Here is a 117,070-nt window from a genome sequence, read left to right as displayed (position 1 = left end):
GTTCAGTTCCCCTCCTTTCTTCCAAGACCTTTCTCTCCAGTTAATACCATGTTCTCTTAGTGACTCAGCCACCTCAGCATTCTTCCAGCCTTGTTATTTTTCCTCTCTGGCCTACCCCTCTACCCCATCTCTCTCCAGCTTCTTTCCTGCTCTCTGCCTGGTTCCACCCTGAGTTCCCAGCCTGCAGTGCTGCAGAATAGCACAGGCCCTGGGGACATGCTGTTCAGCTGTTCCGGTGATAGTTCAGTGATGAGGATGTGCATACACCGGCTTGTGGTAGGAACAGCATTTTCTATCTGAAGGCATTTCCCCTCCCCTACACTGGCTGCCGAGATGGTACATTTCGATGTGGGAAAAGTCACCAACATAGAATTACCTGGCTCCCTAATAGGCTGGGATCTAGTCCATGATCCTGTAGATCTCGTGGGATGGGAGGGAAGGGATTTAATTCTGATTTAAATATCACCCATCTCTGCTGACTAAATCCCAGATCAGGTTGGACAGCGCACACTGGAACAGGAAGTGGTGGGCACAGCCACAGCTTGGTGAAATGACACAGTCACTCTCAAAGGTCCTGAAATAGGTGAGCTTGCCCCCTACCAAATTTACGGCCATGAAAAATGCATCCCAGCCTGAAATCTCATCTTCCTCCATGAAACCTGGTCTTTTGTGTGCTTTTACCTGACATCAATGGTGACCAGTTGGTTGACGCTGGGGACTTTCCCAGTCGATCGCGATCTCCAATGGTGTAGCCGGGCTGTTGCTAAGGCAGGTTCTTGAGTCCCTGTCTGCCCCAGCCTCACGTTGCTCTCACAAGCAGCCAGAACATCCCTGTGGGGAGGGGCTGCCAGAGGTCTCGGTGTGCCGCTCCTGCCTGCAAGCACTGCCCCCACAGCTCCTATCAGCTGGGAATGGGGAACTGTGGCCATTGGGAATGGAGGGGATGGTGCTGACCCCCCGCCTGCAGCCACAGGGGCACGTTGGCCCCTTCCCGGAGCAGCATGCAGCCAGGGCAGGCAGGAAGCCTTACTTAGTTACACTGTGTGGCCAATGGGGAACTGTCCATGGTAAGTGCTGCCTGGCAGGAGGCTGCACTCCAGACCCCAATCTCCTCCTGTAACCAGCACCCCATAGTCCCTCCTGCACTCCAACTCCCTGCCCCAGCCCTGACCTCCCTCCCAGAGTTAGCATCCCATAACCCCCCTCGTATTCCCAACCTCCTGCCCTCTCTCAGAGCCAGCACCCCATATCCCCTGTTCCACCCCAATCCTCAGGCCTGATTCCCCCTCCCAGAGCTAGCACCCCAATATCTTCCTGCATCCCAACCCTCTCCCCCAGCCCTGAATCCCATCTCAGAGACAGCACCCCAAAGTCCCTCCTGCACCCTGAACCCCATCATGCACAGCAAGCCCTAGCCCTAACCCCCTTCTCAGAACCAGCACCCCCATTCCTTCCTGCACCCAATACAATACCCCAGCCCGGAGTCCTTTCCTACACCCAAACTCTCTCCCAGGGCTGGTACCCCTCATACCCTCCTGCACCCCAACCTCCTACCCCAAGCCCAGAACCTGCACCACCTCCCAAACCCCTTCTCTGTGAAAGTGAGTGAGGGTGGAGGAGAGCAAGTGATGGAGCAGGGGATGAGGTACGGGGATCGGGGCTTTGGGGAAAGGGTGGAGTAGATCTTGGGTTGCCCTTGAATTCAAAAAAGTGATCTTGGGTGTAAAAAGTTTGGTGACCACTGCCCTCTACCGTACATATTTGCCAGGGGGAGAACAGCGTTTCTCCACATGGGGGGACTGCCCAAAAGGGAGTTACAGGTTATTTTAGAGAGTCGCAATATTGCCACTCTCATATCTACGCTGCCGTCAGAGCTGGGTGGCCAGACAGTGCTGGTTGTAGGCCAGGTGTCCAGCTCCGAAGGCAGTGTCCTGTCAGTGACAGTTCAGAACTAAGCATGGCAATACCCAGCTATGCCACCCTTACTTCTGCACTGTTGCTATCAGAGCTGGGTGGCCAGAGAGTGGTGGCTGCTGACTGAGGGCCCAGCTCTGCTGGTGGCGGCCCAGAACTAGGGGTAGTAACACCAACCCAGGCCATCCTTATTTCTGTGCTGCTGCTAGCAATGACCTTGCCTTCAGAGCTGGGCTCCCAGCCAGCAGCCACTGCTCAATCCAGAAGTGCCGACTTCTCCCTTAGCCACGGGGTGCACAACCCCCCTCCCAGCTCCCACTCCACTCCTATCCCCAAGCCCCATCCAGCCTCTTTCTGCCCTGCTTTCTCCTGCCCTTCCTCCAAGCCTCTGCCCCCTCCCCCAAGAACACCACGTCCCTGCTCCTCTTTCTCCCTCCCTCCCTCCTGGCACATCCCAAAGGCCACCAAACGGTTTTTTCACAGCAGGTAGGAGGCACTGGAAGGGAGAGGAAGAAGTTGGTCAGTGAGGCTACTGGCAGGCGAGGGATGCTGAGCAAAGAAAGGAGTGCAGGGGGAGGAGCTTGGCTGCCAGTTGGTGCTGAGCACCTGCTAATTTTTCCCCATGGGTGCTCCAGCCCCAGATCACCCACAGAGTCAGTAGTTCCGCTGCATCCCTCCCAACACACAGAGATGTGCTCTCTCTCTCTCTCTGGGTACATTTATACTACATCCTTTTTTTGGAAAAGGGACGTAAATTAGACATTTCAAAATTGCTAATGAAGAGGGGATTTAAATATCCCGCACTTCATTAGCATAAAAAAGGCTACCGCTTTTTTTTGGCACGGAGCTTTGTCCGAGAAAAGCAGCAGTCTAGAGGCTGATCTTTCGAGAAATAAAGCCTTTTTCGAAGATCCTGTAAATCTCATTTCACGAGGGATAAGGGATTTTTCGAAAAAGGTTTTATTTCTCGAATGATCCGCCTCTAGACTGCCGCTTTTCTCGGACAAAGCTCCGTGGCGAAAAAAAGCGGCAGCCATTTTTATGCTAATGAAGTGCGGGATATTTAAATCCCCGCTTCATTAGCAATTTTGATATGTTTAATTTACATCCTTTTTCCAAAAAAGGGACGTAGTCTAGACGTACCCTCTGTGTCTCTCTGTCTCTGTCTCTCTATCTCTGTGTGTCTCTCTCTGTCTCTCTCTCTTTTGGGTCAGGACCCCTCCAATTACAACACTGAAATTTCAGATTTAAATAGTTGGAATCATGAAATCTCCGACGTTTAAAATGCTCTCGCTGTGAAATTGACCCAAAGAGACCAGGAGTTTGGTAGGGCCCTATTTATAGTTGCCAACTGGGATATATAGAACGAAGCGTGAGGCAGCTGGTGTGATGCTTAAAGCTTGGCTAGACAAATGTGAGAAGAAAAGGAAACAGTGAGAAGAAAAAACACGCGCTCTGAGACTGGCAGGCCAGTGTCTCATTACTGACACACTCACCTTCATCTCTCTTTAGCTAGTAGCTTAGTGCCTTTGTGGCCTTGTCCTTGACGGCCAAAGAAAGAGAGATATGTGCATGGGCAGTGGGTATAAGAGGCGGGGGAAGGCTCTTCCCAAATGGCCTGGCATGGTCCGTCCCACGCTCCGCCCCCAGAATGCCTACTGCTTCAGCATGGCTCCCAAGCAGTAGGCATTTTGGGGGGGAGGGGAGCCACTCTGAGGCTACAGACACTGGGTCAGTGTGCCTTCCCCATGCGCTGGGGCCATGTGCCACCCACCTGCCCCATGTTCTGGGGTGGGGAGGTTGGGGCTGCGCACTGCCCACCCTCCTCATGGTGCTCTGGGACCAGAGAGGCTGGGACTGCGAGCTGCCCACCTTCCCCATGCTCTGGGGCAGGGGGTTGGGGCCGTCTACCATCCATCCTCCCTGTGGTGCTCTAGGGCCAAGGAGGCACCTGTGGGCAGCTGAAGGCTTGTCCCTGTGGTGAGGGGGCACTTGGCTCCTGTTGGGCAGAAGGGGCGGAGCTGGGGGCTTGCTTCCCACTGCCCAAGGATGCCTCCACGTCACTACAGAGAGAAGGGCAGCAGACTGGCAAATGGGGAAAGCTGCAGCCATTGTATATGTTCAGCAAGAGGATGCCAGTAGCACACATTTCTGCTGGCCTGGTGTGACGTAGTGGGGACTGCGTTGGCTCCTGTAGTCACTGTATTCACTGTGATTTATATTCACTTGGATTGTTGTGCTTTATGTGATTCTACAGTCCTGTGCTGTTCTGGAGTAAGTGTGTGTGTGTGTGTGTGTGTGTGTGCGTGCGCGTGCTTGTGCATGCACTCCTCAGTTTCCCTGGGCCCTGCAGCACTATCTGCATGAGGAAGGGGAGGCTGGCCATGACTCACTCACCTTGGGCCTAGAAGCAGAACAAAGCAGGAGGCAGAGCTGCTTGGGGGGCTGTGAGTGTGAGTTAGTTTTCAGCTGGCTGTGGGAGAAGGGAGCCTAGCTGGCCTGAGGGCCAACCCCAGGCTGGGTTGTACTGAATGCTCCTGGTTCCTGAAACAAGAAATCTGGGCTACACTATGTCCCCGTGAACCAATAAACCTTCTGTTCTACCTGCTGGCTGAGAGTCACATGTGACTGCGGATGGGTGACTCCCCCACACTTGGTTAGCAAGAACACAGCTGCAAGGCGAGGGAGCCGTGTGCACATTTGCCAGGACGTTAATAAACTGCATATTACTCTAATCAAGGTCATGGAAAGGCCAGTCTGGCTGCTTTCATAATGATGTAGATGTTCCTATGGAGAGACCTGCTTCTGGCTCTGTCACCACCGAGTCTGTGACACTCTGGCAAGTCATTTTAAGTGCACAAGCTTTTCATTTGTATAGTGGGGCTAGTAATAACGTCTTTTCTTCCGCTCCTCTTCTGCCAGCTATTTACCTATTTATACTGCCAGCTCTGTGGGGCTGGGCTTGCAACAAGGAGTCTGTCTGGGACCTAGCCCACTGGGACTTCGGTTTGGGTGGCTGTTCGGGAGTACTGCCTTCAAATCTACTATCTATCTCAGGGTATGTCTACACTACAGCGCTAGTTCGAACTAACTTAGTTCGAATTAGTTAATTCGAACTAAGCTAATTCGAACTAACACGTCTAGAACTAAAAACTAGTTCGAATTAGCGATTTGCTAATTCGAACTAGCGCGTCCACACTGATTGGATGCAGGGGGGCATTTAAGGGCAGCTGAAACTGGTTCTGGCAGGGCATCAGGTCAGTAGTTGCTTTGTGTGGCTGCTGTCTGAGGCTATCTGAGGCTCGAGCTTAAAAGGGACCCCTCCTGGACAGCCGGTTCTCAGCTTTTCCTGCTTGCTTGCCAACCTCGCCGAGGGACAGCAAAGCGTTGGTCTCTGTGCCCGTCTGTGTCGGTGCTTCCCTTCGGGGGGGCCGCCGCAGGTGGCAACATGGAGCCACGGCTCGCCCTGCACCTTCTGGTGCACGTTCTGGACTTGCTGCTGCAAGCCTGCCAGCAATGGCTTGAGGCTGCCTGGCACCACCTGGTGAACGTCAGCCCCCTGCCTCTCCGCCTGGCCGCCCTGGGGGCCGTGGAGGAGCCGCGGCGGCGCCCCGGCACCGGCGTGCCCCGCCGCATCTGGACACCAGCACCGACTGGTGGGACCGCATCATCCTGGAGCACTGGGAGAACCGACAGTGGACCCAGAACTTCAGGATGAGGAGGGACACCTTCCTGGAGCTCTGCGAGTGGCTCGCCCCTGCCCTGCGCAGAAGGGACACTCGCATGAGACCCGCCATCCCCCTCCAGAAGCGGGTGGCCATCGCCCTCTGGAAGCTCTCCACGCCGGACAGCTACTGATCCGTCGGGAACCAGTTCGGCGTGGGGAGATCCACCGTCGGAGCGGTGCTCATGCAGGTATGGCACTCGTCGGCCACCGAGCCGGGGGAGAGGGGGGCTGCGAGGAGGGGATGGGCCGCCCCAGGGACAAAGGGGGGGCAGGAGGAGGCGAAAGCGCCCCGCACCGGAGGGGTCGGGCTGTCCTGGCCATACTACACGCTGCCAGGGGGGTTGCTTCCGGGAGTGGGGCGCGGGGCACTGCCAGGGCACGCACGCTCCCAGCCACCCGGGCGCCCCACTGATTGGCACTTTGCTGTGTCTCTCTCCGCAGGTGGTCAAGGCCATCAACCGGGTGCTGCTCCGCAGGGTGGTCCGCCTCGCCGACCTGGACGCCGTCATCCGGGGATTCGGTGCCCTCGGCTTCCCCAACTGCGGGGGGGCCATCGACGGGACGCACATCCCCATCCGTGCCCCGGAACACCAGGCGTCCCGGTACGTCAACAGAAAGGGTTACTTCTCCGTGATCCTGCAGGCCGTGTGTGATCACCGGGGACAGTTCACGGACATTAATGTGGGCTGGTCCGGCAAAGCACACGACGCCCGGGTGTACCGCAACTCCTCCGTGTGCCAGCGGCTGCAGGACGGGACCTTCTTCCCCGACCGCCACATCAGGGTCGGGGACGTGGACATGCCCGTGTGCCTGGTGGGGGATGCCGCCTACCCACTGCAGCCGTGGCTCATGAAGCCCTACACGGGGCACCTCAATCCCTCCCGCCAGGCCTTCAATGCCAGGCTGACCAGGGCCCGCATCGTGGTGGAGGGGGCCTTCGGGCGACTGAAAGCCCGCTTTCGATGCCTCCTCACCCGTCTGGACCTGGCCGAGCACAACATCCCTCCCGTGGTGGCGGCATGTTGTGTGCTCCACAATTTGTGTGAGCGAAAGGGGGAGGCTTTCCTGCCAGCCTGGATGGCTGAGGCTGACCGCATGGCTGGACACTACGGTCAGCCCCGCACCACCGCCATCCGGGAAGCCCAGCGGGGGGCCGTCCGGATCCGGGAAGCCCTGCGGGAGAGCTTCCTGGTGGAGGAGGAAGAGGACTGACCTCTCCCTGCATGCCCCACTGGGGCCTTCTTCCACCCTACCCCCCTTCCCTTTTCCCCTCCCTATCTACTGTACAATAAAGACACCTGTTTTTTAAACAAAAACGTCTGTTTATTGAACATAACTGGGTGCGGGAAGGGAGGAATGAGGGTGGGAGAGGGGAGGGGGAAACCTGGGACGAGGGAGCTGGAAGGGAAGGGGAGGGAAGGGAGGAAGGGAAAGGAAAGCTCAGGGGTGGGAGTCCGGCTGCCTCTCCCGTCTCGCCACACTGCGGGTCCGGGGGCGTCGGTGGGAAATGGTTGTGGAGGGGGGGGGGGCAGGAGGGACAGGGGGTGTGGAGGAAGCAGGAGCGGAAGCAGGAGCGGGAGCAGGGGGAGCAGGGGGAGCAAGGGGGGAGCAAGAGGGGGATCAGGGGGAGGAGGAAATGGGAAGCGGTCCAGCAGGCTCTGGAGGTGGCCTCGCAGAGCACGGCCCTGCTCCTCCAGGGCCTCCAGACTCCTCCGGCACAGCCTTAGGTCCTCCTGGATCCAGTGGTCCTGGAGACGGAGCTGTTGATCCAGGAACCGGAGATGCCGCCTCTGGTAGTCCTCCTGGTTCCTGGCTGTCCTGCTTGCCCGGGCGCGGGCGGCTGCTGCAGGCGGGGTGGTGCGCCCTGCAGGCCCAGGTGCTGCGGCTGTGGTGCAAGAAGACCAGCGGTCAATTACCCCAGGAGCCCAGGTGTGTGAAACCCAGCTCCCCTCTGCAAGGCCAGGGCCCCTGCAGGATCCCCAGCTGCTGCTCCGTGGTGGGCAAGGCCCAGGCGCACGGTCCCGGGGCTCCCTCTCGCCCCAGCCCCCCGTACACATAAGGGGAACACGAGGGTACTCACAGGTGGATGCCTCCCCGGCCTCAGACGACGCAGGCGAGCGGGTCTGTGGCGTGCCTCGGGGGTCCCGGGTCCTGGGCAGGCTGGCGGCAGGCTCCTGGCTCTCAGAGCCCTCTTCCTCCTCCTCCGTGTCCAGGAGCGGTCTCTCTGACCCGGGGTCAATCACATCCCGGGGGGCAGGGACAGCATGAGCCCCCAGGATGCGGTCCAGGGCATGGAAGTGGGGGCAGGCCTCCGGGTCGGCCCCTGGCAGGCAGGCCCGGGAGTAGGACTGCCGCAAGTCCTTTATTTTGCAGCGCACCTGCTCCCGGCTGCGCTGGTGGCCCCTGGCGGCCAGGCTGGCAGCCATGCGGCCGTAGACGGCCGCGTTCCGGTGGCTAGTGCGGAGATCGTGGACATTGGAGGCTTCCCCCCAAACCTCGATGAGGTCCACGATCTCCGCACTTAACCAGGCGGGCGCCCGCCTTTTGCGCCCCCGGGCAGGCTCCTGGGAGCCGCCAGGCTGGTCCTGGGGAGCAGTGGAGGGCTGGGAGCCCTCGGATGGCTGGCTCATCCTGTGGCAGGTGCAGGCTGTGCAGGCACGGGTGCTTGCAGCCTTGCAACTGGCACAAAGTGTGTAGCCAGCCCGTGGCCCTTTAAGGGCTCCGGGGCCTGGAGGGGGGCAATAGAGTTTCCCTGGTGTTGGCCAGAGTGGCCACCAGGGAAACCTGGGAAGCCTTAGCCTCCCACTAGTTCGAATTAAGGGTCTACACAGCCCTTAATTCGAACTAGCTAGTTCGAACTAGGCTTAATCCTCGTAAAATGAGGTTTACCTAGTTCGAACTAAGCGCTCCGTTAGTTCGAATTAAGTTTGAACTAACGGAGCGCTAGTGTAGCGCCTAGGAAAGTTAGTTCGAACTAACGGATGTTAGTTCGAACTAACTTTGCAGTGTAGACATACCCTCAGAGAGTTTGTTTGGCTGTGAGCGAGTCTGTCTGTCCGTCCAATAACTCCTCCCAAACGGTAAAAGCTAGGACTACCAAATTTGATACGCAGCTTCCGCTCATCATAACTTACAGCAAGGTAAGGGTTTGGTTGGGCAGAGGAGGGGGAGCTGAAGCTCCCCCCCATCACTTTGATGAATACAGGGACCCACAAAATCATACAGAAAAGAGACAGAATCACCAGGAAGGTGAAAGGGGCTGGCTGGGGGCACTCCCCTCACCCCCCAACTCTGTCTGGGACTGCCCTGAGCCTCCCACCCCCCAGGCACACTTTAGGAAGGGTGGAGGGGAGCTGCAGCTCCCCCCATTTGTACAGGAACATTGCTGGCTGTTCCCCTTTGGTAGGAAGCAAGGGAAAAGTGCTCAGCATGCTCCCTTCCTCACTCTGGCTGGGGGCACAAGGGTCAGTCGAACCTGGACCTGCTGCAGCCGGGAGACATGCACCCCTCCCCCTGTTATGCCTGCTGGAGCTGCAGTGGCCATGGAGAAACTCTTCTCAGCTGGCCCCAAGCTGCCGCAATGCGAGAGAGTTGGGGTTGTCCTCCCTCCCCGGGACAGATTGCATCCTGACCCCCTCATCACTAGCCCTACTTTAGAGCAATGGTTCAAATGAAGAAAAAGCCAAAATGAATCAAGTACCTGAGCAACACGGGGTAAATCTTCTTGTAGTGAATAAATATCTGCAGCTATATAAATGTTCATTAAACAACACTACTACAGGATTAAGGTATTTGAGCTAGAGATTTGCAACAGGATGTTTGTGTTGATCCACAGCCCAGTATCATCTCAGGTACTGATGCGACCGCATGAGACACCTGCAGAATCAGCTGCATCTGTGGTGCTGGAGAGCGTTGTGTGGCTTGAGTGGCACTGGTTTGAGCAGCCATTTGAGGGCCTTTGAGGGCAGCACTCTTGCACCAAATACAGAATGCTGTGCTGATGGCTTTATGTCCATTTCTCCTAGGGAGGTGAGGGGGAGAAGAGCAGTTTGATGGACTATAGAGCACTGAAGCTGTTTGTCATTTGTGTTGTGATGTTTATGCTGGGTGGATTCATTGTGGCATATCATTACTACCTACTGGGAGGAGTTGCCTCACAACTGCATTTGAGTTCCCCAACTTAATTAATATTTGGATTCTTTTTTGAGCAAGTGGTGGGAGGACAAGGAAGAAAGACCAACAAACCCAAAACAATGATTGTTTATTTACAAACAGCAAGCCATATTAGGGGAGGGGAAGGGAAAGCAGCAAATCCTCTCACCCTGGCATATAAAGATCGTCTCATCTCCTAGGTTGTTCCAGAGATCTAAGACTCAAGGTAAAAACATAAGCAACATAATTACTGGAAAGGGAAGAAGCCAGCAGAAAAAATCCAGCCCCTGATTACCATATTTAACTAGTCAGAGACTGCTTTTGTCCAGGAATCAATAGATCAGCCAGTTTCACTAAAGCAGCCTTAGTTAAGGTTCTTAGTGACTTGGATGTGTTAAATCTCAGTGTTTATCTGCTCTCCCTCATCTGTGCCCAGTTTATCTACAGCTTTTACCAGACAAGAGCCATCCTTAGGATTTATGGGGTCTTACGCAGTGCTATTAAACCGGTGCCCCTCTGCTCTGCCGCTGAGGGGTGGCTATATGTTAGAGCTGTGATTTTATAATCTTCAGCCACACACTAATGAAATATTTGTAAAGCGAATGTTAAACTCATGTCCTGTCGACTAACACAGTAAATCCAGAAACTGGCAGCATATACCTGGGGTTGGCAAATGCATGGTAAATGGCTTTGTTACCACTTGAACAGCTCTTTCACAGGTTCACTGTTCTGTTAATAGGTCTGGAAGGCTTGTCACTTTTAACTAGATCCTCTCTGCAGGAAGCAGAGCCAAAACCAGGGACAGGACTAGGTGGGTGAGTGGACAGTAATACCCAGTGGTGCCCCAAATTTTCAGGTGCCCTACACAGCTGCTTATTCTGCATATGGCCCTATAACAGACCACACAGTTCTTCCTCTTTTCTTGGCTTTAGGCTTCTCTATCTGTTGCAGCATTGGCCTTTTTATCAATCCAGACTGATGGAGAAGAAAACATTAGAATGTATTAGAAACATTTGATTTATAAGACTCCATCATGAGTCCTTATTTTCCTTGCATACATAATCCTTAAAAATGATCTCCTCAAAGCATCTGGATTCGGACTTTACCTTTCTGATCTGTCTCTTTTTTGCATGTCACTGATATGGCTTTGTCTCACGTCGTGTGGACTTTCTGAAAAATTATTTTGACCTGGGAAAATGACTTTTCTAAGGTTGGACAGGATTCCATATAGCCTTCACAGCAGCATGCTGCTGGCAGATGTATTTCTCCACAAAACACAGCTTAGGTGGGGCCCTGGCCTGAGAAGCAAGCCTCCAAAAATGGACAGATAGCGTACAAACAATTCTAAAGATGAGGCATGGGGGGGGGGGGGGGGGAGCAAACAGCTGGCTTGACTAATGGAAGGCAAGCTGCAAAAAAAGAAATGGTGCTAAAGGAGAAAAGTGTCACTGGAGCCTGCATGGTATATAGGCAGAAAGCAGCTATTCCAGGCTTAGGGGACATGAAGTTGGCAATGCGAAAGGGGACAAGGGGAGCAGTAAGGAGATAAGAGCAGGTAGGATTTAGAGCCCAAGGACGGACTTTGGAAGAAACAAAGGCTGAGAAGCTGGGCAAAGCCTTAATATGAGGACAAGGAGCTTGAATTTGATCTGGAAAGGGAGATGAGCCTGAACAGACAAGTATGGGAAGGGAACATGGCTGGAGAAGCATGAGAGGAAGATTATGTAGCTGCTATGTATTGGGAAATAATAATACAGGTTGACACCTCCCTGACCTGAGTGATCCTGAATTACGGAGTTTGCCAGACTAGGGGAGGTCGCAAAGGCAGGTGTGCAGTTTAATTGTGATGGCGGTTGGTCACCACAAAGAGTGGATGGAAGGAATATAATGCTAGTGATGTTTTCCTTTGAGCCACCAAAGAAAACTGTCTAGTACTAGCGGACTAAGTTAATATCAAAGGAGGTGCCTCCATCTCCTTTTCCATCTGAGGCTTTGGTCAACCAGAAAGCCCGTGATATTCAGAAATCCTCTCACGTAAATGGGAGTAAATGATGCAATTGTGCCTACGCAGTCTTTGAGCTTCCTGAGTGAGCAATGTTTAGCTCCTAGGGACAGCTGGTACTTTTGAGCTAGAGCCAGTAATTCTGGCGGAGGTTTGCCAGAAGCTAAACCCAGGAAAGGAAAGTAGTCTTTGGGAAACAATCTAAAACTCTCTGCATTGTTTACATAGCGCCCCAAATTCCAAGCCAAGTCTGTTAAAGCAGATGCCACCTATAGAATATGTATAAAATTAATGAATCAAAGTTAGCTTAAGTGTGCTTAAAGATATGTGTACATGTTGTAAAGAAGGCCCCAATCAGCAAGTAAAAGAAGGCCAAGAGAATAATTAGTAATATTATTTGTGATGGAAGAAGAATGCAATTTTGAAAGTACATAAAATGCAGAGCTGCTGTAACTAAGCAAAAGAAAAGAAACAAGCCCAAACTTTCCCATTGTTCTGCTCATAAGAATGAGGGAAAGAGAGGGGCCAGGAAGAAGACAAAAAAAGAAAGGCTTGAGGGAAAACGAGTCTACCTCTTATCTGAATTAAGTCTGGAAATTAGGGTGAAATGTTTCTAAGTGGTTTTTGAGTTGCAGTCAGTAATTGGCCGTGATATCACGTTTGTTAAGAGATTCATTGTTAATACCTGCCTGATCACATTGGAGCTGACCAATATGGTCTAAACCAGTAGTTCTCAAGCAGGGGGGTATGAGTACCCCCTGAGGCTATGCAGAGGTCTTCTTGGGGTACAACTCATCTACAGATATTTGCCTTGTTTTACAATGGACTATATAAAAAGCACTAGCGAAGTCAGTGCAAACTAAAATTTCATACAGTGACTTCTTTATACTGATCTATCTACTGAAATATAAGTACAATTTGTAAATTTCCATGGTAAAAATGAGACCGGAAGCAAATTTCAGTAATAGCGTGCTGACACACATTTGTATTTTTAAGCAAGTGGTTTTCAAGTAAGGTGAAACTTGGGGGTACGCAAGACCAACCTGCCTCCTGAAAGGGGTACAGTAGCCATTGATCTAAGCTTCCCCAAGAGATTACCCATTGATAAGTATCTACATCGGGGTGGCAACTCATTCTGGGCAAACAGCTAAGATATCAGTAGATCCAGTGTGATGACAGGGCCGGCCCGAGCAATTTTGGTGACCTGGGCCCGGGCGCAGGGCGCCGCCCCTGGGCACACGGCACATGCACAGGCCCACCGCTGGGGTGTGGGCCCGCCCCCCCTTAGGGCCCACCCCGGGGTGCACGGTGCATGTGCGGGCCCGCCCCTGGGGTGCACGGTGCATGTGCGGACCCGCCCCTGGGATGCACGGTGCATGTGCGGACCCGCCCCTGGGGTGTACGGTGCATGCGCTGCCCAGCTTGGCCCGGCCACCGCTGCTGGCACGCAGACCAGGGCAGGTCGCACCTGGCCCTGCAGGGCCCCGCAACAGTGGGGAGAAGGGCGCTGCTGGCCAGTGCCGCGGGGATGAGGGGGCCGGCGCTGCGGGAGCTGGGCATGTGGTGCCTGATGGCAGCTATAAGGGACGCCGCACGCCCCTTACAGCTGCCATCAGGCGCCCCCCATCAGTTGGCGCCCTGGGCAGCTGCCCGGCTCGCCCACCCCTTACTCCGGCCCTGTGCGAAGAGCCAGCACAAAGTTGTTGAAGGGGGGAAAATAGCTCTGCCCCTTTAAAAAAACACATTTAGAGGCTTTTTGGCCACATCAGGCTCTCGCTGGCTGACGCCGTCTTTAATTCTCCTTCTTTAATGTCCATGCCGGATGGCTCCCCTGCCCGGGCCAGCACAGGGAGACGGGAGGAGAGGGCTGTTTTTGGTGACACGGGGGCGGCTTTCCGAGCCATGGGGGGGAGCTGCATGTGGCTCGTGAGCCGGGGGTTGGCCACAGCTGATCTACATCAAATGTTTATAAATGTTTTGTTACTCGTAGTCCATCAATGGCTATTTGCCAGGCTGGGCAGGAATAGTATCCCTAGTCTCTCTTTGCCAGAAGCTGGGAATGGGGAATGGGATGGGATCACTTGATGATTAGTTATTCTGTTCATTCTTTCTCCAGCGCTTGACATTGGCCACTTGGAAGGGAGAATCTTGGGCTAGATGGTCTGACCCCATATGGCCATTCTTTGGATGTACGAATGGCTTATTAGGCTTTTTATGCATGTTTACAGCAATTGTATAAATATTTTAATAAAGGAATTTATGGTTAACTTGGTGTTTTGGTGATTTTCCATATCAATAATTCCATCACAACAAAACTGCCTTGAGCTAGAAGTTAGAGCAGGATGCAGAGCTCTCATATCTTCATTGTGAATATCTTTTTATTTTGGGAAGCTGTTTGTTGGCTGGTGGGTCCCCCAATTTTCATCAGAACGCTGCCGTGTCCACTGCATTGTTCGAGACTAAGGGAAAGAGAGCTAAGGGAACAGAGCATCGTTCAGGTCTATTTTTACCCTCCTATCAGTGGTTAGACCAGGGGAAATAATTTGATTGTACATACTCTCTGCCTGGAACCAGGGACCTTAAAAGAAGAATCTCAGTGCGTGAGGCTCAGGAATTTCTGGTGGTGAATGGTGGCAGCAGGTGGATTTTAATGCAGTGAACTGAGGCTATGTCTACACTTGCAGCTTCTTGCGCAAGTACAGCTGTTCTTGTGCAAGAACCCGCAGAGCATCCACACTACCCGCCTGCTCTTGCGCAAGGAAATTTACAGTATGGCGTGATAAGAGAGGGCTTCTTGCGCAAGCGCTACGTTCTTTCCTAACAGGTGTAAGCTCTCTTGCACAGGAGCTCTTGCGCAAGTGGGCAGTGTAGACACTCGGCAGGGATTTCTTGCGCAAGAAAGCCCTATGGCTAAAATGGCCATCAGAGCTTTCTTGCGCAAGAGAGTGTCCACACTGCCATGGATGCTCTTGCACAAAAGCACAGTTTGCACATGGCAGTGTGGACGTGTTCTTGCACAAGACTTCTTGCACAAGAACTCTTGCGCAAGATTTTCTTGCGCAAGAAGCCGCCAGTGTAGACACAGCCTAAGTGCTATCCAGGGTTCATTTGGGGCAGACTTCTTCAAGGCAGCAGAGTGCCCTTTTGATGACTAAGGAGAGAGAATTCCTGGCAAACATGTAAGTTTGTGCAAGGGAAGGAGATGTGGATTGGTCTGTTGGTGTCTGCAGGAGGTATGAATGGCATTCTCTATTGTTAGAAATACTGAGAGCAAAGGGTCTTCATGTCATCTTTGGTTTACAACAACTTTTTGAACTTCTATTCAGAGTAGTTTTTTTACTTTGCGGCCTCAGCTACTGGACTTAAGAAATATGCATTCAACATAATGTACAGTGCAGAAACAAATGCTACAGTTGCTGTGGGAGCAACCATTGCAGTTTCACTAAATTATTTGCTCAAGAGTATTCAGGGGGGTTATTTTCCTGCAATCTGAAGGGTTTCCCTGTATTCCAAGATATGGAATGTTTACCTTTCACTTACACTTACTATGAAACATGGGATCCAAATATTCTTTTAAGTCTATAAAGTAGATAGAATAAGTATAGTAAATTGGTTACCCACACTACATATAGCAAGTATCTAGACATTTCCAGCCACTGTGAATGAAATAACTGGAAAACACTATAACACTTTGGTGGATATAGTATCTTAAGAACATAAGAACGGCCATACTGGGTCAGACCAAAGGTCCATCCAGCCCAATATCCTGTCTGCTGACAGTGGCCAATGCCAGGTGCCCCGGAGGGAGTGAACCAAACAGGTAATGAACGATCAAGTGATCTCTCTGCTGCCATCCATCTCCACCCTCTGACAAACAGAGACTAAGGACACCATTCCTCACCCATTCTGGCTAATAGCCATTAATGGACTTAACCTCCATTAATTTATCTAGTTCTCTTTTAAACCCTGTTATAGTCCTGGCCTTCACAACCTCCTCAGGCAAGGAGTTCCACAGTTTACTGTGCGTTGTGTGAAGAACTTCCTTTTATTTGTTTAAAATCTGCTGCCCATTAATTTCATTTGGTGGCCCCTAGTTCTTACATTATGGGAATAAGTAAATAACTTTTCCCACACTACTCACAATTTTATAGACCTCTATCATATCCCCCCTTAGCCTCCTCTTTTCCAAGATGAAAAGTCCTAGTCTCTTTAATCTCTCCTCATATGGGACCCATTCCAAACCCCTAATCATTTTAGTTGTCCTTCTCTGAACCTTTTCTAATGCCAGTGTATCTTTTTGAGCTGAGGAGACCACATCTGTATGCAGTATTCAAGATGTGGGCGTACCATGGATTTATATAAGGGCAATAAGATATTCTCCATCTTTTAATCTACCCCTTTTTTAATGATTCCTAACATCCTGTTTGCTTTTTTGACTGCCACTGCACACTGCGTGGACGTCTTCAGAGAACTATCTGTGATGACTCCAAGATCTCTTTCCTGATTAGTTGTAGCTAAATTAGCCCCATCATATTGTATGCATAGTTGGGGTTATTTTTTCCTATGTGCAGGGCTCGACAAATAGTGTAATCTACTCACCCGTGGTGAGTAGATTACACCCCGGAAGAGCTGGCATGGAGCAATCTGCTTATGTGCAGAGCGCAGAACCGTGTGGCTGGAGAGCAGGGCTCGCTGCCACTCGGCGAGCCCTGCCAATGCGCATTACTTTACATTTATCCACATTAAATTTCATTTGCCATTTTGTTGCCCAATCACTTAGTTTTGTGAGATCTTTTTGAAGTTCTTCACAGTCTGCTTTGGACTTAACTGTCTTGAGCAATTTAGAATCATCTGCAAACTTTGCCACCTCACTGTTTATAAAGGCGTAATACCAACAGAAGTAATTTTTAATACATCTACAAAAATGTACTGGGTAGTTATGGAAAAACAGTATTACTTCACAGATCTAATGTACATAAAGGACTCTATCTCAGACCTACCTTTTTGGAAAAGTCCTATTGGGCACATCGACACTACACAGAAGGTTGACGCTGCCGCAGTCAATCTTCCTGCTAAATTGAACTCAGAGGGTGGACCCATCGGCGCAGGTACTCCTGCTCCTCATGAAGAGTAAGGGAAGCCATCAGGAGCATTTGCTCCAGTTGGCCTCCCACTGTGTGGATGGTGTGGAAACGAGATGTAAGATACATTGACGCCAGCTATGCAATTTATGGCACTGGAGTTGTGTATCTTACTTCGACCTTCTGCTGCAGTGTAGTACAATAAGCAATAGACTAATATCTAAAAGAGAGACTACCAGATGTACTCCACTTAGGAAGGAACAATCGGTCACACGCATACAAAATGGAAAATGACTGCCTAGGAAGGGGTACTGAAGAAAGGGATCTGGGAGTCATACTGGATCACACCCTAAATATGATTCAACAGAGCAACAGCTGGAAAAACCCCCCGAAGATCATTCTGGGATATATTAACAGGAGTCAAAGTAATTTCAGATACATGCAGCAGGCTTGGGAACATACCTTTCAGCTTTCAAAGGTGCTCATCATGACATAAGTAATGAAAGTGGGTGACAAATGACCAAAATGACTGAAATGCATACTGTCGCCCCCAGTGACAGATTAGTGACAGAGTGCGAGTGGCACTGGGTGTGAAGAGGGCAGCAGGACCACAGCAGAGTAGAAGCCAGAAGGGGAGAGACTGACAAGGGAAAAAAGGAGGCAGCCCACCCCAGCAAAAGGGAGAGGGAAAGGGAGGGAGACTGAGACTAAAAATGTGGCAGAAAGGGAAGGACTGATCTGTTCAGCTCTAGAGGGGAATGGGGAAGAAAGAGAAGAAGAAAACTGCAGGAGTTGTGTGACAGGAGTTGTGTGAGTTAATACTCTTCTGTTGATTATGAAGGCTAATGCCCAGAACATTGTGTGGGGGCGATTCAGACCCTCCTACCACCTTCTGGCCAACAGAAGAAAGCAAATCCTGCAATGTTGCCTCTCCAAACTCACTTCCGGCCTCTGCTGCTCCTGATTTCCAGCCTGTCCCCTTCCCTAGCCTCTGTGGGACAGTCCAACTGAGCTTCATGGTACGTGCCCCTCAATGCATTTGTCCACTGAAGCCTAATCCTCAAATCCATCCCTGGCTTCAGGAAGTTCTGAAACAGCACACACAAGCTTGAAGGAGAATGGGGCAGCGGGGTGTGTGTGTGTGTGTGTGTCTCGGGAGGAGGGGGCAGCGGGGTGTGTGTGTGTGTGTGTGTGTTTGTGGCGGGGGCAGGGGGCGAAAGAGACAGGCACAGGCAGTTATAGTAGAGGATGATCATCCAGAGCCAACAGCAATGCAGCTTAATTGGATCCCTCCCCAGGCTGGGGTTAAACCCAGTGGCAGAGGTGCCGGAAAATTGTGTACGGTGGGGGCGAGGAGAGCGATTGAACCCTGGACAAGCTGGAAACCGCTCCAAGCCAGGGGGTACCGAGGCAGCCTGGGGGGGAGAGGGACATGAAGGGGAGCCCTGCCTCCTCCGAGCGTGAGCTCCCCCTTCCCTTCTGCATCGCACGGGGGAGCACCTGCCGCAAGCGCTCCCCGTTCCCGTCTCGGGGGCTGCTGTCGCCCCGGCGGAACGCGCGCGGCTCCAGCTCCCCAGCCGGGGCGGGCTGCGCGCAGCGGGCAGGTGCGCGGGGCGGAGCCGTGGGGGCCAGCCGAGCGCCGCGGCCTGATTGGCGCCGCGGCCGCGCCGGGATGACTTCACGGCAGCCCCCGCCCCGCGCGCTCGGCAGCTGAATGAAGCGCTGGGGCGTGGGGAGCAGCCGCCGGGAGCGCAGCCCGCCAGGGGACACGTCCGGGCCGCCGCGCAAGGAGGCACCGTAGGCAGGCGGCGGAGCCGACGCCGAGCAGCCGCCCGCAGGAGGGGGGGGGGGGAGTCTCCCGCCAGCCTCCCGGCGCCTTTCCCGGGGACCGCCTCGCGCCCCGGTGCCTGCCCCAGCGCCCGGACCGCCAGCGGTGCCCTCGCCCCGGCTCCCCGTCCGGCGCCTGCCGCGGGTGGGGCTGAGCCCCGCCGACCCCCCCCCCCTCTCCCTTCCAGCCGCCGTCTCGCCTCCCCGAGGCCCCCGCCGTAGCCAAGACGCCGCGGGCCGTGCTGCGAGTGAAGAATGGGGCGTCGAAGCTGGCCAAGCCGCAGGCGGCGGCCGAGGCCCCCGGCGGCGCCCCCGGGCTCTTCATGGAGCGCTCGCAGAGCCGCCTCAGCCTGTCCGCCTCCTTCGAGGCGCTGGCCATCTACTTCCCCTGCATGAACAGCTTCGACGAGGAGGACGCGGGTAAGGGGGCAGCCCGGGAGGGGGGTAATGCACGGGGCGGCGGAGCAGGGGGCACATGGGGAGAGCCTGGGGCGGGGCACCCGAGGTTGTGCACGGGGGTCGAGGGACTGTCATGGGGCCAATGAGGGGGGGGGGCAGTGCCTCCAGAGAGGCTGTGAATGAGGGTGGGTGGGGACGCGGGGTAGTCAGTGAATGAATCGATGGGGGAGGGCGAGACAGACCTGGGTGTGAGGCAGCTTCGAGGACGTTGTGTGTCGGGGGGTGAATGAGGTTTCTAGCATGTGTCTGTAGAGCTGTAGGGAGATATAAATGTCTCCCACCACCCTGTGCTGTGGAAGCACTGAGGCTAGAGAGGCGTAAAAGCAGCTGGTGGATGTGACTTTCTTGGCCATGAGGGTGGGAGGGTTAGAGGTTTTGAGGAGCATCGCTCCTTTGGGGCGGGGGAATGTGGGATTGTGATGTGTTAGCTCATCTAAGGGGTAGCAGTGTGACACACTCATCCACTGATTGACTTGCTTATGCCATCCGCCACTGGCTGCCCGCCACGTTTTGTGTATAGTGAGATGTGGGGTTAGGAACCTGCATTAATGTGAAGGGATTGGGAAAAATGGAGATTTTTTTTTTTTTTTTTTTGCATAAGGAAATGCACTCTCCTGGTTTACCTTGAAGTCAGTGTCTTTACAAATTACTGGTGCAAGTCTTAATCCCTTTGCTAATGCTTAGTTGTCTTCCAGAGAGGATGGTGGATGACAGTACTTTAAACAGAAAAGGCATCTTCCGCCTATTCATGCTGCAAGTGCTTTTCAATGTGAACAAGTAACACTTAAAGTATTATCAGTTCAGTGTATTTAGTCTTAATAGCCCTTTTAGAATTTAGGCAGCATTTATCTGGATTTGCAAAGACAGTCCCTGTAAACCAGACTGGACAGAATGCTTCAGGAGAAGGGGTAATTAACAGGGAGACACATGAAGGCAAGACAAATTCAAGACGTAGGGCTGAAAGAGAGAGATCCTTGAGTGCATTCCAAGCATAGGGAGAGAGCATGATAGAAGGCACAAAACTGAGTGGGGGGGAAAAGGTGAATTAAAATGAGATTCTATATAGGGAGTAGGGTAAAAATACACTCTTTGTTTCCTTGAATTTATTATAAAAATGTGTAATGATTTTCACTGTACGCACAAGGTCACTTTCTGGTAATATATCTTTAATCTTTGTTTTTTTTGGGGGGGGAGGTGGGGTAACAAATGTGGAGATGGTTGGTTTTAGATGCACGTGTGCATTTTCATATCTACCCTCTAAGCTGCATCTCTCAAATACCTGTCTTAGCTGGATACATGTACATATGAGATGTCACATACAAAATGATAATTTTTTAGAGGAATAAAAGTAAAATATATAAAAATTGGAAGTGATTAACTTCTGACTGTGAGCAGGCAGGCAAGTCAGGAGGAATGGAAGTAGGGTTTAACATCCTCCATCTGAATGTATTTTAATATGTTCAAAATCCTGCATAGAAGAGGTGTGCAATCTCCACAAATGATTTGTGTCCTATTCAAGTAAACAGCTGGAGGACCATACAAGGTAATAACAGGAGCTTTAAGAAGTCTGTGCAGTTTCAGAAATTATTTCCAGAAGACGTGTTGGAGCCACATTTCCCGACACCTTGACTTGAACAGTGTTTCCGCACTGAAGGGCTGACCCTGTTTGTTCTGAGAAGACTGATCGTTTCAATGAATGTTTCTTCCTATTCTAACATCTAAAGATATATGGTTATCATTAGAATTTTATTTACGTGATCTTACTTCTCAACAATCATTCACAAATGTTAATATCCCAGCCTATAAAAATATGCCTTTGAATTTATAAAATCTACAGTTAGGGCTTCATCCTTCAAACCTTTATTACTGGAGCGCTGCTTGCTACCCTGAATTAGTCACATTAATCTTAGTGGAACTACTCAGGGTAAGAGGCATCATTATTCTTGATAAAAAGTATTTGCGGTATTGGCCCTTTCTCTGGAAATATGAATTTGTATTCAAATTTTTATGAACACCAGCTATTTCTATTGATAGTTTCAGAAAGTAAGGGGTTTTTTTTATCTTGATTTTTTTTTTCTGCTTTCACCAAAAATACACATAAACATAAGTAACTTTTTAGAGGACAATACATATTTTGTAGAAAATAGAATTAATAAATAATCACATTATGACATACACAATGACATACATTGCAAGCTTCTGCAATTCACAAGGTTCTGATCAGATCTAATTGCACTATGAATTGTAGTTTTAAAAAAAAAAGTCACACTGCACAGGGTAGTGGATACTGAATTTGGCAATATGCCATCTATAGAAGACGACAGCAGAAGAGATTGACCCAAGGATATGAAGAAGGGAGGCATGCTGACAGTGCAAACACTCCAGTTTTGACACATTTTTAGCAACCATTTTGTCTGAAGATGAGAATTTTTGCTAAACAAGAAGGATGACTTTGTAATGAGGAAGAAAAAAGTTATTAAATAACAAAGTTGAAAGGAAACTTGATGTGCTTTATTGTAAAGGGAAGAAGGCCCTGGATCCCAAATTGCTATCTGGTTTTCTCACTTGGGTCAGATGAAAATAATTTTAATCTGACCCAAGAAGGAAAGGAAAGGAAAAGAAAATTTTGCTAGAGCTGGCATGGCCTTCAACATTGAGCAAAGTGGAAACACAAATGACAGTGTTGAATTTAAGGACACCTGGATTTCCAGCCTCTGCTGATTGAAAAGGTTGGGAACCTCTGCTCTAGCCAATCTATTAAAATGTCACAGACCCCCTCCCTGGGGGAGAAAAAAGAAGAAAAGGAAAATAAGGGAAGAAAAAGAAAATATCTTTATTTTTAAACTTTCCACGGACCCCTGTAGTACTGTCATGGACCACCAGGTGGTCTGCAGACCACAGGTTGGGAACCACTGGGCTAGAATTAACATTCCCCTGGAAAAGAGGCCTGATTTTGAATTTGGTATGTAATAGCCTTTGAAAATGGTTTTAATTGTGGATCTCCCTTCCTGATTTGGGCTTCATTTTTCTTTACTGTCCATGGTCTTAGCACCAGCCGAATCAGTTTTCACATCTCTTGGGTCTGTCAATATGCCATTCACACCTAGGCTGCACTCCTGATGTTTCAAAGCCTCTGATAATTTCTCAGTGGTGAAATGGGTATAGAAAGAACAGTCCATACTAGTCTATGAAAGGGCAGAGGGGTCAGGGTCTACTAGGTGCAGATAGATGTGCAGAACTTCTAGTACGGCTCTCTCAACTGAATGATTCCTGAACTATATTTCATGCGGGGAGATAGATTGACCCCGCAGATATGTCCCTCTGCATGCAGGGCCTGTTATGGGCAACATATTAACATATAGCAGTGCTGTAATATGGAGTATAAGAACTATGGGTTGCCAACTCTCTTTAAATAAATATAATTTTCCTATGCTTTCTACTGGTCAAGTTTAGCAGTCTTCATTCAAATTTCCATCCATATCAGCAGGGACACGAACTTCAGAACAGGGGTCTTTATTATGAAGGTCTAGAGAAGATCAACAAAAGTGATTAAAGGTCTAGAAAACATGACTGATGAGGGATGAGTGAAAGAATTGGGCTTGTTGAGTTTAGAAAAGAGAAGACTGAGGGGGACATGATAGCTGTTTTCAGGTATCTAAAAGGGCATTACAAGGAGTAGGGAGAAAAATTGTTCTCATTGGCCTCTGGACAAGAAGCAATGGGCTTAAATTGCAGTAAGGTAGGTTTAGGTTGGACATTAGAAAAAACTTCATAACTGTCAGGGGGGTTAAATGCTGGAATAAATTGCCTTGGGAGGTTGTGGAATCTCGATGACTGGAGATAATGAAGGCATCTATCAGGGTAGATCTAGAAGGTGCTTGGTCCTGCCGTGAGGGCAGGGGACTGGACTTGATAAGCTCTTGAGGTCCGTTGCAGTTCTAGTCTTCTATGATTCTATAATCATTGTATAGGTGTTTGTCCTAGCTTTGATCATTGTACAAATGTAAAGCAATAGACCAAAAAGAGCTAAATAGAAGCAATTCCCATGAAGCATGAATTTTCAAATTTGTGTATGGATTAAATATGGGTGCATTCGCTCACTTTTACAACAATCCTGCAACTGCTTGGAATGTCTAAGACTGGTTTTTGACTCAGTACTGGATTGTGGAATGAAGGGCACTGGGTCTCCTTGCTCAGCCTCTCGAATACCTCAGCGGCTCTGATCAGCACTGCCGACCAGGCCATTAAAATGTCCCATCAGTGGGGCTGTCTGGCTAAGGCTGGGTCGTGAGCCACTTTTTGAAAACCACTGGGCTAGTCCCAGTATGTTCTGACACCATGCTGCACTCTGGAAGTGAACAGCAGCAGGTCCAGTTCCTAGGCAGAGGGGCCACGGGGCTCTGCATACTGCCTCCACCCCAGTCACCAGCTCCACACTTGCATTAGACAGGAACTGGCCAATGGGAGCTGGGTTGGCAGTGCCAGTGGCGAGAGCCACATGGAACTGCTTGTATGACTCCAACATGGAGAGACACCTGCTGCAGTGTGGTCTGTGATGTCAGAAGAGGCAGGAAGCCTGCATTAGCCCTCTGTTGTGCTGTTGACGAGGAGCTGCTGAAGGTGAGCCCATGTTCTAATCTGCCTCCTGCACCTTAAGTCCCTCATTCCTGATCTCAGTCCAAATCCCTTACCCCTCCCACACCTCAACCCCATGTCCTAGTCCAGAGCCCCCTTCCACATCCTGAGCCCTTCATTTCCAGCCCCATTCCACAGCCCCTTCCCCTGCAATGCTAACCCTCTGCCCCCTTGCAGCTTCCACACCTCAAACCCCACATCTCCAGCTCCATTGGGTCATGGGCATCAACATTTTTCTTCAACTGAGTCATCAGGAAAAAAGTGTGAAAACCACTGGTCTAAGACACACGCAAATAGTAAATTGCAGGATTGGGGCCTTAGTTCGTCTGTACTTTGACTGCAAACACAATCACAGTCTTGGTACATGCAAATGAAGTACATGAGCATGGGTGCATTTTTATGTACTCATCTTTGAAAATCTGAGCCTTAATCTAGTGCATGCTTTTATTAGTATCGAGGTAGAAATCTTAATTGTACTACAATATTGCAATGACTCTTTTTTTCCTGGGATTGGCTGAAATCCAATATACTGTATATCTTTGTACATATGCAGCATTCTGTTGCAAGAGCCTAGCTTGGCAAATGGTGAGCTAACACAGGTGAATGTGAACTAAAAATAACACTTGCAGAGGGCAGTACCCAAATGGACTTAGACCAAGAGAGAAAATGGTTGCCACTGTCAATCTTAAACTATCTACCAAAATGTGGGTAAACTTTCTCCTTGTGCAGATGCCCAACTCAGGAACTTATTTGTTTTGTACAGACACCACCGTCCAAGCAACTATGGTGCTGCTCCTTGTACACCTTGCCACAGAATGGCAGCCATTCTGTCACCAGCACTTGCTTTGAAGAGACACTAAATGTTAACTTAATGATGCCGTAAAAACAGAGTTAAGACATGTTGGACTGGAGTAACGTGATTGTTGTGGGCTTGTGGGGAAGTTTGTAACATCTTTCTTTGGGTTGGATCAGCTGAATTTCTTTGTATTGTTAAACATTAAAGTGTGTACAGTTATAAAATTAAACAGGGTCTCTGGGTTAAAGATCCACTGATATCTTCAATTCCAGTGCTGTGCTGCAATTGGATGCAAACAATATTATAGACTATGCTAATTGTTAATGTAAATGAATTTCATAATGTGAAGTTCCTTTTTGAGTTCGTGGGGGCTGTCGTGTCTTGTCTTAGATTGTGTTGGAAAGCTTCAGGAGACCCTATGAGCTTCCTTTTACAGCGTCATTGGTCAGTGCTCTATTATGCCCGTGCCCTTTGTTTATGGTAATAGAGGTTGAACCTCTCTAGTCTGGCACCCTAGCGCATTTGCCAAACCACGGGAGGTGAGTATTGTGTAACAGCATTACCAATTACTTTCTGGGCTCTTAGAAGACATTTAGGGGTAAATCAGAGCTAAATAAAAGCACAGTACACTGAGACCCAGGACTGGGGGCTGTAAACAAACTTTATGGGCCTGTGGGAAACTTGGCCCCACCACAAATGTTGCTGGACCAGGGTGTGCCAGAATAGAGAGGTTCAATCTGTTGGATATAGGTGATACAGAGAACATCTGTTAGCTGTATTACCAGTATGATGACTTTTAAATCCCAAATTTTTTCTTAATACATGTAAAACTGAAGTAATTATTGTCTCTTGATTGTAGTACAATGGCATGGAAATGCTATTGTTAACTGAAAGCTCAGCCATATATCTATGGGGCATTGGCCTGCATGGGAAATAATCCAGAGGTGTACTGCTCCAGAGGATACACTTAAGGAATTTTGAATCAAGTAAACTTAATTCCCCCTGAAGCTCCCCAGAATGTGTGCAGCATACTCCCCTCCTATAGGCCTCTAGATAGCTCTGAATAAAACATTTAGAACAAAACCTTTTTGTAATATATACCTCCATTGCTAAATGCAGATTCAGAAATCTGTTGATTTTGCCAAATAGTGGGTTTTTTGTTTGTTTTTAACCATAAATTTTGAAAAACTAAACATATCAATATATTCAAAATGTTTGGGTTTTTTCCCAGCTTGAAATGAATTGATTTCAAATTTTTCTTTAATTTTATTTTTAGACGTTTCAATGGTATCTAAAAATGCTCAAAAGCTAAACCTAGAACTTCATGTGACACCCCCCCCCCCCCCCCGAACAAGTTTTCTTTAATTTCTCAGTTTGCCAGAATTTTCAAATTTTGTAATTTCTTTTTTGTTTTTTGGGTCACGTCAAAAGTTGAGGGGAAAACTGTTTTAACAAGTGCCAGCAACTCAAAAACCCTGTATTTGAGGATAGTAGGAAATCCTTGATGCCCTGGATTTTTGCCAACTTTTTTTGAGCTTCTACAATGTTAAAGATATTGTGGATTTCCTTTATAGCAGCATAGCTGTTAGAGTCCATCTGCACCAATTACACATGTTGTAGATATTTGAAAAGTGCTAGTGAGCTTCATAGACACTAATACAGAAGATGACAAATGCTTATTATACATGATCTTTTGAACTCCCATGCGAGGAAAGAAAAAGCGTTCCCTCCATGACATCTCTGTGTGAGGATCGTCTTGCTGTCAGGTTACTCTAAACAGGAGATCCTATCTGTGAAAACCTTTCTAACGAAGAACAACTGTTTCCCTGCCACTTCTAATTCATGTAAAATTAATTCTAGTGAAACATTTATTAAGTCAAAAGCACAATTCTCCATGCTAAAAAATCCTTTGCTCTGTCAGGTTTCTACATGAGGACAAGTTGTGAAATGTTGTAACTACTTCACTTCAACGTCTCTATTTGACAGTGTGCATCTACTTTGTGTAGAGAGGGAATTAAACTTAATTGGGTCACTTGTTTTTGAGGAATAATTTATTTATACAATTACTTTTTCCAGACTGAATTATCCTGTCCATATTTGAGTGTGGTGTGTGTGGTGTTTTGTGTTCATGGTTTTAATTTAGAAAGCTAAGGTTTTTAGTGCATTTCAGCAATGCAGTCAGACCCAACATTTAATGGGTTTACCCAGGGCTCTGATCACTGCAGTATTCTCTTCCTCATAAGTCTTGCAGCCCCATGCAAGGCACTTTGAAGGGCCATTAGCACACTTAAATAAGACTATCTTCTTCTCAGAACTATTTATACAGCTTCTGATTTTTAGATTTATCCATTAAAGATTGATAATACTCTTGGTATACCCTCCGGCTACGTCTACACTGGCCCCTTTTCCGAAAGGGGCATGCTAATTTTACAGGTCGTAATAGGGAAATCCGCGGGGGATTTAAATATCCCCCGCGGCATTTCGTCTACACTGGCCCCGATCCTCCGGAAAAAAGCCCTTTTCCGGAGGATCTCTTATTCCTACTTCGAAGTATGTTTATCCACTGGAAAAACACTAAAAATTGTTACTTTTACTTAAGGGGTTATCTACGTGGAGCAGTGGACTACTGGCATGGGATTCCTAAAGCACATTGATGTGTTGCCCTTTAATGGGTCTCTCTATGCATTGTTTGTAATGGTCATTACTCATTACAGTGAAGACAGAACCTTGCGATCCCCAATTTTTGGATATCTACGTAACTCAAAGAGCTAAAAATAAACTCTCAAAACGTAAGACCTAACTATTTAGAAGACTTTGAATGTACATCTACCAAAGTGATCTTCATAAAAGATTCTGTTTTGTCCTCTAAATGAAGGAGTGGAGATCAGAAGTGTGCAATCTGTGAACAGATAGATCTAAGAGGCTAGAATAGCAATTGATGGCTAATTTAGGTACATAATTTGTGCAGAAATTAAGCACAGAACTGTATACAAATTTTGAGCATCTAGCTGGCCCAGTAGTTGGGCACTACATTTTATTTATATTTATAAAAGGGTTAAAAGTACCCATATAAAGATCCTTGGAGCCCTGTTATTGCATAACACATACAAATACACTTAGCTTTCATTCTCCAGGTTTCCCTAATCTAGGAATACCTGTGGTAGGGAGGAGGAAGCAACTTTGTGCTTCTGCTCCCCCGTCCCCCAACTAGGGGAATGGCAGTGCTCAAAGCTGCTTACCCTGAAGCTTTCCCTGCCACTCCCATAGCAGAGGGGAGCAGTGCCTGGGGACAGCAGGGAATGTGGAGCCACATGTGACTCTCACCCAGATCCTACAGCTTCCTCCATGGCCTGGCAACATCTTTAATCTGGCATACCCTGTTTCCAGGGTTGCCAGATTAGAGGTTCAAGTGTAATAAGAAACTCAATAAGCCCCACCCTCTAAACAAAATCCAACCATGGTCAAATCAGTGGCAGCCAATACCCTGTTATGTCACTTTACCCAAAAGCCAAAAAACTCAGCTGGCTTTGCACAATGCCAGTGGTTTGCAAAAAAGCTCTGAGTGGCCAGCACCTTAAAGATTATAATAAGTTGAGAGAGATTTCTCATTTTTTTCCCCTGTAATTGAAAATGTAATTGACCTGCAGGAATGCATGTTCATATCTGTGCTGCCTGTGAGTGTAGTATACAGGCAGTCCCCGGGTTACGTACAAGATAGGGACTGTAGGTTTGTTCTTAAGTTGAATCTGTATGTAAGTCGGAACTGGCGTCCAGATTCAGCCACTGCTGAAACTGACTGCCAGTTCTGACTTACATACAGAATCAACTTAAGAACCCCAGGCGTCCCCAAGTCAGCTGCTGCTGAAACTGATCAGCAGCTGATTCCAGGAAGCCCGGGGCAGAGCAACTCTGCCTCGGGCTTCCTGTAGTCAGCGCTGGTCAGTTTCAGCAGCAGCTGACTTGGGGAAGCCTGGGGCAGAGCAGCTGGGGTGCTGCTGGGTTGCTCCAGTAGCGCCGCTCTGGGCACTACTGGACCAACCCGGCAGCACCCCATCTGCTCTGCCCCAGGCGTCCTGATTCAGCCGCTGCTGAAACTGACCAGCAGCAGCTGAATCCGGACCTGGGGCAGAGCAGCTGGGGTGCTGCCAGGTTGGTCCAGTAGTGCCCAGAGCGGCGCTGCAGGACCAATCGGCAGCGCCCCAGCTGCTCTGCCCCAGGGTCCAAAACAAAAGCCTGGTCTGGCGGGGGGGGCACACTAGCTGCGCCCCCTCCCCCCCAGCAGACCAGGGACATGGGGAGCAGAGCCAGAGCAAAGCCTCAGAGGCGCGGGGAACCGCCGCTGCTGCCGCTTTAGTCCCGGTGCCTGTGGTCTGCTGGGGACGGTCCCCAGCAGACCACAGGCACCTGGACTGAAGCGGCAGCAGCGGTGGTTCCCCGCGCTTCTGAGGCTTTGCCAGAGCAAAGCCTCAGAAGCGCGGGAACCCGCCCGGTGCCCCTGGTCTGCTGGAGACGGTCTCCAGCAGACCAGGGGCACCGGAGCAGCTTACAAACGGGACTTTCTTTCCCCGGAGCTCGCAGGTAGTAATCCGCCACCTCGACCTCCGGGGCGAGAGAGCCCCGTTCGTAAGTGCGGATCTGACATGAGTCGGATCCGCGTAAGTCGGGGACTGCCTGTAGTTATTGTTCACTGTCAAACTGGAAGGACATGTCAAATCTGGTCCCACAGTGGGGGTCTCTTGTTCTGATACTGTTGAATGTTTTCATTAATGATTTGGGTGATGAGGTAGATAGTATATTATAAAATCTGTAGCTGCTACCAAGATGGATGGGCTTGTAAGCACTTTAGAGGCCAGGATTAACATTTTAAAATATTGATAAATTACAGAATTGGTTTGGAATCAACAAGAGGGGATTCAGTTAAGACAAATGCAAAGCATTATATTAGGAAGGAAAAATCAAATGGACAAATACAAAATGGGGAAGAACTGTATATGCAGCATTACTGCAGAAAGGGACTTGGGAATTATAGTGGCTCACACTGCAAATGAGTCAGCAGTGTGATACCATGGCGAAAAAGGCAAGTGTCATTCTGGGTTGCTTTAACAGCAATGTCAGGTGTAAGAAATGGGAGAATTGTTGTGCTGTACTCAGCATTGTTGAGGCCTCACCTGGAGAGACTCTAAAGAAAAGCCCCTCTCCCCCCAAAAAAGTTAGAAAAAATGACCTATGAGGAAAGGTTGAAAAATGTGATGTTTAGTTGAGAGACGTCTGAGGGGAAGGCTATAACAGTCTTCAAATTTGTAAGACTATTATGAAGACAGTGATCAGTTGTTTCATGTTGCTGAAGGTAGCTCATATAGTAATTGGTGGTGTTAGCAGCAAGGGAGCTATAGGTTTCAAATTAGGAACAAATTTTTAATCTTTGCGAAATCTTGGAGGATGGGTGAGGTTCCAGAGGACTGGAGAGGGTAAACAATATCCATCTTTGAAAAGGGGGGGGGTGGAGGAAAAGGAGAACCCAGGGGATTATTGATCAGTCAACCTAACTTTGATACCTGGAAGATATGGTTAAGCAACCAGTTTGTAAGAGCCTGGAGGATAATTAAATTATAAGGAATAGCCAGCATGGATTTGTCAAAATGAATCCTGCCAAACCAACCTAACTTCCTTCTATGATGGGTACAGTCGTGGATGGGGGAGGGGGACAGGGAGAAGCAGTAGACGTGATATATCTTGATGGATTGATTTGTTAAGTAAGGCTTTAAGGGAGGTTCCAAAGAGGCTGGAGAAACTACTGTGAACAGCCTGATGGATGGCAGAACAAAGAACAATGGTCTCAAGCTGTGGTGGGAGAGGTCCAGGTTGGATATTAGGAAAAACTATTTCACTAGGAGGGTGGTGAAGCACTGGAATGGGTTACCTAGGGAGGTGGTGGAATCTCCATCCCTAGAGATGTTTTAAGTCTCGGCTTTACAAAGCTCTGGCTGGGTTGATTTAATTGGGATTGGTCCTGCCTTGGGCAGGGGGCTGGACTTGATGACCTTCTGAGGTCTCTTCCAGCTCTATGATTCTGATATAGTCCCATATGACATTCTTGGAAACAAATGTGGACTAGATTAAATTACTAGAAGGAAGGTGCACAGCTGGCTGAACCATTTGTGCACCCGCCTTGTAGTTTAATCTAGTTCACATAATACTCCAAGATTAATTGTCACATTATCTTTTGGGGTCCCACAGGTGTCAGTCCTGGGTCCAGTACTAATCAATGTTTTTATTAATGACTTGGATAAGGGTGATGAAAGTATGCCTATACAATTAGCAGATGACACCAAGGTGGAGAGGGATTGCCAGCAGGGTGTAGGACAGACTTGGAATTCAGAATTGGTTGGTGTGAAATCAACAAGATGAAATTCAGTAATGCCAAGTACCAAATATTATGCATAGGAATAATCGAATGCATATCTACATAATGGAGAATAACTGTTCAGGTATAGTACAGATGAAAAGCATCTGGGGCTTATAGTGAATCTCCTGTTGAAGGAGTCAACATGTTTAATTGCAAAAAAAGGCTAATAGAATTCTGGGATGTATTAACAGGTGTGTTGTATGTAAAACAGGAGGTAGTTGTCATGCTGTATTCAGCACTGGTAAGGCCTCTGCTGAAGTACTGTTTTCTAGGGAGGCAAGCTGTCTGTCTCCTTCCCCCATGTGCTACTGCCTCTATCAGAGGCAACAGTTTGGGGGACAGGGAAAGCATGAATGTGAACTAATGTAACTGAGTCCAGGCTCATTGGTTAACTGTGTATATGGGTACATGTTCAGATCCCTACTGTGTCCAATTTTGGGCATCATGTTTCGGGAAAAATGTGGGCAAATGAAAGAGTCTAGGGTAGAGCAAGAAAAACAATAGGTTTAAAAAAACCTGACATGAGGAAAGGTTAAAACTGAGGATGTTTAGTCTTGAACATGACAGAGCAGTGATCTGGTAATAGTTAAGGGCTGTTAAAAAGAGAATGGTGATCAGTTATTTTCCATGTCTGCTGATGGTAAGACAAGAAGTACCCATCTTAATCTGCAGCAAGGGAGATTTTAGGTTAGATACTGAGAACAACTTCCTAACTATAAAAGGTGGCTAAACTCTGGAATTGGCTTCCAGAGGGTTGCAGAATCCCCATCGTTGGAGGTTTTTAAGAACTGATTGGATCTGTGAGTGGTTTAGGTTTTAATCCTCTCAACCCAGGGATGTAGACTAGATTACTTCTTAAGGTCCCTTCCACCCCTACTTTCTGTGATTCTATGACCGGTAGCCCTTTCTCATGAGACTCTTATTCAAGTCAGTGGGACTATTCATTTGAAGTAGCATGCTTTGAGTTAAAACGAGTCCATGCAGACTAACACTGCTGCCTCTCTGAAACCTGTCATACTTGAGGTACAGTAATTCAAATCTATTTCAAGTGCTTCAAGTGCTACTCTGCAAACCAGGAAAAATAATGCAGAAAGTAGATAAACAATCTGATGTTCAGTCTGGCAGATAATGGATACTGTATCGTTGTGAGATTTATGGGACTGTTTCTGTTAAAATAGCTTCCTCCTGCACTTTAGAACACATTGCTGCCAAATTGGTCAAATTCCAACATCCAGACAGTTAGAATTGGCTGTTGGCTGCAGCAATAACTGTGGTGAACTCTAACAGCCACTTTACTTGAGCACTACAGATGGCCATGTGATTGCTGCTTGTAATAAAACAGACAGTGTCAAAACGCTGCACAGTACGAGGACGTTTCCATGGTAACAGTAAAATCCCATGGTACTTGTTCTTAAGCTGTGATGGCTGCTGTGGCTGTACTTTCTTCCCTCATGTGGGGCCTTAAGAGTGAGTGTGTGTGTGTGTGTGTGTGTGTGTGTGTGTGTGTGTGTGTGTGTGTGTGTGTGTGTGTTTTAAGTAAGGGTATACAGATGATAGTTGAAACGAGAAGCTCCCTCTGGATTTGCAGGCAACTTTACTAAGGCAGACTTTCTTGTTATAGACATGGTGATTATCACTTTGTATTTAAAAACAGCTGTTGTTTCTCCTTTATCCCGTACTTTAAAATAACCCTATGTCTATGGTCAGGCCATTAGGTTGGACATCTGCTGTACCTGGGTGGCTTGGCCATTTGGATTCCTATCTCACCCTTATTTCATGTGCAGCTCCAAGATCTCTCCGTGTGTGGAAACATTCAAGTCATGTTTGAGCTAATCGGTTTAGTCCTGGATGGTGCTTTGTAGAGGGCTGGCTACTGATTTCCATATGCAGTTTTACAGGGCTTGATTTCTACTGCTATTATGATGGAAGCTCTATCAGAAGCATTTGACACTGTTGATCATCAGCCTTTTTTATTTGTACAGGAGCCCAAGCTCTTGGGGTAGAGTTTTGCACAAATCTCTCCTAGTTTCTTTCATTTCTTAAAAACTGTTTTATCTTGACTCTAAATAATTCAATCCAGTTGCTACTTTTGCATATTAAAGTCCTGCTGGAACTCTTGGTATCCACTTCTGTATTGATGCATTTTTCTCCAGGTCTTATTTTCCATTATTGGTGTGTCAGTTTCTTCATTATGCTAAAGAAACAATTACTGGATTTTTTTTTTTTAAATTCCTCACTCTTGGAAGATGGTTCTCTGTACTGCTGATTGCATTGGTAAGCTACACTCCTGGATGGTGCACAGTCATTTAAGTGTCCACAGATAAGCAGGATGTTTCTTTTGTGCACCCCCCGCATTACAATCTGCAGCCATTCACATAATGACACCTGTCACTTTCTGTTTGGAATCTTGATGCAATGATGACTCCAATCGAAGTACAACAGGTAGATCACACCGCAAAGGGGCAGACTATGTCTACACCATATGAGCAGGAATGAAAAAAGGGAACCTGTACATGTACAAATACGCACCTAATTCACATGTGCAATTTGCCACTTATTCATCTTGCTGGCCATACATGTTTGCATACCTAATCTGTCGTGGTATAAGTGGACGTAAGAACATTACATGCAAAGAGGTGTTCCTATGTTCAATTGCACATACAAGCTCTGTCATTTACACTGGGACCTCACCCCACAGCTGTAGGGTAAGAATCATGCTCACATTTTAACATTTGGTCTCAAGCATTTTACTTGAAAGAGGGGAATTTTGCAAAGAATTTAAGAGGATTGAGAAAAGTACAGCTTGGGGAAAAAAAGGAAAACGGTTCACGAGTTTCTCATCAGTTCTGTTCTTTGGGGTTCACTTCTGTGCTGTTGCAGACCATCCACACACTGCTTCTCAGTCCAGCACAGAGCCCCACTTTGAGCAACTCAGGGACACCAGTTGGCTTTCTACTGAATCTTGTCTGCTGTCCTGTACCAACAAAGGCCACCTTTGAGCCAAGTTCCGTCCATCTGCAACACTTCTGATCCAGGAGCTTTTTTTCCTCCCACTGCCTAAACCAACCAAAAGGTAGCAAAGCATTGTGGTAGCTTTTAATATAGTGTCGTGTTCCATGAGTTCTCAAGCAGCTGCTTAAAGTTTGCCTGACTTGCACCTCATGGAGCACTGAATTCAGTAGGGTCAGTCAAGATAGACAGACATGGGAATAAATCGGTAGGAAATAACACTGGACAACCTATTCATAGGACATTTTAGCTAGGGAATTTGGCTTACTTTATGTTCACTACAGCTATCTTCTGCAAAGAGAGAGCAGATTTGTAGGACAGATTGACAGGGAAAAACAAGCCTGCTACTTCCAGTTACTTCCCTAAACCAGTGGTCTCCAACTTTTCACCACAAGGTCACTTTTTCAATGTAAGTGCAATGTAAGATTTACTTCAAGCCCAAATACCCTTGCCCCACTTCCTTCCTTCCCCTTGTTTGAGGCCCTGCCCCTGTTCCACCTCTTCTCTGAGACCTCCCCTTGCTCACTCTGTCCCCCTTCCTCCCCATCCTCACTCACACCAGATTGGGGTGCAGGCTCTGGTCGTGGGCCAAGGGGTTTGGAGTGTGGGAGGGACTCTGGGCTTAGCCCAGGGTTGGGTATTGGGAGCCAGGAAGGGTTTCAGTGTGCAAGCTCTGGGAAGGCGTTTGAGTGCAGAGGGACTTCTGTCTGGGGCTGGAGGTTGGGTTCAGGAGGAGGTTCAGGGCTGGGACAGGGGTTCAGGAAGCAGGCTCTGGCTGGGCACTAACTGAGATGGCTTCCAGGTGGTGGAGCAGTGGGGTTTAGGCAGGCTTACTCCTGCCTGGGCCCTGCACCACTCCTGAAAGCAGCTGGCATGTATTGCAATGGCTCCATGGCGCCATGTACTGCCCCTCATCTACTGGCACTGAGCCCACAGCTTCCACTGGCCAAAGTTCCCCATTATTGATCAATGGGATCTGCAGGAGTGGTGTCAGTGTGTGGAGACCCCCTGCTCTACTTCTCTTAGGGGCTGCAGGGACATGCCAGCCACTTCCAGGAGCAGCACTTACCATAGGGATAATGAGTCCCGCCACGACAAGTTAGGCCAGGGGTTCTCAAACTTTTATGATACCACGACCCCCTAAAATGCTAAATGAATTTCTGTGACCACCCCCTGCCCTGGGTCACTTCCTCCCCCTTGTCACCAGACTCCTTGCCCTCTTGGGGTTCCTTCAAGGCATTTGTGGTTCTCAATGCCCTTCCCCCCCGTCTTTCTTCTCTGTGCCTCTTTTCCGCTCTGTCCCCCTTTGGTTTCTCCTCTGTCCTCCACTCCTCTCCCGTGTCTCCTCTGCCACCTCCTCTGATCCCCACGTGCCCTTATTTACCTCCAGGTCCTCTGCCCCGACCCAGTCCGCTGCCTGAGGGACCCAGCCCTCTCCCAGCTGGAGAAACATTCGGTTGCCTGGCAACTGTGCCCCGGCCGGCCCCTCGCACGTTTGCTCCAGCGCCGGCATCACTCTCCCGCTGCCTTACCTCCTGCTGCAGCTCCTGGAGTCCCACGGCCCTGGCCAAGCTGCGCGGTTTGCTGGTGGTTGCCTTCTGCCACTCTTCACGGCCCAGGGGAGAGGAGTCACAAGTGAGAAACCAAATCCAGCTACTGCCCCCCTCTTAAGTTGCTCATGACCCACAGTTTGAGAAACACTGGGTTAGGCATTTTAGAACTCCTTACTCAAAGAATTAAATCTAAGTGTAAGAGAGAAATGAAAATTATGAAATGCAGACCAGTCAAAAACCAAAACTAACACACTTTGCAAGCAGTAAAAGAAGTAACAACAGCCCACGTACGTGCTGGGTCAAGTGAAGGACAGGGGTGTTTGTGAAGGATAGTGTCTGTGTGACAGATTTGCATTGCCAAGCTCCCTTCATCCTTCTCTCTGTGTGCAGATAGGGTACAGAAGTGGGGTGGGGGGAGGAGGGACACCCTTACATCTACCCCCTTCCTCCCTGCACAGCAAATAGGAGGCTCCCCAGGGCATCTCCAAGGTATAGGGCAGAAGCAATATGACAGTGGAAGAAGGGGCAACTGAAGTGTCAGTGCTTGATCGCTTCCTGGCCAAACCAGTCAGGATCACCTGTCAGAGGCTCCAAGATGTACTGGTGGATCCCGATCTACTGGTTGATGACCACTGCCCTAAACAGTTACCCACTTTAGGCTGGGAATGACCCTTCATACCAAAATGCAAGAGGATTTAGTGCATGTGATTGTGTGGGAAAATTATTACAAAGGGGGTGAAAGTGTGAAGAACTGAAATTAATCTTTGCCAAAATATTCATTAATAATTCCCCCTTCTATTTGCTTAGCTCTGATCGGGTGCACACACTGATTTGCTGTTCATTTAACTCAAATGTCGTCCAGGCAGCTGTAACCACGAACAATCCAAACTGGATTTGGTCTTTGATATTCTATAAACGATGCATGGAAATTGAGCTTGTCAGCTATAGTGCTAACCAGTTATGTAGAGCGAGGTTATTAGTCTTTCACGTGAGATTGTAGGGATGTACCTTTTGCTTTGAAATAGGTGCCAAGAAAAACAGATTTTAATCTCTACACAAATACATCTTACGTGACTCAGTTTCATAATGATTTTATTGACTCATTTTCTTAAACTTTCCTAACCCTCAAATATGAAGAAAATCATGGCCAAGAGCAAACATTTTATATCTTATTGATCTAAATGGTCATAAATAGCTTTTGTCTTGATCTCTGAGAGCTTATTACATCAGTTCTGCAGGTGTTCAGCCATTAATGTTGCCAAAAAAAAAACTAGGACAGAGTTGGATTATATTTAACACAGTTCTATTTCAGCTTGACAACTAGCTATGGAACACCTACAAGCTTATAACTGTGATTCACTTGGAAACTTACTTGACTGATGTCACAGCATATTAATAGCTCCATAATTGTAACCGCATTTAGCAACAAGTTTCATTAACAGCTACAAACAAACACCAATCATCTGAAAGCCCAAAAGTATTAGGTGTGCATAAATGCAGCAGAATATGCCATGAAAGGAACTTCTTGTGCAGTCAGACTTTATTTTTATAGCACATTCTTTGTCACATACACTAAGTAATAAATACAAGTTACTCTTTTACTGACATTGAAAGGAGTTAGGCAGACAGCTTAATGAGGGGAAGCTTTTGCAATTGTGCGAAAGTAAGTAGCTCAGGGGCTCAGTGTAGGTATGTCCAGGAGCAATCAGAAACCATTTGAGATATTAGCGAATTGAGCCTGAATGTCATCAGTTTTTTTTTTTTTTATTGGACAATTTGGAATCAGCGTGTGTTGAACTTGGAGAGTGGGGTGGGGAGGAGGGAATGGTGATACTGTGCCTGCTACAGAGGATGCTCTCAAAATATGGCTATATGCAGAGCTGATTATAGATTTTGCCAGGCTGTGGGCAACATGTGGGGAGGGAGCTCGGCTCCTGGCCCTCTGGGCACAGCAAGAGATCGCCAGACCTCAGCACTGCCTAGACATTGCTGCCTCCTCCAGCCAGACCTCAGCACTGCCTGCCCTAGATCATGCCATGTGGGGTTGGGAAGTGATTTAAAGGGCCTGGAGATCCAGCCACTTCTGGAGTAGCAGCGGTGGTAGTTCAGAGCATAGAGTCTTGGGCTTGGAAGAGACCTGAGGAAGTCATTGTCCAATCCCCTGCTAAAAGCAGGAGCAATCCCAACTAAATCGTCCCAGCCAGGGCTTTGTCAAGCTGGGATTTAAAAACCTCTAGGGATGGAGATTCCACCACCTCCTTAGGTAACCCATTCCAGTGCTTCAGTACTCTCCTTGTGAAATAGTTTTTCCTAATATCCAATCTAGACCTCCCTCACTGCAACTTGAGACCATTGCTCCTTGTTCTGTCACCTGTCACTTCTGAGAACAGCCTCTCTCCATCCTCTTTGGAACCCCCCTTCAGGTAGTTGAAGGCTGCTATCAAATCCCCCCTCACTCTTCTCTTCTGAAGGGTAAATAAGCCTCCTCCTAATGCACCCCTATATGCCTTTAGTGTGCCCTTGTAGCCAAGAAGGTGGCTATCATGTATCCAGCATCTTATCCACTGTAATCCCCAGGCCTTTTTCGGCAGAATTCCTGCTTAGCCAGTTGGTCCCCAGCAGATAGAAGTGCTTGGGATTCTTCCGTCCCAAGTGTAGGACTCTGCACTTGTTGTTGAACCTCGTGAAATTCCTTTTGGCCCAATCCTCCAATTTGTCCAGGTCACTTTGGACCCTATCCCTGCCCTCCATCCTATCTACCTCTTCCCCTAGCTTAGTGTCACCTAAGAACTTGAGTGCAATCCACCCCCTCATCTGGGTCACTAATAAAGATGTTGAACAAAACCAGCCCCAGAACTAACCCTTGAGGCATTCCATTTGATACCAACTACCAACCAGACATCAGGCCGTTGAGCACTATCCATTGACCCCTTCCCCCCCCCCCCCCCCCCCCAAGATCTAGCCAGCTTTCTAGCTGCCTTACAGTCCATTTATCCAATCTGTACTCCTTTAATTTTCTAGCAAGAATACTGTGGGAGATAGTATCAAAAGCTTTGCTAAAGTCAAGTTATATCACGTCCACTGCCTTCCCCATATCCAAAGAGCCAATTACCTCATCCTAGAAGGCAATCAGGTTGGTCAGGTATGACTTGCTCTAGGTGAATCCATGTTGACTACTCCTGATCACTTGCTTCTGTAGGCGCTTCAAAATGGATTCCTTGAGGAACTCTTCCATTAATTTTCTGGAGACTGAGGTAAGGCTGACTGGTCTGTAGTTCCTAGATTGTCCTCCTTCCTTTTTTTTATTTTTTTTAAAAGATGGGCACTACGTTTACCTCTTCCCAATTGTCCCTGCCCTGATGGCCACAAATTTTCAAAGATAATGGCCCTGGGCCCTTTTAAATCACTAGGCCCCAGGGCGATTCTTCTCCTGCCTCACCATTGGCAGCCCTTGCTGTGTAGTTTCCAAGCTCCACTGCGCTTTTTGTTCTTCCTTCTTTGAGGTGTGATGTGTGGTTGCTGGAAAGAATTTGTGTCACGTTTAGAGGGTTGTCCGTAGGTGAGGACTGGCCAGTCTCGCAAGACCTGTAAGAATGAGGCATCGTTTTCAGAGAGAAGTTGCAGAATGTTTTCTAGCAACCACACATTACGCCTCAGACATACTCACCCAGGAACCTCCCTCTGCAATATACTCTGGTGCCAACTCTGTCCACACATCTATACAAGTGACATCACAGGACCTAACTACGTAAGCCTGCACATCCTCTAATGTGATATGTCAAGTGCCAGCAATGGCCCTCTGCCATGTATATTGCCCAAATTAGACAGTCTTCACTCAAAGGATTAATGGACACAATTCAGATATTTGAAATGGTAACACACAGTAGCCTGTTGGAACATTTTAATTTGCCTAGACACTCACTAATGGATCTAAAAGTGGCCATTCTCGACTAGTCTCTTCCCTCTGCTTGCTGCCTCTATCCGAGGTAGTGTGGGAGAGCAGAAGCTGGTTTCCCCCCAGCACTGTCTCCAGGTGGGGTAGGGAAGGCAGGGTGGTGGTGGGGACCAGGAGCTCCACCTCTGATTTTTAAATGTATTAAGAGCATGCCCTAAATCGGGCACTAACCCCACTGTGGCTCCCCTGCTTATTGACTAATCGATGGAAAGTCCGTCGACTAGTTGATTAAACTAAATTTAACTTCTTTAGGTTGTGCTGATCATAGCTCATGATACTAGAATGAAAATAAATGTATATTAAAAAAAAAAGTGTTACAGGACCACTTGTTTTTAAGGGTTTTTTTTTCCCTTTAAGTTACAGACTAACACAGCTACCCCTCTGAGACTCTTCAAACGTACAAGGAATGCAATAATTGGCAATGTTGATGTTTAAATTTATACACGCTGGTGTTGTCTCACCTTGCTCAGATGAATGGTGCAGGTCTCGCCCCTCAGAGTTGCTGTTCCAGGCTCTCTACAACCCTACTTTTGCATCCGTTACACTCTGAGTTGAGGTTCTTGGCAACCACAGTAACCGGAGACTCACATAGAAAAAGAAAAGCTAGATTACAAAATAAGCTTCAAAGTAATTCAGTAGCTGTACTACTGTGTAGTCAGTACCCTGCAGAGGGCTGTAGTTTCACCTCTAGAACAATCAGAAACAATCTGTGATTTCTGATTGCAGCATTTACTGTATTGGTTACTTCCAAGGGCTAGTCCATCATCTATTTTCCTCAGTTCAACCTTTTCCTTATTCTCTCTCTCTCTATATATATCCTTGTATCTGTTCCCCCCTTTCTTATTTTAACCATCAATAATTCATTGGGGAGTGTTTAAATTTTTACATGTTGTCTGTTTCTATCTCATCCCGCTACATTGCTCATAACCTTTGTATGACTTCGCTGCTGGTGCCCAGGACCTCCCTTGGTGGGCTCAGACACATATGTTAGTGGCTATGATCCTTCTGTTGCTCATGCGAGGTGCTGACCCAGCATTCACTGATATTGCAGGTCAGGACAAATGACCATCCCTTTAAAACTGTTGAGTCAAAACAGGTGGAAAATACTATGCTAGTTGCAGAGGAATAAACCCCAAGCAAACCTTGTCTCCCCCCGCCCAGTCCTTGGTATCTTTTGAAACCTGTTCTCTTTGCGGGACACAATCTCTTCTCCCATGTGTTGCTAATAGGCTGTCTAGCTAATTAGGTATGATTTTTCTGTAATGTCGTGGAACCCTTCTGACGGGTAGAGGCAGCAGTACCCAGGGCCAGGTTCCATATCTAGGGGCTCCTTTCCATCCAACATGGAGTTGGCTTGATCCTTGTGACTGCATAGTCGGGGTTCCCCTCTATCCTGCACCTCATAGCAGCAAGAACAGACTCCGCTAGCCAGTAGATTAGAGAGGGTTTATTGCTTCTCCAGGATATCGCACAGCATAGATGTGATGTGCTTACAGGAGTGAAGGCCAGGCTGCCTCAGACCCCTGAGGTTAGGGGGTCCATTGTCCCGTCCCCCCCCTTTAGACCTCCAGTGCTCTGCTTAGGTTGTTCCTTTCATGTTTTCCAGCCAGCAAATGACCCTTCCCCCAACGCTCACGTCCTTTGTTCCATCTCTTCACTTAACTGGTAGAACCAGTTCGGTCACTGTCATGGGGGCCCTCAAGGTGACCCCCGCTGGGCAGTGCTTACAGACCCAGGCCAGTAGGGATCATTCACAGCCCAAGCACAGCAACCAGCAAGGTACTGACACTACGTCACAATCCCCCACCCCGTAAAGTTAGAAATTCACACACCTCGAACCCCACTCGCAAGCATGGATTCTGAGAGTAGAAAAGAAACTTTAATGCCAAGTTACTGCTCTTCTTTTTTATTAATTTGGGACAACAGCACGGAGTTCATAACCAAAACCCGAGTAACAATTAGGGTTGGGCCATGACCTTTTCTCCTCAGATTTTTCAGTCTAGCAATGTAAATGTCCCTTTCACTTGCCCAACCTTTCTCTGCACCCCGCTCATGATTGCGACCCTTGGTCAGGGCAGACCCAGAGTTCAGAGGTGCCTCTGCAGAGTTCACCTCCACTGGTCTCTCGCTATTTGCCAGCTCAGTGCTCTCTGCTGCTTCCCTGCTGGTCATTCATCTCAGCACTTTGCTGCTGGCCACTCATTATGCCTCTGCTTGTCGCCAACCTGTTAGGTCTGTCACCATCCACTTCTTAGCTGCGACTTCTGCCCATCTATCTCAAATTATTTCAGCTCATAGCTCTTAGCAAGCAGGGTAGAGGAAAATGCAACTCCAACACAACTAGCACAAGAGGAGAGGCTTCTAATGATGCTTATTTAGTTCTGTTCTTTGCAGGGGGCAGGTCAAACTAGTCCGAGCAGGGGAGGTCATATAACCTCCAGATCAGAATCTACTTCCCTCACTCCTTACCTTTGTAGAGCTCTGAAAGTTGAGCCCTGCATTTGCAAGATCCTTTTTGCTAACTGTGAGCCCTTGCATTTGGAACAATTTTGCAGTCCTACTTTTTTTTATAAAACTTAAACAACAAATAGTCTGGTAGCACTTTAAAGACTAACAAAACATTTAAAGTGCTACCAGACTATCAGTTGTGTGTTAACACAAAAAACTTAGACTAACTTGGCTACCCCTCTGAAACTACTTTTCTGTTTTCACACAGAATTAAACTTTGACAGCCATCTTTGCTATCCCTGCATTTAATACAAGCATAGCTGGAGGTGGGTCATGAATTAAGTTGATTACAATAAGCAAAATACCTTTTCATCTCCTGAATATCTAACAAAGCAGGAGCAAACTGTATTTATGTAGCTTCACGGGGTTGCTGATTTAGTCTGTTTCCGAAAAAAACAACAAATGGTCTGGTAGCACTTTATAGACGAACAAAACATGTCGATGGTATCACGAGCTTTCATGGGCACAGCCCACTTCTTCAGATGACCAGAGCTATGAGTTTATGATGTGCAGGCCCAAAGTATATAGGAGGGGGGGAGGGGAAAAAAAAAGGGGGTGGGAGACAGGGAGCTAGAGGGAATCAGTGTATATATCTGAAGATTGGGTAGTTAAGAGGAAGCAGATAAGAATCAGTCAATTGATAGCATCCTTCCTGACATCCTAGGGTTTCTCTCCTATTAGCTGGAGTGGCCCTAGATTAGCTGCCAGCAACTGGCGCCCTAGGTGAACCATGCAATCGGTGCCCCCATCTTCAAACCCCTTAACGATATTGTACTACCATGTGGTGCCCCATTTAACTTGGCACCCTAGGCGACCGCCTAGTTCGGCTATATGGACGGGCCGCCCCTGCCTTATTGTCATATGTGTTTGATTGTTTTAATAGCATGTGATTCATTGAGCAAGTAACAAAGCAAAGGATCAAGTTACCTTCTGGCTCAATGTGTGTTGTGCTACATTGTGACAGTGAAGTGTAATTAGCAAGGAACAAAATTGGTTTGGAAAAAGATGTGAAAATAAGTAGATGGACTTGAAAGAGCTTAGGAAAATAAGTGACAAACCTGTGGCTAAATGGTGGATAATTAATATCTGTGGAAGTGAAAAGATTGACTAAATATTTTGACTCTCTCTACCCAAGGCAAGAGGAAATATTCTGTGTAAAATGCTTCAAAAATGGGTCTGGAGATATGCATGTGCTGATATCTGTAAAAATGTTTCCCTTTGTGGTTCTGACTACAAACCAGCATAGCAGCAATTCAGTCTCAGACCTGGTTGAATTACTGACCTGCGATGCATTTTCTATCTTTAACGATTGTGGTCACCATTAGAAGCTCAACTCCTAATAACAGGAACAACTCTGACATGCTTGTGATCTCAGTTATATCCTCTCCTCAGTAAAGGCAAATAATATTCTATATCACTCACAGAAATCACTGTTGTCAAATGATGCTCTTTCTTGGTGACTGCTTTTCCTTGGTTATGCTGTATAGGTAGGCTTGGGAGGATTAGATTCTTGGTGAATGTCAGGAAACTTCATTTTTATTTTATACTCGCACAAAATTTCTGAAGTCAACATTTACAAATAAGAAAAATGCTGTTTGGGAATATAGAATTTGATTGAGGATAGCTAGTTTGTATATTTTGATATGTGATGTTGATAACTAAATAATTGCCTGATTCTTTCCTATAATTTCCCACAGCTGTGAAAAATTAAATAGCTAAAAACTGAAAAATTTTGCGTACTAGAAATGTTAAACCAATAAAATGGAAATGCTCTAAAAATTAAGTATATCCATTGACACGATAGCAAAAAATCATCAAATTCTGCTTAGAACATAGTAGTTAACCTATACAGGCAATCCTCGGGTTACATGGATCCGACTTACATCGGATCCCTACTTACAAACGGGGTGAGGTAACCCCGCACTAGCTGCTTCCCCCCAGCAGACCAGGGAGACGCGAAGCTAGCGCCCCCCCCAGCAGACCAGGGAGACGCGGAGCAGCTTTTCTCAGCAGACACCTCAGCTTGAGAATAAAGGACTGAGGGAAGTGAGGTGTGGGAGAATAAAACTGAGCTCTGGAGAAATGTTTGGTAGAGTTTCCCCTACAATATGTACCAGTTCCGACTTGCATACAAATTCAACTTAAGAACAAACCTACAGTCCCTATCTTGTATGTAACCTAGGGACTGCCTGTAGTGAAGTTCATTTTCTGTAGAACTATTTCTATGAGTGTCTAAGAATTCTCTGGTTTATGTTGATACTGATTGGACATGCATGATTAAGGTGCACCCGCTCTGTGCATCTTGCAGTTGAATTTCAGTGGGACTAAACCATATCAGTATTATGACTCTGGTGATATTGTATCTTTTAGATAATGTCTGGCCTGGGTCATGGTTTCAGCTCTCATCACTTGGCTGTTTCTAAAAAACTAGTCTTCCCTCCTGCCCCCCAAAAAACCCTGAATCCTCAAAACCACCTGAAGTCCTGCCCATGTTTAATGAACACCTTGTAGAAGGTCCTTGACTGCTCTTCCTTATTCAATGTGCTGGAGAAGTTCTCCACGTTTGTCCCCTTTTTAGGATCTTCAGTTACCCATCTGTCACCTCTTCATGAAACTTTCCCTTCCAGTTAGTGGGGACCTGAGACGAAAGGAATGTTTCTAAAGGCCTGCCCCCCTTAAGCTATGTCTACACTGCAATAAAAGACCCACAGCATGGCTGCAGCTGGCCTGAGTCAGCTGACTTAAGCTCATTGGGCTAAAAATTGCCCCAAAATAGCCGTTTGGGCTCTGAGCCTCACTCCTTTTGTGGGATAAGAGAGGGGTTCTGATCCCAGACTCCAGTCCTGAAACTCCAGGAAGGGAGTGGTCTCTGAGCTCAGGCTCCAGCTAAAGTTCGGATCTCAACACTGAAATATTTAATCCTGCAGATCCGGGGTCTGATACTCAGTTCTGTGGACGTTTTATTGTGATGTGGCATCGCAGGGTATATCTACAAGTTCATCGTAACAGTGTTAAAAGGTTTTAAACGGGTAAAACTCAAGAGAATCAGAGTGACAATGCCATCTTAAGTGTGGGTCTGGCTTGGCCAAAGGCTTATGGGTGTTGTGGTCCCTCGGTGAAGAACCTTGGAGCAAAGCTGTGTAAGATAGGGATGCTTTTGGTGCAGTAGTGGGTTGAGAACTTGGTTTCAGCGTTTAATTCCCAGGATTTGCTGATAATATTGCATGAGGAGTTCCCACTAAAATTCTCCCCTTGGAGGAGTTAAACCCTTTGTAGTGTACAGAAGGTGGAGGAGGTTCTGAGCCATGGTCCTGCTAATCTTTCCATCCATGTGTGGATTTTTTCCATTCCTGTGCAGAATACATTTTTATGTGCGCTGGGGCATATATGAATGTGCACTGCCAGTAGAAACACAAACTTAGCTGTGGGCACTCAGCTAATCAGCTGGGCTGCATCTGAGTCTCTCCTGAGCAGCTACACAAGTGCACAGCTTATAGAGAACATTGGTCCTGGGGCATGTGTTCTTGTTTTCTCACTTAATAGGATACTGTTAACTTCCTGGGGGGAATCACATTTTCTTTTTTTTACAAGTTTCCTGTTACTTCATTATTTTCTCTAATCTCTGTAACATTTTGTTGAGCTTCTCTGTTTGGACAGCACTTTGTGTGATCAGATTTACTGTATTCTGGGTATATCAGCCATTTCTCCTTATTTGTTAGGTATTTATTTCTCCATGCCAGAGAGAAAATATTTATAAATCGGTAAATATGATTAAAACCATAGAAATTGGTGCTGGGTGTGTGGGTGTTGAGTAGGGTATAGAACTTAAAACCGCTTCAGTCTCATTCCGTGAAATTGTCTAGATTACAATTTGTCCGCATCCTGTTATGCTAAAAGCCTTGATTCAACCATGGGGGGGAGAGCACCAGTGGGCAATACACTGAGATGAAGGGCCAAATTTCTAAAGGTATTTAAGCACCTTAAAATGCAGATAGGCACCTAGGCACTTTTAAAAATCCCACTGGGTGCCTAACTCCCATTACAATTAACAGGAATTAGATGCTTAGATTCACCTTTAGGCACTTAGGACCAGATTTTTTTAAAGGTATTTAAGTGCACTTCCTAATAGCATCTACAATGGAGGTGGTGGAATCTCCCTCTCTGGAGATATTTAAGAACAGGTTAGATAGACATCTGTCAGGGATGGTGTAGGTGGAGCTTGGTCCTGCCTTGAGGGCAGGGGGCTGGACTCGATGACCTCTTGAGGTCCCTTCCAGTCCTATTATTCTATGATTCTAGATTTTGTCTCTGAAAATATGCTAAATATGACCCATATATGGAAGTATTCAGCTTGTGTAACTAGAAATTGTGAGTGTGGGACAAAAACCATTTTAAGAGTTTCTGGGTATGTCTTCCGTTATGTCTTCCGTTGGGATGTTTTCTTTTAACACACTTTACACCTGGTTTAACCACATACAATGGAGTAAAAAAGCTTATTCATCAGAAGTATTTTTATGCTTGCCAGGGAAGTTCCTCCATTGCATGGTTGGTTTAGGACAGGAGTGCATAATAAAGCAGAAATGGTTTGCCAGAGTTAGCCTTTGGCAGGCCTCCATTGTTTTATTTACCTGCGCTTCTGCAGATACTGGTGCTTGCAGCTCCCATTGGCTGTGAGTTGTTGTCCCTGGCCAATGGCACCTGAGGGAGGCAGTGTGGACCAGGACACTGCTTCCTGCAGCTCCCATTGGCTGGGAACAGCGATCCATGGCCAACGAGGACTGCAATCGCTTGCACATGTGGAGGAGCGGGTAAACATAGCGGTGGCAGGCCACCATGTTACCCTGGCGAACCAAATCCTATCCCTGGGCCAGTATTTGCTCAGCCCCAGTCTAGAAAGATTCACAGTAGTTCTGGGTGGCCAGAAGACTTGGTTATATTTTTTGATTTGTACTTTTTAATTTTAGGATTAGGATTTAACTATTCCTTTGAATTATTGTAGAGTTCCTAGCAGTATAGCTAGGTGCATCATGAACTGAAATAAATATCCAGAGAACAGATGAATGCCATTTGAGTCAGGGAAGCCACCAAAAACCTTCCTGAAAAGATAGTGGTAGAGTTTTAACAAGTGGTTGCTAAGAGCCCACTCTAGCACCTCCGTCTCTGTTCCTTCCAAATCTGGCTTTTGTGGGTTTGAGACAGTCTAAGATATGGGGAGTGGTGGTGAGCTGTTAGTTGGAACAGTGCTGTAAATAATTAGCTCTCTTCAAAATGTCTGCAGCCGCTTTCATCTTGTCAGCAAAGTCATTAGTACAGGCTGCATATTAGGGATCTATTAAACTTCAAAGATAAAACCTTCCGTACAAAATGTATCCGTCACGAAACACTTTCTGATACTGCAGAATGAATGACACTGTGCAAGAAATGTTCAGTGCTTTATAATATAGAGGAATGATTGATAAATACAGAGAGGTGTGTTAGACATAAGTGTCCAAAGATTTTATTTAATGCAAACTGCTACATATTTAATGCCAATGGCTAATACCTTCAATAGGAACATATTAGGGATGTCAGTGTGTAGATGACTACACGATTAACTGATGAACCTGGCCTTATCAGTTAATCCTTTTGACTACATGCATTTCCTCCCCTTGCTTCCTCTTAAAGCCAGCTCCCCATGAGCATCAGATCCACCTCCCCGCCCCCCCCTCCGTCCTCCCATATACTGCTGCCTCTGACAGGCAGCAGTGCAGAGGGTGAGTGGGACAGGACAGAGACAATATTGCAAGGCTTTTAAGCTGGCTTTCCACACATGCTGGCTCTGCGGACCTGCCTGATTTCTCTCCTCCTCCCCCCCTTCTTTGCTGCCTCGTACAGCTTTGGAGTGCCACCTCTATTAGAGGCAGCAGGGCGGGGGGAGGCTGAGAGAGGTTGCCATGAAGCAGCCCCCCGTGGACAGAGGCTGCTTCCACCCTGCACTGCAACTTCCATCAGAGGCAGTGGCACAAGGTGGCTATTTTTTTTATTTTTTAAACCAGCTCCCTTTGTGGACTGTTCCTGCCTGCCACCTCTGCTAGAGAGGCAGCTGTGCGGCTGGCAGGGGACTCTGTGGGAGTGGGGCTGAAAGTGCACTGCCTGCTGGCCCCACTTCCAGGGACTATCGAATAGGCGTGTAACCACTAAAATTTGATGCAGTTACATGACTATTCAATGACATGCTAGCGAGCGGCCCTAAAACATACTTTAATTAAAATAAAAGTTTTAGCTCTTGGCAAATGGAATGAAGCGTTCTGTTCTCTCCTCAGTGTATGTGCAGAGTTCCCAGTGGAGTAATTGGAACTACTGACCTTGACGGGAAAAGAGGCAATCTAAGGAGAACACAAAATATAGGAAATTTAGAGCTGATGCATGTATAGGGTTAGTCACATAAACCAGGTTCAAACAGTAGTCACAGATTAGTAAATAGGTCAGTGTCACTTATCCAGGAGACTATGCTGTATCAATAGTTGGGACCTGAAAAGATTCTGCTGGGATATCTATTTAGACTTTTTGAATTAATTCAAACATACTGTCCTAACTTGCCAAACAGCCTTTCCCTCTTCTTTGTGTGCAACTTGCGTCCACATTCCACTGCAAGAACTTAAAACTGCTGATGTGGGCACCTGGGCTCTCTGGCAAAGCCAAGACAAGCTGGGTGGGTTTATTTTGTATAGATGGTTAGTAGTGTGGGGTGCTATGAGAAGATGAGACTAGAATATACAGAAGAATCGCTAACACTTAGGCAGCACAACACCTGAAAGTGAAGAGTGATCAAGGTGTATTACATGGATAGTTACAGGAGTTGAAGTACCATGGATGTGAACTCACGATATATAGTGAAACACACCAAGACATGCAATTATTACTGAAACATTAAATGTTGCAGGCTAGATCCTCAACTGATGTAAACTGTCACTGACTTCAATCAATGTCATTGTAAGAGGGGTGGAGAAGGGACCTAGCTTTAAGTACCCAATATCATTAAAGGGACACACTGTCTGAGAGAGAGAACTAATACCATTACTTCTCTTGCTTTAATGAAGAGATGAAAAGTGTATTCCTTCCCCCTTCTAATGTCACTCTAGCAAACAATTTACTGTAAATCAGTAAAACCATCCTCCAGGCAACTCCATGTTCAGTAGCTGCTGGGTTATGCAGTTTAGTTTTGTCTGACTGGTAAATTGCTTTTAGTTCAATAATTTATCTCCTGCCAACGGTTTTATTGTCATTTTGATTTATTAATGAGTTGGCTAGGAAGGCTGTGTTCATGCTATAATGTAGTTAGGTAAAACCAAGACTTACTTTGAGCCCAGATTTCAAATGTAAACAGGTATGGTTTTAACTGCACAACATCTCCTAGTAGCCAGAACCGGACAATAAGGCTGGACTTCCTGGGTTCTAAATTAATCTCTGCTGTTATGTCTAACCTTTCCTCTCAACGTGCAGTGAGGTTATATAACACTGAGTCTTCATCAGGAGATTGTGTTGGTTAATTAGATAATGTTTGTAAAGCACCATATGAAATTGCCAGGTATATTATCCTCCTACTCATTTCTAAAGGTGGATAAATACTGCCAAAAGGAATTGTCTACGTCATAAAAACAATACCTTTTGATCTTTTTGCACAGTATTTGTGATCCCTTTTTACCTGCTTTTTGTAAGCAGTTGAATGGATTTCTTTGCAAAAATATACAAGTACTGCTGCAAATTTGTAATCACCTGAGCGTTTGCATCAGAAGAGTTCACACAGCATCATGGAAGTTCTTTCTGGGATTCACTCAATTGGACTCAGTGTTGCAAAGCAGATATATTATGTGATCAAGGAGTAGGAATAACAGGTTACAGAAAGCAAGTCCTATAAATTAGGGGTGTCAGACTCCCAGCCCACGGACCATCCCTGGTTGGAGCTATACAAAAACAAGTAAGAGACCTATAAAAACAGATAAGTTCTCCTGGTTTGAAACTTTCACCTTGTGTATGTCACCAGCTCAAAGAGTAGAAGCCCCAGAGCAAATTAACACATCGTTTCAGGGTTTGTAGACAGATGCATGTTTCAAAGAACTTGCAAATAAGACTTCATCCTACAGAACAACTAGTATCAAACCAATACTTGCTACTTCTGACTCATAAGAGCCAGAACTCTACCCCATAGCAAAGATCTGGCCCTAATGCAATACAATATACTGTGTATTTATTAGTAATGCAGGATTTAAACAATCATTTAAGATCAGAGTTTGATACCTGGAACACTCCAAAAAAAATCTGTTAAATATTTTTCTCTCTTACCTTAAGCCATTAACACCTATGCAAATACTTTGAAATGTAATCATGCAAATGTCCAGGCGCGTGTGTACCTTACAGCCTGCTTTTCTCCCCCCCCCCCCCAACCCAGCCAGACAGGATTGCAGCAAATGAGTCAGGACACCCCCAAACAAATACCCCCTGCCTCTACCTCACTACACAGATGCCAGCACCCACCCACCCTTTTATTCCCCCCCCCTTCCACACCTGTGCAATCTGTTCCCTGCAGTTCAGCTGGGGGCTAGGATAAAATCCTGCTTCTCAAACTTGCAGGCAGAAACAGCCTACAGGATACAAAACACAAACAGACTCACCACTCCTCTCCCACCTGACCCCAGGGGACACAGCACAAATTCCTCCTGCCTCCACCTCACTCCAGTGCCAGGAAGTGTTCCCTCTAAGCTGTGCAGCAGCACTGGTGATTCATCAGCTCCATCCAGTCAGTCAGCTCTGTGTAGGGAGCCCTGAGCTTCTGACTGGGCGGGGCTGACTAATCACCTGCGAAGCTGTGTTGCCAAGCAGTTTATAGGGAACATTGATGCCAGGACCCACCAACCCTGTTCTTCCCCCACCTACCTCATGGAGGCTTGATGAGAGTGCTGAGTGTCTGCCCCTCTCTCACTTTCCTCCCTCCCCTCCTCCCGTGCAGATGGGACTCTCCAAACTTCTCCTCTTCTCCCCCTTCCCCCAGCCAATTACTCCCTCCTTCCCCCGAATCAGTTATTCTCTCCTCATCTCCCCTCCTTACTTGCTCTGGGAGCTAGCTTCTCTGTTTCAAGCTGCTCAGGGAGACACCCCTCTCCCCGCTGGTCAGCTGACCTCTGAACCTTTGAGTGGGGCTCTGAAAACAGCTGTGTAGCTGCACAGTTTGAGACCCCTGGTTTAAATCCTTTTCTCTGCTCTGCCAGATATGAGGGAGTTCAATCTGTCTCCTACACTTCATGTTGAGTGTTCTACCCCCTGGGCTAGAAGTTATAAGGTGGGCCTTGCTATTTGCTGCTGCTGCCGCCTCTTCCACTGGCAGTTTTGTGTGGCTTGAGGCAGGCCCCAAACTCGCTCCTGCACAAAAGCCGTTAGCTTGACTCCAGGAGATGGGTACTCAATTGCTGATCACTACACCAAGTTAGGTACCTGTCTGAGACAGAGGTGGGGTTTAGTGCACCCCCTTGCCATTGGCATTGACCTTTGGCTAGCATGAGCATTTATTTGTAAAGTGCCTCGTTCTGCCTGTGCATGATAGAGGGAACCGAGGCATCTAATCAGTGTTTCCTCTAATGTTTTCCATCCATGTGTGGAATAATTTTTATATGCACTGCCAGTAGGAAGAACAACAAAAACCCTAGCTGTGAGTGCTCTGCTAATTAGCTAGATGGCATATGACTCTCCTGAGCCAGCCACACAAGTACACAGCTTACAGGGAGTACTGCACCTAATTCAGGCTTTATGCATCATAGAGGTTAGGCACCTTAATGTTAGAGGCTGCAGTGCTCAGTCTTGCAATGCCTAAATCTCTTTGTAGAACCCAGGCTAAGTAGTTGCTTTGATCTGAAACAAATATTTGCACTAGACCAGTGTTTCTGAAACTGTTCCGTGGCACACCTGAGTCGGAGGTGTGCCGTGGAGAACAGAATTCAAAATGGCTGCCCTTAAAGGGGCAGGTGACTTTTTTTGTGCTCAACAAAAGAATCTTTGGTGCTCCTCATTTTAAAAAAATTGTTTGGTGTTCCTTGGTCTTAAAAAGTTAAACACTGCACTAAGCTATGTCTGGGACCTAAGAACAGCCTTTTGTTGAGCTGAGTCAGTCCTTTTCTTTGTGAGATGTTGGAAATGAATCAAAGGTTTGATGAAGCAGATCTGGTGCATGTAGGAATCTGAGGCCCGTTTGCTGGTAGGGAGGAAGAGCGGATGTATGAAGCTTTCTTCAGGAGCATTTTCCTTGTGCAGCTAGCTGCTGACAGCAGCTGTCTCCCCTAAGGAGGAGAGTGTAGAAAGCAGGGGCTAGTCACCTGAACCTTCCTCCACTCCCCATGCACACGTCCACCAATAGAGCAGGTCAAGGTGAATGATGCGGTGTGCATGGCAGAGCGTCTGCTCCAGTGTTCCCCATGGAATGTCCTGAGCCAACACCATCTGTCCCCTCTTAGATCTCCTTCCCACATCTTTCTCCCACTGGACATTGCTGTTAAAGACACAGTCCTAGCCCACAAGCCTTGTTTCTGCTAGACTCTTCTGCCCCTTATTCCCATTGTTTATTGCACTGATTCATCTGTACCAGAGGTAGGAGGCCAAGGGGCCAAAAATAGCGTTTTTAAAATTTTATGGAATTTGTTGTACTGAACTGCCTAAGGCAAAATTAGATGTTATGTTGTTTGACACCTGCAGCCATTTGCGAACATTAGTGTAGTGTTCCTCAACTGGTCCCGGAGACCTACGAGACAGTTTAGGAAGGAAGCAAGCCGATCTCTAGTATCAAAAAGTAGAGAAACACCCATGCTAGTGTTCCCACTGGCAGAGGAACTGAACCAGGGTCAGCAATGAAAGGAAATGTAGGCCAAAAAAGCCTGTTGCAGGCTTGAGCCGCAAATGTTCAGGCTGAAGGGTAGGCATTTATGTCTTTGCTCAGAATGTATGCTACTACTCTGCTTCCCAAGGTGGAAAAAGTGGAGCATCTCTTGGGTTAGTGCAAAAAATATGGAATTACATTTTGTTAGCAGAGGAGACTTCTTAGTACTCCCTTAACAGCTGTAGCAATATGTTCACCACATATGGAATGACATCCAGAAAGGAGCTGTCAGCTGCACATGCCAAATGACTGCTTTAAATTAACCTGCTATATTTGCCAAGCGCTGAGTTTATCTCTGTATATTGATGTTGATTAATTAGCTCTTCACAAATCTTATTTGCAATGTGTAGCACATACTACGTATACCTGATTTATTGGGGCAAGCTGGTGGAAAGGACTTACTGTATTGCACTTTGTCTCATCTCACTATTATGATTTGCATCTCATTGATGTCTTGCTACGGTGAAGGAAATGTCACAATTCATGCTTAAGTGTCTGCATGCTTAAGATGTGTATGTGTGGGTTGAGAGGCTCTGCTTCTTTGTTGCAATGTCAAATTTAGAAGAAAGTCGAACAGTCTCCAGCACAAACATTGACAAGGTAATATCTGCATTTAGCACTGGATTCAGTTAACACTTGGAAGTTTGATGCTCTTCCAAAGAGGATGGGCACAATCACTATTTGGAGATACTGGAAGGATGAGCAGAGACGGCAAAACCAGTTTACGGATACAGAAGAGCAAGATATATCAGTGACTTGAAACTCAGTTGTAATCTTACAATTTACCTTTGTTGACATGGGCAGCCAGAGCAGAAACAAAATGTTACTGCTTCCCCCAAGTAGAGCCATGGTAAAGACCAAGTTTCCAAATATCAGTCTAAATTATGCCTTACAAACTTCCTGTGCAGGGGGACTGTAGTCGGAACTAGGCAAACACTATACAATGCCTTCTGGGAATGTGCATTCCAACTTGCAACTAAATTTGCTTTAGCTGCCTTTGGGCCCCCTTTGTGACCACATTCTGCTATTATTTCAGAGAAGGCGCTTCCTGGCATGAATATTTTGGGGGAAAGGGGAGATTTCAGCAAGTGTTAGAGGATATTCATGGATTCCAAGGCCAGAAGGGGCCATTAGATAATCTAGTCAGATTGTCTGTACACAAGCTACAGAACTTGCCCACAATAATTCTGTAACAGGGTTCGCTCACAACAGGAGCACTGCCTCCCATGCGGGCATGGTGTCATGGTGTTCTTCCTGTATGGTACTCCCTGTCAAGGGTCACTCTGTCTCTGCAGTATCTCTTTGAGACTCAGTCCACCAGCTGGGTCACTTTCAGGTCTCTCCCTTTCTGAGATATCAAAGTCTTGCCAGATGAGCTGTCTGGGTAGCACCTACAGCAGTCCTCTTAGTGGCTAATAGGGGAATCTGCCGCACTGGAGCCCAGCCCAGGGGCATAACTAGCAGCTGAGGTTTGTGCTGCCCCCCTGCTTCCCAGGATGGCTTCTTATCCTGCAGCTCCTTGGGAATTGACCCTTATACCAGGCCTCATTTTGTTCCCTAGGTTTCACTCCTCCTACCCATCTCCCTGCTCCCACTCAGTTACCGCAGACTCTCTCCCTGCAGCCCCTTGTGCTACAAATGTCCTCTCTTTATATTCCTTTCACAGCTTCACCCAGCTGGCTTTCATCTGGACTTCATAATTTCCTGCACCTCCATCACCTGCAAGTGTGAAGGTTAATTGGCCTCTCTTGGGCCACCTTTGCCCCTTCAGAGCTGGTGTGGAGTGAAGGCCATCATACATATCTAGAGCAGATCTTTAGAAAATTATGTAGACTCGATATCAAAATGTTTGGTGATGGAGAATCTACCCGAGTCTTGGCAAATGGTTCTAATGGTTCATTATTCTCCCTGTTAAATTCAGACCAGAAATAAGGGGTATGTTTTTGTCTAGTTTCAGCTTCCTGCTGAAATTCTCCTATTGACTAGGGGTGTCTACACTAGGGATGTGAAGGACTAGTCGACTGTCTGATAAGCAAATGCAAGTTGCCCTCCCCCTTTGCTGCCTTCAAAGCATGTAACATCAAAGGGGGGTACTTGCTGCCTTCAAAAGGGGGTACTTCAAAGCGGCAGCACTATGTGGAGCCTGGGGCAAGACACTGAGCTCCACACAGTGCTGCCACTTTGAAATGCCTGGTGTCAGGCTCCTTGCAGCATTTCAAAGTGACTGTGCTGTACAGAGCCCGGGATCAGCTGGGGACTCCCCTGCTAACTCTGCTGCTCTGCCCCTTTGCAATGCTGCAGGGAGCCAAGCGACAGCACCACAGAGAGCCCTGGATCAGCTGAGACTTCCAGATGATTCCAGTCTCTATGTGGCGCTGCTGCTTTGAAACAGCTGACCCTGGGCTCTGTGGTGCTTTCACCTTTAAAGTGTACCAACAGCCCTAGGGCTGTTCTTACACTTCAAAGGTGGAGACATCCTATTTAATAGTCAAATAGTTGATGCAAAATGCATCGATTATTCGATTAGTCAATTACCCGCAATTTAACACCCTTAGTCTACACCTGTCTAACTGCATCACTCGGGTGCGGATTTTTCTCAGCCCAAATGACATAGGTATACTCTGCTAATTCCTCATGTGGGCCAGGCAAAGTCTTAATGTGTAAAGACAAAGTTGAATGTAGAATTCCCCCAAGTCTGTGTGATGCTGATAGACAAGGTCATCCCAAGGTTCCCGTGGCTCAGCCAGATACTAACATGATACAGTGGGAGCAGCGTGGTGTAGCCAGACACAAACCCCATCTTGTTTTTCCACAAACCCCATCTTGTTTCTCCCCCCCCCCTCCCCCCCCAGAGAGCAAGAGAAAGGCAGTCAGCCTTTGATGCCCTGGAAACACATATGTGCTGCCTGTCCCTGACTCTACCATAAACAGAAACCAGACCATAAATGGGCTAGCTGACAACCCGGGGCCTCCCGTCGCCCTGATGGCTAGTACCAGTAATTGACACGCCTGCACTGTCCCAGAGAGGAATCTTCGCCCATCACATACCAGAGGTGCCCATTGTCTGCATTTTCCCAGGTGTAAATTATGCTTTGCACCCTTCGTGGGAAACTTTGGTGTTCAAAGCCATTTTTCCTAATTGGCCACTTGAGACCAGGAAGAAGCCTACATGACCCAAGGGGTATAAAAAGAGGTTCAGCAGCCCACTCCATTTGAGCTCCAATCATCTATACCTGCTGGCAGGTATTGATTGTCTCCCGAGGTCTGTGGGACGCCCAACCTCGCCCTACTTCTTCCCGAGGGATTGAGAGAAAGACGCTGGCCACGCCAAGTCTGGGACGCAGGGGTGAGAATATATACCTGCTATGTGTCTATTTTGCATGCATTTAATAAGAGCTCAGAGAACCAAAAGGGTTGCATGGTACCTATAAGTGACTTATTAGAGTAATTTCTGTCCTGTCCTTTGTAGTGGCTGTGTTATCTGTAACACAGTAGTAGCATTTAACAACTAAGTTTACCCTGTAACAATAAAATAGTAACTGTTTAAGCTTTAACCTGACTCCTTCAGTTGCTGTAACAGAACCAAGCACAATTTAAAAGAACTTCAGCCGGTCTTAAGGGACTCACTGCCCTGACCATCGGCTGACACGTGGTTAGTTGCCACATTTTGTTCACAACAAGCAAATTGGAGAGACTGTAGTCACAGCCCTAACAATCTAAGGATCGTTTTTGCTCCCACAAAAATGCAGTAACTTATGCCTTTGCAAAGCTACCCATCTGGGCTCAAATGTTCCGTGTCAAGTAGGCACCTTCACTTGCATGTATACAAACGAAACATTATTCAAAAAATTCTCTGATCAAACAAATGTATCTCTCTTTGTATTTGTATTTGTAATTATATAATTTTCTTTTCCTGTGGGATGACAAAGGGACATGGGGAGTAGGCATGGTTAGGTAAAGCCCTGCCCCTTCCACCTCAGGTCCCACCCACTGCCAGTCCAGCCCTCTGGTGGCCACATGGAGAGCTGGGCTTGGGGCACCATGGCCCAGCCTTCCCTGGCTGCTTTGGGCAGGATTGGGCCTGGCATGGCCTCACCCAGGAGAGGGGGGCGGGGCAGTTAGGCTTGGGCTGTGGCCGGAAGGGTGGGGGTGGAGAAGGTTCCCCGGGTTGGCACAGCATGGGGGAGGGAGAAGGGGTCCAGGCTGGCGCAGCCATAGTCGAGCCCTCCCTGGTGGCTGTGGGGAAAAGCCGGGGTTGCTTACTCCCCCCCATGAGAGGAGGGTGGGGAGGTTGGAGAGCATAGCGAGCAGGGAGCACAGTCCCCTAGTTGAAAAAAAAATCGTGCCTTTTCCTGTTCCTGAACTGTACAGGAAACTTCATCAATTTTCTGGTGCAAGTGCTGAAGGAACAAATCAGGATCTGTGTTCTTCTTGACTTGCTGTTCACAAACCGAGAAGAATTGGTAGGGAAAGTAGAAGTACATGGCAGCCTGAGCAACAGTGACTATAAGATGGTTGAGTTCAGGATCCTGGCCAAAGGAAGAAAGGAAAGCAGCAGAATACAGAGTCTGGACTTGAGAAAAACCAACTTTAACTCCCTCGGGGAACTAATGGGCAAGATCCCTGGGATAATGTGGGGGGAGGGAGGGAAGGAGCCCGGGAGAGTTGACTGCAATTTAAAGAAACTTTGAGGGCTCAGGAATATCTGCTGTTCTTTCCAAACACTGATATGGCAAGCCAAGCTGGTTGCTTAACGGAGAAATCTTCAGTAATCTTAAAACACAGAAAGGAAGCTTACAAGAAATAGAAACTTGGACCGATGATTCGGGAGGAATATAAAAATATTGCTCAAGCATGCAGGGGTGTATCTTGACTTTAGCAAAGCTTTTGATAGTCTTCCACAGTATTCTTGCCAGCAAATTAGAGAGGCTAGGATGAATGTGAATAGAAAGCTGGCTAGATCATCAGGCTCAATGGGTAGTGATTAATGGCTCGAAGTCCAGTTTGCAGTCTGTATCATGCAGAGTACCCCAGGGGTCAGTCCTGTAGCCAGTTTTGTTCATCTTCATTAATGATCTGGATAATGAGATGGATTGCACCCTCAGCAAGGTCACGGATGACACTAATCTTGGGGGAGGTATAGATATGCCGGACCGTAGGAATAGGGTCCAGAGTGACCTAGACAAATCAGATTATTGGACCAAAAAATCAGATTATTTTCTTTATTTTTGGTTTGTTGAACTCCTCTGTGCAGGGCCCATATACCTCCCACCCTTCATACACTGTAAATTTTAACTGAATCCCAGGGAAGCAGTTTTTTGGATTTTTAAACTGCCTTTTTTCAGTTGCTCATCAGTAACAAAATGTTTTTTCAGTATGTCATCTTTGTTTTGTTAAAAAGGTGATTTCAGTAAGAGTATGATCTGATTTCTATGTCCTAGAAATCAGGAGGTTCTATGTGCAAGTGCCTAAAACTGTAAGGTCATCTATTAAGGAATTTACATGTGTTTTGTTAAACTCTCTTAAGACAGAGGATTAAAGAGCTTGAGGCTACCCACAGGAAGAAATTCCCAAGTGCATCATCTTGGGTTCTGAAAAGAATTTTTTGCATTTGTGTGGTGGCAGCATACCATCCAGAGTTGGGGAATCTATGACCTTGTGGAGTTTTTAAGCTGAAGTCTTTAGTGTCAGGGCATTTTAAGTCTTTTGCGGACCCCTGCCTTCTGCACTCAAACAGCCTTGATACCATCCCTATAGGTTTTTAAGTCCTAGCTTGACAAAGCCAAATCTGGGATGATTTAGTTGGGGTTGGTCCTGTATTGAGTAAGGGGTTGGAATAGATGACCTCCTGAGGTCTCTTCCAACCCTAATCTATGATTCTGAGTTTATTTACCATTTTATTCTCCCAGTACTAATTACACAAATCAGTTGTTGAAGTAACTAATGCAGGAATAGTGCTCTCAGCTGCCTACTTAATCAAATGCTGACAGAGACGGTAAACATTTCTTTAAAAAGAAGTAAGAGCAAGTGATTGAACTCATCTGCAACAAGGTGGATGTCTAATGAAAGACTCAGACTTTATATTATTGTAAATGGAGCAACACAGTTTCCTTTCATTATCAGTGTCTCTTCAATCCACCAGTGCCTTTGGGTAACCAACCATGAGATGGTTTGGATTGTTACATTGTGAACAATGCTTTGGGGTATTTAATAATAGTAACAGAGCCGGGTGAAGACTCTCGGAGGTGCCTTGAAAAGCATTGGTCTTTGCCCCAAAGAGCTTAGTCTAAACTCAGACCTGTCACAACAGATGAAAGCCAGTAAAATACAAACTTGAGAGAAGGAGGGAGGGAGAACGGTTACAATAAGATTCCCCAATTACTCTGTGTCTGATCTTGCACCTAACATAGTTAATGGGAGCATTACCATTGATTTCAGAAAGCACAGGATCAAGCTCTGAGGCACCTACGTATCTGGAGATGGTCATAACAATTAGAGCTCCTGCAGGTAATGGAGGCTTTAGACGAGTATTTCTCAAAGTGGTCCCGTGGACCCACTCTGAGAGAGCTGCTACTGGGCCACCCCAGTTGGTTTACTTATTGACTCTGCAGCCACAAAACCTTGCAGCTCCCATTGGCTGCGGTTCACTATTTGCAGCCAAAGGGAACAGTGGGAAGCAGCAGCCTGAGCCACACCACTTTCCTGCATATCCCCTTAGCTGCAAAAGATGAACTGCAGCCAATGGGAGCTGCGAGGCTCCGTGGCTGCAGAGCCTGTAAATAAACAAACTGGAGTGGCCTGGTAGCTGCTTTCTCAGAGTGAATCCACGGACCACTTTGGGAAACATTGCTCTAGAGTCTAGACTAATACAAGCTCCAGTGACTTTAACCGAATTCACTATGGAAGTGGCTGACGAAGTACACCGTATTTCCCTTGACACTCCAGTCTCTACAAATGAGTGAAGTCAGAAATGCAACAGTTAACATACTTGTGCACATTTGGGATTCTTCATTGAGAGCGGGAATGGTGCTCTTGGAAGAAGAGTTGATTTTTATTATACAAATTTACAGTGTACCGCATGGCCCGCACAAATGGTATCCTAAAGTCTTTTGCACTTAAATAGTTATAGAAAATAGTTCTATTTGAGGCTGATGTGGGCATGCTTTCTTGTATTATAACAGCGAGCAGCAATAGCAGGATTGGCGGTATCTTAAGAGCCATTACTTGGGGAGACAGCAGAAGAGTCTTGATTGCCAAGTGCAATTACAGAGATTTTTGCTATAAGTCTTCCTGAGACTGGTAACATGAACTGGACATCAGCCTGATACTCTAATCATTCCATTTTCCCCTGCCTCCAGATTGCCATACTATAGGCCTCTTGGTGTTACAATTTAAAAATGCTTCCCAATTATTAGGACTCCATATTGGTCATGGAGATTACAGAAGTCTCAGATGACTGTCTGCTGGAAACATCTAAGACTAAACTGGAGGAATGAATGGGCCAAGGCTGGAAAACTTTCAGTCTGTAGGAAGCTTATTAGAACAACTTGAACAGTGAGGGGTTACATGTAACTAGGTTCTTAGTGTATTAAGCTTAATTTGCTTAGTGATCTGTATTATTCTGTCTGCTATCCCTTATGATCACATCAGTCCTACCTTTTGTACTTAAAATCACTTCTGTTCATTAATATACCCAGTGTAAATAATTGCTACGGGGGCTGGGGAAAGGAAAGCCGTCTGTGCATATTTCTCTTTGAGAAGGAGGCTGAATTTCATGAGCTTATACTGTACAAATGTATATACAGCATAACATAGATTTACCTAGGGGTTAGCTCCTAGGGGGGCCATGTTCTTGAGTGCTTGGAAAAGGTGTCTCAGTGCATTTGCTTATTGTATGTGTGTGTTTGTAGCTTTAGGGCTGTGGCCCTATCCCTGTGCCTTTGTTACAGGAGGCTAGCGTGTCTGGTTCAGTAAGACAGGGTTACAGGGTGCCCAAACTGTCAGGGAAAGCTGGCTCAGTGAGGTCTCGACACATCCGATGACAATCCCAAGGCAGTCCTGACCCATCACAGTTTATCTTAATAAATAAATATTACAGTTTATAGGCAAGAACCAATTGTCCTGGTGTATAGTTGGCAATGGCAAAATTCCTCCCCAAAGTGGCGTTATTAAATTTGCAGTCTTTATTTCTAATGCTTTCCAAAGTGAGTATTGACAGAGTTTATAGGTTGGAGTTTCTTCTCAACTCTTCAGTCCCATCATTTATATTTAAAGGGGAACTTCAGAGATTTTTTTCGCTTTGGAAATAAATTAAGATTTCCAACCCACTAACTGTTTATGTCCAGGCTCCACGTCTCCAAAGAGATTTACAATATTGGACTGAAATAATGGAATGTCATTTCCTCCTTTGCTCACTTGCCAGGTCGTGAGTTCAGGTGTCTGTGTTTTTCTGGCAACAAAGAAGGGCGCTGCAAAAAATAAAGCACTTCCTTGGACTGCTTGCTACCACGAGACCTTTGTGATATCGTCTTCTGTTGCCAGGGAAACTCAAAACCCTGAACTCAAGATTTGCCAGGCAAATGAGGGAGGAAAGACTTTGTTGTTTCAATTTTAAATGTTTTGTGATTTTTGTGTGTGCGTGCGCACAGAGACTTGTTACTGATTTTTTTGGGGGGGAGGGGAGGGATCTAAGGCATTTATCTGTAGTTAATCTTTTAAAGTTTTTGTGTGTAAGTAATTCTTTTGTATCTTACATCTGTTTCTATATTGATGCAAATATAAATCTGGAGTCTCAGTGGCATAATTTTATTTTAGCACTATTGCCTTCTGCAGTGTAACTAGATGCTTATAAAATATTAACACATATACGTATATGTTGCAGAATAAAATATGTTGAGAATTTGTTGCACTGTATATGAAAATAATTTTCTTTGCTATTGTCAGCACCTTGTCTCAGAAGAAATTCTGCGTTTTAATTTCTGCCAGTTCCTTGGCTAATTACGATAGCTGGATTGTTTTCTACCTGTAGTTATGTAGACACATGTTGCTCATAAGATGCATCTAAATAATTTACAAGGTCTGTAATATTCTAGCCTCTACTCCCCCTCTTCTTTCTATAGACTGACCTTGTTTAAAAACACCATCTCTTGTACCTTTCTTCATACATTTTATAAATCAGTTCACATCAAATATTTTCTTGTTAGCTATGGTATAATGATTTTTCTTCCTTAGCACTAAATGCAGATACATGCTCCTCTCTAAATGTTATGATCTGGGCTGCAAAACTGTTTTTACACTGTTTTTTTTTTTTTTGCAGTGTTGCTGATAAAACATGCAAGAACTAATTGAGCCTCTGAACAATTTGGGTATAGCTCATGCTGCCTAGTGTTTCATATGTACTGATGGATTTTCACAGGCTCTTCACTAAGAGCAAACCAGTAGATTTGATAATGTCTATTTCCCACTCATAATGCGAGTGTCATGACAAAGCTCATCTCAGTGGTTGCATTGGATCACATTGTTTCCTGCAACCTACAACTCAAGGATTGGTTCTGTGTCTACTTCTAGTACAGCCTGGAATTGGAGATCGGCCTTCTCCCCGCCTCACCCTTTTCTCCCACTGTCTGGGATTCTGTTCTTGCTTGCAACTATGGATTTGAATGGTAAACCGGCAGGGGCTGCTCCGGCCCAGCAGGGCCCACCATGGGTTTAGGATGGCACCCTACTTGCAACCTTGCAAATTAGAATGTTGGCCCCAGACTATCTCTGGCATTATACTTGCATCACAGGATGCTTCCTCTTAACTCCCTCTAGGCAGATTGAAACCCTGGTAGGTTAACGCTTGACTCTGTAAAGGCTTTTACATGAATGGGCCCTTGAACACGTCGATCCGTTTGCAGGAGCAGGGCTGTCATCTGCAAATAGGAAGAGCCAATTAGTAAGCCTGAGACCCACTGTGTCAAACTCAAACTGCCTGTAAAAAAATGGAAAAACTAAAAAACAACAAATAGTCTAGCAGCACCTTAAAGACTAACAAAACATGTAGAGTAAGCTACATCTCAAAATCCACTTAAAAACAAAAAACCCAATCTGTCATTAATCTGTTTTGGACTCTATTACTTCCTGTCTGTCTTCTGGAGAAAGGTATAGTTGGTGTGAAAGACACTGGACAAAGGGAAATGCTATTCTCTCACAAGCAATAAGATAAGCAACCTTGAGACAGTTTGATGCAATAGTAATAGTTAAAACTTGTTTAGAATGACTTTTTATAATCACTTGACTCTGGAATTTTCACACCTTTTCTTTCTTCTCTTCTGACTCGGGAGGTTTATTGCAGCTCCTGTTCATTCATATTTCAGATTCTGGATTGAGACAACATCCTCTGTTATAAACAGTGTAAAACAGATGGGGGATTAGGAAAGTGCTCTGGTTCTTCAACTCTTTTGTAATTAGGTAGAGATCCTGAGCAAACATTTATAATGTCATGTTTGTCAGGACCGTGGATAATCCTGGGTGCATAAAGTCCTTATCCTGAAAGCAGGGCTCGTGGAGTGATAGAATGTAAAGTAGCTGTCTGCCTGCATTTCAGTTTATTTCATGGCGCTAGGGAGTTGTAGTATGCGAACTTTCAGATTGTTCAGTTGAGCAATATGGCTTGAAGTATGAATGCATACATCTTCATGTACAGGCAGTCCCCGGGTTACATGGATCCGACTTACATCGGATCACTACTTACAAATGGGGTGAGGCTTCCCCCCCAGCAGACCAGGGAGACGCAGAGCGGCTTTTCTCAGCAGACACCTCAGCTTGAGAATAAAGGACTGAGGGAAGTGAGGTGTGGGAGAATAAAACTGAGCTCTGGAGAAATGTTTGGCTAGAGTTTCCCCTACAATATGTACCAGTTCCGATTTACATACAAATTCAATTTAAGAACAAACCTACAGTCCCTATCTTGTACGTAACCCGGGGACTGTCTGTATTATGATCAGACTAGGCATCTTCATCAACGATTTAGATATTGGCATATAGAGTACCCTTATTAAGTTTGCAGATGATACCAAGTTGGGAGGGGTTGCAGCTGCTTTGGAGGATAGGGTCATAATTCAAAATCATCTGGACAAAGTGGAGAAATGGTCTGAAGTAAATACGATGAAGTTTAATAAGGACAAATGCAAAGTACTCCACTTGGAAGGAACAGTTGGTTTCACGCATACAGAATGGTAAGCGAAGGTCTAGGAAGGAGTACTCCAGAAACGGATCTAGAGGTCATAGTGGACCACAAGCTAAAGGAATCAACAGTGTGATGCTGTTGCCAAAAAAAAAAAAAAAAGCAAACATGGTTTTTGGGATGCACTAACAGGTATGTTGTGAGCAAGACACGAGAAGTCATTCTTCCACACTACTCTGTGCTGATTAGGCCTCAATTGGAGTATTGTGTCCAGTTCTGGGCACCACGTTTCAAGAAAGATATGGAGAAACTGGAGAAGGTCCAGAGAAGAGCAACAAGAATGATTAAGAGAACATGACCTATGAAGGAAGACTGAAAGAATTGGGCTTTTTTTAGTTTGGAAAGGAGAAGACTGAGAGGGGACATGATAGTGGTTTTGAGTATCTAAAAGGGTGTCACAAGGAGGAGGGAGAAAAATTGTGCTCCTTGGCCTCTGAGGATAGGACAAGAAGCAATGGCTTAAACTGCATCAAGGGAAATTTAGGTTGGACGTTAGGAAAAACTTCCTAACTGTCAGGGTGGTTAAACACTGGAATAAATTGCCTAGGGAGGCTGTGGAATCTGGGTCTCTGGAGATATTTAAGAGCAGGTTAGATACAGACATCTATCAGGGATGGTCTAGACCAGGGGTTCCCAACCTTTTTCGGTCCCCATGCCCCCTTGGCGTTTAGTAAACCTTCTCGTACCCCCTATTCAATATGAAAGGAAATAAATTCTAGACTCTAGAATCCACAACTTTTTTCACTAACGCTACTAGTTTTGGAATATTTCAATTAGGATAATCTAGTTATTCACCAAATATTCCCCGTACCCTCTTCACAAGCTTCTTGTACCCCTTGGGGATACACGTACCCCAGGTTGGGAACCCCTGGTCTAGATTGTGCTGGGTCCTGCCATGAGGGTAGGGGACTGGATTTGATGACCTCTTAAGCTGCCTTCCAGTTCTTGTTCTATGATTTCCCCCTCGCTATGGGAAATAAGCATTTACAACACGACTTCAAAATGTGGGGGTAATTATTTCTTCTTTGTATAGATTCCAAAGGATATCAGAGCCCCGTTGTGCTAAAGGCAGTGGCACTGTACAGAAACACTGTAAGCTGTTTAGGATAGGTACTCTGTCTCTCTCTATTCTAAGAGACAAGACAGACTGAAGGGTGGGAGAGGAAACGTAACAGGAGTAAGTCAAGTGGTCTGTTCCCTGCAATCCAGTCCCTGCTTCTGGCAGGTGGAGATTTAGGGGCTTCTGACCATCTTGCTTAATAGCCCGCTAATGAACCTAGTCTCCATGAACATCTCTAATTCTTTTACATAAGAGTGGCCATACTGGGTCAGACCAAAGATCAAACTAGCCCAGTATCCTGTCTTCCAGCAGTGGCCAATGCCAGATGCTCCAGAGGCAGTGAACAGAACAGGTAATCATCATGTGATCCCTCTCCTGTCATCCATTTCCAGCCTCCAACAAACAGACACTAGGGACACCATCCTACCCATCTTGGCTAATCGCCATTGATGGACCTAACCTCCATGAACTTATCTAGCTCTTTTTTTTTTTTTTAAACCCTGTTAAAGTCTTAGTTTTCACTACATCATCTGGCAAGGAGTTCCACAAGTTGGCTGTGCGCTGAGTGAAGGAAAACTTCATTTTGTTTTAAACCTGCTACCTATTAATTTTATTTGGCGACCCCTAAGTAAATAATTTTTCCTTATTCACTTTTTCTACATCACTCATGATTTTATAGACCTCTATCATATTACCTCTTAATCTCCTCTTTTCTAAGATGAAAAGTCCCAATTTGTTTAATCTCTCTTTATGAGAGACCCGCTCCAAATTCCTAATAATTTTTGTTGCCCTTTTCAGAACCTTTTCCAATAGCAATATATCCTTTTTGAGATAAGGCGACTGCATCTGTATGCAGTATTCAAGATGTGGGTGTACCATTGTTTTATATAGAGGCAATAAGATGTTCTCTGCTTTATTCTTAAAGGGATAGAGAATTCCTAAAGTTGTTTTCTTTTTTGACTGCCTCTGCACACTGAGTGGATGTTTTCAGAGAACTATCGAAGATCTGAGTAGTTATAGCTAAATTAGTCGTCGTCATATTGTATGTGCAGTTGGGATCATTTTTTTTCCAATGTGCATTATTTTACATTTATCAACGTTAAATTTCATTTGCCATTTTTGTTGCCCAGTCACTAGTTCGGTGAGATCTTTTGGAAGCTCTTCACAGTCTGCTTTGGCCTTAACTACTTTTAACTGTTTAGTATCATCTGCAAGTTTTGCCACCTCACTGTTTATCCCTTTCTCCAGATCATTTATAAATAGGTTAAATAGGATTGGTCCCAGTATGGACTCTTGGGGGACACCACTAGTTACTTCTCTCTAGTCTGAAAACTGACCATTTATTCCTACCATTTGTTTCCTGTCTTAACCAGTTTTTGATCCATGAGAGGACCTGCCCTCTTATTCCATGACAACTTACTTTACTAAAGAGCCTTTGGTGAGGGACCCTGTCAAAGGCGTTCTGGAAATCTAAGTACACTAGATCTACTGGATCCCCTGTGTCCATGTTTGTTGACCCCCTCAAAGAACTCTAATAGATTGGTAAGGCATGATTTCCCTTTACACAAATAATGTTGACTTGCCCCAACAAATTACGTCCATCTACATGTCTGACAACTTTATTCTTTACTATCGTTTCAAAACTTTACTATACCTTTCAAACGGTTTGTAAATTTGGCTTTCAAACATCCCATGGTAATGAGTTCCACAGGTTGACTGTTGTGTGAAGTACTTTTTTTGTTGTTGGCTTAAGCAGCTGCTTATTAATTTTGTCAGGTGACTCCTGGTTAACGTGGTCTTGAAAGAGATAAATACAGGCAGTCCCCGGGTTCGTACAAGATAGGGACTGTAGGTTTGTTCTTAAGTTGAATCTGTATGTAAGTCGGAACTGGCATCCAGATTCAGCCGCTGCTGAAACTGACCAGCGGCTGACTACAGGCTTCCTGGAATCAGCCACTGATCAGTTTCAACAGGCTGAATCTGGACACCAGTTCTTACATACAGATTCAGCTTAAGAACCCCAGGCGTCCCCAAGTCAGCTGCTGCTGAAACTGATCAGCAGCTGATTCCAGGAAGCCCGGGGCAGAGCAACTCTGCCTCGGGCTTCCTGTAGTCAGCGCTGGTCAGTTTCAGCAGCGGCTGACTTGGGGACGCCTGGGGCAGAGCAGCTTGGGTGCTGCTGGGTTGCTCCAGTAGCGCCGCTCCTTGGCGCTACTGGACCAACCCAGCAGCACCCAAGCTGCTCTGCCCCAGGTGTCCTGATTCAGCCGCTGCTGAAACTGACCAGCAGCGGCTGAATCAGGACGCCAGGGGCAGAGCAGATGGGGTGCTGCCGGGTTGGTCCAGTAGCGCCCAGAGCGGCGCTACGGGACCAACCGGCAGCACCCCAGCTGCTGTACCACAGGCGTCCGGAGCAAAGCAGCAGAGCATGGGGGCAGCGGGACAGCCGCGGCGCGTCTGGGCTGTCCGCTGCCCGCGTGCTCCGCGGCTTTGCTCCGCTTTGCTCCCCGTCTCCCTGGTCTGTTGGTCTCCAGCAGACCAGGGAGACGGGCAGCAAACCCCGTTCGTAACTGCGGATCCGACATAAGTCGGATCCGCGTAACTCGGGGACTGCCTGTACAGCCGACCCCCGCACTTACGACCTAATTGGTTCCTGGAGAATCGTCGTAAGTCGAACCTTTATTTCCCATAGGTGCAATGTTATAAATGGGGGTTCTTTTCCTGGTCTGCTTTGCCTCCTGGGAGTTGTAGTTCCCAGCGTGCCAGGCCCAGAGCTGGCCAGGGTCTGTGCTGGGTGGAGGGGGCTCCACTTGTCCGAGAGCCAGTGGCACACTGTGCTGCACACACACTATGAGCTGCTCTGTTGCTCCTGAAACTAGCGGCATGGTGTGAGCTTCACCCAGAGCTGGCCAGGGGCTGTGCTGGGTGGCAGACAGCACTGCATGTTCCGGAGGCAGTGGCACAGTGCAAGCTGCGCCCAGTGCTAGCCAGGATTGCAGGTGACTGGCTGATCCTGTGGCTTGCTGTGCAGGTGGGCTTGAGAGGCCATGCTGGGCCAGATCAGGGCTTTCATAAATGCGGGGCGTTGTAAGTCGGTCGCCTGTCACACTTCCTTATTTGCTTTCTCCGCCATTCATGATTGTATAGACATCTATTGTAGCCCTGGATAGTTACCTTTTTTCCCCAACCTGTATGTAATAAATCATCATAAAACCATGTCAATGAGGACAATTTGTCATCTCTGGCCAAGTGATTATGATCACTTCATTCAGGTGCACACTTCATTGTGCTGCTGAGAACGGATCCATTGTCTGCTGCAGGTCAGGTGCTCTATGATGCCACATGTGGGATGGTCGTCTGTGTCTGAGCAGAGTGAAGAGGTTGTTCAAATGGCCCAGGGCCTGCTTGTCTGAGAGTTGCGCCTCTTCTCTTACCATCTTCCTGCGGCAGATCAACAGAAGCACTACAGCCCCTTCTTTTAAGAGATGAAGCTGCCTGCAATATGTGTCTCAGCAGCCCCAAATTAATTCCTCTCCTCCACGTGCATGTGTGATCTCTCTAGAGATATAAAATCCCGTTGAATCAGTTAACTGGTTTAAATGTTGTTTAACCGGTTAACTGCTTAAACAGGATCCTCCGGCAGGGATCACCGCAACCCAGCTAGGCTGAAGTGGTGTGGTGGGCCTGGCCAGGCTAGAGCGCCTTCCCCCCCTCTCCCCCATTGGATGGCCCAGCAGTGCCCACTGTGCTGTACACTGCTGCAGCGTGGTGTGGTGGGCCTAGCTGGACTTGAGTGCTCCCAGCCCACGTCGGGTGGGGAACTGCTCCAGCCTGGCTAGGCTACTGGCTAACGGGTAAGTATCCCCCAGTAAGGGTGAATCTAATCTGTTAACCACTGACATCCCTAGCGCTCACACATGGCACACAACTACTCAAATGTGCTGACCTTTCAGGGGACACTGCAAATCTCACCTCGTTCCTCGTGCTTTGGAGACAGCTGTACTGAGAGGCAGGCTTGTGCACTAAGGTTTGGGATCTGTGGTTGTGGTGGCATTTATAGGGAGGCTGCTATGTGTGGCTTTTGTCCAGTAACTTGGCCTGCATATTTTACTATGTGGCAACTGGATTCTGGAAAGGTGTATTTTACTGTTTTAAATATATTAAGACATTTGGACCATCACCTGATCTGAGCAAACTACTGGTCTTGCCGGTCTTATGCAGCAGCTGTGAAGCATTTTATTTTTTTCCCCATCCCGAAGGGATTCACTGAACTAATTTAAAAACAAAACATTTTTACATCTTTCTACTGTTGAGCAATGTAATTATAGCAATGCTTTTCCTTATCCACATAGTCATTTTATTGAATCGACTCTTCTCTGCAGCTTTGTGGAAAAAAGCTCAATTATTTGGTTCCATTTAAAAAATATATAAAAATCAGCATCAGCCTCTCTACTACACTGTTTGGAACCCGCTGTCACAAACAAGTCCTATGGAAACTTTGAAAGAATTCTGAAGAGTACGAAGCTGGTTAATAAACAGTTTCCATTAAATATTTAGAAATAAAATTTCTAAATGCCAATTTAAAAAAAAAAAATTCTGATGAAACCCGTCAAACAAGAGCTTGTTAAAAAGGCTTTTTTTGGGGGGGAAATGGAAAAACTTTTATTTTGGGGGCACCAGTTTCTTGAAACTTTCCCTGTCATGGAACAAAGCAAGGGTCAGAAACTGGCTTTCCCCCTCAATTTTTTTTTTTTTTTAAATCTTCAAAACTTTTCATTTTGTAACTTTTCACTGAAATAATCAACAAGCGCAAGCATGCGCATGCGCGCACACACAGAGAAAGAGAAAATCAATTAGGTTGAAAAGGCATTTTCCATCCAGAGAAGTTTCTGGAGAATTTTCCAATTAATTTTTAGAAAAAGCTTGTCCCAGAAATTACTTACTTGGGCCTCAAAAATGGCAAAGTACCTTTTTCAGCTTTTATAATAAAATGAAGGAATCTACCCAGATGGCTTACTGATCCCAAGCCTGATTTGCAGGTCTGCAGGAACAGCCTGCTAGTAGCATCATCATATATAGTAGCCCAATGTCTGAGAGTCTGTAACGCTGAAATGCTGGCTGTTCTCTCTGGGCTGCCTGTGCTGCATGGGGAGTGCGGGGCTCAAACGGCTGCTTGCTTCCCCATGGTGGCCCGGCTGAGCGGCGCAGAAGTCAGCCAAGCGCCATGGCGGGAGGGGAAGGGGGGCCGGGCGGTGACGTACATGCCCAGGGGTTGGGGCCTGGCCATGTACGTCACTGCCTCGCCTTCTGCCGTGGCGCTCGGCTGACTTCTGTGCCGCTCAGCCAGGCTGCCGTGGAGGAGCCCAAACGGTCACTTGCTCCCTCACGGTGGCCTGGCTGAGCGGCGCAGAAGTCAGCCGAGCGCCATGGCGGGAGGCGAAGGGAGGCGGGGCGGTGACATGTGGCTTGACAGCAGCTCCAGGCCCCGCCTCCTGTCTGTGAACATCACTGCCCCCCTTCGCCTCCCGCTGTGGTGCTTGGCTGACCTGCACTGCTCAGCCAGGCTGCCGAATGGGAGCAAGTGGCGCAAGCGACTGCTTGGGCTCCACGGTTGAGAGCGAGAGAAAAAGAAAACATGAACTGACGTGGAGGAGAGACCTGAAAATCCCGTCTTATGACGGGCTAATTCGCTAGTTGCTGAAGAAATGCCAACTGTCTTGGTGTTGGTTGTCCTAAGGAATAGAAAGAGTGTCTTAAATGATCCAACAAGGTTGTTTAGTTTCATGTTTAGTGATCATTCTCTCCTTCAGCAACCAGAAAGAAAAGAACCTTTAGCACCCTCCGTAGCAATCAATATGGGTGTTTGATCTCCCACCTGATATTTGCTCCAGAGTGTTGTGACAGTGTTTCACTGTTTCAAATCCAACCCCAATCAGAAATTATTCTCCAATGACTCATTAATGGAGTCTTTGAAGTGAGTTTCTTAGCCCAGTTTTCAGCAGATGGTTTTCCTTATCACAGATGCTTTCATGGAACTGGCACCCTTATTAGCATTTTCAGCAATAAGACTCCATATTCTGTGGCTACAGAGAATCCACTCCTTTCATTTCTCTGAAGTTATTCCCTCCAATGCAGGAAGGCAAGATGCATTGAGATGGGTGATTAGGGTTGGGGGCCTGCATAATTGTGGTTACAGCTTGATTTACTAACACACTGCAACTCACACCTCCTCGGAGAGGAGAACTCCTCCAGCTTTCACCATGCTAGAGGGCAATAGGGCTTGTGTTTGGAATATAGTATGCCTAAGACTTTTCCCTGAAAGCTGGACTTTTGCTCCTCCCTGAACACGTCTGCTTCTGGACTGGTTATGAAAGGCCAGTTGCTCCCGTTTTAGAGTGGAGAGTAGGGATGGGGCTAGTAGAAGATATTGATAGAACTATGTCCTATTTCCTACATCCTACGAGAGGAAGGGGAAAAGATGACAGTTTGGTTTAGCTTCTGTGAGACTTTATAATAGAGACAAACAATTATCTGCCTTTTTTTAAGGGAAGTGGGATGTTCTGATCTCTCTAAAATTAGAGTTAGGGTCTCTTCCTGGTCTGCAGATCTAGGAGAGGGCAGAGATGACTTAAACTGGCCCTGTTTCAAACGTCTGGAGGAGCCAAACAGTCCTGTGGAGGAGTGATAGAGATGCAGCTGTGTTAGTCTGGTCTAGCTGAAACAAGACAGAACTATGTAGCACTTCAAAGACTAACAAGATGGTTTATTAAGTGATGAGCTTTTGTGGCCAGACCCACTTCCTCAGATCAGATTGTGGAAGAAAATAGGCATGACCATATATACCAAAGGGATACAATCAAAAAAATGAACACATAAAAAGGACAAATCAAATTTCAGAACAGAGGGGGGATGGGGAAAATAAATATTTGTGAGCTAATGATATTAGAGGTGATAATTGGGGAAGCTATCTTTGTAATGGGTAAGATAATTAGAGTCTTTGTTAAGACCCCGGCATAAAGTGTCAAATTTAAGCATGAATGGCAGTTCAGAGGTTTCTCTTTCAAGTCTGGTGTTAAAATGTCTTTGAAGCAGTATGCAGGTAATCAAGTCATTGAGACTATGCCCTTTCTGGTTGAAATGGCAAGAAATTGTTTCTTCTTTGTGATACTGTCTGATATCCATTTTGTGTGCATTGATTCTTTGGTGAAGCATCTGAGACGTTTGTCCACTGTACATAGCAGACTGACACTGTTGGCACATGATGACAAATTATATTTCTGGATGAACAGGAATGTGTTCTTGATCTTATAATTGGCATGGTTAGGTCCAATAATGGTGTCAACAGAGTAAATATGTGGACAAAGCTGACACTGGGGTTTGTTGCAAAGGAAAATTCCTGTGTTGGTATTAGTGCGGTATGTCCTGTGATGGTATGTCCTGAGGTTAGGTGGTTGTCTATAGAAGACTATGGGCTGTTGCTTGCCATTTCAGCCAGACTGACCATTCCCTCAATTACCTTAAAACATGCATATTGCTTCAAAGAGACTTTAACTCCAGACTTTGACAAGCTTCAGAATTGTCATTAATGCTTAACTTTGACACTTTATGTATGGGTTTAAACAAAGACTCTAATTATCTCACCCATTACAAAGATAGCTTCCCAATTATCACCCCAATGTCATTACCTCACAGACACTAACCTTCCCCCCTCACACCCACTCTGTTCTAAAATTTGATTTGTCAATTTCACATGCATTCATTTTTTGATTGTATCACGTTGGTATATATGGTTGTGCCAATTTTCTTCCACGTATTGATCTGAGGAAGTGGGTCTGACCCACAAAAGTTCATCACCTAATAAACCGTCTTGTTAGTCTCTGAAGTGCTACATAGTCCTGTTTTTTGTTTGTGCTGCAGAAGGACTACTTGAAAGTAGCCTCTCTAGTGCTGCGTATGGCTCAAAGGTAGCCCTCTGTACTCCACCCCAGCTTCAACCTGCAGGGGGACAGGGCTGTAGAGACTAGGGATGTTAAATTTCCATTGACTACTTGATTAGGGGAGTACTTGCTATCCCACTGCGCCTCTGCCTGTGGCTCCTGTACATTTCAAAGGAAGAGGCTCAGCATGTAACCTGCATGAGCAGGGACCAAAGCCCTCCCCAATTGTGTGGGGTCCTGACTGCTGTGCCTCTCCCTTTGAAATGTATTTTTGTATGTTTCAAAGGGAGAAGAGCAGCAGTCCGGAGTCCACGTGAGCTGAGACTGCTTCAGATCCTTCTCATGCAGTTTTCCCCTGCCTCCCAGCTTTTAAGCAAGTTACCCCAGCACAGACTCCCCTCCCCCGCCCCCCTCCGGTGCCTCTGATATAGAGTCAGCAAGTGGGGGTGGGAAAGCGACTAGTCGAGAAGTCTCAGCTACCCAATAAGCTAGGTTTATCTGGTAGTCGACCAGTCGCTTACCCCAGGACAGTCTCTACTAGGGATGTATTACCTTGCAGGCTTTTTACAGTCCCTGTAATGCAGCATGTAAGGAGTAAGAACATGGTGGAATCTCTCCTTCAAAATTTGATACTGCAAACGTAGCTGTGGCCAGTTTAAGGTTTGCAATTTGTAAATTGCTCTCTTAATTAGTTTTAGTTCCCACAAGAAAGATTATACAGACTATTCGCTGCAGTGCCAATGCATTTCATTTGAGGAGATTTAAATAATAAAGACTCAAAATATTTTTTCTGTCCTATACCAAGATTTCATTTAAAGTTTTCAAGAAATTGTGTCAGTTTGTGGCTGAACCCAGGACATGAGGACTGAAGAGAAATGGCAAAATAGTGCCCCTATGTATCCTCTGCCATTTTCTATTGCTTCAAGTGGGTTATATAAGCAGAGATGATGGTCGATTTTTAGCCCTCCTGGCTTCTGAGCACAGTGCAAAATGCAGCCTCTCATCAGGTGTTTGTCATTCACAGCCCTTTAGGAGGTAGACATGTGAAATCATTGCCAAGAGTTCCAGCTCTCCCAAGTGTGGGGCGATGGGGGTCAGCTGGTTAAACTGCAATCCGAAAACAACAATATTTTTTCCTAAGGACCAGTGTTGACTTCTGAACAGAACATTACTTGCTGCAAACACAAATAAATACCCCAAATTCTCATTAAAGGCCTCTTTGGTACATCTTGTACAGACAAATGGACTTGTGCATTCCGTGTGAATGGCAGGTTGTCACAAGTGTTGGGTATTCATGCCATTTTGGGGAGATTTTTTTTTCCTCGCTTTTGGATTTGAACAAAGGGATTGTTAATCTCAGAATGGATTCATAATGAAATACCTCCTGGCAAATGGTCTGCTGGGGATTCAGCTCAGCATCTGAATAAGCAGAAAAGAAAACCATTTAAACAGCAGCGTTTATAAACAGAGAAGCTGGCATTCAAGTTCTTTTCTCAGTGAAGCCTTTGAAAAAATAAGACTCTTCTTCTGCAGGAGGTGGCCAGCAATTCAGCTTAATCATTTGTTAGTTCTTGAGCTGAGATTTGCAGTATCGGCTGCAATTTGTGCATTTGTCAGTCTAGTCTATAGAGGCCAATGGTGGTGCACAAGGAACCTTCTCTTCTCCCACTGTCTGCCCTGGAATTTGGTTCCTTTCGGAGATGTTCACTGCTCCCCTTGGCCTAGAGTCACCCAAGGGCTGCCTCAAATCCCTCTCCTCTTATTAACTAAAGGCAAACCTGCTAAATATGGAAGTGAGCAAAAATGCATCAGCATTTTTCTGTTTCTTAAAAAAAAAAAAAAAAAAATTGAATGAATGTAATGCCCAGGGAGTTTACTGTGCCTTGTTTGAGCTAAAACAATGAGGAGTCCTGGGGCACTTTGAAGACTAACAGATTTATTTGGACATTTGATGTAGTGGGTCTTTGCCCATGAAAGCTTATGCCCAAATAAATGTTAGCCTTTAAGGTGCTGTGAGACAACTCGTTTTTGCAGATACAGACGAACGTTGTTGCCCCTCTGGTACTTGTTTGAGCTAAGAATAGTGTGGGCAGGTTCTGTGCAAACTCCTGTCTGCAGCTCTGCCAATGCACCTCAGTCTTGTCCTGCCAGCCTGGCCATCTTGCTCCAGTGGTGCTCTTAGTGCTGACCTGCAACACACTCTGCTAGCTCAGTCTTACTTCTCTGATTCAGATGTGCTGATGCACCTCAATTTTGACCTGGAGCACCCTCTGCCACTTAAGCCTCAGACCGCTCTTAGGCTACGTCTACACTTGCACTTGATCGACAAAACTTGTTGCTCATAGGTTCTTAGCCTCCCCCAAAGCAGAAGAATTCGGATGACAAAGTGAAAGCTGCTAGCAGCGGGTGGAGGTTAGCAAAAGCACCAAACAACATTCACACACACTGACTTTTAGCAACAGGGCTGCTTAGTGTAAACGTAGCCTTAGTCAGAGAAGGTGAAATGTTTGTTTGTCAAATAGTTTTTCCGTGGGAACAAATGAGATGTGGGAACCTGGCCATGACTGATTTTCCACTTGCAACTAAAGCCAAACGTGAACACAGATCTCAAAAGTGTTAGAAATCTAATGAATGTGTTCTGCAGGGGGCAGGTTGTGCAGTGGGATAGTGTTCTCCTGCTGCCTTTGCGTAAACTGTGCATATTAACACACTGTGCGCTTTGGGGAAATGGATCAACTTAGAAGCAAAGCTAATCAGTTTTCAATTCAATCTATTTCTACTCCCAACCTTGAACTGATGTCAGTAAATTTAAAAGGTATGGACAGCACCATTCAGATTTACCCACACTGTTAATTTCTCTGATATTTGGTCCCTTTTGGTTGAACTTTCCTGGCACAGAAGGAAACTAAGTGATGAGCATAGCGGATAATTTGTAAAAGTGAGAAACAGGAGGAGAGAAGGATGGTAACAAGGCAACTGTTGGAAGGGAGGAGAAGTAAGAAGAGAAGAGGAGGCAGGTGGATAAAAGGGAAACAGGAGGACCAGAGATCTCAGGAAGATCAGCTGAATAAATGAAGAAGCCCTCATCTGTTCTAGTTGTGCCTCATTGCAATAATTACATAATCTTGGCCTTGCATGAGCTGCGGTACAATTCTCAGCAGATTTTTAGGACTCTGTGTCCTGTGTGCGCAGAGAAACCTGTCAGTAGCATAGAGACAGGAACTTTGGAGAGCTGTGCTTTGCACTGAGTCACAAGAAAATGTGAGCCTTGCAAGACAGGCCCTGCTTATAGAGGGAAGGGGGAGGGATAGACAGAGAAGCTACAATTTTTCTTACCAATACAGAGAGAAAAGCATTTCCTAAAGGTAGCTAGCAGTGCCAATGTCATTGCAGTCTTCTTGAGAGGAGCTAATATTTATTGGCATTAACAGCTGGAAATGCATTGAAGAGAGCGAATGCTCAGAAATTTCGGCTGATCTGCACACTGCTTTATCTACGCGCCCACTGTCACTCCCTCGTCCATTGGTGGACTGTTGGGGAGGTACAGTGCTCAGTACGCAAGTTCTTGACCAGCTTGAAGTGCAGCGTTTTTAGCAAGGAATGCTGTGCTCAGGCAACAGACCTCATTTTTCCAAACCAGAATTTGTTCTTTAGTGGTATGTTGCACTGACAACTTTACTGCTTAATTGAAAAAGGTGCAGAGTAAATCTTCCACAGACATGGCAGGAAAAATCCAAACGACTCATTCCTGATATCATTAACAAATACATGAAGGCCAATTATTTTGCTATCCAAGTGGTACCTTGCACTCATTTTACAGGTCTTTCAAAGGAACTTTTAACACTCCTACCTTATGAGCACAGTACTTTGGCTCAGGAAGGATGGTTGCTCCTTTATTGACTAGAAGGATTCACTGCTGGGTAACTGTGAAGAGCTTTGAATGTGTAAAGATAAAACGTAAGTGCTAAACATTTATTATTTAATTATTTCTCTTCCGCCTTCTCATGCAGAATATGCTGTTTCTCCATAATGTTTTGTGACACTTCTTGTAAAGAGGACAGTGATCACTTGTTCTCCTGCTCACCAAAGGTATGATGAGAAATAATTGTCTTAGTAGCAGGAGAGGTTTCAGTTGGGTAGTTGTGGAAGCTTTCTAATTTACATGGTTAATTAAGCACTAGGACAATTTACTTGGAAGTTATGGAATCCCCAGCCTGGGTGATCTTTCAAAAGAAGGTTCCAGTGGTTCTCAAATTGGAGGTCTTAAGCTTTCAGCCTCCATCACAAACCCACTTTGCTTCCAGCATTTATAATAGCCTTAATTTTTAAGAGTTTTTTAACTTCTAGACGGAGTCTCACTTGGAGGCTTGCGAAGTGAGGGGTCTCCACTACAAAAGCTTGAGAACGACTGGGTTAGACACACACTGATTGGGGATGCATCAAGGAATGCACCCTTAACTCTGCCTTAGCACAGATGGCTGGACTAGATGACCTCTTGAACTCCCTTCCCGCTTTACATTTCTATAGTTTGTTCACAGGCAATTCTCTTGAGCGGGTATCCAATACCCTGAAGAATGCCTGTAGGAAGGTATGTGGGTCTGCCTCATTCCTGTACACCCAGTCCAATCTTTCCCAAGATCATACACTGATGACAAGGCCTACAGAAGTACGCTGAGAGGCAAAGCAGACACAGAAATCCACCCTGTTCAGGGTGTGATGTTGAAAACCGCGTCTGAAGTGCAGCATTTTTAGCAAGGAACTAGTCTACTTGTGTCTGTAACGATGGGTATTCCACTTCTAGTTGTCACTTTGCCCACAATTCCTGGTGATCTGCCTGGAGTTGGGTAACCCACTCTTTAGGCAGCCCTCCTAGGGGGACAGAGAGGTCCAGTTGATCTATTCCTACTTTTGGGGAGATGGGTAGGGTTGTACGAATTGTCTAGGTTTATTGGAGAGGGGCATCAGTGACCAAGGCAGAGCCACAGGCAATTGGCATGTCTGAAGTCAAGTGCCATGTATCCGAGCCAAAAGTTGGAGCTGGGGTCAGATAGGAAACAGGAGCCAAAGTCAAGGGCCAATGTGTGGAGTTGGAAGCCAAAGAGCTGGAGCCTGAGGTTGGCGCCAGAGCAGTTGGAAGCCAAGGAACAGGGCTCATTAACACTAGAATGGGGCTGAGGGCAGGAGCAGGAGCAAGGTCCAAGTTAGGAACTGGGGATGAAGTAGCAAATCAGGTTATGGTTGGTGGAATCTGTAGCAGCAACAAGCCACGATCCAACTTCCTGCACAGACAACTTCCTGTCTTTCTGGCTTATGCAATCAGGGACTCTGAAGATTTTTTAGTCCAGTCCCTGTGGGCAGTATTGTTAGTGTAGCAAAAGGCCTCAAGACTCCTAGGTAATAGTGTGAAGGCAACAATGGCTGACAAAATGGGTCTCAGGTCCTACAGACCCTCCCGGTTCTCTGCAAACTGCCTTTGTTCTCTTCATCTTTTCCCCTGCTCCTGAATCATTCCTTTAACTGGACAGCCAAGGAGATATAGCAAGCACCTTGCAATGCCAGCAGATGCAGGGCTGTGTGTTCTGCTGCAGTAGAACCTATCCAGAGCCAGGTGGAAGTGAGAGACAATCTCCAATATGGTGCTGGAGTGTGTCCCATCCTCTAAACTGCTCCACTCCTTGTATATTGCCCTCTTCTGCTGTAGGGCAAAGCTTAGCCTTGAGCCTGAAAAATCTGATACAAGGCAGTGAACAGTGTCAGGCAGGTGCCCTGGGGTGCCAAATGCCTGCCCACACCACCAGCCTATATTACTTGTTGGTAACTGCAGGTATATGGTAATCTGAATATTTCATTCCCTGACCATGTCTAATTATGGGGGGAGAGGGCAAATCAAGTGATCTTGAAGGCTGTTAAGCACTTGAACATTTTTCAATCAACAGCGAAAATTGCATTATTGACTCAGGTTGGGTGGTGTGTGTGTGTGAAGAAAGAACTGAATATGCAACTAAATGATAGGAAGGATGTGAGTTTTGAGGATGTGTGCATAGCAAGGAGAGGTAGAGGATGGTAGGAAGGGTATAATTTAAGGGAACAAAATGAAATTAAGGGGAAAATTAGACTATCAAAGCAGAACATTACAGTGAAGGAGGGGTGTTCTAGGCTGTGGACATTTATAACAAGGCTGGACAAAACGCTAAAAAATACACCATTGGGAATAATCCTGCAGTAGCTGAAACTAGACTAGGCCATCTCATCGGGCTTTTCTTTCACTGAGATCTATGCCCGGGGGGGGGGAGGGGGGTTGAATACTGTAGCAGTTTTTAAAATGTTTGTTTGACTTTCTGATTTATATGAAGTGCCTCTCCCATTGCTCTGGGCACACAAACAATAGAAATTGTGTTTAACGTTAACCAAAACATGCAACTTCTGCCTGCATACGGTACTGTACATGTGGTAGCAGCTGGTACAGAATGCCTTTGGGACTGTTTACTCAGTTGGAAACCTCAAGGTATTACAGGGAAAGGAGGTTTTTTAGCAAAGTTAATGGAAGAGACTCTTCCCTAGTACTAATCTAACAGTTATTTCAAACCTAGCATACGCAGGGCCCATCTGATAGGCAAGCAATTTCTGGAAAATTCCCATTCACACAGAGTCAGAGAGAACCATTCTCAGACCAACCAGCTTGGAAAGAATAACAATTTTCCATGTGTTTTAAACAAGCTGTTATAGACAGAACTCTCAGAGCTTCTGAAACAGCTGTGAGGGCCACATCATCTTCCATGGTTTGAGAACTCTCAGTATCCCCCGTGGTTTGTGAATGGCAGACCGGCAACATTTTATTTGTATATTCATTATGCAAATAAGGAATACGCAAATAAAATGTTACTGTTTCGCCTAGCTCCAACCCAGCCCTTTGTCCTTTTAACCTCTGACTCCTTATAGCCCATGCCAACACCATCTTGCCCCATGACTCCACCAAGCCCTCATCCACCCCTTTACCCCCGCCCCCACACTCCCCAGAGTGAGGCTGCCCCTCTAGGGACCATGGCCTTTACTGGTGCACGGGCAGGGAAGCAGCCGTCGGTGGAATGCACGCTTCTTCCCCAAGTGCATCTCGCGCTCCCATAGGTAGAGGCAGGTGGAGGAGTGCGGAGCCCTGGCTGGGCTGCCACCTTACTTGGGCTGCAACTCCTGCTCCACCACCTCCTGCTGCTGCCTCAACCCTAGCACCACCACCGGGCAAAATCGGCTCCGCAGGCAGGGAGAGTGGCTGTTGGCGGTGCGTGCGTTCCCTCTTCCTTTGCACCCCTTCCCTCCCTAAGTGTGTGTCATGCCTCCATGGGTAAATGCAGGGGGGGGAGCAGAGCCCTAGCTGGGGGCAGGTGGCACTGTGGAGCTCATGCTGGGGGGAACTGGTGCAGCTTTTATGTCGACTCCCCCTACCACCGGCTCTGTAGGAGGCAGCTAGGGGAGACAAAGGCAGGTCTGGGGAGCTGGCTTGAAAACTGGCTTCCCATGCGTATCCGCTCCAGCCTGTCTCCCTCACCCTATGTGCTGCTGCCTCTCTATCAGAGGCAGCATCGCGGGAGTGGTGCGAGGAGAGGAGGTTCCAGTGCTCATGGGTTGCTTGCTTAAAGACAGCTCCTCACGGGCACCAGGTCCTGTCCCCCCAGCAGCCCCACAACCTCGCTGCCTCTGTACTGGAGGCAGCAAGGTGGGGAGGAGTGCATGTAGTTGACAAGATTAACCAGTAAGCCGAGGCTTATCAGTTAATTGTGTAGTCGACTACACGTTGACATCCCTAGTAGGAACACCAAAGCAGTCTGGTGGCTGTCTACCACCTGAGTGTTAACACCCAGCACATTCTTAGACAGGTTTATGGGTAGACACCTTTTAAAATGATTCCCTAATCCCAACTCCTTCAGAGAACTTGCAGCCGACATAGATATTTCAGGATAAGTATTGTATGTAGGTTGAAACTTAGCTATCCAACAGAAGCTAAAGCAATTAATGTTAATGGTATTCATTATATAACATAATTCATTCCAAGAAACAGACTGCTAAAGAGGACGCAAATAGCAGCTGTTAATTTCAGAGCCTTTGAAGATTAACCACAAGAGGAAAAGAGAATCTGTGACACCAAGTTCTGATTCCCCAGACTCGAGTTGTGAGGGTGTGTTGAACATAGTATCCCTTGCTGTGGGCTTTACTACTGTTTGAAGCAGGGGTCGGAAACGTACGGCTGGTAAGAGGGTTAAATCTTGGCACGCCACTTCAGAAAGGTTGTAGACCCCTGGTTTAAAGCCTTTGAGTGATCTGTTTTGGGAAGCCATTTTGGAGAGGCTTTTATGGTCCTTTGTTACTTGTGTTTCAATTGTTCTCTCATTCATGGTGTTACTTGTATTGCACTGCCCCTTCTGTTGCTGTCCTGGCACTATGATTTCTTGATGTTCCTCTCAACTTGAAACAGTGGAGCAGATTTTCAAAAGTGTTAGGTCCACAATTTATCTTATCTCTTCTCATAATTGCACAGGTGTGCATACTAATTGAGCCAGTGCACCCAGAGTTTGGCTGTGTAGTGTCCATGTGTGTGCATGCACACGCACATGTTCTGTTGGATTTGCATATTCGAACTAGGCTAGCAGTTAGATTTGTATTTGGAATCTCCAACGGGGTATCTAGCTTGTTTGAACATCAGGCCCATTATGAGCAAAAGTGAGAACTACAGGAATGGGTGTGACAAAATATGAAAAGAATGAATTCAGGGTAACTTCTGGATTCCTTGAAAGGCCTTGCCTTGGTTCTATTTGATTGTTATTCTGCAATATTGCCATGTGTGCTCAGAATGACAGCTGACTGCCTTTGTTATTTCTGTTGTTTTTAGAAGGAGATGGGCGGCGACTCAAAGGTGCTATCCAGCGGAGCACAGAAACTGGTCTGGCTGTCGAAATGCCAAGTCGGACAGTCCGTCAAGCCAGCCATGAATCCATTGAGGACAGTATGAATAGCTATGGATCGGAAGGAAAGTAAGTCAGCTGGATATCTACTTTTTGGATGTTCAATCTCCCTACACCTATTTCTTCTCCTTGCATGATACATTTGTCTGACTTACACATGTTGTCAGTGCACTGCCAGGTTCCTCTAAGAGTCAGAACAGAGCAGTTATTTCCCTGCAAGATTTGCAAATAGTTTTACTGTTTTATATTCTTCAATTCAGATTCATGAGCGTATCAGAAGGATATCTGAAACAAAATACAGGACAAACAAGATGGTTTATTAGATGATGAGCTTTTGTGGGCCAGACCCACTTCCTCAGATCAAATAGTGGAAGAAAATTGTCACAACCATATATACCAAAGGATACAGTTTAAAAAAATGAACACATATGAAAAGGACAAATCAAATATCTGTTTGATTTCTGTTACTCATTACTGACTTGCCTTTAAAAGAGAACTCTTTGGGGGTGGTAATCGTAAAAAAGATTACGAGTATTGATGTTTATAATGTGTTCCATTTCTGTTGTCTGTCTTCTCCCACAAAATCCCTGGGGAAGGGGAAATGGTTGCATCAAGGGATGGAAGGAATATATCTGTCAAGATAATCTCTAGTAAATAATGAAATACATGTTACACTCCTTAGAGTTTTAACCTTTTGGTGTCAGACTTTTATCATATTTGGGCAATATGGTTGGAAAGCTTTCTGGGTCCGCAGAACAGTGATATGTTGGATTTGGGCCTTGCGGTTCTTTGACATGACAATTCTCAAAGCATAGATAACACAGGCAGGAAGAAATTTGGGGGTGATAAATTGCTTGAAATTCTGATTTTGTTTTTGTGAAATTTTGAGGCAGCGTGTGGAGGTGAGATCACTTTCTATCTGAGGGAATCTTTTTGGGAAAACTCTTTGGCAGGAAGAAGGGGGCTGTGTTACATCAGACTCTGTGCATGTGGATGTAAGAGCAGTAACTGATTTGACAGGTTTACAGTGTGTAACTAAACCCAGTTTGTTCCATTTTAGATATGCTACTGAAGTCTGGATTACTATCAAGTAATAACTACCAACTATGGCTTCTGTCTGTCCTATATGTCCATCCATTCATGGCATTCCTAATGAACTCATCCCCGTACAACCCAGGTGGCTGTGTAGACCTAAGATTTCTCTACTTTTCTCATCACATAGTTTTAACTGTTTTTTTTAATTATTTTAAGGCAAAACCAAACTTTCCTTTGACATATCAACAAGAACAACAGTGGAAATGCTACACAGATCTGCATCCAGGGCAGAAATAATAATTAGGAGCTGTCTCGGAGGAAACAAATCATGTCATTCCTAAGCTGTGGTGTAGCTTATCTCCTCTGTCTGAGGATTTGCCTTCAGAAAAATATCCTGCTCTACTCGCACAGTCCTGCCACTGCTCTGAGTTCTGCTTCACTCCAAAATTCAGAGGATTAGAGATTAAGCCCTGTCCCTTGGCAGTGCAGGCTGAGAATCTGTTTTCCCTACAGGGCAGGATTCTTTCTTTTCCATGTATGAAGTTCAGTCTCTCGGGAAAGCTGTACAATCCTTTGGGGACAGCCGTGCAGTGTCATGGCATCGTTACAAAGCCATGGCCAGGCATAGGTAGAGAAACAAACCTCTTCCAACAAAAATATTGCACCTCAGTAAGAGCCATTGTGCTATGGTATGCTGCACTTGCAAAGGTAATAACACATAACTATAAGTTTGGCATCGAAAAATAAATCCTCTCGTGCATCCCCCATGTGTGTGTTAAGGTTGTTACAGAATTCCTGTTATAACCACTATTTTCCAAATAAGAAGCTGGAATGTTATGGAGGGCTCTGCCAGGCATAGGACAGCCTTCCCCATATGCCTGAAAACGGTGATAAATGTTTGTTGTATTCTTTTTTTCTCAGCTCAGTTAATTGAACTCCTTTAGAATCCCCTAAGGTATCAGCAATTATCTATCAGAAGCACAAGTGCCTAGCAAACAGGTTTGAGAGCATGAAGAGCCATAGGGCTGTATGCACTAGAAACATGTGGGGATGCTGAAATTTTTTTTTGAAGTGATTTTTGTTCTTATCAAAGGAGGAGAAGCATTTGGGGAGTTGTTTTGAAAAACGGAAATCTAGACTGTTAAACCAAATCCATTTTTGCTTTTCTTGCAGCCCTCCTAACACAATTACAGCAGGAGAAAAGGAGATTCATGTGACCACATTATTACTGGCAGGGGTTTTTTTTTTTTTTTTTTTTTTTTTTTTTTAAGTGCTTGGTTTCTTACTGCTACAGACATAATGAGGACAGGAATAATCTTAGCCTAAGGCTTTTAACAAACCAATTTTTTTTAACAAGATAAGATTGCACCAATATTTCAAGCCCTACATCAATATATCCAGGAGAGAGCCTGGGCTTCAGGTTCATTCTCCAGAAGTGCTTGCTTTGGAAACAGAGTATATTTTCTATAGTCCTCTTTGAGAGGAAGACCTCCTGGAAGATCTCTAATGACAGCCCAGTAATCCTAAGCCCCTTTCAGCCTTCAGGTGAAGCTCAGGAGTTTTCTTTTTCCTGAAGGAGATAACAGAATCTCTGCTCCCAGTAATGAGTTGTACACACTTTAAAAAAAAAAATGGAGACTGATTAACGTGCTCATTTCACATATACTGAATTAACTGGATATGTGACGAACAAGACTTGTACCCATCTAATCTCAGACCCAGTAGAATTACAATGGTGAAATATTCCTTTATGCAAAAGTCTGAATGACCTAGTTTATAGGGGGGATTAAGTGTGAACATCAGTGTGTGTGTGAAATCCAGAGGATGTCCATTTAAAGTTATTGAAGAATATGGTTATAAAAATCATACTCATAGAACTGGAAGGGACCTTGAGAGGGTCATGAAGTCCAGTCCCCTGCATTCACAGAAGGACCAAGCACCATAGATCATACCTGACAGATGTTGGTCTAACCTGCTCTTCAAAATCTCTAATGATGGAGATCCCATAACCTCCCTAGGCAACTTATTCCAGTGTTTAACCACTGGAATTTTTTCCTAATGTGCAACCTAACCCTCATATGTTGCAATTTAAGCGCATTGTTTCTTGTCCTATCACCAGAGGTTAAGGAGAATAATTTTTCTCCCTTTTTCTTGTAACAGCCTTTTAGGTACTTGAAAGCTGTTATATTGTCTCCTCTCAATTTTCTCAATCTTCCCTCCTAGGTTGTGTTTTCTAGACCTTTAATCATTTTTCTTGCTCATCTCTGGACCGTCTCCAGTTTCACCACATCTTTCCTGAAATATGGTGCCCAAACTGGATATAATAATCCAGTTGAGGCCTAATCAGTGCAGAGTAGATTTGAAGGTTTCTTGTGCCTTGCTCAGAACACTCCTGTTCCAGAATGATGTTTGCTGTTTTTGCAACAGCATCACACTGCTGACTCTCATTCAGCTTGTGGTCCACTATAACCCCTAGATCCCTTTCTGCCGTACTCCTTCCTAGACAGTCGCTTCCCATTTTGCGTATGTACAACTGATTGTTCCTTCCTAAGATGAATACTTTGCATTTGTCCTTATCGAATTTTATCCTATTTATCTCAGACCATTTCTCCACTTTGTCCAGATCAGTTTGAATTATGACCCTATCCTCCAAAGCACTTGCAGCCCTCCTAGCTTGCTATCTTCTGTGCATTTTATAAGTGTATTCTCTATGCCAATATATAAATCGTTAATGAAGATATTGAACAGAACTGGTCTCAAAATTGATCTCTGCAGAACCCCACTTGTTATGCCCTTCCAGCATGACTGTGAACCATTAATAACTACTCTCTGATAATGGTTGTCTACCCAATTATGCACCCACCTTATAGTAGCCTCATGTTGTATTTGTCTAGCTTATTGATAAGGTGGTCATGAGAGACTGTATATCATGTTTTTACTAAAGTTCAGAATTAGGTTATGTTAAAACATTGTTACATCTAAGAGCATGAGGTGCTTGCCCAGAACCTCTGTAATGTTAGCATGGCACTCTTGGTTGCTTTGAAAAACCTCACTTTAGTCTTTTTATAGCAATGTAGCTGTGCAGTTGCCAATAAGCACCTGGAAATAACTTGAAAAATAAATTTTAAAAAATAGGTATTTGGAAACCTATCTGAAAGGACAGTTACCTCTTTTGGTACGTGCCCGGCATACAGTGTCATGAGGAAACAGATCAGAATTTGGCTTCTCTATGGAGTTTACAAATAAACATCTGATAGTTTAACAAGGAGCAAAGAAACTCTGATTTGAACCTGGTCCCTCCATGCCTTATCTTCTCCTTGAGCTCTCTTATGCCAGAGTTTTGCTCCATCTGAACAAAATAAGGCTATACAACATATAGGAGGCAAATGGGGACTGTTGCATAACTTCCTGCTGGCCATTTATCTTGAAAATGTCGCATGAGGACACGCAGCCCTGGAACAGCTGATTGCTTCCTGCAACCTAATCATCCCAGTGGTAGTTAGCAAAAAAACAAGGGGACCTACAAAGCACCACACATTATAGACTCTAGCCACAGCAAAGGTGATTTTTCTCATCTTGTAGGAGCTCAGCATGTGGTGATTCGTGAAGGCTCAGAGGAGTGACTGTGTAATATGTGAGGAAATTAGCAAGATGTGCAGCAAGGGCACCTCGTCATTTGCCATGTCTTCTCTTTATTGTTGCAACTTGGTTCGGTGATGTGATGGGAGCCCCCAGGGGTTAAAGCCGACTACCCAGTGAAAACTACTGGATGATGGTGAAACAAATGATTTTTTTATTAAACAGAATGGTTCTCTTATCAAAAATCAAGTGATTTTTAAATGAATTTTAAAACAAGCAATTGCCTAGTGCTTTTACAGGAGGGGAAAACTGCACTTAACTGATTACAAACTTTGTGATTATAATTTGATTATATTAAATCACTATCTCTAATTTGCTTAAGGCAATGCAGCATGCAAGCAAAAAATACAAAAACAAAGCCAATATAATGATGATAAAAACTCCGTCCACAGCCAGCCTCTCTATGGTTATTTTAGGCAGCTGGTGGAGTTAGTCATTAATCTACCTTTACAAGTTAACCACGCCTAGATTTCTATTTCTAACACTTATACTTGGCCTAAATACAACACCACTACACAACACAAGATTATACAATTTACACAGTGAGGTTAATAGAACTCAGTTACACTCTACAGAATTACACAGTGAAATTAACACGATTCATCTATTAACTAAACCAATAACTAATATATTTAAGCAATACTTACAAATCCAGCAACGATAACAACGTAAAGAGACACTAGAACTCGGAACATGCTCAGGACTCGCGCACCCCTATCTTTGACTCGAAGGGTGGGGAGGCAGCCTCAGGGTGATCAATCCTTCAGCCGGCCAAAAAAGACACATGCCCTCAACGAGGAGGTTCCAAGTGAACAAAGGGGTAGAGGGTCTTTTATAACATAACCTGATATCCGGTACCTTATTAGGGTCTGTTCCCTAGCTGGGCCTGATAGGCTGGTAATGAGGTAATGTGCAATATTGCCCTATAGGATTTTTCATGATGCCCGCCTGATGGCCCCGTGGACAGTGCTGGGTGCAGGCATGGACAGTGTGCATGGCAGTTGCGTCTTATCTCCCTATGCCTACCTCCCTACCTTCAAGGACCGGTCAAGAGAGTCTTAAGTATCTGTTGCAGCTGTGCTCTATCTTTTCATGCTCACCTCCCTGTTCTATGATGCCTACAAGGTTAAATTCTGTTCACTGAAAGATGCATTGTGCGCTTTCTCAGAGTGTGTCAGCGGCCTACATTTTCTGTGAGGGGCTTTTGTGTGGCAGAATGGGCAATGCGCGCGTGAGGCCGTGATCAAAAGGACCTGCTCTGCGACATTTCTAACTTTCCCATCCTTGGAGTAAAAGGGTCCTGAGCCATATCGGAGGCTAATATCGTGATGTGAGCACACGACCCTTAAAAATGCTACATGGACCCCGCAAACCCCATTGTACATCTCCACCTGATAATTTTTTAAATTGTTCTTACAAATCCCAATTTGCATTGCACAATATTGTGGTAGGTACGCTGCAGTAAAAAAAAAAAAAAAAAAACCCCAAAAAACAAAATTTATCAAGCAATGCTAGCAAAACTCATTTGAGCAAATGACAACTCCAACTGCTTTCTGTCCACAACTGATTTACTACAAAGAAACCACAGGAAAGGGAAAAGTTGAGGTGAGGGAGAATGCTGATTCACTTTGTCAGAACTGCCTTTTCATTGATGGAGAAAAAGGTTAAATCTCCCTCCCTGATCTGAAGTCCAGATGTCTGTCTTCACATAGGGATTACCGGGGGACATAACCTTTAAAGGAAATGGCACTGGCCTTTGCTGGAGTGAACAACTTTACAGGGAAGTATCAGAGGCTACTCTTCCAGAAGACTCTATGGTTATTCAGTGCTTGCCTTCATTACTCAGTTGTCCAACACGGAAAAATTTTCAAAGGATGCTTCTTGAGTAGGACAGCTGTCCCAGCAGGCAAGGGCTCCCTGATGCTCTGACTCTATTTAAAAAGCTGCATCCCTGTTTGCTCAGTAAACAGGACCATAAACCTCTGCAGCTGGTGAGTCATAAAGGTAGGGGTGTGTGTGCGCCTGCCTGCCTGCCTGCCTTTGTTGTTTTGTCAGGTCAGAAAGCTATATATTGCAGTTCTACAATTATAGGGAAACCTGTCCTGAATAACCACTCAAGGAATGGGTAAATTTCATTTTCCTAGTGGATGTAATTTTATAATACAGTTGGAAAAGATTTGAATCCACTACATTTGAGACTACTTTGTGGTGGTCTTTGCTAGGATACAAGGAGCTTGTCTTAAAAGATGTTGGGGGGAGACCTTTCTTGCGCAGGTTTCACTGAAGAACACTGTTGACATGGCCAAAAATCATGCAACAGATGGAACTTGCAATTCTAATAGAGAACAATGTGTGTCAGAAAACTAGCTGGTACCTCATGGTGCTAGAAGGATTTGCTGCAGAAAGTACTACGGTAGTTTTAGGAGGAGGAGAGGGGCATGGACCAGAGCTAGGAATGCATCAGCAGAGCTTGTGGAAGAGCTGGCTTAGAATGCATACAAAGAATGTTGTATATCTGAATAGAGATGCGTAATCAGAGCAGCGTCATTACTTGGTAATGGGTTTTATGAAAATCATAAGACAGATGAAGTGAAGGTTCCCAGGGAGGAAACCGGAACCATGCTGCCTATTTGGACGTGTTCTGAAGTAGTGTTCTGCTTTAGCAATTCAGGCACACAATTGACTAATAATGATCACTGTATTCTGTGAATACATTAAATGAAATGGTTTGGGTTAAATACTAAGACTTGTACAATGAAATTCTGCATCCTGCTGAGCTGATAAATACTCAGTTGGCCAGTAATCTAGATGCTGGGATGCCTTAAAGAGCTAGATTATTACACCGAACCATGAGCCTAGTTTGGGGAAAGCAAGGGGATATTGCCCCCAACAAAACTGCAAGCCTCAGGCAGGCACAAAATGTGCCCCGACATGTAGCCCCCTTGGTCTGACTTGAGCTGCCCCCTCAAATACAGAAGTTAAACTGCATCTGTGAGATGCCCAGTTATTACACAGAACACTTCTGTTTCATGGAAAGTGGAATGCTGGAGCCTCTGAAATCTTCCACACCTTCACTAAAGTGATGAAGTAACAGCCTCAATTTTGGAGGAGACTTACCTCCTTTTCCCAGATAAAAGGAAGCAGGCATAGCTATCTGTGCTGTATGAAGACAGAAACTGAGGGGTGACCTGTTACAATGGAAGCTATGGAGGAAAGCTCTAAAAGGGTATCCGCTGCACGTGTTCTGTAGTGTAGTCCCATTCTGGCGACTCACTTGTTACTGACCGTTCACGCAGTGAGGGGAAAATGTTTATTCAGGAAATAAGTTTCTGATCCTTGGCAGTATCCTTGGCATAAATGTCATCACCATGTTAGAGTTGCTGGCCCTCTGGAGGGGTCAGAAATAAGTTTCTGATCCTGCAGTATCTCTGCACACAAGCTGTTTCAGAAGGAATTCTGTTTAATATTCATACTACAGACAAAACAAGGGAGGAGCCTTTTAAAATGCTTGGTTCCTTAGAAATTCTCCTTCAGGCCATGAGAAATATCAGAATCCTAACCCTTCATGCAAAGCACAGGTTGTAGCATCTCTGAGTAAGGCTTTCACATGTAAAGTTTGAGTGGACTGTAAGGCGCTTGTTGCTGGTAATAGGCCCCCTATACTAGGGATGTTAAGTATCAGTTAATTGAATGGTTGAGTAACCTCATGAATTCTTATTGGTTAGCTGACTGCTCTATAGTACCCAGGGGTGGGGCCAGCAGCCAGTGTGCTCTAGCCTCACTTCTGAGGAGCTCTCTGCCACTCTTTGTTGCTGCTGCCTCTGATACAGAGGCAGCAGTGTTGGGTACCAAGCGGAGCTGGCCTGCGAGGGGAGTCAGTTTAAAAACCAGCTCCCCACATGGACCGATTGCCTGCCGCCACCCTACACTACTGTGCGCCGGGTGGAGGGGGACAGCGCCTAGGGCAGAGCTAGAAGTTGAACAGTGAGCACTTCCAGCCCAGTGGAAAGTTGGCAGCTGTAGCTCCAGCTCTGGATTTGGTACCTATAAAAGGAGCTGCATATTAACTTCTGAAGAGACACAAGCGGCTCTTCAGCCACAGATTGGCCACCCCTGGACTACACTATTACATCCCTACTCCGTACCCAAACCCCACCCCACTCCACTGAACCACAGACCCTGCATCTGGAGCCCTCCCTGCTGAACACCCTGCACTCAAACTCCCCCCGATGCGCCTCACCCCCAGTACCCTTCTTTGCCCCCACATCCAGACTCCCAGACCACTGACCCCCAACGAGATGCACCCAGACTCTTGCCTCTTACTCCCCCAGCACTGAGCTCCTACCACAGTCCCCTGGAAGTCCCTGCAGAGCCCCATTGCTTCTGTACCTGGAACCCTCCCCAACAAGCGTCTGCATCCATACTCCCCCACATAGATCCTTCCTCCATTGAACAGCCTGCATCCAGACTATCCCCCACAGAATTCTCATCCCATACTGAGCCCCTCCACACTTGGGTCCTGCCTGGTTGAGCTTGCCTGCCCCACGCCTGGTATGCTTCTCTCAGGGTGTTTCTGGGACATGCCCAGGACTTGTTCTGTGTCAGAGTTGGGTGCAGTCTGTCTCGGGTGAGAGGTGGAGGGTGTTGCAGGGTGATCTCTCACCTTTTTGTAGCCAGTGGCCTGTTTTGTAGCCAGTGGCCTGTGTTCCCCACTGCCATGCTGGAGTTTCAGCATTTATTTATTGGCAAATAAAACTGGCAAAATTTTCAAGTACCGTTTGCAGAATTCTTAAATGTTTGGTGCAAAATGCCATTAGGAGGCAACGTCACTAAAGCCAACCCAGTTCCACCAGTGAGAGCCAGCTGTAAAAGAAATGGAGAGTCAGACCCAGGGCCCAAAAGGGGAATCACTCCCCCTCTGTTGGTTTTAAATTCAGGACAGATATTTCGATCCTGCAGAGCTTATGGAGTCAGCTCCTGTCATTGGCTTTACTTAGTTGAAAAGAATTGGGACAGACCTCGTTTGCTGGGGAGTGGAAGCCCTGAATGTGCAATATGATACAATGCCTTTTGCACGATTGGGTGGAGCCTGGCCTAGCCTCATTGAGTGAGGGTGCCACGCCCTCACAGGAGGCAGTGCAATATGGTCCTAGCAGTGCTTAGGGTTAGATGCCCCAGCTCCATTCTGCCAGAGGCCTTGCCCCTTTTGGGAGCACAGAGCCTGCTCCCTCCCCACCTTGCCAGGGGCCCAGCAATTGTCTGTCCCTCAGGGAGCTCCCGAGCTTCATAAAAGGCTTTGTTTTGAGAGCTCAGTCAGGAGACCCTAGAACAGAGAGCTCTGAGGAGAGGGATTTCTCAGGGAGCTCCTCCAAGCACTGATTGGAAAAGGGGATCAGGGACATGTGCCCCTGGTCCTGAGAGTTATGAGGGACAAATCCTGAGCAGGAGGCTCAGCCCAGCGAAAGGACTTCAGCAGTAGATGCGGGGTTATTGGGGAACTACGTGCTGCTCCTGGGAAGAGCTGTAGAGTCCAGGGAAAGAGCATTTCCTGAGGGCAGGAGCTCTGACTCCAGAAGAGGGTCTTGGGTTGAGAGGGCCTGACCCATGAAAACCCTGGATGGAGGGGAGAGGATGACTCAGGTGTGGGCTGGCTGATTTAAGAATAACTGAACCCTCCTGCTAGGATGCTGGATTGAAGGCTTGTTAGCCTGCCATGTTTGGCTGTTGATTAAAGAAGCAAGACCTCTGCAAGGGCTTTGTCACTGCAAACCTCACAGAAGCTATTGATAGTTTAGAGTCCTGAAAATTCACGGATACCCGCTTTATGCCCACATTAGGGATGTGAAAGGTTAACCAGTAAGCATCCCCAATAACACTTTTTTCCCCGGTGGGTTTTTTTTGGGGGGGGGGGGGGTTCGGTATTTTTCTTTCAGCCATCTGGCAATCCTAGGTGCATGGTATATTTCAGTAGATTCTGATACTCAGAGACTGACCGAGTGGAGTGGAGATTGGGAAGAGACACGCTGCTCAGAATATGTGAATTGTACAGAGAGGCTGACAGATTTGCCCAGAACCCAGGCCAAGGTGTGGGGATGGCTCTGCACCCCTGGAAAGGCCGGGGTCTTGGGTGGAAGGGGTGGGGCTGGGTCCTAGCCTTCTCCCGCCAACCTTCAAGCAATGCCCAGGGCTCCAGCAGCATTTTAAAGAGCCTGGGACTCTGGCTGTTAGTAGCAGCGGCAGGGGCCAGGAACCCCAAACCCTTTTGAATCACCAGGCCCCAGAGCAGCAGTGTGCCCCACACCCCGCAGTTCGCGGGCCTAGAACTGCAAGATAAAAGCTGCCACTTGCACTAACTTAATGACAGCACTTCGTGCACAAGATCCCAGAAGTGATTTAAAAATGGATGTGCAAAGAGGTTACAAACTCCACAGGGACAAGAAAAGAAACGAATGATATGTGTTCCCTTAGCTGGCAGTGCTGGGAGGAGCTCTGTATACTTAATGCACAACATACCATGGGCTGGGCTGAGGTGAGGAAGAGCATGGCCATGCACAAGGACTGAGGCGATAAGACCCATGCTCTGGATTTTCTTCACATTGTTCACTACAGGCAGTCCCCGGGTTACGTACAAGATAGGGACTGTAGGTTTGTTCTTAAGTTGAATTTGTATGTAAGTCGGAACTGGTACATATTGTAGGGGAAACTCTAGCCAAACATTTCTCCAGAGCTCAGTTTTATTCTCCCACACCTCACTTCCCTCGGTCATTTATTCTCAAGCTGAAGTGTCTGCTGAGAAAAGCCGCTCCGCGTCTCCCTGGTCTGCTGGGGGGAAGCAGCTAGTGCTGGGTTGCCTCACCCCGTTTGTAAGTAGGGATCCGATGTAAGTCAGATCCATGTAACCTGGGGACTGCCTGTATTGACGTGGGCATTGTCCACCTGACTGTTCAGACCATCAGTTCCCAAACAGGCTTTGCAAAAGCAACTCAGGAATTTGAGTATTTTAAGGGAGATTGTCCAGCAGAGAAGGAATACCTTTGGCAGCAAAGGCCATAAAACTAGCAGTGGCACTTGGTGGGCTATGCACATCAGGTGAACTGACTGGCGCCGTATCAATAACTGGTCTGGGGCCTTTTAGGACATAACTAGGGCCAGTTTCTGATATGCCAGCCTTCTGGATAGGCATGCACAGCCAGCAGTAGGCAGATTTTTAAAGTCCTAAGGTGTATAACTAAATGTGTAAAATATGCAATTACAGGCTTAATTTGCACTCATGTTTATTAGGATTGTGTGCACAAATCATGTAACTTTGCACACCCGGGTTGTATATACAAATGTAACATCAGAAAAACCTCACTTGCCCATGTCATTACTCCATTTGCAAACTCAATAAGGGTAATTAAATACACATTTTAATACTGTGCTGCATACCAAACATCTATGCAAGTTTGCCAGAGCACTAAGGTTGCATGGCTCGGTCATCTGAAGAAGTGGGCTGTGCCCATGAAAGCTCATGATACCATCTACATGTTCTGTTAGTCTATAAAGTGCTACCAGACCTTTTGTTTTTTTCTGTAAGTCTAACTCGGCTACCCCCTGAATCTTGTGGATTAACAAGGTATATTGCATGATAAGCCTAATGAACTAAGCCTGTGTCTGTGATCTTGTCTCCCTCTAGTGGGTATCAGCAGCAACTGTAATGGCTTGCTGTTTACAACTTAATATTAAATCCTGTTTAGCTGTGTACTCCAGTAGTTCTCAACCAGTAGACCCCCCCTGAGGGCTTGCTGACTGTCTAAAATTTCCATAGCGATCCACTTCCAGTCTAAATATTTCAGGACCCACAGATATAAACCGTGAAAACCACTGGTGTACTCCACTGGCCCGAGTGGTAAGGGCTTGTGCTAGTGGTGTTGACTGTTCCAGGATCGTTACTCAGTACAGCCAGGGTATCGTCCGACACGCAGCCATAGTTTGTTCTGCTTGTCTCTCTGGTTTACGTCTGTTGAAGATAACTGAAGTCATGGGTCAGTCTGAGCAGGGCCATCCTTTGATCTCCCCTGAAAATACAGAATAGGTCCTACACATGAGCAGCAGCATCCCTGCCTTCCCCAGGTGCTGTACATACCTGTAGGACAGTGGAGGAGTCAAGTTACATGTGAAAAATCCTGCAGCCCTAATTTCATTAAAATGTCTCCCTGGGGAAAGTGTTCTTGTTAGTGTAATTAATGGGTGTGAAGGGCCATGGAAGAGAAATGGATGCCCTTTTCTATTCAGCTAGCTAGCCTGCAGCCATGTTCAGGCCAGCCCTGGCTTTGGGTCCTGCACTTACCTGTCCAAAGGGTACAGATTCTCTGCCAGTGTTGTAAAAATGCTGACATGTCACCTGACTTTTTTTTTTTTTTTTTTGCATGTGTTATTTTGCAGTGGTGAGCTAGTACTGCAGCAACAACCCTGCTCTGCACAGCCCCAGGGGTTTCACTAGTTATAGCAATCATTTTGCAAGTCCAATGAGAAATGCTACCTTCTCATTTTGGCAGCTATTTTTAGGCATTTTTGTTGAGTTTGGAGAAGAAAAGTCAGCACGTTATTTAGGGAGAGCTGATTTGTGGCCTTCTCCTCTAACATGGAGGCTATTTTGTCAAATAGCATCCAAACTTGAATACAGAATGGATGCTTTTTATCCCCATGAGTTCAATAAAAGGTTGCAATTAAACAAGCCTAGTTTTGCTTATGTCTCAGACTGAGAAAAGGCAAGATTGTAACAGGAGAATAGAATGTACAGGAAAGAAAGTGACTCCTCCATATCCACTGTGCTTGATTTGAAAGGGAGAGGAAATTAAGCCAGAGCTGAGACGACAAACCCTTTTCAGATTCAGTGTGCATGGAAGCCCTTTCAGTATGCACATGTAAACCATCTGTTGGCTGCAACCCAAGATGGAGCTGCCTCCTTTGTCTGAGGCTGGCTTACTTGAGCCGCATCTCCCTGTCAATGCTCCCAACCTGTGATAATTCAATCGGAAAGAGTATTGCTGAATCCAGGACAGTTGGCGACAGATGAATTCTTTAAAGGACTGGCAGGAAAGTGGGCTGCTGAGTGCTCTGTGTCCTATGAAGCAGCAAACAGCGGGGTGAGAGCTCTCGAACAGCCAGCCCAAATGTGAAAGACCAGAGTGATGAGTGAATGGTCACACTGGAGCGATTCTCCTGCGGCTGCCAGTTGCAGGAGGAGGAAATGAGGGAGCTTTCAGAAATGCTTTGGTTTAGTGTTGCAGATTTCAGAGCCACATTGCAGTTCTAAAGAAACTTGTATTGCATCAGTGAACAGGAACGTCTCCAAGTCTGGCGCGGTGGCAGAGTTTGGACCCCAGTCCAGCCCTCTGTTAGGGCTAGACCTTGTACTAATCTGTTTCAGTGGGTGCTTCATGACTCTGGGCCTAGCAGCTCCAACTTCTCAGAGTAGCGGGCCTGTGCAGCCCTTGCTAAGTTTGGTATCTGTGGACGTCCTCCAGAAGTGCTGTCCTTTGATCTGAACGACAGCAAAGGAGAGCATTTGTTCCCACTGAACCCACCTAAGTTTCTGCCAGAAGAGGCCAGTGCATTTCCCAAGCTGCTGGATAAAGACGAGTGCACAGAGCATGACATGCTGATTTTGTCTTTTTTACCTGCTGTAACTAGTGTTGCCAGGTGTCCAGTATTGACCCGGACAGTCCGGTATTTTCGCTTCCTGTCTGGTGGTAAATACAGAAGATACCGGACACCTAAAATGTCCAATATTTTCTGGGTTTTTTTCCCTGCCAGGAGGCGAAAATACCAGACACCTGGCAACCCTACGACACACTCAGCAACTGGGCCCAGCCCTCAGCCTCCAGACCCACAACACCCTCCTACCCCCGACCCTCTGCTTACTTGTTTTTACAGGGAAGCTCCCTTCCTCCAAGAAAACAAAAAGGCCACCGGCAAAAAGCCTAAAGCAATGCCTTCCCTGGGTCTTAATGGTCAACCGCTCCCCTGTTCCTATCCCGACTCCGCACGCACTGGAAAGGGCCATGCTGTTTTAATGCTGGTGGTTTTATTTTTTGTTTCTTTGCTCAACAACTTTGGTCTCTCCTTTAACCCCCCCCCCTTCCAAAAAACAGAATTTTTTCCCAGTGTGTTTTTTTTTTTCCGGGGGGAAGGGGACAGGTGTTTTTTCATTAAACCATCAGGCAACCCTAGCTGTAACTCAGTCCTTGCTGCAGATTTTTCTTCTTAGGCTTGCTAACTTTCTAGACCACTTTTTGTTTTCCTCTCCTCTCTCTCCAGGCAGAAGCTGTGGCTTTGGTTAAGGCAGGAACTGTTTTGTCCCAGGACTATTGCCAGTGATCATGGGGATAGAAGTGCTCTTATGACGTTCCCACTAAGTGGCCTGCCTCTGTGAACACCTAGCATGGCACCTTGCTACTGCCAGTAACCACATGGGCTTCAGTGGGACTTACCACCAGCAATGTGAGCACACTGGCGCACCATGTGACTATAACGTTTCCCATGGCAGCTGTCTTTTGCCAAGGCAAGAGGGAATGGCAGAGACCCTGCTACAGCACCGTTTATGTAGGCATAGGCTAGGGCTGCATGGACCCGGATCAGTCTTGCAGGATTACGTGGAGTGGGTTGGTTCAGTGGCCAGGGAAGACCACCGAGGAAGCAGGTAGTGACTGGGGACCCTGTGTGGATTCCAGTGACAGGAGAGAAGGCAGCATGCAGGACACAGTTCCTTAGAGATCCTGGAGGAATTCTCAGGAGTGGAAACAATAGTGAAAGCAAGAGAAATGGGGATAGTGATTTCTCTTCTCCTCCCCCTCGCCCCATTTATGTGTCTTGCCCAAGGAGGCGAGATCTCTGCACATAGGCACCCTCAGCAGTGGTATCTCTAGGGATTCTGACTAATGTTCCCTCTAATCTTTTCCATCCATGTGCGGAATAAATTTATATTCACGAAGGGATATACAGATGTGCCCACCAGTAGAAGGAAAAAAAAAAAAACCTGACTATGGGCACTCTAGCAATCAGCTGAGTGGTATCTGAATGCCTCCTAGCAGCTGCACGAGCACACAGCTTGCAGGGAACACTGGTTTTGGTTCTAAGTTACTCCAGTTTGGCCCTGTGGCCCTTTCATAGGATTGCCAGGTGTCCAGTATTGGCCTGGACAGTCCAGTATTTGTGGCTTCTGTCCGGTTAAAAACACCCAGAAAATACCGGACATGTAAAATGTATTTCTCGGACGGAAGGCCACTTGAGACATCTTTCCTCTGATTTGTCTGGTGGGGGTGGAGGAAGCATGGGGATTTAAAGGCTCAGTGACTTTTTTGGAGTGATTGGTGGTTTTTTGGGTTTGTTTGGTTTTTGCTCAACAATTCTGGTCTCTCTCTCCTCTTCTCCCCCCCCCCCCTTTTTTTTTCCTCAACCAATTTTTTCCCCTTCCATGTTGAGTATTTTTTGTGAAACTATCTGGCAACCCTACCCTTCTATCATAACCTGAGCAGTGCTAGGAGTCCTCTCCCCCCAACCCCTGGATTGCCAGGTGTCCGGTTTTGAACCGGAGAGTCCGGTATTTTCTAATTAAGTTTTATTATTATCATGAGTATCAGTGCGTAGTTGCGTACTGCCTGGTTTGGGGGGGGGGGCTGGGCTGGGCAGGATGGGATCCCCGGGGCTGGACTTGCCTGTGTGCCCCGCTGGGACTGTGCACATGACGGGCAGTGCCCCAGGATCTGCATGCTCCCGGGCCAGCCCCGCTCCCCCCCCCCACCCCCTCCCAGTCGGCCCTGCTTACCTCCCAGCCGGTGTCCCCCCTCCAATCTGAGATCGTGTGTCCGGTATAATTTTTTTTAACCATCTTATAACCCTCCCCTCTTCCTCCCTCCCGCCAGGCACCGGGTCACAATGCTGCTTGCGCAGTTTTGGCTCTGCCACCCCCACCAGCCACTCTCCTGCTCCTAGTAGTAAGCATTGTGTATATGCAGGACTGAACCTGGGGGTCCCTTCTGCAGGGCTATGGCTCACGTTCAGTATATATGTCCTGTTCCTCTGCTCCCAGAAGCACTATCTTGGGAGATATTGCCCAAAAAACAGATATTAGACAGGATCACAAAGAAAAAACAGTTTCTTGCCATTTCAACCAGAAAGAGCATTGTCTCAACGACTTGATTACCTGCATCCTGCTTCAAAGACCTTTTAAGACTTCACTTGAAAGAGAATCCTCTGACCTGTCATTCATGCTTAAATTCAACACTTTACACCTGAGTTTAAACAAACACATTAATTACCTTACCCATTACAAAGATAGCTTCCCCAACTATCACCTCTAATATCATTAGCTCACAGACATTTACCTTGCCCCCCTCCCCCACACTGTTCTGAAATTTGATTTGTCCTTTTCATATGTGTTCATTTTTTTTTTTAAATTGTATCCTTTGGTATATATGGTTGTGACAATTTTCTTCCACTATTTGATCTGAGGAAGTGGGTCTGGCCCACGAAAGCTCATCACCTAATAAACCATCTTGTTAGTCTTTAAATTGCTACATAGTCCTGTTTTTTGTTTTATCTTGGGCGAGTACTGCCTCAGAGCAGGCAGACCCAGCCTCCAGCAAAGCAGTCAGGATGAGGAGCAGGGGTATAGCAGGGCTGGCTGCTGGAAGCAGACAGCAGCGAGTAGTTGCCCCTTCTCCCAGAGGATAGCATATTTCACTGGGGAGGTGCCTCTTGCAGCTGATGAATCAGTGATGCAGACTTCAGAACTGAATCCAAAATGGAGCAAAAGCATCAGCACTGTCTGCAGTTAGTGCTGATTATACAACATGCCGTGCCAGGCTTGTCTGGAAATACCACCAGGGACTATTGCGCAACCAGGAGGAAACAATTCCAGGAGACTCAGGGCCGGGGGAGAATTGACCTGGTGCAGGGGGCTCCCCCAAGCCTGTGCACCACTGAAGGCAGATTTGAAGGCGTTCTGCATTGGGCTGAATTTTGAAAGCGTTCAGGGTGAGGAGTCTCAGGAGCTCAATCCCCTGCAGTCCCCACTGTGACATTTCTAGCCAGATTTTTTTTCCAGCACCCAGCTTGCTGAACTGTTTTTGAGTATCTGACCCTTAATCATAGAACCATAGAACTGGAAAAGACCTCAGAAGGTCGTCAAGTCCAGCCCCCTGCTCTAGGCAGGACCAGTCCCAACTAAATCAACCGCACTAATGTGCAGTGCTCCTTCTGGAGCTCAGGCTGGGCTGTGATTTCTTTGCCTTCTGATTTCTTTGCTACCCATAAGGGGAAATAAATATATGCAGTGGGCTGATGCGGGGCTTATAGATGGCTAATGAGAGTAGTTGCATACTATTTGCTCAGCAGCATGTGGGTCTCATGCTGCTGCTTCTTGCATCCCCCAGAGCCTCTCCCTAGCCCCTGTGGTAGTGTAAGGTAGGTGTCATTTTGCAAAGGTGACTTGTACTCATTTGAGACTGTTGAGGAACATTTGCCCCTTATTACAGATTTGGTTTCAGGGCCCAATGTTAAGAAGCTGTGAAGTGTCACTAAGCAGGTGTGTCTTCTCCCAGTGGGGATGTGACTGCAGAGGACTCTGACTTACACTTAGCGTTCATGTGTGGCAGCTTCCATGGGGAAGGGGGGGGGGTCAGAAGCAGGGCAGATCAATTGTATAAACAGACAAGGAACCTGTGGGACACAGCTCAAGCCTTGTGTACAAGGGCGTTAGGCAGATGTGTAGCTGTGCTGGCACAAGCCCCTAGTGTAAATGCAAAACACCACAGTAAACTGATGCACTGAGGCAGCTTATGCTGGTGTGTACCCCCTCCCTCCTACACTGTAGGTTTACACCCATGTAGCCACAGCTGTGGCTTAAACCCCAAAGCAGATAAGGCCACAGGTGCCTTGCACATGGATTCATATTACAGGCCTGCATACCTACTAACTCAGTTGTTTTTGTTGCTGCGCTGTTTGCCCTCCCGCCCCAAGGGTTTGAGGGCACGGTCTGAAAGCAAGGCCAGCTCATCATGAGAGGCAGGATTAGTCTTAATGATCACTTCAGATCCTTTGCCGAATGAAAACTACCCTGGGACACATTGGATGCTGCCAGGCTGCAAAAGCATTTGCTACAGAATGCAAAATGTACTACAGGTTGAACCTCCTTCGTCCAACACCTTTGGCACCTGACCAGTCCTGAATGAGCGGATTTGCTGGACCAGGGAAGGTCCCTCTCAACATGGCCCATGCTGTCCTCCAACTAGGGCTCCAGTCTAGCTCTGCTGCTCCCTATCTAGCTCCATGGCTGCTGTCCTGAGCTCCATGGCAGAGGCTGCAGCTGCAGCTACTGGCCCCCAATCTCTGCAGCTGGGGCCAGAGTTCCATGGCCAGGTCCCCGCTATCGCCTGGCCACAGGGGCCAGAACTCCCTGCTGCACTCCACACATCCCTCTGCCCCCTGGCTCCCGGTTGAGTCTCCACACCCCCTTGCTGCTCCTGATCCACAGCCTGACCTCCCTATACCTGGGTTCTGTGGTCCAGGCACATCTGTGGTCTTGCTGGACCAGAAAGTCCCGGAGGAGGGAGGTACAACCTGTACTTCCAGCCTTGGATGGCATCCCTGTGAGTCGGCTTCTCGGTTTAGCATCCCTCACCTGCGCTCAGTCACTTTAAAACTCCCTGAAGTACTAGTGTCCTTCTTGTGTGTGTTTAAAAAAAAAAAAGGAAGAGGAATAAGTACTAGGCAATATATTACAGGCCATCCCGGATACTGCTCAGGCTTTAGTCCTGCAAGGAAGGGGTGATGGGAAGCACTTGCGTGTGGGACAGGAGAGCTGAATTGGTCATCCTAGGTGATTAATTTATACTTAAAGAAATACTGTAATCAGGGTTCACTGCTCTATCACTACTATATGGGGGAAAGGGGTTTCTAGGCATCATATGCAGCTATGCTGCATGGAAATCAATGCGCTCTAGAAGGAAGAGGACTGCGTAAGAGAGCTGTTTGTTTCAGGCAGGTATTACATCATGTTAAATCAGCAGGTTGCTTTCAAGAGCTGACATAATGATTTGCCAAAATCAATTTATTTTGCAGCTTGAATTTCAGTGGCGTCCATCTGGCATCTGCTGGGCAGTTTAGCGACTTTCTGGGGAGCATGGGCCCTGCACAGTTCGTTGGTCGTCAGACCTTGGCCACCACTTCCATGGGTAAGGAACAGAGAAGCAGTACTGTATGTACAGCTCCCACGAGCCACCCACTAGTCTAGCCACCACGCAAGCCCTAGACTCTGCTCTCCAGTAGACAAAAGGTGCTTGGCCGTTGGATTTTCTTGATGTGTCACCCTGTTCTAATTGTTGCTGTGTTAGTTGCAATGTTACCTGTCCCCCGACACACTGCAGGTACAAAAAGAAAGGTCTAGCCAAAATGAGCATCCTCTAAATGCATCCTGTGCGGTGTCACATTTCTCTGATGCACAGAGGCACACGAGCTCTCTAAGGAGTTTCGTGTGGTGCGTCACAACTGCATTGTTTCCATCTGGGGAGACTGGAGGCTAGAGGGCACTAGCTTGGGGCAAGGGGAACATAACAGATCACTTTTGGAAGTGTGGGCTTGAATCTCCCTGGAATAACCCCCATCCCCGTGCTGTGCTGGAGAGTAACAGCCTGGAAGCTGTCACCTGGGGCCGGCATTTTTATTGCTGCTGTTGCCAGCACATGACATGCTGATTTTTTAAAACCACTTTATTAACTCTCAGAATTGTTCTATAGAAGCCTTTTTGCTATCTGATTCTCTTCAATTGTTTCTGGTTTGTTATTTAGGGGATGTGGAGATTGGTTTACAGGAGCGAAATGGACAGCTAGAAGTGGATATCATTCAGGCCCGAGGACTCACCCCCAAACCTGGCTCCAAAACCCTTCCAGGTAGCGTGGTTCACCTTGTTCGAAGTGACTCAGAGCCCACAGCATCCCTTCCTCTGGGAGCACTTGAGGACAGGTAGACTATTGGTTGCCCCTCGGACAGAGATTGCCTAGCCCAGCTGTGACCACCCCATGGGCTTGCTTGAAAATACAGTTGGATGAGCAAATGCTTTCCTGAAAACTTCCCTTTCCTAATATTTGAGAAGTTTTTTTTTCCAGCCATTTCTAACACGAACCATGACAGTTCTAGTGGTGACCATACATTTTTTCTTTCAGCTGCTTACATCAAGGCTTATCTACTAGAGAACGGAGTGTGCATTGCAAAGAAGAAGACAAAAGTGGCTCGCAAGTCATTAGACCCTCTGTACAACCAGGTGTTGTTGTTTGCAGAGAGCCCACAAGGCAAAGTATTACAGGTAAGAGCACCTCTGAAGAAATAGGACGCCTTCCCCTCTCTGCACTCAGCCTACACAAAAATATACAGAATCTGTTAAGGAAACAGGAGTAATTATCAATAATAGGAAATATTTATTTATAAATAAACAACTTATTGTAGCCAATGCAGTCTATTTGGATTTGACGAGGATAGAGGAAAAATGTTATTCTCCTATTCCTAAGGGGTTTAGGCATCTAGGTCTACTGATAAAATGTCAATTTTTCTCCATTAACAGGAACTAAATATCTGCAACAGCTAACGAATTATGGAGTTACAGCTTTTTTCATTGTCTCTGTTCTGTACAGACTAAGAACAGTCTTCGGCTGTCTATGCTGCACCCGTTTTTCACAAGAAATATGCAAATGAGGCTAAGCACAGAATATTGCTGAGCCTCATTTGCATAATTAATGAGCATCCGCTTTTTGCGCTAAAACCCCCTCTTGTGCAAGAGCCATTCTTCTGCATTTTTTCCCTACTCCCAACCTTTCTCCTGAGTTTTAGGGGACAGAAAATGTTTTGTATTGTTAATTCACTTCCAGATGCTTGACACACAATAAATCCTGGCTATTGATGTAATTGATCTTAAATTTTCTATCACTTATCTACACTGAAGGGTGGAATATTGGTAACAGATCATATCATTGGTAACAGCTCGCTATCAGTCTGTAGTAGCTTTCTCTGAACTCATGTTGCAGCTAATTCAATTGCATATGCAGCTATCTGCTTTTTAACAGGCTCATCCTAAGTCATATTTCTTCTAAACCTCTAATTTTGTCTATTTGTCCATTGTATTTATCACCATGGTATCTCTGTACCAAACAACTCTATGTAGCATTCCTTGTATCCAAGAGAAGTGGTCTCTCTGCCCCCCTACAGTGCTAGGTTTCCCTGCTTCCCATTCTCCCTTGGCTCCTTATCTCTTTCTCCCTACTTCTCTCATTTTCTTACTCTTATTTCCTATCATCCCAGCCACTGAAGTCCCATGTGTCATTACTGGGAAAATGTGTTAGCAAAAACGTGGGGCTTCCAGTTTGCTAGGAATAGGATTGGGTCTGGTTCAGCCTGTTTTCCTCTAGTAAGGAGTTCCCCAGCTGGGAACCTGCTATCAAGAATACTCTGCCCTTTGGGCTCCAGAATCGCTCCGTGACCTTCCCCATCGCTCCTCTGGGGTGCAGCCCAGAGGTGGCTCGGATGTTGGTCAAACAGTCATTCAGGTAGCCAGATCCACACCCAGGAAGTTTTGTAAATTATAAGGAATTTGAACTCAGTCTAGAAAGGCGGGGGAGCTACTGGAAGTAGAATGCAAACCTGTCGGTTGCGCTACCATCAGCCTTTGTTCTTTGGAGGTGCATTGCTGCCTGCTCTCCGAGGGGTAGCTTCTGTGGGGCTTTCACATTCACCTCAAGTGGCGTGAGCTGCAGCAGTTCACCCTGGAGTTGGTGGAATCTGTATGAGACCAGTGGCTAGGACCTCTATTGAGAAGAAAGGGTCACGTTCTCCTTGGAGGGTGTCCATGTCACTGTTGCAATGAGAAGTGATGAGTCCAGCATACCCCAGTGCAGTGCAAGATCCTGATTATTGTAGGCTGCATGTTCTCAGTTCCTCTTCAAATTTTAATGTTTAAAAAAACCAACCTGCATCCACCACATGCCCACAAGAGATTCATGGCAATAGAGCACCAGCTGCTCCTGTGGAAAACCTATTCAGGAAGTATCTTAACAGTCTTGGCAGTCAGTAATTCTCGATCAGGGGTTGTGCAGGACACACCTCTGCACATGTCACTTAGCAAGCTTATGTCCTGGCCCCAGTCATCACTGCTGACTGGAGCAGTGAAAACTGTTTGCAAACAAGAAGTAACTAAACAAAAGTAACAGCACGATGCCCTCTGAGAAGGTTCACTTACAGCAGTGTTATCTGGGGAGTAACCAAGGAAGCTGGCTCTTAGCAGGAGATCAGTACTCTGAGCTAGTGGGATCCTTGGACATAACTCAATGGTTCAGCTATTCCCAAGTTAAGCCACTTGAATTATGTAATTTAAAAAAAAAATCAACAATTTAATGTCTCGTAGCTTATTCAAAGAATAAAAACAGGGGCTGAATTCTCTGCTGATTTATACCCCAACCTCTGACTTCTGTGTCTAGTTCTCCTGAATTCAAGCTCTTTGGATAATAAACTGACTTAATTTGGCATGTGTCTTCTCCCTTCCCCATTACTGATACCTTACAGGTGAGGCAGCAGCTCTGCCCTGAGAGAGCTGCGATGTTCTGCTAATACAGAGACTATATGGGAGGAAGTTGGAAGCTGCTAGGGATTAGCCAGATGTCACCATTCTTCATCCTCATCATCATCACACTCATCCTCCCCTGCAGAGCGAACGCCTCACTCTGAGGTCTCTGATCAACTCTGTCTTCATGCAAACAAGACTATTTTGATTGTGCACAAGCCTCCAGTTTGTGTTTGGTTTTTTTTGTGTTTGACTGCTGATGGCTCTTGCTGCACCTGTTGGCCTGTCCATTGTGTCGTAAGTGTGATTTCACTTTCACCATTGCCTGTGTCTGTCAGCCCTTTGCATTAGATCTTCCTTGATCTCTGAGGCTTTCTTCCCTGTGTGTTCCCCTTCCTCTTCATGAAACTCCAAGCATGCATTTTGTGTTGCAGAGCTGGCTTGCTAATCTGTAGCTTCTGGCCTGTTCTCCGGGTGAGTAACCATGTGTCAGCACCATATGTTACGTTTCACGAGACCTGGATGCAAAAGCAAATATGGAGTTTGCTGTTGGTGTTGCTACTTAATCCTCTGACAACTAGTGTCCAGTCATGGTTTTCCAGTTTAGTGGCCCAATTTCTGCCCCCTTCAGCAGGTCTCTTCTGTGACATTCAGTCTGTTCAATTGCCATTGGAAAGCTTGAGTAACAGATAATTTAAATATTAATATAAGTATACTGCCCCCTGAATTACAGTGGCATGAACATCTCTACAGGGAAGGGGTAGGCAATAATTTTTGATGGGAGGGGGACACACTAAGATTTTGGTAAGTGGTCAAGGGCTGCACTTTTCTGTGGAGGAGCTGTGGGGTCTAGGATGGAGGTTGGGTGCAGAAGGGAGCTCGGGAATAGGGCAGTGGGGGGCAGGAGATGGTGTGGGGTCTGGGAGGGAGTTTGGGTGAAGGAGGGGCTGTGATCTGGGGTAGGGGATATGGGTGCAGGAGAAGAATCTGGTCTGCAGAAAGGATTTTGGAGAGGGTGGAGAGCCTGGGGGGGTTGTGAACTCAGGCAGGTGGGAGGAGGGTACCGGGGGGTTGGGGTGCAGGGTCCAGGAGGGGGTAGAAGGATTCTGGCCTGGGGGAGGGGTTTAGAGGAGTACAGGGTATGGTAAGGAGTTTTGGTGGAGGGACAGGCTGGGATACTAGAGGCAGGCTCTGGCTGGGAGGTGGCACTTAGCTCTTAAACAGCTCCTGGCCAGCAGCACGTTCAGGCAGGCTTCCCTGCGGGCCAGCAGCCCCAGATCACTGGCTGGCTGTGCATGTGGTTCTCTGCGCTAACGGGAGGAAGGGAGAGGCTTCACGTACTGACCTTGCCTCCAGCAAAATCTCTCAGCTCTATTGGTCAGAAATTGGCCAATGGGAGCTGAGAAATTATGCTGCACTGCCCCCATCCCCAACAAAATCTTTCAGCTCCCATTGGCCAGATTCCAGTGACTAGGAACTGAGAGATTTTGCTGGGGGGCAGTGTGCTGAAGGCTCTCCTTTCTCCCCGCAGCACAGAGAGCAACACGGAGCAATCAGCCGCTTTTATCTGCATTGCTCCCTGCTGCAGGAGCAGACGTGGGCTGGATCAAAAGTTTTGGAAGGCCTGATCCAGCTGGTGGGCTGTATCTTTCCTGCCCTTTCTATAGGGGATGCTTGCACATGAGACTTCTCATGGAGCTTACGAAGTACCTTGAATGTTTGTATTATTAGAATTGTCACTTTTCCCTTTATCTGTCACCCTTACTTGCATTGTGTTGTATTTTAAATGCTACTGATTGCTATCAGACTAATCATGATACTGCTCAATGTGAATACATATATCAGAATCCCTTACTTCTGCACATCCAAAAGCATCTAAAATCACTCGCCTTCTCCCCACCCTTCCCTGCCTCAGTCTTCCATTCCAAAGGAGGCTTAAATGACTTAAACAGTTTGAAGGAGAAATGAGCATCTGGTTTCCTTCATGTGTCATGCTTCAGGCTAATGCAAAACTAAAAGAAAAATGACATATATAGGGCCAGATTGTTCCTCTAGATCCATGCTTGATTTGCAGACCACCTGTCTCTTCTCATGGTTACTAAGGGGATTTAATTGAGCTCTGGCTGAAAGATTCATGTCTAAGAACAGACAATTTTAGAAAAATTTTGAATTTGAGTGTCTTGGTAACGGGATTGTGCAGATCAGCTGGCAGAATCAGGGCCTAACCAGACACGGGTAAGAGAGGAGTAACTGGTATCCTCATTTTACGGATGGGGTAATGAGTCAGAGAGAGACCTGATGTCCCTGTCCAATGTTGCAGGGTTTGTTGCAAATTCTGCAGAATATTTAAATCCAAGACAAAATACACACAAACGTATGTGTGCATGTGATGGGTTGGATCACAGATTAGCATGCTGGTCTTGCCACTGAGCCTGCCTGTCTGCTCTGTGTGGTGCCCCATCTTCCTGTTCTGAGCCAGAGCCACTCTGGTCTCCCCCAGCAAAGACATAGAGTTGGGATAACAGCCCACAACAGAGCGATACAGAGAACAACTCATCTCTGGGAGGGTTCGGTCACGGGCTTGTCTGTAACCAGGAGCACAGCCTTAATGGGACCAAAACCCCAAATAAATCTCTTACTCTCTATAAAAGTTTTACCTAGAGAGATCTCATAAGTTGACTTCCTTTTCAGTGATAGAATGAAATGCACAGCTGTTTCCATACTGTTCCCTCCCCTGGTGACAACTATTTACACTGGGTTTGATAATAAACAAAAGTGATTTTTATAAAGAACAAAACGTGGGATTTAAGTGGCTGAAAGTGATGATCGAAAGATCAAAATAGGTTACTAAGATGGCATGTTGCGTTTATGTTAACTAAGCCAAATACACTAAGAGAAGAAAATTGTTACAAATTATAATTGTTCACCCTAGATCTTATATCAGATAAAATTCTTTGGGCTAGAGCTGATCTTTCTCCTGAGTCTAATGGCTTCTCCCTTTGTTAGTTATTCTCTTTCCAGTTCCTTTCATGTGGTGGGGAGCAATGAGTGAAACCAGCTGAAGACAATTGTTTGCTTATCATCCCATAAATAGGATTTCCCTAGGGCGGGAACTCTTTGTTCAAGTCCTTCCCCCCCCCCCCCCACCAAAAAAAAAGAAGGGTACAAAATTCGAGGTGGACTCCAGCACTGGGTGGCATGGTCACATCTTGCATGATCTAAAAATCAAAAAGGTATAAAAAGCAGAAACTAGGTCAAATTACAAAGGATGAATATAAGCAAACAACACAGGTATGCGGGGCAAGATAAGAAAGGCAAAAGCACAAAAAGCTCCATCTAGCTAGAGACATAAAGGCTAACAAGAAAATGTTCTGTAAATGTATTAGAAGCAAGAGTAAGACCAATGACAGGGCAGGCCCATCCCTCAGTGAAGAGGGAGAAACAACAGGAAACTTGGAAATGGCAGAGGTGCTTAATGATTCCTTTGTTACAGTCTTCACCGAGAAGTTTGATGAAGGGGTGCCTGAAATATAGGGTTGCCACATGTCCAGTATTCAATTGGACAGTCTTGTTTTTGGGCCCTCTGGCCAGTAAAAAAATCCAGAAAATACCGGACATGTGCAATAATTGGTATTTTCTGGTTTTTTGGCGGGGTGCCCAACGGAAGCCTGGCGGGGGCTGGGAGGTGGGCGTGATTGGTGGTGAGAGCCTCTGGTTGAGGAGGAGGAGGAGAGAAGGAGAAGCCCTGTCTGTGTTCCTGAGCGCTGTTCAGCGCGTTGTGGAGCCAGTAGCCAGACTTGCTCGTGCTTTGCTGGGACCATGCACGGGACAGACAGCGCCCTGGGATCTGCATGTGCCCTGGTCAGTCCCGCTCCCTGCTGGCCGAGTCTCTCTCCCCTCCCCCGTTCAGCCCCACTCCCCCTGACCCCTCCCAGCCAGCCCTGCTTCCTGCAGGCCGGTTCTCCTTCTCCCGATCTCCCCTGGCCAGCCCCGCTGCCCCGACACCTCCCCTCCTTCTCCCCCCTCCCCCGCTGCTAGTCTTGCTTCCCATCTCTTCCCTTCTTCCTCCCCCCCCCCCCCCCCACCTAGCCCTGCTCCCCTCCCGGCTGATCCCTCTCTCCTCTCCTCCCCCCCCCCCCCCAATCAAGTGTGTCCTGTATTTTTTCTGAAGCTACCTGGTAACCCTACTAAAATAGTGAATATTAGTGGAAACAGTGTAGGTTTAGAAGTTTAAAAAAAAAATAAAAAAAATCACTTAGAAAAGTTAAATGTCTTCAAGTCACCAGGGCCTGATGAAATGCATCCTAGAGTAATCAAGGAACTGATAGAGGAGGTATCTGAGTCTTTAGCTATCATCTTTGAAAAATCATGGAAGACAGGAGAGATTCCAGAAGTCTGGAAAAGAGCAAATCTAGTGCCCATCTATAAAAAAGGGAAATAAGAACAACTGAGGAAACTACAGACCAGTCAGTTTAACTTCTGTGCCAGGAAAGATAATGGAGCAGGTAATTAAGGAATCCGTCTGGAAGAAAATAAGGTGATAAGTAACAGACAGCATGGATTTGTAAAGAACAGATCATGTCAAACCAATCTGATATCTTTCTTTGATAGGATAACAAGTCTTGTGCATAAGAGAGAAGAGGTGGATATGATATACCTAGACTTTAGTAAAGTATTTGATATGGTCTCGCATTACCTTTCTATCAATAAACTAGGGAAATACAACCTATATGGGGTTACAATATGGTGGGTAAATAACTGGCTGGATAACCGTTCTCAGAGTAGTTAATAACGGTTCACAATCCTGCTGGAAGGGCATAACGAGCGGGGTTCTGGTAAGGGTCTGTTCTGGGACCGGTTCTGTTCAATATCTTCATCAGTGGTTTAGATATTGGCATAGAGAGTACGCTTACTAAGGTTGCAGATGATACCAAGCTGGGAGGGGTTGCAAGTGCTTTGGAGGATAGGTTCATAATTCAAAAGGATCTGGACAAAGTGAAGAAATGGTCTGAAGTAAATAGGATGAAGTTTAATAAGGACAAATGCAAAGTACTCTGCTTAGGAAGGAACAATCCATTTCACACATACAGAATGGGAAGTGACTGTCTAGGAAGGAGTACTGCAGAAAGGGATCTGGGGTCATAGTAGACCATAAGCTAAACAAGTCAACAGCAGGCCTGGGCAATATATATCCTGCAGGCCAGATGTGGCCCGCCAAGCCACTAGATTTAGCCCATGGAGGCAGCAGGGAGCCCCAGGCAGGCTCCCCTGCAGCACTGTATGCTGTACAAATACATGGCTGCCAGGCTTCATTTCAGTTTCAAAACTGGAGTGGGGAGGAGGGCAAGCTTCAGGAGCTGCCCCCAGCAGAATCCCATTGGCCAGTTTCTAGCCAGAAACCAGCCAGTGAGAGCTGCTTGTTTGAATAACAGGTAGCCAAGAAGAACCACGCCCCCTCTTCTCGGTTCAGTTATTCACTGAAGCACATGGCCAAGCAAGGAGGCAGGATGGCTGGCTGGGAAAAGTTTAAGCTCTGCTAGCTTTAGCTCTGCAGGCTGTCAGGCTGGTTTGGCTGCTGGCTGGTAAGTCTCCTGGCCACAGCCTGCCTCTGGCACCTTACCCCTCCCTGCCCCAACGCTCTCCCCCTCCCCCACTCAGCATACCCAAACCCTCTGTCTCCCTCTTGGCACCCCAATCTCCTGCCCCAGATCACAGTCCCCTTCTATCCTAGGTCACATCCCAAACACCTGCACTTTAGTCCCCTGCCCTAGGTCACAACTGCCTGCTTCACCCAAACTCCCTCCCAGACTCCAGTCTCCCTCTTGTACTCCAAATTCTTACCCCAAGCTCCCGTTTGCATCCAGTCTCTATCCCAGTCCCCGCATCTTCTCCACTAATATCATGAAACAGTGCGGCCCTTGACCACTTTCCAGAATCTGGGAGTGGCCCTCCCCTCTAAATTATTGCCCACCCCGGTCAGGAGTGTGACACTGTTGCAAAAAAAAAAAGCAAACATCATTCTGGGATGCATTACCAGGAGTGTTGTGAGCAAGACATAAGAAGTCATTCTTCTGCCCTACTCTGCACTGATTAGGTTTGTCGGGCTGTGTCTACACTAGCGCGTTCTTGTGCAAAAATGGCCACTCTTGCACAAAAACATGCCGCCTGTCTACACTGGCTGCGCGTTCTTGTGCAAGTAAACTGATTGTCTTGTAGAAAATCAGGGCTTCTTGCGTGAGAACTCTGACTTTCCCTCTCAGGAAGAAGCCCTCTTGCACAAGAGCTCTTCCAGAAGAGGCCAGTGTAGACAGGCAACATGAATTTCTTGTGCAAGAAGCCCCTATGGTTAAAATGGCCATCAGCGCTTTCTTGCGCAAGAGAGCGTCTACACTGCCATGGATGCTCTTGTGCAAAAGCACATGCCAGTGTAGATGCACTCTTGTGGAAGACTTTTTGCACAAGAACTCTTCCACAAAAGAGTTCTTAGGCAAGAAACTGCCGGTGTAGACGTAGCGTTGGAGTATCATGTCCAGTTATGGGCACCACATTTCAAGAAAGATGTGGAGAAATCGGAGAAAGGCCAGAGAAGAGCAACTAACATGATTAAAGTTCTAGAAATCATGAGCAATGAGGGAAGGATGAAGGAATTGGGCTTGCTTAGTTTGGAAAAGAGAAGACTGAGAGGGGACATAATAGCAGTTTTCAGGTATCTTAAAGGGTGTCATGAGGAGGGAGGAAAATTGTTCTCCTTGGCCTCTGATAGGACAAGAAGCAATGGGCTTAAAGTGCAGCAATGGAGGTTTAGGTTGGACATTAGGACAAGCTTCCTAACAGGGTGGTTAAACATTGGAATAAATTGCCTAGAGAAGTTGTGGAATCTCATCACTGGAGATATTTACGAGCAGGTTAGACTAGGGATGTTAAGGACTAGTCGCTCCCCCTCCACTTGCTGCCTCTATCAAAGCGGCAGTGCTACAGGAAGCCCAGGCTCTGCGTGGCGCTGCCCCTTTGAAACGCCACAGTGGCATTTCAAAGGGGCAGCACTGCATGGAGCCTGGGTTCAGCTGGGATTCCGTGTGGCACTGAGCTTGGGATCAGCTGTGCGGCACTGCCCCTTTGAAACACTGTGGTGGAATTTCAAAGCTGCAGCGCTGTGTGGAGTCAGCCCTATTGACTAATCAAATAGTCAATGCAAAAATGCATCGTATGTTCAATTAGTGAAATACATGCTACTTAATATCCTTAGGCTAGACAGACATCTATCAGGGATGATCTAGACAGTGCTTGGTCCTGCCGTGAGGGCAGGGGACTGCACTTGATCTCTTCTAGAATGGGAAGACTTGTATTCTATGATTCTATATCTTTGTAGGACTAACCACAGTCCAGGCTTACAGGAGAATCAAGACTCTTCATATATCATTGCCTTAAGGCCATTAGGTTCCTTAAGGACCATTAATAGCGTTTACTAGAAGACCTAGATTAATAAACAGATTTACACTTTGTATTTCTAACTTCACATACAAGAAAGATACATGCACACAAATAGAATGTACACCGAGGAACAGACAGGATTTCTGGGCCCCTGGGGAATGGGAGGGGGGCCTGGCTCTGCGCTCTTGGAAGGGGTGGGGCCTCGGGCAGGACTGGGCAACCAGCCCTCAGTGCTGCCCAGATGATGCAATGACCCCCCCACACCGATCCCCAGAGCCAGCCAGAGTGTGCGGCATGGGGCTTCGGAATGTGCAGCTCAGTGATCCAGCAGCAATTAAGGGCCCAGGTTGCTACTGCACTAGTGGCAGCTGGGAGCCACAGGCCCTTTAGAATCACTGTGGCCCAAGTCAGTTGCCTTCTTTCCCCCATTTGTGGGCCTGAATATACACATGTAGCAGATTGCAAGCTCTTGAACAATAGGTTACTTGCCCTGTTTTGCATAAAGTATGTTTGAGTTATGCAAATTCATATTAAACCCATTTCCCTAAAAAATATGGGGCCCAGCGTCACAGCGCGTGCACTTTTTTTCCTGGGAAAAATATTCTTTGTAATATTAAGCTTTGCAAAATTGAGTATGGGGCCTAACAGAAGCCTGCAATCATTTTGTAGCACATACCCAACACTATAGGAAAAGTCTCCCCTTATTTTGAATTCGGGGGGGAGGGGAGCTTGGGGATTTTGGACAGTATTTTCCATTATGTAAAAATTGGATGCCTGATCCATAAGCCCCTATAAATCCCAGGGAGTCTTTGCAGTTACTCAGATGGGCTTGGGATCTGATTGAGTGTTTCAAAACTAAGGTATGAGTTGCCTGCTGCTCTTTACTTGAAAGCTAACTATGATCCCCCTTTTCATTTCCAAGGTGATAGTCTGGGGGAACTATGGACGTATGGAGCGCAAATACTTCATGGGAGTTGCCAGGGTCCTCTTGGAAGAACTGGATTTGTCAACGTTAGCAATTGGTTGGTACAAGCTTTTCCCTACCTCCTCGATGGTAGATCCTACTACAGGTCCACTCCTGCGCCAATCTTCACAGCTTTCTTTGGAGAGCACAGTGGGACCCTGCTGTGACAGGTCTTAATGAGCAAGGAAGAGAGGAACTGCTTCTGTTTTTTAAACACGCTGTCAAGGTTTTATTTGCTGGAACTCTGACCTCAAGTGCATTGCATGTTCAGTCAGTTCTTGAGGAGCTGGAAGAGTGACCTTAGACAGAAGACAAGAGGGAAGGCTGTATTCTCTCTCCATCCAAGTAGCAGGTGCCATGGGGCATGAGTCCTAGTTGTGAAATTATACATGCACCTTTTGTTTCACTTCTTTGGCTTTCATTCATGCACCCTTGTTTCAGATCCGTATTAACCCTCAGAAGTTGCAGCATTTCTTTTCTTGAGCGGGGAAGATATTTTTCTTAGCTTTGTTTTAGAAATTCATACAACACAAATTATTTTGGCAAGACCTGAAAGACTGGAAAGCAGATGTCTAATCTGAAAGGAGCAGGAATGGACCATTTCATGGGAGTTCTGTGTTTTTTTTTTTTTTTTTTTTTTTTTTTGTAAGATCTATCTCCTTAAAAAAATCTTAAGGGAACTGCAATGGTGAGTCTTTAGAAAAAAATTCCACATCAAAGAATCGTGTTAGCCGTAAAATGATCGTTGCCATGGTTTTAAACTGTGCCAAATTACCAGCAAGTGTCTTTATTACAGTACTTGGCTAACATGGCTGCTGAAACATATTTGGTGGGAATACAAGTGGAGTGCACTTCAATTAGACTGGACAGTTCTAATGGAAGAAGCTAGCTAACTAATTAGCAGCAATTCTGGTCACTGGAAATGTGAGTCAGAGACATGCTGTTTGAGATGTGATTTACTAGCACATTGTCAGATACAACCTTCCATAGTTTACAATGCCCCTCAGTTGTTGCCACTCATTTCTCCATCATGGTGGTTTCTAGCTTCTGCACTCTGGTTTTTTTTCTTTGTGGGTACATATTTTGTGAAGTGCCACCTTCCTCTGCTGAAATAATACCATCATCTTCTGCTACAGGACAGGAGATACTTGACAGGGCAAAACCTCAGTTTGCCACCTAAGAAGGGGTGCCAATGAGCACATACCTCTTCTCACTTTAAAAAAAAAATTGTGTTGCTGAAGGCAATCCCATTCACCCATAAGTGTTGTCAAGTAAACCAAAAGAGGAAGGATGTTTTCCCCCAAAGGACTGGCACAGGAGGGGGATTGGGGAAATCTAGCAGACATAGTAGTCACAGCATGTCTATTTGGTTGATTTAAGAACAATAAAAAGGAACATCAGATGTTAACCATAGAGAAAATCCTGTAGGTTCATGTACTAAAGAGAGTGCTGTATGTTCTATGAACTGCTAAGCAGAGAGCAACTTTCTCCAACAGTTATGTGTGCTAGATTAGTGGGGGTCTTTCTCTGTGTATTAGATCATTCAAGTGATTCAATAAAGTTATGTTTGGAGATACTCACCCTCCCCCCCCCCCCCCAAAAAAAAAACTATGGAGCAATTTTAGAAGTCTGGAGTATCTCAAAGTTCATGGTAGTTAAGCCTTTTCTACTAGGGGTTTATCTCATAATTTTTAATGAAGACTTGACTGCTGTCTCAAAGTGGCTTGCTATTTTAGGTACAAGGGAGTATTTTGTTCTGTGACTTAAGAACCTGGAGTCCCATGTAATATTTAGGAGCCAATAGATTCCTGACCTGCCACTGCAACAACACACTGACAGTTTCTCCATGCAGGCCACAAATAAGTAAGAATAAAGCATGAAGTTGTATAAGATGGAGAATGTAGCTGTTTAGGGTTATAGCTTAGCTGAGGCATTTTAAGTGATTCTGAAATAATTACAGAATAGTAGCAAAAATAATGTACCCAACAATGTACTTTGTAAAAGTTGATGTAATATTTGAGAGAGGGAGAGTCTATAAACCTGAGAATGTTAAGAGTTTTAAGGTGGCAAAAGCGTCAACATTTCAGCCTGATCTCTTAATTTCCTTGGACAAATAAGTCTCTAGCCTCAGTCTAACTTTTTTTTTTCCTAACTGTATTAGGCAATTTCTATATATTAGCTTAAGAAAGTTTGTTGCATGCTGGTCAAACAGTGTTGTGGCTCTTTTTAAAAAAAGCACATTTACTGTAATTCAACTCAACACTTTTTCCTCTTGATATGTAGTAAGTCCTAGGCAATATTGTATAATATGTGTATGAACTAGATTAGATTAGATAGATTTAGTGGTTTGTAGCACTGGATCTTTTAATAACTATGTCTTTAAAAGGACTATGGGAATATAGATACATTCCAAACTTGATAACTGAATGACAGGGGTTTTATCTTCAGTTACTTTGAAAATTTTATATGGGTATTTTGTTTGGATACTAGCTACCTGTATAACTAGTTATTAACACTTTACCTGTGTCCAGTAAGAGGTATGCAACTTCCCCCAAATCTTTTTAACTGGGTGTGAGAGGAATAAATATGCCAAAAAGCATCCCAAGAAATCTCCTTTTGGGACTGGCAGTTGGACAGCTCTGTTCCTCCATGAATAGCGAAATCCACATTTTGTGGTTGCACCTCCTTCAACTCTGCAAGCTCAAATGTGATTAGTTAAATATAGGACTATTCGAGGCTATGGATCGTCTTGTTTATGTTTTTAATCACATTAGAAGGTCACTGTCAGATTAAAACTCCTATTTTTAAAAATATATATTTTTCTCTTCTGTGTTAATAAAATAACACTAGAAATTACTGTAATTGAAAGTTATTCTATTTTATGCTGTCTTGCTTATCTGCATTTCTCACATCTTGAATAGTGATAATAGACTAGCTAGTTTCACTTAGTTTGTCATGCACTAGGGGAATGCTACAGTGTCTGGGTTTCAAACCCTCAAGAACTGTGTTTACAGGCAAATAAAAATGTTTTCCCCACTGGGATAGTGGGATTAAAATAAAACAAACCACAGAAACACTTCTAATGGTTCACAATCAAAGAGCTTTAGGCTAGGAGGATCATTATGAGCTTTCTAGCACAACCTCCTTCATGCCTCAGGTGGGAGAATTTCAGCCAATACTTCCTGCATTGAGCTCAATAATGTGTGTCGATAAAGTAGAGAAAAATCTTTTAGTTAGATATGCTGTCTTGATTTAAGGACTCCAAGTGATAGTGCTCCACAAGGTCTTAAGCTTGGAAAAACTGACTTTT

The 117,070-nt window shown here is 46.2% G+C and overlaps 1 protein-coding gene across 1 annotated transcript; it reads left to right on the top strand.

Annotated features, from left to right (window-relative positions):
- The first annotated feature begins 18,550 nt into the window (after window positions 1-18,550).
- RIMS4 (regulating synaptic membrane exocytosis 4) lies at window positions 18,551-115,354 on the top strand. Its single transcript, XM_075901260.2, has 6 exons — window positions 18,551-19,123; window positions 82,030-82,171; window positions 101,882-101,994; window positions 102,607-102,708; window positions 102,982-103,121; window positions 113,719-115,354. The coding sequence occupies exons 1-6, from the start codon at window positions 19,027-19,029 to the stop codon at window positions 113,935-113,937; spliced, it is 813 nt and encodes a 270-aa protein (XP_075757375.1). The 5' UTR covers window positions 18,551-19,026; the 3' UTR covers window positions 113,938-115,354.
- Window positions 115,355-117,070: the final 1,716 nt, after the last annotated feature.

The sequence above is a fragment of the Pelodiscus sinensis genome, chromosome 17 (assembly GCF_052426305.1).
Source record: "Pelodiscus sinensis isolate ZL-2025 chromosome 17, ASM5242630v1, whole genome shotgun sequence".
In the NCBI taxonomy this organism is placed as follows: Eukaryota; Metazoa; Chordata; order Testudines; family Trionychidae; genus Pelodiscus; species Pelodiscus sinensis.
Note: the sequence above shows the minus strand (reverse complement) of the source record. Positions and strands in the feature narration are given on the sequence as shown.

What these genes read in the sequence shown, in the direction of transcription:
- RIMS4 (XM_075901260.2), top strand. Translation starts at nt 19,027, where the DNA reads ATGGAGCGCTCGCAGAGCCGCCTCAGCCTGTCCGCCTCCTTCGAGGCG. An exon ending in CTTCGACGAGGAGGACGCGG is followed by an intron (nt 19,124 to 82,029) that starts GTAAGGGGGCAG and finishes TGTTGTTTTTAG; the next exon opens with AAGGAGATGGGCGGCGACTC. An exon ending in AGCTATGGATCGGAAGGAAA is followed by an intron (nt 82,172 to 101,881) that starts GTAAGTCAGCTG and finishes TTTATTTTGCAG; the next exon opens with CTTGAATTTCAGTGGCGTCC.